The 121,896-nt window shown below is 41.4% G+C and overlaps 1 protein-coding gene across 3 annotated transcripts; it reads right to left on the reverse strand.

Annotated features, from left to right (window-relative positions):
- Positions 1 to 40,139: 40,139 nt before the first annotated feature.
- On the reverse strand, positions 40,140 to 119,807 carry rbm26 (RNA binding motif protein 26). 3 transcript variants are annotated; one of them, XM_078221636.1, is made up of 23 exons: positions 119,243 to 119,807; positions 107,940 to 108,058; positions 95,825 to 95,961; positions 95,621 to 95,712; positions 93,050 to 93,240; positions 90,467 to 90,724; positions 89,775 to 90,014; positions 87,816 to 87,959; positions 84,596 to 84,736; positions 79,510 to 79,651; positions 75,501 to 75,660; positions 72,005 to 72,169; positions 67,824 to 67,964; positions 66,633 to 66,707; positions 66,136 to 66,255; positions 63,345 to 63,419; positions 58,630 to 58,797; positions 56,690 to 56,794; positions 54,871 to 55,074; positions 52,857 to 52,943; positions 48,926 to 49,039; positions 48,282 to 48,354; positions 40,140 to 41,030 (listed from the first exon to the last, which is right to left on the reverse strand). In XM_078221636.1, exons 1-22 carry the CDS (start codon positions 119,299 to 119,301, stop codon positions 48,289 to 48,291), a joined length of 3,003 nt encoding a protein of 1,000 aa, XP_078077762.1. In that variant the 5' UTR covers positions 119,302 to 119,807; the 3' UTR covers positions 40,140 to 41,030; positions 48,282 to 48,288. The 3 variants fall into 3 exon arrangements, with proteins under 3 accessions (XP_078077762.1, XP_078077761.1, XP_078077763.1); XM_078221635.1 differs by lacking the exon at positions 48,282 to 48,354; XM_078221637.1 differs by lacking the exons at positions 48,282 to 48,354; positions 66,136 to 66,255.
- Between the last annotated feature and the right edge of the window lie 2,089 nt (positions 119,808 to 121,896).

Below are 121,896 nucleotides of genomic sequence, written 5' to 3' on the forward strand. Positions count from 1 at the left end.
GGCCCCTCTATGGGATGGGCAATGAGGGCAGCGGAGAATAAACATAAGTGGAGAAATAGTGCGGCCAACCCTCAGGTGGATGAAAGACGGACAGTTCCACACCATAATGAAAACATTGCATAACTCTTTCTGGTCTCCCTTTCCAAGAGGAAAGGTTCGTAAATATTTTTCTTTGAATATGCCAGGATTACAAGGATGCTATGGAGACTTGATCACTTGGGTTATAAGGAGAGGCTGGATAGACTGGGACTTTTTTCCCTGAAGTGTAGGAGGCTTAGGTGAGATCTTATAGAGATCTATAAAATAATAAGGGGCATAGATAAAGTAGATAGTCAACATCTTTTCTCAAAGGTAGGGGAGTCTAAAACTAAAGGGCATAGGTTTAAGGTGTGAGGGGAGAGATACAAAAGGGTCCAGAGGGACAATCTTTTCACTCAGAGGATGATGAGTGCCTGGAATGAGCTGCCAGAGGTAGTAGTAGAGGTGGGTACAATTTTGTCTTTGAAAAAGCATTTAGACAGTTACATGGGTAAGATGGGTATAGAGGGATATGGGCTAATTGTGGGCAATTGGGACTAACTTAGTGGTAAAAACTGGGCGGCATGAACAAGTTGGGCTGAAGGGGCTGTTTCCATGCTGTAAACTTCTATGACTCTATGCACCTTTCAAACCCAAATCCTGTTTATTTTTTGCAATGTAATACTAAACGATCTTATTCATGCACAAACAAGTCCAACAAATGACAGATGTGTTAGGTACCCTGCTCTAGCAAAAACTATTTTTTTAGTAAAAGTAAAAATAAGTGCTAAATGTGACAAATGGTTCCTGTTAATATTTTAGAGGTAATATTTAGTTTTGGGAAGATCGTTGTCGTGAAGGCAAGGTCACGGAAATGCTGAGTTTTAGAGATTGCCAAAACGCCCAATTCAGAAGGCTACCTATATTTATTTCAGAGAGTCAGAATAGAAGAGATGGATCCATTAAACAGCAGGTGAGCTTACTTACCTGGAGAACTAGAGACATGCAGCGGGATTTTCTGGCCATGCTCGCCCCAAGGCCAGACAACCTCACCCGTGGTCAATGGATCTTCGCCTGATCTGAGTCCCACCCACTACAATTCCCGTGGTGAGCAGGATGGTAAAATTCTGCCCATGATGTCCCCACTGCTTGCAAAGAAGTGCAGTCCAGAGAAAGGTCTTGTGTTGGGAATTACAGCTAAATTAATTTAAAAGCCTTTCGTGAACCCTGAAACCATGTTTGGAACCTCAGAAGGTTCTCTGGTTTCAATGCATCAGTGTGTTTGCTGGGAGAGTGGTTCCATTGTAGTTTAGAACAAGTGTCCTTTGCAGCTGACAGAGAAGCCCTGGGAGCTGTTGGTGCAGTTAGGGCTCAGGAGAAGTCCTGGGGAGCTAAGAATGTGACAGAAAGTCATTGGTAATGTGCTGGAGACCATTAGGACTTGGAGAAGTCTGGGGAGGCATTTATACCCAGTTACAACCAGGAGACTGGAGCTTGGAGAAACTTAAGGGCAGTGCCAGTTTAGTGAAGCTAAAGATCAGTGAAAGAGTTGGAAGTGTGCCAGTAGTTATAGGCATAAGTGTAGCTTTGTGAACCCCACAGATCAGGAGGAAAGATCGAACCATTGGGAAGTGAGCAGTCGTTCAGGAAGTCTGAATCAGAGCAGCTTTTAAGGGAAGTCAGAGGTTAGATCTTTGAAAGTGAAGAGCTGAATTCCTTTTTGAGAGCGTTTTAATGAATCACAATGGTCACTGACACCCGGGTGGGTTTCTGAGAAATCCGTGCAATCTATCTTGGTTGCATCTCCTATTTAATTGGCAGTATAGTGTATTTCAGCTCATTTTATCTCATGTTAATTTTGAATGTTAGAGTATATGATAGATACTGTAAATTGTTTGATTTTTCTGACTTTGTAACGTTCATTTTGTGTTTGTTAAAACCAGGGAATGTTATAGTTTTATTGGAATTTCAAGCTTTGTCTACTTTAAACAAAAAGTTACTAGTCACTAACCAGATCATAACAGCCTTCTTTTTATTTTATTCATTTATTAGTGTCACAAGTAGGCTCACATTAACACTGCAATGAAGTTACTGTGAAAATCCTCTAGTCGCCACACTCTGACGCCTGTTCGGGTCCACTGAGGGAGAATTTAGCATGGCCAATGTACCTACCCAGCACATCTTTGGACTTTGGGAGGAAACCGGAACACCCGGAGGAAACCCACGCGACGCGGGGAGAGTGTGCAGACTCTGCACAGATGGTGACCCGAGCCGGGAATCGAACCCGAGTCCTTGGTGTTGTGAGGCAGCATTGCTAACCACTGTGCAACCATGTTTTAAGCACGGACTTTACTTATCATGAGATTGTGGATACCGACATATTCTTTAAAAATTAATTGTACATTTAAACCTTTCTGCTCACATATAAGCATGCATATAAAAAGGGCCAGAATTATTTGAAATCATACGCCCTGCCATTGCTGCCAGCGAGAACGGAGCACTCAGCCAAATCTCCATTCACAGCAGCGGGGCTGGAGAATCCCAGCCGCGGGTGAGGTCGGAGAATCCTGGCCACAATATACCTGGTGAAGCTCAATGAAGCTCACCTTGATAAACAGGAGTCAATGACCACCAGAGTGGTTTTTTTGATATTTACTTCTATTATTTTTAAATTTTAAGGTTTTGTAATTATTTCTAACGCGGCGACTGTTAAGTTGCGATTGAAAGAAACCAATGTAAAGCATTGCCTACAAAATGTGTCTTTCAGAAGTGATTCTTAAATAAACTGAAATATTTATAAGAATGTAAATGTGTCCTGCTTTTAGTTGAGGATACATCTAACAATCTATGCAGCATGAGATGTTTAATCTGAGCTAAAGATTCATTCTGCGGCAGGCTTTTGAAAGAAAATACACCTACCAAACACATTCGCCAAAAATCAGCCTTTATCATTCCATCCATAAAATATTCAGGATTTTTATTTAAAGGGAAAGCATCCAATTATTAACAATCCTTTTTTATTGTTAATATGCAAGGGAGAAAGAAAAAAATAATATTCATTTTCATTACCATGCCAGTACATTTCGAGGTAATTTAGATCCACACATTGCATCTTTGGGAACAAAGGGCAAAAAGTGTGACAACTGGCCTGGAAGGAGGGACAGGCAAACTAGGTCACAAGGATTTCCCCTCTTGATTGTTACCCACTTTCCTCCACCCTTGAATGTGGCTTGTGGGCTGAGAAAGGATCAGCCTCAGCTGTGGTCGACAGTGAAATGGCACGTCAATATTTACAGTCTAGGCTATTGCATGAAGGATGGCCACTGGTGTATTGGAGGGTGGCCATGCCTCTGGCACTGCACTGCAGCAAGTCCTTGCATCCTCAAGAGAGGATGGGAGTGGGGGAAATTTGGTAGGGAATTGAAAAGCTCCCTTGATAAAGCAGAAGTCCATTTATAAATAAAACTTATTCATCTGATCAAAAGATGCAGCACCAATCCTCTGTTGTAATTTTTTATTCATTCATGGGACATGGGCGTCGCTGGATGGCCAGCATTTATTGCCCATCCCTCGAGGTGGTGCTGGTGAGCTGCCTTTTGAATCTCTGCAGTCCATGTGCTGTGGGTTGACCCACAATGCTGTTAGGGAGGGAATTCCAGCATTTTGACCCAGCGACTGTGAAGGAACGGCGATATATTTCCAAGTCAGGGTGTGAGTGTCTTGGAGGGGAACTTGCAGGTGGTGGTGTTCACATGTATCTGCTGCCCTTGTCCTTCTATATGGAAGTGGTCGTGGGTTTGGAAGGTGCTGTCTAAGGATCTTTGGCGAATTATTGCAGTGCATCTTGTAGATGGTACACATTGTCATCTTCAGATTCTCTCTGTTCAATGCTCTTATCACCACCAAAATTCAATTCCTTTTCCGAGATTTCGTGCTGATCTCCTTCCTTTATTCCAGTTTGCAACATCTAGACTTGGGTGTTAATCTTCAATGTCCAACAGAGGTGGGTTGTACTGCAGGCAGGCAACCTGCTTCGTCAGATTACCATCCATTTCAGTTAAGATGAAAATTTACCCCCTTGCCTTCCCAAATCATCAGGATTTTCGTAACAATTCAGTTTATTAGCGTGGTGAGGGAAAACTGAACAGAGAGAAAACCATGATACTCCTTATAATTATTGATTGTATCATAAATAAAGTCACTTCAAATTTTTTTGTTGGGGGTGGGTGTGGGGGGAGTTTCAAAGCATAAAGAACAAAACAGAGTTGCTTTTTAGCAAAATAACTCCAGTCAGGGTCTAAATGCACATATGCTTGATCCAATACAAAAGATAAGATTTAAAAATATACTAAGCAATTACCAGTTAATCTTGATGTGTAGAAATCTTCATTCAGGTCAAACACTTAGATGTACAATCCAAATTTAAGCAGTAGTCGTCTTTTTAATCACTAGTATTTTTATTACTCAACATATTGAATATTGTCAGCCCAGCAGATATCAGTCATCACTTGTCTACTGAAGATCAGATTGCGGATAATAAAGCATTTTAATTTAAATTCTACCACAGCATGACTGATTAAACAAATGTTGCCGATAGGTCCATTTTTAAAAATAAAGAGATAGATTAATTTCCTAACAATGTGCAGAAGTTCTGATCTGCATAAACACATTTCTCAGCAATCTTGCTATTTAACAGGATAGAAATATATTCTTACACAATATTCACAAGCCCTGAGGAATCCAGAAGAAAATACACACCTTCATTAGCCAAATGTATGAGGCAAGACCCTGAGGCGTATAATTTGTTCCTTGTAATTGCTCACTCTAGTCATTAACAATAACCATTTGGTTCTACCCCTTAGTTGCAAATTGTGCTAACTTCAGTGTTCACCTTATTGTCCGATAGCCTATTATTGATAGTGGCTTAACAACGAGATATAAACAATTACTCACAATGAATTATTGCATTAAAAGTTTAAAGTTTAATTATTAGTGTCACAAGTAAGCTTACATTAACACTGCAATGAAGTTATTGTGAAAATCCCCCAGTTGCCACACTCCGCTGCTGTTCGGGTACACTGAGGGAGAATTTACCAAGGCCAATGCACCAAACCAGCACATCTTTCGGACTGTGGGAGGAAACGGGAGCAACCGGAGGAAATCCATGGGGAGAATGTGCAACTCCACACAGACAGTGACCCAAGCCGGGAATCGAACCCAGGTCCCTGGAGCTGTGAGGCGACAGTGCTAACCACAGTGCCACCCTATTATTATTTTGCTGTTTAAAAGGTGGAGGGAAATGAATACACAATGACTCTATAAAGATTTTAGCTACCATTTCTAGCGAGGGGGGTGTGTTCCCAGAATTTCATCCATGAGTGCCTTTTTCCACCAACCGTTAATTCACTTCAGTAGAGATGACGGAGCTGGTTGTCCTGAAAGAAGATGGGTGAATTTCACTAAAATGCAGAAAAAGAAAATATAAGATGTTGAATTAATCATGCAGCTGCCTGAGTCTTCCATTCTTCTTGAGTCACTCAAGATCACATATAATATTCAGGGGTGACTTTGGGTAGCCATGGAGTGAAAGCACGGAAAGCTGTGAGTGCGCAAATATATTTGGCCTTTCACAACAACAAAGACCCGGGAATTAACACGGAAACAGGGATTATAGCATCAGTGGAATGAATACAAACAGCATGAGGCCCTGTTAGAGATAGCTTATATCGTTATATCCAGCAGACACATATTACTTTAGCCCAAATGAGTAATTGAAAGAAACTGCACATCCACAATCTGAATTGGAGTTTATCAACCGTCGCTTATTCTATTTACAGAACTCTTTTTTTGTTTCTATTCGTGCACCTGAGAGCTGACATGGACATCATGAAAGCCCACTTTGGTGTGCATCGTCATTTCAAACATGCTGGTATCGTGAACAATTATTTAAAACAGTTCTCTGGTACGAATGCTAAAAGATGCCCAGGTTTATTGTGCTGAAAAGCTTGTCCATCACTGGCTGTTAGTATTGTTGTGTTGGTTACAAGGTAGCTTTGGAGTCTAGCATCTAAGCACAATTGCAAATTACTCTTTCATTTAGATTCCCACCCCCCCCCCCCCCCCCCCCCCCCCCATCCCTCCCTTGCCCCTTTCCCCACACCATTTCCACTGGAGGAGGGGACCGAGTGTAGGGTAACAAAGTTTGCGGATGATACAAAGATGAGTGGGAAAGCGAATTGCGTGGAGGATGCGGAAAGTCTGCAGAGAGATTTGGATAGGCTAAGTGAGTGGGCGAGGATCTGGCAGATGGAGTATAACGTTGACAAGTGTGAGGTTATCCATTTTGGAAGGGACTATTATTTAAATGGTGAAAAATTACAACATGCTACTGTGTAGAGGGACCTGGGGGCCCTTGTGCATGAATCGCAAAAACTCAGTTTGCAGGTGCAGCAGGTGATCAAGAAGGCAAATGGAATGTTGGGCTTTATCGCGAAGGGGATGGAGTATAAAAGCAGGGAGGTCTTGCTGCAATTGTACAAGGTACTGGTGAGGCCCCAACTGGAGTACTGTGTGCAATTTTGGTCCCCTTATTTGCGGAAGGATGTATTGGCCTTGGAGGGAGTACAGAGAAGGTTCACCAGGTTGATACCGGAGATGAGAGGGTTAGCTTATGAGGAGAGATTGAGTAGATTGGGCCTGTACTCGTTGGAGTTTAGAAGGCTGAGGGGAGATCTTATAGAGACAAATAAGATAATGAAGGGGCTAGACAGGTTCGAGATAGAGAGATTCTTTTCACTTAGAAAAGAAACAAGAACTAGAGGACACAGCCTCAAAATAAGGGGGAGTCAGTTTAGGACAGAGTTGAGGAGGAACTGCTTCTCTCAGAGGGTAGTGAATCTCTGGAATTCTCTGCCCTTTGAAGCAGTGGAGGCTACCTCGTTAAATATGTTTAAGTCACAGGTAGATAGATTTCTGATCAATAAGGGAATTAAGGGTTATGGGGAGCGGGCGAGTAAGTGGAACTAAACCACTATCAGATCAGCCATGATCTTATTGAATGGCGGGGCAGGCTCGAGGGGCTAGATGGCCTACTCCTGCTCCTATTTCTTATGTTCAAAGGGGGAATGTAGGCATGAAGCAGCCAGGACTCTGCCAACCCTACTGTAATCAACCCTACTTTAAGGTTTACACATATTTGTTATGGTGGTGCATAATTTGGATACCCCCGTTCTCCCTCCCCGCACTTCATCCCACCAAAATCGCATCTAAATTTCCCACGTTCGCAGCTATTAATCAGTCAAGAATGTAAATTAGGAATTTGTTCTGTGGGCAGTTTGAGGAAAGATTTTGTGCTCTTTTCACGCTCCTTGCTAAACCAATGGTTTAAAGTTAAAGTTTATTTATTATCACAAGTAGGCTTAAGTGAACACTGCAATGAAGTTATTGTGAAAATCCCCCAGTTGCCACACACTCCAGCAGCTGTTTGGGTACACTGAGGGAAAATTTAGCATGGCCAATACACCTAACCAGCACATGTTTTGGACTGTAGGAGGAAACCAGAACACTCGGAGGAAACCCACGCAGACACGGGGAGAATGTGCAAACTCCACATAGACAGCATGGTACTTCTATGAAATTAGTTACTACTTTCAAAATTGTGCAACAAATTAAGACTGTCCTAATAATGTAACAATCATCCTCAGTGAGAGAGCAAATCATTGGATTTAAGCATTTTATTCAGATTGCACTTACCATGATTTCAAAACTGGACTCTCCAGTTAGGTTTGGGATAGTCTGAGAGTGTACTGTACAAATTCAAGGTGTCCTTTCAACACTTGCAAGCTCCAAACCTATTGAGTGCTCCCATGCCCCAAACCATCCAATCTGCAGCCAAATCCAGATAAGAAACAAAGGCCATCCCTCTATCTTCATCCTCACTATCTTTTCCACCACAACCAAACTTCATCCACCATTCCCAGCCCACGCACTTCATTCTATCTTCCACCCGCAGCCCCAACATCCTAGTTTCTCTTCCACCTGCATTTATAGGTCTAGTTTGCAAACAAAATGGAGCATCGCATGCAAAGGACCCCTCTGACCCAGCGTACGTTGGCTGCAAACTTGCTGTACATGCAGAGTTTTTACAATGTTAAGAGATTGGAATTCAGTCCAAAGATGAATAAGTAGCATGTGGGGGAGGAGAATGAGCTGAAATAAAAGTGATAGAGGTGGACAACACTTTGAACCAAGTGTGAACCATACAGAGACCATTAAATCCTTCAACCCACAATGAGCAATACCGTAGGAAATCAACTAGTATTTTATTAATATTGCATTACAATAAAACTACTGCATCCCAGTGGTATTATTACTGTAATAGTGGGTGAAGTTTTTAAACGATAAAGTACGTGAGCTGAAAGGTTGGAAAAAATATAGTTGTCCCAGAAAGTACATAATTCCTGAAATTGTCAGTCCTGTTAAGGGCTGAATTAAATAATTGCCAGGCTATGAAATGTTCGAGATTATTGATTTTAATTAGTTGTATGCTGGTAAATTATAGAAGCAATAGAAATCGTATAATTTATTCAAAAGTGACTGTGCAATTTTGACTGTAACCATTGCAAGAATTTACAATGTGAACAGTGTTAACAGACATGGACACTGTGAAAGCAGTGTTTTGACACAATCCCTCTGTTAACTGAAGATATTCTCCACTAAGAGGATTTAACAGAAAACCAGTTTCAATGCAATGACCTTTTTATATTCACTTCCAGTTCAGAATCATAGAATTATAGAATCCCTACAGTGCAGAAGGAGGCCATTCAACCCATCTAGCCTGCACTGACCACAATCCTACCCAGACCCTATCCCAGAACCTGACATATTTACCCTGCTAATCCCTCTGATACTAGGGGCAATTTAGCATGGCCAATCAACCTAACCCGCATATTTTTGGACTGTGGGAGGAAACCCACGCAGACATGTGGAGAACGTGCAGACTTCACACAGACAATGATCTGAGGCCGGAATTGAACCTGGGTCCCTGGCGCTGTGAACCAGCAGTGCTAACCACTGTGCCACCGTGAAGATCGCAATGGCATTGCATTAATTACTTTAATACCATTGCAGTTGCACAGTCAATGCAAACTCTTCCCATAGTGAACATGCAATATTTTATTCACAGCACTAGTCATGCACGTACCATTGTGTCAGTGCAGAGTATAAAGTGGGTCATCAGATTTTGGTCTGATTTCAGAATGGAATGGCACTCCACCATGGGGGAGGAAGGGGGCCGAGGGTGTGTGCTATGAAAGCATGGTAGACATCATTTAATCTTATTCAAGTTCCTGCATTCTGACCTAGGTGCAACACTACGGCAGCCAGAGAGATTATTACTGTAGTGGGTGAAGTTTTCATAGCCTGGCAATTATTTAATTCAGCCCTGAACAGGACTGACAATTTCAGGAATTATGTACTTTCAGGGACAACTATATTTTTTCCAACCTTTCAGCTCACATACTTTATCGTTTAAAAACTTCACCCGCTATTACAGTAATACTGACTGTAACTACTGCACCTAGGTAGTGATCTAGGTGTGACCCTACGGCAGCCAGAGAGATTCTTCAATGGCTAATTTTCCGCAAGGAAGAATCCAACTCCAACTATTCAAACGATCTTAATATATTTTTAAAAACTGCTTTCTCTACTAACAATACAGTTTAAAGCAATGGACGTGACTGAGCAGGTCATTGAGATAGGGCATTAATAGTACTTTTAGGTTGAGGCCTCAAAAGTAGTTCCAGTGACAAAGAAAGAGAGATTTGCATTTAGTCAGCATCTTTTAGGCCCAGAGGTGGTCGCTGGAAGCTGAAAATGGATCTCTGGGTAAACTCTCACTGATCCTGTTCAAAAAAAAGCACAGGATGTTCTGTTTATAGCGCACATTTTGCAGAAGGCAGTACGACAATGACATTTGATTTGATTTATTATTGTCACATGTATGAACATACAGTGAAAAGTATTGCTTCCTGAGCGCTATACTGACAAAACATACCGATCATAGAGAAGGAAGCGAGAGAGTGCAGAATGCAGTGTTACAATCATAGCTAGGGTGTAGAGAATGATCAACTTAATGCAAGGTAAGTCCATTCAAAAGTTAATTCATAGCCAGCATAAGGACTTTTGATGTGGAGGAAAAGCTTAGTATTACCTGATACAATTCAAGTTACTTGCACTTTATGAAAGGAAAGGGTAAGCATCAGGAGAGAGGTGTATTTTAAATGTACAGTAAATCCCATTCAGATTGTGACTGTAGCAGCAGTACCTCAGCCCACCTGGTCAGTGGACACTGCCTGAGTCTCGGATTTCCCGCCTGAAAGCAGGTTTTAACTTCAGAGTTTGACAAGAATCATCATTATTTCACAATCCAATGGGGAGACAATGCCCTAGTGGTATTATCTCTAGGCACGGTGACACAGTGGTTAGCATTGCTGCCTCACAGCGCCAGGGACCTAGTTCAATTCCCGGCTTGGGTCACTATCTGGGTGGAGTTTGCATGTTCTCCATGTGTCTGCGTGGGTTTCCTCCAGGTGCTCTGGTTTCCTCCCACAGTCTGAAAGACGTGCTGGTTAGGTGCATTGGCCATGCTAAATGCACCCGAACAGGCGCCGGATTTTGGCGACTGGGGTACTTTCACAGTAACTTCAGTGCAATGTTAAGGTACGCCTTACATGTGACCAATAAATAAACTTTAACTTTTAATACAAAAACTCAGCTAATGTTCTGGGAGCGCGGTTTTGAATCCTGCCACTGGCACTTGGTGGAACTTGAATTCGATTTTAAAAATCTAGAATTAAGGATCTACTGATGACCATGAGACCGTTGTCAGAAAAAAAAAATTAAAAACCCATCTGGTTCACTAATGTCCTTCAGGGAAAGAAATCTGCCATCCTTACCTGGTCTGGCCTACATGTGATGCCAAAGCCACAGCAATGTGGTTGACTCTCAACTGCCCTCGGACAACTAGGGATGGGCAATAAATTCTGGCCAACCAGCGACGCCCATGTCCCACGGATGAATAAAAAAAATACAACTCATTGTTTTCCCGTGTACAGAAAAATATTTTGCTGTTGAGTTCATTTTAAAATGAGATGACGTCTGAAAAACAGGAAAACCATTGAGACATTTTATTTATTTAAAATTATGGCAGTACGTGAGAAAGGATAATCGACACATTAACCACAGACTCCAATGGATGCAGCAAAATGTAGTTGTTGATGTGACATGTCCCATCTATCAGGGAGGTTTATTGATGGGATGGTAACAGAGAGAGATAATTGGTGACTACCCTGTTCAATTTCCACCTAAAAGCAGCACATTATCTGGTGAGCGCTGCATTCCAAAGGTGCATCTTAAAATCTGTCACAAATAAATGGCAAGTCCATCTTCTGTGGCAGGCTGATGCACAGTAAATGAGTGCATTGCTTGATTTTGGACATTTGATTTGAATGTATATGTTTACAACAGGAGGTTGTAAAATACTGACACCAATTTCTTTTATGCTGGAGTATGACTGAGTGTTTAGCTTGGCTCAGGAATAGCACTGCTACCTCTCCAGATGAAATGTTATGCATTCAAGCCCCATCTGTACGACAGGGACATGTAACCTAGGGTGAAACTTTGATGGGTGTCTGGTGGGTTGGAAGCATCATTAAACCCTGTGCGCCCTCTTGTGTGAATGTTGAATGTCCACACAGCACTGCTTTCCGAATGGGGAGTTACCCCAAGGTATTTATGACTCAATCAACACCATTTAAACAAAAAAACGAACTAGTCATTTACCTCAATGCCGCTTCATTGTGAATAAATTGGAAAATGGATCTGAAATGGACCCCCTGACATTTAGTATATTGTATAATGTTAATACACAGTGGAAAGATCGTATTTCATTACACATCCCATGTGACGCGAGTTGCAAGGGACAGCCAGTTGGTAAAAGTGGGTCGCCAGAAAAAAAGTTTGAAAAACATTCTGTTAGGCACTAGGAGCACTCCAGAATGCTTCACAGTAATTAATTACTTTTTGAAATATAATTATGCAGGCCAACAAGTCAACATCCCACAATTGAATGGCATTGAGATAAATGACCAGTTTTCTTTTTGTTTAAATGGTGTTGATTGAGTCATAAATACCTGTTAGGGTAACTCCCCATTCCGAAAGCAGTGTTCTGTGGACATTCAACATTCACACAAGAGGGCACACAGGGTTTAATGATTCTTCCAACTACCAGACCTCTATCAAAGTTTCACCCTAGATTACACTCTCCCAATGTGCAGATGGGACTTGAATGCATAGCCCTTCATCTGGAGAGGTAGTAGTGCTTTTCCTGAGACAAGCTAAACACACACAAAGTCATAGTTTGCTGCCTGTCAGAGCACCTGTCAACTTTCTCTATTGGAAATCACAACCAATTAATTTGATGTATTCTATGGTGATCCGCGATCCAGTTATAAAAGGAAACAAAAAATAGGGCCATAACTTTGGAGATCCCCAGCATTGAATTGGGGGGTACCCCAAAGATGCACTGGGAAATCGCTCAGGGAACTTCATGGGTAAGCAGTTTGCACAACCATTGCCCAGAAGAGCAAACATCTCCTGAACAATTACCCTGCGCTGTGAAACATCCAAAAATGCAATTTAAATCACAAATTTCAGATGGTTCTCAGGATTCATTGCTTCATTCACAAATCTTTATGGGAATGTCTGCCGAGCTGCAATCTACTTAAAGCTTTCTGGAAGCTTGGCCAAGTTGCAGTTGACTGCAGGTGACTATTTGCAGCCTTTTGCGTCTAAAAGAAAGATTAGTTTTATCCCAAAATCTATAATATCACAACCACACATTTGTGGCAATTATTTAAAATAAAACTTGAATGAAATGAGTTTGGGTGGTGATAAAAACAGAAAAATGTTAAAAATTCTCAGCAGATCTGGCAGTATGTATGGAGAGAGAAACAGAATTAACATTTCAGATTGGCGGCCTCTCATCTAGCGGTATTTATGAGTGCATTAAGTATCGTCTGTCTTTATTTCATACTTTCAACATCCGCAGAATTTAGCCTTCATATTGAGTAGTATTCATCCAGTTTCCAATGTGTAAATCTAACACTGAGCACCCATGATTTTGTAATCGCACCCAGCAACGTGGGTTTGGAAATGAAAAGGTCCTCCTGGGTTTATTAAGTGGGTTGCTCTTTCGAGATTCAGGCAAACCCATTTGTCAGCACAACTCACCACAAGAGAATCATCAGAGGTTGTCACACCATTTATGTTTGTGGGCCCCGTGCGCCCTCTTGTGTGGATGTAAAATGTCCACACAGCACTGCTTTCAGAATGATACCCTAACAGACATTCATGGACTCAATCAACACCATTTAAAAGAAACAAACTAACTGGTTGTTCATCTCGATATTGGTCTCCTATTTTTGAGGTCCTCGGCGTGTGAAGACATGACATTGATAAATGACCAAATAACCAAATCTGTCGATCCGTAAAGTGATCTGTTTGCACACCCCTCCCTGTACAGCTGGACTGAACATGATTTCTTGGCTATCTGAGGCATCACAAACACATTCTGAATTCTTCAGGTCACCCGTGCAATGTGACATTCATTTTGGTTGCAATGTTAAAATTGTAAAAGTAAGTAAAACAAACTAATATATATCAGATATAAATGTAAAATAAACTAATCCAACTACAAGTAAATGAAAGGTGCAAATCCATTTAAAATAAATGCAAGATATTTTTTAAAAACATATTACAAAGTGTAGTTAGTCTTGTCTCGGCTAAGAAAAGATCTATAACTCCTCTATTCTATTCTGTCAGCCATGCAGATCTGACCTAGATGATTATCTAAGAAATTAATTTCAAGAAAATATTTTAAGAATAACATAGCCATTGTCTAACATGCTCTTAGGGTTCTTTGTTTTCAAATCCTTGAAAGATCAGTTAGTGTGTTTTTGCATATACAAGCGTCCTCAATAGTCTGAAGGCTTTACATTTTAAGGATATGGAATAAACCCGACAAATCTTTAAAAAGTGCATGAAGCAGTGATTTACACATAGCACTCAAGTGGTGAGAAGAATCAAAATGTCACTTTATTTTTGTTTGGTAATCGAATACATTTCTTCAGCTTGTGTAGCATACAAGAGAAATAAAAACTTTAAAAGCTTAATTCGAATTAAACAAAAATGAAACAAAAGGGGAAAGAAACTATCATAAAATCCCTACAGTGCAGGAGGAGACCATTCAGTCCATCGAGTCTACACCAACAACAATCCCATCCAGGCCCTATCCCCGTCACCCCACATGCGTACCCTACAAATCCCCCAGATACCAAGGGGCAATTTAACATGGCCAATCAACTTAACCCGCACATCTTCGTTGGACTGTGGGAGGAAACTCACACAGACATGGGGAGAACGTGCAAACTCCACACAGTCACATGATGCTGGAAATGAAACCGGGTCCCTGGCGCTGTGAGGCAGCAGTGCTAATCACTGTGCTACCGTGCCGCCCCCACCAGTAAAGATCAAAATGAGCTTCAGTCAATGTTTTGGGTCAGAGTTTTCAAGAAAACTCCTGGAGGAAGATGGGAGCAAAGGAGGGAAGGAAAATGTAGGGGGTGGGGTTTGAAATAAGGCACCATAGGCAATGGTTTGGTACAAAAAATGGGCTGTGCCTGCAATGGTTGCAAATATATAGAAGGAGCAGCCAGGAATGGACAAAGATGACAGGATGGTCCTTCTGGCAAGCAGTGGGGGAAGGGATATACGAGGCAAGAAATGTTTGGTCCAGGGGGTTACTACTGATGGTGAAATGATTTGTCAAATGCAAAACTGATTGTTTTCAGGACTAGAGGTGTAAACTGAAGGTACTGTCAGATGAGGTGAAACCCTTAAAACTCCCACCCTTGGAATTCTGCACCCTCTTTAATAACTGCCCCACCCCACCTCCAATTTTCTTTCCTCTCTCAAGCTTCCTGAGTCATTACCTCCCAAATATGAGACCACTGCTGTCAACCTGTTCTTCGCCTGACCTACACTCAAAGTCAACAAAAACAAACTGATGTGCGTTCTGTTTACACTTCCTAATCTTTTGGTTTCTATCACTGTCTCCCGACTGACCAATCGCTTTAATAATCATCTCCATTTTCCAAAAGTATGAGTCTGACACCTTTGTACCCTCAACCCACACCTCCCCCATCCCATCCCACCCCAATTTCTGCTCTCTACCTTACAACACCCTCCCCAACTTCTGACTGTCATCATTGACTTGGACATTGTTCAAACTCAATTAAACTTCAAGAACATGATATTATTTCCCTCCCTTGGCATCATGCAGCTCTGTGACGTGAACACTAACTTTAGAAAATTCAGCCCAGAGCTATATCAAGTATTGCTGTGTCAGTTCCTCCTGTTTATATTCAGCTTGTTCCAAGTTGTTTTGGGGGCCTTTGTTTTTCCAATGCCTTTTCATAGCCTAACTGAGAAAAGATCATCGCATGTCAACCAAACAACATCGAAGTGGTGGGTACAAATGATACAGGGACACATTTTGAAGAGAGTCTTACAAACTTGTGCATTGCAGTCCACCTCTCTTGGGAAAACATTGCAACTGCCCAGCCCATGTGGAGGCAAGCATTAAAATTTGGTTCAGCGTGCTTTAAGGACCATCCATGCCAAACTTGCAACATCCAACTTGCCCAGAGGAAGATCAGAGGGGGTTCAGCTGCATATCCTCTCTCCCCGCCCCCACCCACCCTTACCCTGCCCTCCAAAGCACCAATGGGCCAGTTCTGTGGAAGCCTATGCCAATCTCTTCAGTCACAAGAGGACCCACAGAAGACAATGAAGTCACTTACAGCTTAGATGCAACAAGGAGTGTACAACTACTTTCATCCAATTAGAAAGTGAATTAGAGAGACCCCAGAGGTCTGAAACGAAGATGGAAAATGCTGGGAGGACACCACAGGTAAGTTTGCGTCTGTGCGGAGAATAGACAAGTAGATACTTCAGGTGTAGACCCATAACAGTATGGTGGCACAGTGGTTAGCACTGCTACCTCACAGTGCCAGAGACCCAGGTTCGATGACATCTTTAGGTGACTGTATGTGGCGTTTGCACATTCTCCCCATGTCTGCGTGGGTTTCCTCAGGTGCTCCGGTTTCCTCCCACAGTCCCAAGGATGTGCTGGTTAGGAGCATTGGCCATGCTAAATTCTCCCTCATTGTACCCGAACAGGTGTCGGAATGTGGCGACTAGGGGATTTTCACAATAACTTCACTGCAGTAAGCCTTACTTGTGACACCAATAAACTTAACTCAGAAATGGAACATAAGAACCGACAAACAGATTAAAACAATCAGGTATGTGAGCAAGACCATCTCAGTTCTGTAATGGACAGCAATATTAACATATTAAAGAAAATAACATGAATAAGTAATGAGTGGTTTTCATTATGGCAGAGGTTAAGGAACAATAAAAATATTTAATATGCTTGCAGTGTTAACTCTATAAATCTAAACTCACCTAAAGCACTGGTTCCCTCACCTCATCTCACAGGTTCTGTTCAACTATCACCTTTACGCTCAATAACTTATATTGGCTCCTGGTTGAGCAACATCTCGGTTTTAGAATTCTCATCCTTGGTTTTCAAATCCCTCCATAGCCGAGCCCCCTATCTCTTTAATCTCCTTCAGCCCTGCAATCCTCAGAGGTATCGACACTCCTCTAATGCTGGTGACTTGTGTATGGGATTTCAATCACTCCACAGTTGCTGCCTGTGCCTTCAGCTGCTACAACCCCAAGTTCTGGAATTCCCTCTCTAAACCTTTCCACGATTTTCCTCCTTTCTAATGCTGCTCAAAAGCCTCCTCTCCGACCAGGTTTTTGATATCTGCCCTAGATGTCTCCTTGCATGTTTCGGTGTCAAATTTTGTCGATCTGACAAGTGGTTTGGAATATCTTACCACCTTAAAGGAGGTATATAAATGCAAGATTTTGAAACACAACAGCTATATATTATTGAATATAAACCAAACCTGTTTGGATATGGCTTCCTCGGTTCCATGTGAGACAGTGAGCAGCAAGACTCTGCAATCTGCCCTGGAACATCACATCTCTTTGACCCAGTTCAGGTGGTGTCCCACTGCTGAAGGTTCCCCTTTAAATGTATTACATGAGCTCGACTTTGGCTGCCTTCCATTTGTGCCCATTCTACTGCCAATGTGGTAGGGGTGTATGTCTGGGAGGTGAAATATGTCCCTTGCTAGCTTCAGTCATCTCTCAGTCACATATAAACCAAAAGACATTCACAAACAAAGAGTATGGTATGGTGACAGTTACGTGAATGCTAGCATTATGTTTTTCTTCAAAATCAAATTAAAAGGGCTATTATTTCTATAATCAAGCATTTTGGATGGAAGAAGGCGATAGATTTGCCACGACTGCTTATTCCTATGGGAATAGCACTGTGCAGATGTGTGGAGTTTGCACGCTCTCCCCGTGTCTGTGTGGGTTTCCTCCCACACTCCAAAGATGTATGGGTTAGGTTGATTGGCTATGCTAAATTGGCCCTTAGTGTCAGGGAGATTAGCAGGGTAAATATATGGGGTTACAGGGATAGGTCCTGGGGTGGGATTGTTGGTGTAGGTGCGATGGGCTAAATGGCCTCTTTCTGCATTGTAGAGATTTTATAATTCTACATCTACCACAAAGTTGCACCTCAGGCCTTTAATACCTATGTTGATGCTGAGATTCAGTGTGGAGTGAGGTTAGTTGAAATGTGATGGACAGGTTAATCACTACATCATGTGGAGTCATGTTTTGTTGCCCTTTCATACTAATTAACACCAGTTCACATTGAAGATTTCAGAAAAGCCTACCTTTCCACCTGGAGGGTATTAGATAACCCAAAGAGAACTCTGAACCTATGATTTTGTCTCTGCTCTGAGTATTTTGAGAAAATAAGAATGTTAATGTACACATCAATATCGGTGTATTAAGAGCTCAGCGGTCGAGTTCTCCAAATTGCTGGACACATTTGATATCCTTATGAAAACTGCAGCTCACCCATCAACCCCCCAGTGAATTTAAAAGGATACTGTATGCGCGCAGTAAATATCAGCTGAACTCAACAGGAAGCTGGGACTAGTCTTTAACGATACAAAGACCCTTTTAATGAAAATTTTTTTTGTTTTACTGAAATGCCACTTGGCTCCCAGCTCAGAAAGGGAACTAAAACATAGAGTCTCATACATGAAGATATAAATTGAGAGTTTTAAAATATTTTTTTCTTACTTTACTTTGCCCTTTTCCCTTTCTTTCTCAGTCTAATTTTCCTGTTCCTCTTTATTTCTCTATTTAAATTGCCCCCAATTCTTTCTACTATGCTTTTGTCATTCCTCAAGTTCTTTCTCTATCCTTAAATAGGGGCAGCACGATAGCACAGTGGTTAGCACTGCTGCCTCATAGGTTCAATTCCAGCCTTGGGTGACTGTGTGTGGACTTTGCATGTTCTCCCCGTGTCTGTGCGAGTTTCCTCCCACACTCCAAAGGTTAGGTTGATTGGCTATGCTAAATTGCCCCTTAAATGTCAGAGGAACTAGCAGGGTAAATATGTAGGGTGGGATGGGGCCTGGGTGGGATTGTGGTCGGTGCAGACTCAGTGGGCTGAATGGCCTCCTTCTGCACTGTAGGGATTCTAAGATTAAATCTTATTGGTTTAGGAGATAGCTATTGGTCCCACGGTTCACCAAGGTCTCAGATGTCCTGTTGACTTGCCATACTATCTTGAGCTTGTACTTCCAGCAATTTGTGGTGCAAATGATTTGAGGTGAAGGGTCAGGAAGAAATATCTAAATGGGGCAGGCTGTGAGATGTCCTGTTCCAGTGAATTTTGGACCAATATATGCAGATTTGAACACAATGAAAAATAAATTGGCATCTGATCACAGAAGAGATTGTTTCATTTAGATTTCAGTTTAAGTGTGTAAACTACTGCCTCCAATAATACAAATTAACCTTCCATCTACTCCACTAAAGAAACCTCATCATTTCAGTACTTATTACAAATTATCATGCCATTCTTAACTCTGGTTAGAACCCTCTGCAGCTGCAAACACACAAGGGAATTCTCCAGATAACACTATAGACAGGGAGAAGGTCATCCAGTGAACATTATACACTTACAGTAATGTTTATTTTTCAATTCCATTAACATTATGTAACAGTTTACTACCATCATAAAATGGAAAATAAGTTAGACAACGTCTGATGAGACAACATTTAATTAATTTTATTTTATTTAAGTGCACATTAAAACAAACAAATCCTCTTAGCCCTAACAATGAGATATATGGGCATGTAATTCTCCCAGCAAAAATGCGCTCATTATCCAAGACAGAAGTGATCTATGAGTTAATGACAGAACAGTCACTACTGATGCCTACCAGCACTTCATACTTCCAATTTCTGGTAATTAAGTCATGACATCCTTGTTAGGACCTCTAATTGCAGCTAGCTAATTAAACCAACTGACATTTTGTGCTGAATGAGGGCTGAGGGAAGTCAGAATAGTTGGGATTTTAAACATGAGTTTTAATTATGACCTCCCTGAACAATCAGATGGTACTAGTCAAAGTCTATGTACAATACGCACTCAAGTACAACAAGGGCCATTTAATAGGAACAACCTTGCAGTGAGAAAAACATTTCTTTTATCCAACAGTTTCTATGAAAGAACAGTACCACACGGCAAGTTTATTAAAGAGAAAGTGATGAAGAGGAGCCTGGCCCATGTCTGTTGCTTTATGTAAAATCACAAGAGGGTGTAAAGCACTTTGATATTATCGGGTGGCATGGTGACACAGTGGTCAGCACTGCTGCCTCACAGCACCAGGGACCCAGGTTCAATTCCTGCCTCAGGTCACTGTCTGTGCGGAGTTTGCACATTCTCCCCGTCTCTGCATGGGTTTCCTCCGGGTGCTCCAGTTTCTTCCCACAGTCCAAAGATATGCGGGTTAGGTTGATTGGCCATACTCAATTGCCCGTGTCCCAGGATGCATAGGTTAGAGGGATTAGTGGGGTAAATATGTGGGGTTACAGGGATAGGGCCTGGGTGGGATTGTTTTCGGTGCAGACTTGATGGGCCGAATGGCCTCTTTCTGCACTATAGGGATTCTATCCTATGATTATCTATTGATAAAATGTCCTAGTTAAATTGCCATCGTTGATAAGCAAAAAGAAGTGCTATTAATTGTATCATCTTAAAAAGTCATACTCATTAGTTTCTCTGAAGGCAGAATGATTATTTAAAACCTCTGGAAATTATTTTCATATACTTCATGGCTATTTACATAGAATTTATTCAAGTGTAACTTACTGCATTTGCATGTACTAACAGAAAGCCTTCAAAAGATGACATAAGCAGCATTATGTTTGATTAATTCTGGCACCAGTGAAATCATTTTGGACATAGGTTAAGTGGGCAAAATTAGCAGCATTAACACTTGCGGACACTTCACAATGATCCCTTTGAAATCAACCTTTAAAAAAACATTATATAACGGAGTTTTAGTTTCATTTTTCTTGTTTGTAGTGTTATTTGCCCCGTTCTTGTGGAGGAAAATTAGTACAATTATTTGGTGAAAGTAGGTAATGTGCTTTATGACCTCATTTAATAATGACAATATATTTATAATTTGGATTCATAATATCTGCAAGTAAATACACTCAAGGTCATAGATATTATTCTATATATTATAGTGATGAGTGCTTTGTAATAGTACCATAGGTATTTCTAATCAGGGCTCGGTGAGGTGCAGAACTTGGCTGAGCCACGATACTATAGCCCCCAGTAAAATCCTTACTTATTCAATCATAGCCAGAGACTCTCCGACAATGGATGTTCCTCTCCTGCCTGTTATCCCTGAAGGATGTATCCATAGCCCCCTCTTCATCTACATGCTGCCCATTAGCAACACCATTCAAATGTACGTTACTCATTTCATTCAACAGCTGACAAGACTGAGCACTCCGACTCCACTTTTAAAGCAATCTTTCCATTGCCTGTTGTCAGATTGCTTATCTCCAGTGCAAGCCACAATTTTCCTCTAGTTAACCATTTGAGACCCCAAAACCATCATTCCTGGCCAGTAATAAATTTGGTGCCCACATCAGCAAATTTAACTTCCTCTTTCCACCCATTGTCAATGAAACCACGTACAAAACTCCAATATCCACTTGGCCCTGATGTGGGCATCCAATCGGTGATATCTTGCAGGATAGGGAGAGAATGGTGCACACACATGGGCCCTGATTCTACCGGCACGGCTGCCCGAGGCTCGTAAGATCGTGCCCGAGGCAACGGGGATGCCATTCTGTGAGCCTCACCCGCCCCGATTTTGGGGCGGCCGTGCCAGTAAATTCAGGGCCATGGAGTTCAATTAGCCAGTTCAAACTGGTTTGCTTATATACATATATAGATAACCAAAAGAGGGTGCTGCTACACTCCTCCCTCTTCAATTAAACATTCAAATTTCCATACAGCTTCCCTTGTTATTCATTTATTTAGAAATCTACCAGTGATTTCTGTTCCGAAGAGGACGCATTTTTCACCCAAACTTTCAGAACTTGGAGAAGAATATTGACCCGTGATGGGCCCCTGAGTCTGAGGAGACATTTTCTCCAACAAAGACTAATTTTCTCTTGACCTTCTATTGAAATTTCCATTACATCAGGCATGTCTGTCTGTCTCTGATTCAGATCTCAACTAGGTTCAGGTATTTTTAATGTTGAAGTAACCATTGGTACATTGTTCGTATTCCAACTATCCAAATCATCCAGCTCACTGATTCTTCCCAACTTCCTTCTTCATGAACCTATGAAGGAAAACATGATCAATACAAGCAATCCTAATTTGTCCACACAAAACTCCACCAAATATTTTTTCACAACTCTTTCTAAAAGCCACTTCAACCACTAAGGAGAATGTTCTTTCACCTTTATGTTCCAGTTCAACTTTAGACTTCTTTCTCTACGCTTATCATGATTCTCCTCCTGGTTTGTTTTTCTTCCACTGACTGTTCATAAGACCATAAAATATCGGAGCAGAATTAGGCCATTCGGCCCATCAAGTCTGCTCCGCCATTCAATCATGGTTGATTTGATTCTCATCCCCATTCTCCTGCCTTCTCCCCGCAACTCTTGATCCCCTTTATTGATCAAGAACCTATCTATCTCTGTCTTAAAGACACTCAATGACCTGACCTCCACAGCCCTCTGTGGCAATGTGTTCCACAGATTCACCACCCTCTGGCTGAAGAAATTCCTCCTCATCTCAGTTTTAAAGGAGCGTCCCTTCACTCTGAGGATGTGTCCTCGAGTTCGAGTCTCTACTTCTATGGAAGCATCCTCTCCATGTCTATTCTATCTAGGCCTCTATGTATTTTGTAAGTTTCAATTAGATCCTCCCTCATCCATCTAAACTCAGAGTATAGACCCAGACTCCTCAAACACTCTTCATATGACAAACGCTTCATTCCTGGGATCATTCTGGTCTTAAATGCAACTTCAGCAGTGTTAACCTCATTCTAGGCTGTCTTCTAAGAAACAATTTCATTGCACAGTATCCCAACTATGTGTAGATGTGTTACAATGAATAAACAAACATTTTGCCAATCTGCAATTCAATGATAACTGATATCTCTTACAATTTATATCTAGCATTTGTTTGACAAGAACGTGCCTAACAATTTGTACTAAGCACTATTCTGCTCCATTTAAAGCAGGAAGAAATAGTGGAACTCATGCATTCTATGGCATTCATCTTCATGAATTTTACGAACTCCTCAAAACAAAGCAGAGGTCCATTGTCGGGCACAATTTCCCCCAGGAAGCTGTAAGCAGCCAACAAACTACTCAAAATATCTGGAGTTATGCTGGCTGTTGCTTGACTCATTGGAAACACCTCAATCCACTTCAAATGACCATCCATCATAATGAATAGCTGTTGCCCTTTAAATTCTGTAAAATCTGCCTGCATCCTCTGCCACATGTAGCTAGCCATTTCCATGGTTGCAAAGGTATGGATAGCAGCTTCTTCACCACAGTTTGACACGCTCTACACTGGTTCAGTGTGTCTGCATCCTTATCTGTACACCAAAGGTAGCTTCTCACTAGACTCTGTCAAGGTAGGGGTTATCTTATAGAGGTCTATAAAATGAGGGGCATAGATCAGCTAAATAGTCAATATCTTTTCCCAAAGGTAGGGGAGTCTAAAACTAGAGGGCATGGGTTTAAGATGAGAGGGGAGAGATACAAAAGGGTCCAGAGCGGCAATTTTGTGACACAGAGGGTGGTGAGTGTCTGGAACGAGCTGCCAGAGGCAGTAGTAGAGGCAGCTGCAATTTTGTCTTTTAAAAAGCATTTAGACAGCTACAGTGGTTAAGGTGGGTATAGAGGGATATGGGGCAAATGCAGGCAATTGGGACTAGCTTAGTGGTAAAAACTGGTCAGCAAGAAGTTGGACCGAAGGGCCAGTTTCCATGCTGTAAATCTCTGACTCTAATCTCATCCCCAAGTTTTGATTATGAAGATCACTTAGCAACTATGATCTATATCTTTCAAGAAACAATCCCGTCTCCCCACATAACAGAACCTTAACTAATTGATAACGTATAAAAATAGCCTGATTTCTAAATCCATCATCCTGTTGGCCACACATTTGCAACATGGTTGACAATCTTGCCACTATAGGGTTCCTGTGAGTTGTTTTACCGATGCCATCCTGTGTGTCTGGCAACTCATCCATGTGTGAAACGAAAAATAAATCTTCACAGTTGTGTGCTACCTCTGCAGTGACAATAATGTAGACATTACATCGGCATTACAATTATCTATATTAAATGTCATACTGATAAGCGTACAGAGGGTGACAGCAAACCAGTCTCTCGATCTGGCCTTGTTCACACACTGCCTTCTTTGAGATCCAACTAGCTACCACACAGTCTTTGTTTTTTTTAAAGTTATATCCAATCAAAAACCAAACTGGTCCAATCAAAGTCCCTACAAGAGAGAAATTACAGGTCCAAGCTGACAAGACAGGCTCCCCACTTCTTGCTTTGGGCTCGATCAACAAGATCCAAGCTGACAGGAGCAGGCATTACACCCCTCCAGTGCTGGATCTGAGCTCCATCTTAACCAAAAGGCCTAGATGCCATTTTTTAAAATTTCTTCAAATGAAGCCTCAGTGCAACCTTGACTTCTATCAAGTGTAGGAACAGATACTATACTTGATCTCAGCCAAAAGGCCGGCTGTCTTCTTTGTTTTCTTAAATCTTTTTCCCTCTTTGATCTTGCTCTCTATTGGTTCCTACAATCTTTTGGAAGTTCCCTTTACCCAGATCAGTCCCTTTTTAAAAAAACTTTATGGCTACTATATATTAAAAGTACACTTCCCCTATCTTTCCTCATCCATTTACAATCTATGAATTTGTATGTTTCCCAATTGCAAATCACTCTTGTTGCCATGTGTAAATTTTTTATTACACTATTAGGTTTCCTCTGTCCATCACCATATTAAGCTAACTGTCTACACTCTTCACGATTGATTCTTGCAGTCTTCCTGATTCTAATCTGATTAAACCAGGCACCCTCCCACAAGTTTGCTTTCCAGTGTATGAAAATATGAGTGACATTACAAAAGGAAAAATATCTTAAAATTCTATATATTAAATTTAAATTCTAAATTTCCTGACACCTGGAATTTCCCGTACACTCGTCACCTGACTGCAGAGGGAGAACATTGATTTTGATTTGAAATAATGTTTTATTAATAAAACACCAATGTATTGCTTTTCATTTCTTTGCGGAAGTTTTAACACAACCTAAGAGTCTGTGACATTGATACTGGCAGAAATTAGATACATTTTTCACACCCTATTGCAAAACTCAATCAAGATATTGGTAAAATTAGGAAAGGTCACTGTCCAAGATTCTTGGACAGTCCCTGGGGCCACAAAATATATCTTGGTATGAGAAGTTAATCATTAATTGAATTCCACTATCTAAATCATTAAATCATGAACCTCTATGTAGCTTCAAGCTGCCTCGAGTGACCACTGCCAAAATTGCTCATCAACACTGCGCACATATTAATGCCTTTTTTAAAACCAGAGCTAATGACCACCACTTTCCACACACAAAGCTAACAGCAATAGGCAAAGATTTTATTGTTTGGAGAAAAATAGTGGCCAAATTTGGAGAATGCAGAATTTCTTCAATGAAATTCTCATGGTAACACAAGTTCCTTTCCACAATTTAATGAACAGAAACAAGTGTTGTTGTTCGATTAATTTATGCACACGGTAAAATGGATGACCGGAACAAACTGCAACTCTGAAAGGGTGGAGAATAATTGGGGAAGCCAATTTCTGCCTTGGAATGCGAGACTGCAGGGTGCATAATGAACAATCCTAAGGGGGAATCTGAATGTGCACTTATACTCCCTATGAATGAGTCACCACATAAATATGCGTTTAGCCTGATACTGGTATACTTGCATCTTGTGCAGTCATCAGCAGGGCAGTAGTAGTTTGAGTATTTAGACAATTGATACAAACCAGGCAAAGACTCCACGTTCCAGAAGACGTCACAGAATAGCACAGGCAGTATTGTCAAATGTCCTCTGCATATAACAGCTAAAAAATGATATTTATCAAACAAAAAAAAACATGCTCATGAATATGAATGTATCTAAAGGAAGTGGTAAAGTTCACTCGTTTGACTTGGGAATCAGCTTTATGGGTTATCTTCCTATCTTTATCTGTCGCTTGTATAACATTGTGACTGTAAAATATTGGGAGCAAAAATGAAACAACAATCACAAGTGAGGTTGATGGCCTTTCATCACTTCCATCCACTCGAATCATAAACTTGAGTTTCTTTCTCCAATACTGCCCGACCTGCTGAGCATTGCCAGCATTTGCTGTTTTCATTTCAGATTTTCATCATTCATAGTGTACTGCTTTTGGTTTGCTAAAACAAGCGAACACTAAATTCAATCATAATTTTGTCAGCACATTTCAATTTCTGCATTTTGATTTGCTCATTTGTTTTCATAGAATCCTACAGTGCAGAAAGAGGCCATTTGGCCCATCGAGTCTGCACCAACCACAATCCCACCCAGGCCCTATCCACATATCCCTACATATTTACCCACTAACCCCTCTAACCTATGCATCCCGGGACACTAAGGGGGCAATTTAGAATGGCCAATCTCACCCGCACATCTTTTGACTGTGGGAGGAAACCGGAGCACCCGGAGGAAACCCACGCAGACACAGGGAGAATGTGCAAACTCCACACAGACAGCGACCCGAGCTGGGATTCAAACCCAGGTCCCTGGAGCTGTGAAGCAGCAGTGCTAACCACTGTGCTACCGTGCCGCCCATAAATTGTTTTAATGGGATGAGGGACCAACGAGAGTACATGGGTACATAATGTTCCCCATTGTGTGCGCGCGTGTCATGTATTTCTAAAAGAAGTTGATTGCCAACTTCAACAAACCTCAAGTGAGAAGTGAGCAGGCAAATTAACAGCTCCAAAAATACAACACTTAGTGTAACCATGAAGCTCGCTCACATTTTCAGCCTTTAAATGCATTTATTTAGTATGAGAAGGAAAAGGAAAGCAAGGGAAAGAGGGATGAAAAAAATGTAAGCAGTTAGCTAACTGGAAATAAATCACAGAACAAGAAACTTAAATTTGGTCAATAATTTGAAATTGTTGCATTTATAGCAATTAAAAGAGGAATACATCGGAAACAAGGTCATGTTTCCCTCCACAGAAATAACATGCATGTACTGGATTCTAATGTACTAGCACACTTTTGTCACTGAAATTCTCAATTTCATCATTGTATATTTGATTGAACTTTATAGAGCAACTTGATGGTGTAAGAAAAAGCATTAATGTGCAGTATAGTTAGGCTTCCAGGTCAAAGCAGTGCAAATCCATGTCACTGATTTTGTACTTGTTTGGGTGTGATGTTCCAGATAGAGATCATATTAACAATTAGAGATACATGCTGGATACATTCTCAAGTTCCCACAGTTGCATTTCAGAGCAAGCAAATAATTCCTTTGATATTTGATTGAAAAAAAGTTTCCATGCTTAACATGCACAGTAAAGTTAAAGTTTATTTATTAGTCACAAGTGAGGCTTACATTAACACTGCCATGAAGTTACTGTGAAATTCCCCTAGTCGTCACAGTCCGGTGCCTGTTCGGGTCAATACACCTAACCAGCACGTCTTTCAGAATGTGGGAGGAAGCCAGAGCACCCGGAGGAAACCCACGCAGACACGAGAACATGCAAACTCTACGCAGACAGTGACCCAAGCCGGGAATCGAACCCAGGTCCCTGGCGCTGTGAAGCAGCAGTGCTAACCACTGTGCTACTATGCCGCCCAGGTTTTTTTGGAATCACGAGCTTTTGGAGTGCTGCTCCTTCATCAGATGATTCCAAATAAGCCTGTTGGCTTTTAACCTGGTATTATGAGACTTCTTACTGTGCCCACCCCAGTCCAACACCGACATCTCCACCTCATGCTTAATGTGCACCTAATGTTCCAGATGCTGAACACAGTCTGTTCAAGGGCTTTATTTTAGTTAATTGTTGCATCACCATTAATAGAAGTAGCAATAGACAGTGGATTACTTAACGAAGGAAGAACTCTCATCCACTTGCAATACCTCTCCCCCCCCCACCCCCCCTCCCTCCCCGTAATGGGTGTCTTTTTTCCAAAGCTTTAGCGCAACAAACACAAGGCAAAAGAAAACGTACTTACTCATCCATCAAGATTAATCTCCCACATTACAAATACCTGATCCATTCATCTTGCAGACACAAATTAGCAATTCAAGAGTTTTAACAAATGAGCCTCTAAATGTAAACTTATTAGGTTATATATTTTTACTGCACACTGTGCTGTGCTCTCGACAGATCTGCTCTTGTCTGTACATGTTTTCTTGTTTCATGTTATTGATGAAAACGAACTAATCACATTTTTAATGCTGTCTTTGGGGAAAGTACTTTGTGTCAATGTAGGAACTAAACTGTGGAATGAATCCATTCTATTACATGCCAAACAAACTGCTTTTTTTTCCAAATCACAAATATTTTCACACTTAATATTGGCCATGTTTCTTGCACACACTATGAAGAAACCGCAAGACAATTTTTCTGAATGTTCCATGAGTTTGCTGATGACGCCACTGTAGTGCGTTGGATCTCAAACGACGAAGAGAAGGAGTACAGGGAAGAGATAGAGGATTTGGTGAAATAGTGCAGCGACAATAATCGCTCCCTCAATGCCAGTAAAACGAAGGAGCTAGTCATTGACTTCAGGAAATGTACTGGAAGACATGCTGAAGTGCAGATGGTCGAGAACTTCAAGTTTCTTGGTCTCCAGATCACCAACAACCTGCCCTGGGCCCTCCACGGTGATACTATAGGAAAACTCACCAATGCCTCCACTTTCTCAGAAGGCTAAGGAAATTCAGGATGCCCACTACAACTCATATCAATTTTTACAGATGCACCATAGAAAGCATCCTATCCAGATGTATCACAGCTTGGTATGGCTCCTGCTCTGACCAAGATCGCAAGAAACTACAAAAGGTTGTGAACGTAGCTCAGTCCATCCATTGACTCTGTCTGCACCTCTGCTGCCTTGGGAAAGCAACCAGCATAATCAAGGACCCCCCCCCACACCCCAGATATACTCTCTTCCACCTTCTTCCATTGGGAAAAAGATGCAAAAGTCTGAAAAATCATACCAACAGATTCAAGAACAGCTTCTTCCCTGCTGTCATCAGACTTTTGAATGGTCCTATCATATCTAAGCTGATCTTCATCTTCACCCTACCTATAACTGCAACACTTTATTCTGCACCCTATCCTTTTCCCCATGAACTTCGTGTACTAAGAATTGTGTACTCTATGAATGGTATGTTTTGCCGATATAGTGTGTAAGAAATAATACTTTTCACTGCATCCCAGTACATGTGACAATAATAAATCAAATCCCAAAATTCTGTCAAAGATGAAATGGCAACTTAAGTTGGTCTGTAAGCAGTGTCAAAGTATGTGATCAAGTTTGATCCAATCCATGTATCAAAGTCCACTGGAAACAATGTGGGATTGCAAACTTCCTAATCAAATTGGTAGTGTGTCGTATTGTTAGTTACATTAATTATAGAGGCAGTTTATAATTGACCACTCCAGAAGCAAGTTGAGAGCCACTCACACGAGGAAGTCAACCAATTGGTTTACACATTTCCAAGATTATTGCATGATTTCTCAGGGATAGCGGATAGAGCAGACCCCAGGCTAGCCTGATAGTGAAGTGTTCATTCCTCAGGACTTTCTTTCCAGCTTAACTCTTTTAAAGGTGTGTCGTAAGTGACATGCAGATATGTGTACTGGCATAAAGCTTCAAAATACTGAAGTACCACCAGACGTGCCTTCGCGAGATCCTCCAAATCCAGTGGCAAGATATGCAGTCCAACAACTATGTCTTCTCCTGAACCACCTTGTCCAGCATCAAGGTGCTAATCATTCAAACCCAGCTCCATTGGGTGGGACATGTAGTTTGCATGCTCGACACCAGACTCCCAAAGCAACAGCGCTACTTGAAACTCAGATGAGTCAGGAGACTCCCAGGACAGCAGACACACTTCTGCAAAAACCGTCAACTCTTGGGAGATCCTGGCTTGTGGCCAACCAAAATGGAAGACTCATTTGAGAAGGTGCTAATGTGACAAAAAGTAGACAAATACAGTTTGATGCTTAATCTTCTTTACTTACAAAAGTGCAAACAGCACATCATGGACACAGAACCTGGTGGCAGCTATGCACAAGTCTTTTCGTGGCTACAATAATAACCTGCGCAAGCCCATGTTACTGACGGTTGGTACAGACTCACACTTAAAGATTTCAGTATACATTTTCAAATAGGAAGCTTAGTATACCCACTATAACACACTAACAGCACCCCGAATGTTGGGAACATGCATTGGCAAAGTCAAGGTGTTGAAGAGGGCGCACAAAACTCAAAATACTTAATCTACCCAACCCTTCAAACACCACCTGCTCCACATGTGGTAGAGTCTGCACATTGTGCACTGGATTCATCAGCCATCTCAGAACCCACTGAAACAGAAAGAAAGCAAGTCATCCTCGATCCCAAAGGATTGCCTAAGAGGAGAGAGAAGGTACAGCTTTATTTCTAAAAATAGTATAATTCATTATTGCACTGTCAATTTGCATTTGTAAAGACAAAAAGCACAAGTTTATCAGTTTGTCAAAAATGCAAGTTTTTCCTTCCACTAGAAATATCTCGTTGTTGTTCTCAGGAATTGTACTTCTGTGGATCTTGCTGCATTTTTTAGTAATAACGTCCGCAATTTATAGGATAAAATATTTTTGCTTTGGTCTGAATTACCATTTTTTTGCATTATTTTCTTCTTCATTTCTGCCTATATTCTAAAGAACATAATCTTTGAAAGGAAAAACAAAATTTATCGCCAAGTACAATGCTACAAAGGTTTGTGATAGGCCAGAAGATTGGGAAAAGTCAAGAAATCAACAAAGAATGACTAAAAACAAATAAAGGAGGAAGAAATTGAAGTACAAGGCAAAGTAAAAGACATAGAAAAAAAACTCCAAGAAGTATATTAAAAGGAAAAGAGTAGCTAAAGAAAGAACTGGAAGGGAAACTGGTGTTACGATCCCAGTAGAGACAGATAACGTTTAAAAAGAAAAATGAACTTCGTTGCTAGCTGTTAATAGCTTAAACATTTTTAGGACATTTACTGTAACAACAGATTAAAAACACTAATCACTAAACAATACCTTTGAAGGCAAATTGCACTTCAAAATGCGTTAATCAAAATGGATTACTTTGTTCTTATTCTTACAAACACACTTGACAGTTATATTTTAACACTGCCCTTTACGTAAACATTCCTTTTTCCGAGAATCAGTCCAAAACGTTCATTGCTCCAGAGTTGATTCCGGTTCTTTTCCTTTCTCACCCTGGTAACATAAATAAGGTTTTTACAAAAGTTCTCTTACTTGTCATTGTTTTCCTCTCTTCCTCGCCTAATGGTAATTATAGAAATGTGGCATTACACATACAGCACAGAAGGAGGCAATCCCACCTGTCAGACCTTTGCTAGTTCTTTGACATAGCTACCATTTGTCCATAACCTTACAAGTTCCTCATTATCAGATATCTTCGTAAAATTTATGAAAGAGGTCATGTGGCCTAGTGGGCAGCAACCCTGCCTGAGTCAGAAGTTCCAGGTTCGAGCCCTACTTTGGGACATGACGGCTAAGGAAGATGGGTTCATAATGTGGCCAAAGAGATTGATTATCAAGCTGCAATTCCTTTCTTATGGCAGGTGGTAAGTTAGGAGTGGGACAGTCGCCTGGTCTGCCAGAACCTGCAGAAAACAATGACAAACTACTGCAGAACCTTGCCAAGCATAACGATGGACCAACACATAGAAGTCCATAGTCGCCAATGCCCTACCACGGCATGGTAGCCGGAGAGAATATTGCAGGACATTTAGCAAATCATATACAATATTCACTCTGCCCGATTATGGGAAAGGGAGATAGTGTTTATCAAATTTATAAGGATGTAACAAGCAGGGTGAATAAAGGAGATTCAGTAGATGTATTGTATTCCCAAAAGGCAATTAATAAGCTGCCACATAAAAGGTTATTGCATAAGATAAGGGCTTATGGTGCTTGGGATGATATATCAGCATGGATAGTGGATTGGCTAACAAACAGAAAACAATGAGTCAGGATAAATAGGTAATTTTTAGGTTGGAAAACTCTTAACTAGCGCAATACTGCTGGGCCTCAGCTATTTATGATCTATATTAGTGACTTGGATGAAGGAACAGACAAGTTTGCTAATGATACAAAGATAGGCAGGAAACAACTTGCATGGAAGATGCAAAGAGTCTGCAAAGGAATACAAATAAACTAAGTAACTAAGTAAAAAATTAGCAGATGGAATATTATGCGGGGAAAAAAAGTGAGGTGACCACTTTAGCAAGAAGAATAGAAAAACAGATTATTAAATTTAGAGAAATCACAGAATACTGCAGTACAGAGGTGTCCATAATGTATCTATAACAAGTGGGACGAGGTAGAATGCTCTTTCATAGAGCCAGTGCACACTCAATAGGCCAAATTGCCTCCTTCTGCAATGTAAGGGTTCAGCGATTTTGAGAACACTTGAAGCCTTTGCAACCCCCAACAACATCCTCATTATTAGGACAGGTGTATTAAAATGTCTGAAAACTATGCATTCAGAATGTTAGACACTGCAATAGGAAGCAATACCTATAAATCCTAGGGTATTTTCATCCAGTGCTCATTCCCAACTTTTGAGTTGTAGAGTCTTGCTAGTTCCACCCCACCTCTCCCCACTGCCCCTTATTTGCAGGGCTCCTGCACACGGGCCCCGTAAACCCATGCATTAATCGTCCCCTATACAAGACAAAACCAAAGCTGAGGCCAAAAGTGGTGCTGATCGCATTGCTGACACCCACTGAAACATCACGGCAACTACAAACACAGAAATAACTCCACGTAGAAAATAAACACTTCTCAGAAAAACACAAGGAAATTGAAGAGAAACCGATTTTATGTTGCCCTCCTACCCCTGCTCCATTAGTAATTAAATGATTAACACGACATTTGGTTGTTTGCTACACAGCAATTTGAATGTTTATGCATCTCCCTCTAGCTCTCGCCAATACTTCATACAGATAATGTCAAATTCATGAAAATGTTTATATATTTAGCTAATGCAATATATGTTCTTATATTAGTACTTGAACGTACAAGAGTCATCATAGTTTTGAAGGAAGCTGGAGCCCCAAGCCCAGCACGCAGAACCCAGTGACATTATGAAATTATTATATAATCTGCTTACTATTTCTAACCAAGTTAATGCAACAAAACTTAATACAAGAGCAGAAGAATATCAGACAGTAAAGGCAAACAGGAACTGGTTAATGCATTGCAATCATTTGCTGAAATTTGTAAGTATTAATTTTCCACAAATGCATTTTTTAAAAAACATCACGTCAACTTCAGTCAGTTAAGTCACAATTCACCCCTCTTCAACAGAAACAATTATGGAACGATATGCATAGTCTGTGAAATAAAACGAAAAAACCATGAACTATGTATTTAGATAATTTTTCCAATTTTATTACTAAAAGTTAAGAGGAGACCTGTATTAATCTTAAAATTTAACAATGTGGCAGAATTACACGTAGTTACTACATAGAATGCATTACGACAAAGAAATTGCACAAATTAACATCCACTCCTTACAATTCAGGGATCATACCAGGCTCCAAGTTGAAAAATCTATTTCAGTTTTGTAAATAGTGCCGATGCTCTGAATTCTGCCAAATGATGTCAATCTTGTTATTTTCAAATGAGTGCTTTAGAAAATCAATTTTAAAAATGTGATTATTAACCACTAAGTGCTTTGATTAATACATGTGGCCTCCCAAACAATGCGTAGCCCAAGCATTTGAGTGTAAATGTGCAGATCTTTGCGGATTTTAATTGTGAGCAAGTCTGTCGTGCGAGCATAATTTAGACAGAGAAGAACCAGCACTAAGGGTTAGACTGAAGTAAGTAATCCCTGGGGTAGGAAAGGGGGTAAAATAGCTGTTTTCCCTTTAAAGGCTACATGCAACCAAAGCAAATGGGAAGGGGGTTGTCATAATAAAGACTGAAAACAAAGCAAATCAAATTTTTCACAATTAACTTAAGGACAAAGCTGACAGGTTTGGTGCTGAGCATTTTCATTTCTTTGCTCAAATGTAGTTATCCGTCCTCTTTTATGCAAATGTGATGTGACAGGAGATGCTGGGAGCACTCAACCAAAGGTATCGTACACAACAGGGGCTGCAGGCTTGCAGGCAGAGTTACAGATTAAATGGAGTGAATACTGATGGATAAATGACTTGAGCAATGGTGAAGAGCTCATAAAGAGATTTCCAAAAAATCCAAGAGAGGAGTGCAACAATCCAATTAACATTGCCCATACCTAGGCTCTCTCTAAACAGTGGAAAAGTGACACTTAAGTCACTGAAGAAATATCTGCAGGATCTGGTATTAGCATACAAACTGAAAATTATCACTTACTACGAGTTTCTAAATTCACTCCCTGTGGAACGCAAAGTAAAAGACACTGCAAACTGTTTAGTATAGGATTGAATAAAAAATAACGATGTTACATTAAACATGTACGGCTATGGGCCTAGTATGAAAAGCTTTGCGGTCTTCACTGTCAGAGGTATGTCACAGTATTCAACTGTTTAAGAGTTGTAACTATTGTCAACCACTTGGAGAGGGAAAGAAAAGAGCTCATAACTACAATGAACAGTATCTATAAAAAGGTACAAGCCAAATGGTGATACACGAGGGGGGAGGACACATGGAGAGTGGGAATGGGTGGCAGAGTGTTTAGCATTGCTGCCTCACCGTGCCGGGGACCCCCATTCAATTCCAGCCTCAAGTGGCTGTTTCTCCCAGTGCCTGCATGGGTTTCCTCGGGGTGCTCTGGTTTCCCCCCCCACAGTCCAAAGATGTGTGGGTTAGCTTGATTAGCCATAGTAAATTGACCCTTAGTGTCAGGGGGATTGGCAGGGTAAATGCGTAGGTTACGGGGGTAGGGTCTGCAGTGGGGGAAGGGGGAGTGTTGTCAGTGCAAGCTCGATGGGCTGAATGGCGTCCTTCTGCACTGTAGGGATTCGATTAAGGGTAATTAAAGGAAGTTTGTATAGATGTAAACATCAACATAGACAAAATGGACTGAATGTCCTGCTTCTATATCATAGATTTCATGCAACTTTATCACAATGCAAAGACCTGTTGTTTGGATAGGAGTCATGTTGTAATAGTACTGTTTTTGGAGGATGCCTTCCTTTGTCATAGTTTGTGCCACTGGTCCAGCTATGCTCCAACAGCACATACAGGATAATTCCATTAAAAAAAGGGCAGAAAAGGATAGTTTATGTTCTTAACTTTTCAAACCGAATGGTTAGTTGGGCCAGATGTTGTATAGATTCCATACAGGTTTCCTAAATGTTATAAGCAAGCATTGAAAGAAGTCAGGTATACAAAGTGGATTATCTGAAACTACAACACAAAATTATTTCAGTCATTTATCAAAACTAGCGGTACCTTTGCTTGAATGCCAAAAGGGATATTGTCCATATTCCGCAACGCTTATACCATGTCAATTTATCTTTTAATTAGTTTTGTAATTTCAGACTGCCCAAATTAAGATGCCTGCTGATGACATTGAGGGAACTGTACAGTGAAAGTCCTAGAATTACATAGAATCAAAACGACCCAACCGATGACTAAATTTGAAAAATGAAGCTGATTCAAGTTCATAAACTCTCCTTTGCTGCCTTCATTTAAAAAAGTTATCCTCTCACATACTACGGGAACAGGCTGGGCCAGTGCTGCACTCCATGACAGCGAATGCATCAACAAAAAATAATACTGTTACAACATGACCCAGAGTTGAGCGACAAGATCTTTGGCTGGTTCCCACCTCTCAACAAATTTTATGGATGGGTGAGTGGGGACTGTTCTAGATTCTGTTGGGAAAGGGAGGTCAGGCTGCGCCAGGGCCCCAGTCGTCTGTCCCCACCCCCCCCAATAAGCAATATTAATGGCCAGTTATTAATGCCACTTCCTTCTCCCAAAGAGCCTGTTTTCACTTCCCACAAACTGGCTGATAGTTTCAACTAGTTCACCAGATTCTCGCTCTCCTAGTTCCATTCCTTCCCATTCCTGTCATGCAACTTGTCATTAAGGGTTTGAGCCTCTCTTCCCTTTTCCCACACCACCCACTCATTCAGGATTACCCTGAATAGTGAAGTTAATCCCCAAACTCTTTTTGCCACGATCACCTATCTCCTTAAAGCCCTCATCCTTTCCCTCTCCATCTTGAGATGTTGTTATGAGTGTCTCATGTCTGACACCAGATATCAGAGCCTTGTTTGTTTGCACTAGAGTACTGAAGCCCCAGAGAGGGTCTTTCATTGCAATACATCAATTTTTTTTTAATAAAGGGTTTCAACAAGAAACTATTCACCAAATGAAAACGAGAGAATATGGCATCAAGCTCAGAAGCAGGAAAGTGATTGGACAAAACAGGTTCTGCAGGACAGTGTAGAATAAACTGCCTGGAGTAGCGATCAAGACGGATAATATCTCATTTTAAGAGAAAGTTGGGATTAACCTTTGCCAATAAAATCAGTTCAGGGACAGTGTGTATTCGGTTTTGAACTCTGGGACTGACCAAACAAAAGGTCTCTTACATTCCTAGGTACTATGCCATCACATTGCAAAATATCAAAACTTTAGGAGCAGTCCACGAGAATTAGGTGACAGACATTTGCAGGTACATGAATTTACTCAATGACAATAATAAGACTATAAGATATAGGAGCAGGAATAGGCCATTTGGCCCCTCGAGTCTGCTCCGCTATTCAATAGGATCATGGCTGATCCGACATTCCTCACGTCCACTTTCCTGACCCTTCCCTGTAACCGTTGATCCCCTTACTAATCATAAATCTATGTACAAAGACTTGGCCCCCACAGCTCTCTATTGCAAATTTCAAAGAGACTCAACCCTCAGAAGAAAATCCTCCTCATCTCAGTCTTCAATTGGCACCTCTTTATTCTGAGACTGTGCCCTTTGGTCCTAGACTCTCCCATGAGGGGAAACAGCCTCTCAGCTTTTATCCTGTCAAGCCCCTGAAGAATCCTATGTTTCCACGAGATCATCTCTCATTCTTCTAAATGCCAATGAGTAGAGTCCCAACCTGTTTAACCTTTCCTCACAAGACAATCCCTCCATACGATGGATCATCCTAGTGAACCTTCCCTGTACTGCCTCCAATGAAATAATATATTTCCTTAAGTAAAGGGACCAAACGGCCCACAGTATTCCAGATGTGGTCTCACCAGTATCTTGCACAGTTGCTGCAAGACTTCCCTACTCTTCTACTCCAACCCCCTTGAAGGGCCAACATTCCATTAGCCTTCCTGATTACCTGCTACACTTGAGTGCTAGCTTTTTGTGCTTCATGCACAAATACCAAGCCCCTTGGCATTGCAACTTTATGCAGGTTTTCTCCATTTAAATAATACCGTTCTTTTGTTCCCCCTTCCAAAATGAACAACTTCACGTAATACTTTAGCTACGTCAACTGTAAACTATAACGGAAAAGATACAGCTTAAGAATATAGATAGGATGAAGGATTGGGTGGCACTATATTTTTGAAGACAAACAAGAATGCAGAAAACTCTGGGTAAATGCATGGATCACATCATGAGCAAATTGACCCAAGGGCCCAGTGATAGCGGCTTTTCATTTGAGAATCCAATTTTAAATCCACTCCAGACTTCACCCGAATCAGTCACCTTTATGAAAGGCTCCTTTGCCGTAAGTTTGGATAATGAACACAATTCTACAGCACTAAACTTCTGCATTTGGTAGCGAACATGTTTGTTACTTTGAAAGGTCGGCAGGATAACTGGAGCGAAGAATAAACATCCATGTCGGTGTAGGAGACATTTATTCATATCTCTCATGTTGACTCGAGGAAAAATCAGATAAATGTATTAATTTTAATAATGAAACTCTTACTTATCTGAGCAAACGAGACATCCTGTCACCCCATCCGATCATCTAACATTCTGCAGCATGGAATGCTCCTGTAGAAACAAAAAAAAGGAGTCATTCATATTTACATATAGGGCAGGTTTTCCAGACGCGCTGTTCTAAAACTGGAAACTCCTGCCGAGGTCAACGGACCTTCGCATGGTCCACCCCATGCCTGCGACGATTCCCGTGGCGGGCAGGATGGGGAAATTCCCCCCATAATCTCTTGAACACAAGGGGAGAAGGAATATTAAATGATTACTTCAAGAGTTCTGTGGCTATCATGGTAGTTCTTTCAGTGCCTTGAATAGGGACTGCAGAGGCATATTTATATCGAACATGGGCAAAAGGGGAAAGAGTTGATCAGTAAAATTTTTAAAAATACCTAGTCATTTTCTAGCAAAGGCAGCACAGAAAAGCCTGTGATAAAAGGACAAGCAACCGAAAGGGCAAGAAGGAAAACGTGACCTTAATCTGGTACCCAGTGCCAAATCTACTCAAGATTATTTAATTAGTCACATTAATCTGGCAGTTTTGCAATACAAGAAATCTTCGATACATGAAAGAAATGAACATACTTATCCTGGAGATTTCCTTATACAATACACTTAAATGCTCAGTCATTAAACAAGAATCATGATGCAAGTATCTGCACACCAGAACACACCAAATGACTTCCCTTCCATTGACAACCATTCTCTAAGCATCCAGTCACCCACGAAGATGACATTTGATTTAAGAAAAATAAATATATTTTTCACATTATTTAACTCCCCTCATTAACAATTGCTTCTCTCCAAGTCAAGGGGGTACAGATACACAAGCAGTATTCAAAATTTCATTATCTCATCCAAGCACAGATTAGTAATTAATGCACAAGACTCAGCAGTAAGTTTTGGCAGGTTATCTGGCTATGGAGGGTATCACAGCTAAGCCAGGCATCCTTCTCACTGACCCCCCCCCCCCCCCCAATGAATGCACTTCCAACAGGAATCACTAGATGACACGCAGGAACTGGAACCTCAAGCTATGTTATCTCTCAGACAGGGACACAGAAAATAAGTGTTGCATCCCAGCAAAGATCAACTCCTACAGCACAGACTGGAGACCCAAATTGGAATACTGGCTCACAGGCACCATTTACACACTGGATAACCTGTTACCACTGATTGCTTTCTAATCATTTAAGATGTTTCAACCTGTTAAAATAGCCTTGTCACTTTAACCCACAACAGCAATGACTTGTTTGTCATCTGGTAAATTTTCCATTGTTTCTCATGATGTAGTAAAAAGTCTCTTCCTCCAAGTAATTGTTGGATCTTCCTTCCAGTCGCATGGCTTCCTATTACTTTTCCTAATTATTTTTTCTAGAGAGAGGAAAACTTGCCTGACTTTTCTACTCAGCAGCCAATTCTAGCACATCACAACCAAACAAGCAGCAGAGGAAAAACTTTACCTCTCTCAGGCTGCAACAGAATGAAAATTGTTCTTACTCCTGTTCTTATCCGGTCTGGCCTACTTGCGACTCCAGACCGATAGCAATATGGTTCACTGTTAACTGACCTTTGCAATGGCCTAGCAAACCACTCAGCTGTCAGGCGTAACTCAACACCACCTACCGAAAGATAACTGGATCTATAATATGGCAACTTGGTCAATAAATGGTGGCGGCCTTGCAAGTAATGCTCACATCCTGAGAGTGAAGAAATCAGCTCTCGCTTCCCTACCTAGTGATGCACTTCAAATTGCACAAATTCTACGCGGGTAGGCGGTCCTGGAAACGCGCTCGGGTCAGGTCAGGATAGATAATCAGGTGGAGAGACTGGGCAGTTGATTTGGTAGTCACCTGCATATTGCCTAGGTTTTAATCTAACAAACATTTCCTGGGTAAATATTCAGGTAATTATTGTGGAACTCAAGAGTCGGGGATATTTGTGAAGGGTCCCAAGGAAATTGCCTGTCTGAAGTTGAAACTTCCCCAGGTGATTCCCACATAGGCCCAGGGCCCAAGGCTTCCACTGGGTCCCGGCATGCAACTCAGTCATGCGTCTGATCTCTGATGATCCAGAGACAAGAAGGTTTGCCCACTGTCATGGATTGGGCACCAGCATTAGCGAAATCCTAAAAGAGATAAAATTCCAAACTGCAACATCTAAAAACATGATATAACAGTAGAATTTACTTACCATCATTCCTTTGCTGCAAAGGAAACTCTTAAGTTAATGAGAATGCAGAATTGGTTAAAGCTCTTTTGTGATTCGTTTTGGTGGGGATTTGGAATGGTCTCTTTGTTTTTACATGTAACCAATTCTCTTTTATATTACATACGTTTTTTTCTTTTTTTATATATATTAGACCATTCCATTTCTTTATTTTTTTTAAACATATCTCAAAAGTCAAAAAGACTTTGACAGAGCTGTTGTACAATGAATGTTTAAAATCAACCCTCAAGTAAAATACATACACAAGTTGGAACAGAAGAAAACCAAGGCTAATACATAGTAAAGCCTAAAGCAAACTATGCAAAATAAAGGTATACATAACTTTTAACAAACAAGAGCACTTTTCAGTACTTCCCAAGTTCTCTGCTTTATCACAAAGCTTAGAATGTCTCAGTTTTTCAAAACATCCATAAAGAGATTCAATGTCAACCTTCATTCCATAACAACATGGAACCATTTATAATAGTTACATTGAAATTTTCTTAGTTTGGTCAGATCATATGACCAAATCAGCAAATTACACGTAAAATCTTGGTATCTCTCTTTTAGGCCAAAGTTCAATGAACATTTGTATACCAAGTTTCACAAAATGAATTTTTAAAAATGAATTACATACATGCCTCCTGCTGAACTAAAGCTGTAATTTCATTTCACTTCTTCCATATGGGTACAGTAGCAACTCATTACAGGGCTAACCCTCTACCCCAAACAGTGCTTCTGGACTAATACAGGCAATTCACTACAATCTTTAGTACATTAGTTTTTTTAAAAAAAAACAAATCACATTATGATTTCGAATGCAGACAGCATAGCTTTCTGTAAGTAAACATTGGTCGCTCTCTGATCATCTTCGCCATGAACGCGATTCGTTATCATCTTCTTCATCGTCATCATCTTGGAGCAGTAAGTCATCAATCAAAGACTCTTCCTGAAACTAAGCAGACAGTCTCCCATTAAAATAAACTGGGTTCATTTACCAGAGTACTCACCAATGAACTTCCAACAACAATTGAGATGGGCTGTGTAATATATGGCACCACTTGTGTGAGCTCTCTGCCAACTACAAGGCGCAGGTCAGGAGTGCGATGGAACACTCTTCATTTACAATCACCTCAAATGCTCCCCTTCAAATCGACTTGACATATGGGTCAAAATCCTGAATCCCACAAGCACTGCAGCCCCCCACCCCTCCAAAACAAAACCCAAAAAAGCTCAACAACAGTGAAGCTACACAGTGTTGGAACTAAGGCAATGGAAGCTAATCCCCACATGCAAATCAAACCAAAGAGTCTGCTAAATTGTTCCTTCTCTTGATATATAAACCATTACTTCTCTTCAGTTACAAAAATATGGAACAGTTCATATGCCAGGCACATAGCTACGTTTGCCATGCTCAGACTAAATTGAAGTAATTGTCTGTACTGTGAATCAAAGATTTTTTTAAATAATTCATTATCTTGTGCAACAGTACTGTGGTTCTCAAAGGTTATGCTAGCTTCATTTAAAAAGGAATATGGCCAAATATTGAACAATCTGACGATGCCTGACATTTCAATTAGATCCTGCAAAAACAAGTGGTTTGTTAATGTAAAAACTACTGCAGTCCGAAGCCTGCATAATTTACTTGATGCAACAACTATTTCTATTTTTTGGAAAAGATCATGAAGTCACAGCCTCCTTTAAACTGAATTGAATATTAGCCAAACGGTCTCTAAAAATTACTATTGGCTCTTAAAATTAATACTTGAATGATAAAGCTTCCATTTCATACAGAATTACATTTTCAGTTAATTTGATGCCACTGTCTAAATACTAGTTAATGCAATCATTTAAAAAGATAAGAACTGTATTCTTGTTTTAATATGCATGATTCGTAAGGACACAAGAAATAGTCTAAAAATAAAATGACATACCACTAAACTGACAGCAGCTAGCAGCATCAAGGTAGCAATCAATTCCACGTGGCACCAAGGAGCCCGAGCAAAACTGAGTTAATTGGGGATTTGAAAGGAAACCCATTGCTGAAGTCAAACGCAACAGCTCACCTGAGATTTGATGATGGGCAAGCAGTCTCACAACAATGGAGTGATCGAAAGATTAAGGAAAGATAGAATAGTGTGTCATTGGAGACATGTGGAAATTGATCCCATGTCTACAGATGATACTGCCAAGTGATAGCTTGTAGAGGGGAGGGATGTGAGCAGTAAGAATGAATCCTCACATAATGGCAGTGTGGAGTGGGAAATGAAACGTTGGTCCAGATCATCTGCTGATGATGGAATAGATCAAGAGTGGAACCAAGTTAGGGCAGGCCCAATAAATTGTATAATGGATTACAGGCACTGGAAGTTGTGAATGCAATCGAGCACGTCAAAGAATGAAAGGATAGCAGACTACAATCTTCTGCAGAGAAACATTTGCTGAAATCTTGCTGCTGTTCATGCCAGTGGGATCTTACAGTTCCGCCTACAACACAACCCTGCCGTGGGTTTCCCAATTTGGAGGGGGGGGGGGGGGGGGGGTGGCGGGTGCGGGAATGTGCTCAACAGAAAACCCCTTTGACAACGGCAGGACCATAAGATCCTGCCACCAGCGAGTGTGCACCTCCTCCCACCACTTGTTTCTGACTTTGGCCAAAGCCATTTCAGTTCCGTGGAAGAGGCAGAAGGCAAGTTGGAAAGTTCGAAATAGGGAATTATAGGAGAGACGACACTATTCTGAAAGGTGATATTCAAGAGCTTTTATCTACTTCAGTCGCATACCCTGTGAAATATTTTGACTCAGGTAGAGTATAAATGCATGGAAACTGACTTGGAATCTCACTGACCAGGAGAAGCACAATCAAAAGAAACAACCAACAATAGGTTAGTAAATCAGCAATCTTTCAGGCTTAGTTACTCCTCCATGTTAGGCAATTAAAAATTCTAGTAAAGTCCAGTAATTAAACTGCATACAAAAACAGGCAAATATTAGAACACAATCTTGCTTAACAAGTTGACTTCTTTCCTCAAAATGGAGCACAAAAATCACAAAATGTCTAATTTGTAGTACGCATTGCTCATATTGTATTTTACAAGCAGTAACTCAAGAGTTATGTCAACATGAAAACACAGAGCTGAAAATTCTGATGCCAGGTACTGATGACAGTTGCAACCTCAACGAAATTGCACACACATTTGTGATCTGCAAGTTTATTTAAATTTGGAGTTTTGCACGAGTAGAACTCTTTCAGGATTTGATCAGTTACATCCACTGTACACACTATGACAGGACTTATGCTTATACTGGAACTGGCCTTCTGATTTTAAAACAAAATATTTTGTGCCACAGGCTTTTGTTTAACAAGTGTTTAAAATGCTCCAAAGTACTCGGCACAAACACTTTAACTGAATATAAATTAAAAACTTTTATACATGCAACGTCCCCAGCATCTTGATATAACTGTTTTGCTTAATTCTTTTCCAAGTACAGCTAACAACCTTGCATGTGCCAAATGCCCTAGGTAGAACAATAAGCCCCTGACCTTTACAAGTTATAGAGATATGAGTATCATGAATCCCTAAAGTAATATATGTAGCCTAGAAAATCAAGTTTGGCTGGTGCAAAACAATGGCCAACAGATGCAAACAATGCCTTCAACAAGTACTGCTGGTTTCATCACAAAAACAAAACTGCAATACGGTTTGCATCCAAAACCAGACTGATCAGCACAGAACAGTTATGTTCAATGATCTGGCTTATACAAGCTCCATGTTAATTTATCATACTTTATGTACTTCATCAAAAATTTACACAAGAATGCTTTTATTGGGATCAACTAGTTAATCTCCCATGGGATTGCTGCACATAAAATAAAAACACTTGCTCAGTTAGCTCTATGCTTGTCGGATTCTACTTCCATCATCCCTTTTACCCTGCTCTTGAATGCTTCAAACATTCTGATCTTCTCCATAAAGTCACCCCCTACCGCAACCCTCTTTAATGATGCTTCTTCACACCAACCTTTCCAACCAAACTTTTGGTCATCTGTTCTAGCATCTCCCTCTGTAGCTCAATGTAATTTTTAATTTTTACTGTTTTTTTTTGTTTATATCCAATTAAAGTCCAATTCAAAGTCTCAACAAGTGACATTCCTGATCCAAGTTGACAAGACAGGTAAGCCTCTTCCTGTCTAGGGCTTGATCTAGATGATTCAAGCTGATTGGAGCAGGCATTGCACCTCCTCCAAGGCTTCATCTCATTTGCATCTTAGCCAAAAGGCCTAGATGCCGCTTTAAAAAATTGCTTCAAACAAAGCCTCAGTGTAACCTCATGACTTCAACCAAGTGCAGGACGTTGATACTACACTTGATCTTAGCCAAAAGGCTGATTTTTACTGATAATGCTCTAGTTAAACAACTTGGGATGTTTTCTACACAAAGTATTTGCTATATTAAATGTGCAATAGATTGGCAAATTGTTGCATTTCTCTCAAATTGTGATTCTATTGGCAAATTACTCCACCATGAACCTTTTCTGTAGTCTGTACATCTTCCATTGTGCGTTTGCCTTTAATTCTCACCCAATCAGCAGGTAGCAGAACAGGAAATTTCACAAAATTAGCAAAGCTGCGAGGGCCGGATAAATGAAAGCAACATTTGGGCCAGGGAAATTTGTAATAAAACACTGCTAACTCGCAATTAAGCTTTCTATATAAATATTGAATGGTTCTGAAAAAAGCTTCTTAAAGTAGCTTGAGAAGGAAAAATAACAAAAATGGAACAAAATGTTTGACTATGGTCATGAGTGAGGAGAGGTGAGTGAAAGATTGGTTAAGTGGAGACAGAAGAGAAAATGAACAGAATGCATAAGTTGGGTGCAGAAGTAAAACTTAGGCAAGGTAGGATAAAAGTGGAGACAGATTAGGCGAGAATATGAAGTTCAATTGGTTGCATGTTAGTCAGGAAATGTAGATCAGATCAGCGACTTGAGAAGCATTGAGGGAAGTGGGACTTGGTGCACCACAGAATTTGGAGAAGTTTAGCTTCAGAACCATTTAGTATAAATGGAAACATTCACAGAGTCATGTCTGCAGTAGTTTGTTGTGAAGCCAATCAAGTACTAATGCCTACACGTTAGAAATTCTGAAGCTAAGATAGGAGGTTAACTGGTTAAATTAGAAATAAATAATGTCGATTGGTGACAAAAACAGATTAAGGGTTTTGGCAGCACTGGGTGAAGGCAGGCAGGCTCAATGGAAGTAAGCAGTCTTTGATGGACAGGATGATGGAAAGGGGATTGTGCAAACAAAGCAAGTCACACGATGAAAATGGTTTGTTTGAAACTGACAGGATAGGGTACCGAGTTGCAGGCGATTTCAACATTAGAGATAAAGCAAATTTCATCTACTTGGGAGGAGCTGAGCGTCACAGGTGGGACTGGTTTACAAAATGTGCATTGTGACATTGTTTTCTGCATCAGGCTGACGTGAGAATTCAATACATGCCCAGGGAACAGACTAGTGAGGGGGAAAAGAGTGAGCAGGAGGAGGTGGGAGGGAAGCCAGAAAAGTAGTGGAAATGAAGAGATTATTTAAAAATAAAGGACTGACAATAATCACACAATGAAGTTTCACGTGTGTGAACTGAGGAGGTGTACAATCTACTACTAAAACAGTTTGTCTAGTTTAAGTTGTTACTATTATAAGTAAAACTGACTACTTTTAAAGTCTATCAATCTGACGTATTGTTCCAGAATGTTCTCATCCTCTCTAACACTTACTACATGCACTTTACTGGCAGTATTTCACAGGCAATAATAGTAACTGACTGACATGAGCTTTCTTTTGTACTATTACAGTCTGATGTAATTCACCCAAAATTGCTGCTTGCTGAAAAAGCTGGCAGGCAATAATGGAAAGTGCTTTGCCAAAAACAGCACTTTATCTAGTCATGTTTGGGAATCAAGCCCCAAGCATTTTACAGATATGAAAAATCATCTTAACTTTCCTTGATAGCTTTCATTGAACATTGTTAATGTGGCAAAAAAGGTATTTTGCACGACAGGAAACACCAACACTAAAAACATGCTTTCACACATGCGTGCCATCTATTCATATTCACCCAACAGCAGTTTAAACAGGACCTGACCATACAAACCTTTCTTCTTCAATTAAAATTAAGGAAATTAATTTGTCAAAGAAAAAAGTCATGGAACAGTCGCACAAAATAAAATTCAGAATGTTGACAGAAAGAACAGACACAAGAGGACGGCACGCAGTGGTTCGCACTGCTGCCTTACAGCTCCAGGGACCCAGTTTAGATTCCTGGCTTGGGTCACTGTCTGTGTGGAGTTTGCGCGTTCTCCATGCGTCTGCGTGGGTTTCCTCCGGGTGCTCCGGTTTCCTTTCACAATCCAAAGATTTTGCAGATTAGGTGGATTGGCCATGCTATAAATTGCCTCTTGGTGTCCCCAAGTTACATAGCTAAGATGGATTAGCCATGGGAAATGTATGGGGTTACGGGATAGATTGGGGGAGTGGACCTGGGTATGAATCTCTGTCAGAGAGTTGGTGCAGACTTGATGGGCCAAATGTACTGTAGGGATTCTGTGAAGCAAAGCAGCAATCTCTGGTTTCTGGTAGCTATCACCAAGTAGATACACACAGATAAGAGACAAAAGAACTGGACGATTTTGAAAATCACTACCCAGATAAACAGAGCATCAAGAGATATGACTTGCTAAGGCACAGAATTGGCAGTGTGAATACATGTATTTAGCTGTCCCAAAAGCATAAATCACACACGTGCATTGGACTAAGTAGTTCACCTGGAGGAAAACCAACATAGACTCAATTGGAAGAACAGTCTGTTTTTTCAGTTACTTCGTGTAACTCGTAACACCATGGCGAAAAATTAGTTATTAATTATATTGCAATATTTCAAATAACGAGGTCCTTCTTTATAGCTGTAGGGACTTGGCAGGTGCAAAGAACAGCTTCTTGACTTTCCTGTCCCATTTCACTGGAGTTCCACACATACAGGAGAGGCAAGGAATATTTGATGCATATCTCCAAAGAGGTTCAGGATATTGTCTGGAAAATGGTAGAATTCAGAGGATCGACACCAAGGAACAGCAGGTGCTATGTTGGTTCACTGACTGAACCTGGAGCTCCGATTTCTACATTAGCAGGGCGTAATCCCTCCTAAGAGGTGACACCTCCTAGTGAGAAACTTTGGCCAAGCAGAATCAGGCATGTGCAGGTAGGGTTGGATTTAACAAAGAAAGACAAACCTGCTCAGCCTCAACTGTATCCAGTTCTGGGTGCCACACTTTCACAAGGGATTAGAGTACATACAGAAAAGGTTCATGAGAATATTCCAGGGATGAGGAATGGCAACCACATGCATAAATTGAAGAGACTGCAGCTGTTCTCCTTGGAGAAGAGAAGAGGGGATTTGACAGAGGTGTTCAAAATCATGAAGGGTCTGGGCACAGGCGATAGAAGAAACTATTCCAATTTGCATAAGCTTCTACAACCACACATCACTTATTGAAGATGATTAGCAAATGAAGCAACAAGGTCATGCGCAGCAAGCGGTTAGGATCTGGAATGCACTGCCTGAGGGTGTGGTGCAGACAGATTCAATTGTGGGTTTCAAAAAAGAATTGGATAAATATCTGATGAGAATAATTTGCAAGGTTACGGAAAATAGACGGGGGAGGACTATGTGAGTTCTTGCAAAGAGCTGTCGTGGGCACAAAGGGCTGAATGACCTCCTGTGCTGTGACTATTATATGTTTCTATTACTCTGAGATGGTATGCCCCCAAAACATATCAGAGTCAGTACACAACAATTGAAGGCATCGGTTAATAGCTGTAGTCAGAGTTGCATCAGCTACCAACTAGTCCTCAGTCCCAGGAGTTGATGCACAACATGATTCCAACTCTGACAAGGGAAATTGCAATGCTTAACACAATTAGGAAATGAATGCCTGCATTCGGTGTTCTAAATGCAAAACTGGACTCCAGATCTCTCAATTTACGTAGACAGAATCACTCCCCAGCTTGTCAAGTCTGCATGACAAATCCTCTTCAAAACCCTGTCAATTATGCAATATGGGTAGACAATGCATGCTCCAGTAAAAGGAAGTTATTAGAAAGGTACAGGAACAAGATGAACAACTTAAGAATTAAGTTTCTGACCTGGACATCAGTGCTGTAGGTCAGCTAACCTGAGACTCCGTTCAAAGCAACAATGATAAATTGTTGCACAAATCTAACAAATTCACAGGAAAAAGTGCACAAAACTTATAGGAGAATTTATTTTATACTTAAAACATCCACAAGAACACCCGAGCTGCTAAAGTAAACTGAGTTCTTGGATTGATGCAAAATGAAAATCTAAAATCAGAATGCAAGTTGGCTTAGCTCATGCACTACAAAGCCACTCAGCAGTCATATAGAGGCATTCTGAATTTTACTTGCTAAAGTTTAGTTTATTTATTTATTAGTCACAAGTAGGCTTACATTAACACTGCAATGAAGTTGCTATGAAATTCCCCTAGTCACCACACTACAGCGCCTGTTCGGGTCAATGCACCTAACCAACATGTCTTTCTGACTGTGGGAGGAAACCAGAGCACCCGGAGGAAACCCACGCAGCCTCGAGGAGAACGTGCAGACTCCGCACGGACAGTGACCCAAACCGGGAATCGAACATGGGTCCCGAGCGCTGTGAGGCAGCAGTGCTAACCACTGTGCCACTCTCACTAGGTGTGGAATTTTCAGCAAACTCACAACATTTGTCTCCAAAACTGAAAGTAGAATCATTTTAGGGGAACACGTACCTCCTCTTCATCAGCCTCCGCATCCTCAGGTTCAGCAGCTGCAGTGGTAGCTCCAGGCTTGAACCATGCAAGTTGAAGGTCCTGCCCTTTGAAATGAATCCCATGTAATGCAGCCTAAAATCCATATCAAACAGAGAAAAATCACGTCCTTAACAAAAACTACTTCCAAGAGATGAGATTAATCATTTCAATTGCACAGTTTACATAGCAAGCTCTTCAAATAAACATTCCAAGTTAATTCAGGTCTTCAAAATATCAATAATGAGGGCAGCCTAACCAAATGCATACCGATTAAACATGCAAAGCATATTGCACAATACACATCTATAGTAAATTGTTTAATATTCTAACCACCTAGAGTATTACAATCCAAATGTAATACTGATTGAAGTTGTTTGAGAAAGCAGTGGATGCGTGAGGAGGAAAACTTAGGGAAAGCAAGCAAAGGCATTCTATTATTTTTAAATCACTAATATTTAGGAAGTACATTACCCTCAACTTTTAAACTAAAATTCACTGGAATATTTAGAGTTCTACCAATAGACAAAAACCCACTTCCTCCATCCAATGTCTTATTCAGTTCCAGGGAGAGACCCACTGAAGAAAACAAAAGCATTCAGTTGTCTATTATAGAAGCAGAATGAGAGCAGAAAGATTATCCCAAAAACGTCTAACCTTCTCTTTGTGGTAAGAAATGTTACCTCTATATCTAAAAAATGTCTAATGCTGTTCCGGGCATCCAAGTACAAAACAAAAACTGGAACATTGGGGGAGAAAATATGCAAATACAGCATAGTCTGTGGAGAGAGGGAGATACTGTCAATTCAGGTCAACGATCTGTCTTTAGATCTGCAAGGTGTTACAGATGAACAATTTGTAAGAAGGAACAGAGCCAGGGAAAATGGAGCAAGAGAAAGAACAGTCTGTGATTAAGTGCAGGACAGGGAAATTAGAGGAATGAATTATTTTTCAAGAGCCAGAGAATGTGCAAATAATTACAGCAGAACAGCCAGAGGTGGCGAGGCTGGGAATGGAGGAACCATCTCGGGGGATGAAAGAGGGAGGCTGAAGCGGAGAGGGTGACAGTGATCCGAGATTTCATTAGCTTAGATAGGTCAATCCACACCCCTCTTATACTCCAAACTCTAAGGTTCAACCTGAATTGCTTTTAAATGTTGACCTTTTTCAAGTTGAATGCCTTCTTGCTGAAGGACCAGCTTCAGTTAAAAAAGGCAAGAGGCATCAGCTGTCCAACCATTCTGCTGGTTGTATAATTAACAGGGTAAATCAAACCCCAAGCACAAGCCCACAATGTCTCCCAAATGCTCAAAGCATTCATCCCACACTGCCAACATCTGCTAGCTGGAAGAACATGAGAGCTGTGGCCAACGTATTTCACTCAATTATCTCAGTCTTTGGTTTTCTGCACAGGTGCAACATGGCTTATACAAGTTCGAGGAAGAGAAGACCTTCTTGAACCAGGGCAGGCCTTACTCAGTTAATGGTAGGGCATTGGGGCGAGTCACAGAACAAAGAGATCGAGGGGTTCATAGCTCCTTGGAAGTGGAGTCATAGGTGGACAGAGTGGTGAAGAAGGCATTCAGCATGCTTGGTTTCATTGGTCAGAACATTGAATACAGGAGTTGGGACATCTTGTTGAAGTTGTACAAGACATTGGTAAGGCCACACTTGGAATACTGTGTACAGTTCTGGTCACCCTATTATAGAAAGGATATTATTAAACTAGAAAGAGTGCAGAAAAGATTTACTAGGATGCTACCGGGACTTGATGGATTGAGTTATAAGGAGAGGCTGGATTGACTGGGACTTTTTTCTCTGGAGCATAAAAGGCTGAGGGGTGATCTTATAGAGGTCTATAAAATAATGAGGGGCACAGATCAGCTTGATAGTCAATATTTTTTCCCAACGGTAGGGGAGTCTAAAACTAGAGGGCATAGGTTTAAGGTGAGAGGGGAGAGATACAAAAGTGCCCAGAGGGGCAATTTTTTCACACAGAGGGTGGTGAATGTTTGGAACAAGCTGCCAGAGGTAGTACTGGAGGCGGGTACAATTTTGTCTTTTAAAAAGCATTTAGACAGTTACATGGGTAAGATGGGTATAGAGGGATATGGGCCAAAGGCAGGCAATTGGGATTAGTTTAGGGGATTTTAAAAAAAAAGGGCGGCATGGACAAGTTGGGCCGAAGGGCTGTTTCCATGCTGTAAACCTCTATGACCTTTCCATTCTGGGAGCAGGGGTTCAGGTGTAACTTGCAGCAGTTTTTTGAACTGTTCCCGCGATCTCATTTGCACATCACCAAAGTGCAGATGATCATGTGAGGAACACTGTTTTCTGAAAAGGTAATGTTTCTCTGGAGAACAAACTGAATTGAGTAAACAGAAGAATCTAAAAAAGCTAGTGCTCAACTCCCATTCCTGAACAGTACATCAGGATAAACTAAACCAATTTGCAAAGGGCAGCATATGAAATTAAGTGAATGTACAAAAATTTAGCGGAAACGGGTAAACGAACTGAGTTATTTTAGGAGTGAGAGAGGAATTAAATAATACACCGTTGCCTGTTTCCTCTCAGTAAGGGAGCTGAACACTGGTGGCATATTTACAAAATCAATCCGTGCAACCGCAAAATCGTATTTTGCTGCAACTAGGAAAGATACAGCAGTGAATGAACATTAAAAATCTGCAGTGAGAGTAATCATTGAACCAACCACAGTGCAAAATCAAAACCTTAAATTAAAACACAAACCAAAACCAGTGTTAACACATTAGCAGCATAAGAGAATAACTAGCACAGTCGTAAGATTCATTGTGCAATTTGAAACTACAGCATAATGTGAGGTGTTGTAAAAACAATCACACCTTCAATGACATTTTTACATAAATTGCCCAATATCACAGTCCCCGGGTATAAATTCTGTATTTTCACATTTAAATTTGTAATAAATTTCATGGGATCTATGCAGCTGTGTAGCTACGCTTTCAGCAGACAACAACTGAACTCGACTTTGCAGAGAACTGGTATTTTTGTATTAGAAAGAAGCCCCTACATACTGTCTGCATTATAATACAACCAAACAGAAAAGTATTAAATATGGATCAATAAATAATCCATGTCCAAGACTCAAGAAACCATCCAAATACAACTCTAATCTCATCTACAAAATAAGTTACTCGCCCCTTACCCCAACACAACACTCTTAATTTGCTGATCAAAATGTTCACAAATGCACAACATACTGGCCAATCAACAGATGCTAAAGGACCTTAATGAAAACATATTTATGATATTTAACCTCGAAAATTTCAAGTTGATGGTTCCACCATCTTTTCCAAACTGAAGTGAGGCCATGGCCATAAAGGTTCAGCGGATTTAAGGCTATGAACCACAAAACACTTCACTTTGAAAAAGCAGGTGACACGGTGGTAACACTGCTGCCTCACAGCGCCAAGGCCCCGGGTTCAATTTCAGGCATGGCCGATTGTGAACATTCTCCCCACGTCTACGTGGGTTTCTTCCGGGTGCTCTGGTTTCCTCCCACAGTCCAAAGATGTGCAGGTTAGGTGGATTGGCCATGCTAAATTCTCCCTCAGTGTCCCAAGATGTGTAGGTTAGGGGGATTAACGGGGTAAATACTTTGGATTACGGGAAAGGGCATGGGTAGGATGCTCTGTCAGAGAGTTGCTGCAGACACGATGGGACGAATGGCCGCCTCCTGCACTGTAGGGATTCTATGGAACGATGGATTAAACAATGGAAACATTACTGAAATTGGATTAGTTCCCTAAATTGGCATGCAAATGCTTGCACTGTCTGGGACCCCATTCATAAAAAGAATGTTTAAAGGTGTTAGTGCTCATTTTAATACTTGAAGTAATCTTATATTTACATAATAAGAAAACCATATACTCACAGCCTCGGCTTCTACTCTTGTCTTGTAGGTAATGACTGCACGGTGAGAGCAATCATCAATCTGACAATCCTCAATTTCACCAAATTGCTTAAAAGAGAAATACAGTAAAGTCTTTTAAACATTAAAATTTCAAATGCTGTTTTTAGAGTCAAATTTCAGCCTTCTGTTTACTGAAGGTAATTAGAGGAGAAAATATATTCATTATAAATAATAATGACGTTGGACACCGCTCGAAACAAACCTTCTACATAATAAAATGTGGCACAGTGGCAAGCACTGCTGTCTCACAGCTCCAAAGACTCGGGTTCAATTCCGGCCTTGATTGACTGCCTGTGTGTCCGTGTGGCTCCCTTCCGGGTGCTCCAGTTTCCTTCCACAGTCCAAAGGTGTGAAGGTTAGGTGGATTGGCCATGCTAACTTGCCCCTCAGTGGCTAAAGGTGTGTAGGTTAGGGGGCAGTGGGATAAATATGTGGTAAGATGCTCTGATGGGGAGTCGGTGCAGACTCAATGGACTGAATGGCCTCTTGAGCTCTGTAGAGATTTTATGAGACTCTTTGAAATACTGCACTTGAAGGAGGAGAATTTAAAATATCAGAGCCAAAGAGCATGAGAAAAATATGTAATCCTAATTAGCCCAGGCTTTGCAATATTGATATATTCCAACTCGGACATCTGTGGCATGCGCGCGCACTAGATTTTGTGACATTGTCTGCATGGCTCCAGGGCTACTGGCAAAGAAAACACCTGGCAGAAAGGCTGGCCTGCAGTGCATTTGACTGGGGAATGCAAAATTGGACAGGGAGGCAACTCTCAAAAGGACTGCAGCTTGTTATAAAATGTTTAGATTGTAGAGGTGGCACTGAAGGTTCCTACGACAATACTTCACACTTAAATATCACAAAGTAGCAATAAGCTACAAGGTGCTTCATGGGAGCGTTATCAAACAAAATTTGACATCGAGTTACATAAGGAAATGATAGGGAAGATGAAAAACAAAACTTAGTCAAGAAATAGATTTTAAAGAAAGGAGAGGGGAAGAAAGGTAGTGAGATTTAGGGGTGGCATTCCAGAGCTTAGGGCCCAGGTAACTGAGGGCAGGGACAGAGTGAAGATCAGCAGATTGTTCCATTTGATCACTTTTCATAGAACTACACAAGTTGGGAGACAATTTATCTCTCATATGGACAGCCTCCACTAGAACAGAACTAAAACTAATTGCATTGTCCTGCTCCCGCTTCATAGCCATGCATACAGCTCTGCTTTAAATGGTTAACAGAAGTCATTGAAGTGAGATAATGTACTATGTGTGGTAGCACTGAAAGATCCAGAGTACACTACAAAAATTTCATTTGTAAAATAAGATTGACTATCATGTGTTATTGGCACACCAATGTCAAAATTTAAATTGTATTGACTCACTTGCCACAACCAAATGTACTGAAAGGGACAATGCAGGAAACACACCCGGGGAAGGTGTCCCCATTGGAGGGACTGGCGCCCACCTTGCAGTAAAAGCACTGACACCAGCTGCACAGAAGGCGACTGACTATTCATGACATCACCGAGAACCCTGATCTTGGCATTAATGCTTTAAAACTGCCTCCTTCTACAACTAATCTTGCGCACAATATCAAAGCGAACCTCCTAGTACAAGGGCTTGTTCTTGCCAGATGAAGGTAAGGAAACAGAGTGGTGTGGTGGGTTAACCATTGTCCTGTCGCTTTGGGGACATGGGTTCAGTCGCCACTATCTGCAGACTGTGTGAAATCAGTTTTGGCAGCCCCTATTTCACTCCTAACAAGTTTTGCCTAATCCAGTGGTGATTTTGCCAACCTTACTCAAAGATGGTTGGAAGGGGATAATTGTCTGACTAGTGCAGTAACAGTTGCGCAGCGCATTGCGAAATCAATGCTCTATGGGTCCTCCGAATCTCTGTTGGCTGTGATCAAATAATGTGGCTCGGAATGACACCTAACACACTGACCGAAGTAAAATACATTAAAAAATACTTACTGCAAAATGTGGCAGGACTTCATCTTGGTCACTTTCAGAAAAGCCAGATATATTCAACGATTTGGGGCGATGGTCTACCACAGAATGAAAAGGCACGCCTCGACCTCGCCCTCTGTGTCCTCTGCCTCTACCTCTGTGTCCTCCTCGCCCCCTGGAGTGGTGCCCTCTTCCACGAACATTGGAAAGGATGCCACGTTTGGCAGCCTGCAGCACAGGTGTTTAACACGTAACACTAATCAGATACATTGAGCAGGTTTAATGTTGGTTATGAAAACTACGTTACATCAAAAACAAACTCAATCTTGTTTTGTAAACAAGCAAACTCCAAAGCTGCTTGGAGTTCAGAAAGAACTTGGAAGCTAACGGGAACAGCAACAAAAAAAGCTTAATCTAACTGAATAGAAGAGTGCCAAAAAATATTTATCTTTCATATCAACATAACAGGGATGTTGTTACTTGCACTAATTCCTCTAACTTGTTTGCACATGGACACTTCTTCTAAATGAGCTAATTTACTTATCAAGTAGGTAAGAAACATCACATGCGAGCCATTTTGTGTGAGGAAAAAGCTCTCCTGTTATGTTTATGCATCACTAATAGAACATAGAACATAGAACATTACAGCGCAGAACAGGCCCTTCGGCCCACGATGTTGCACCGACCAGTTAAAAAAAAAAACTGTGACCCTCCAACCTAAACCAATTTCTTTTCGTCCATGAACCTATCTACGGATCTCTTAAACGCCCCCAAACTAGGCGCATTTACAACTGATGCTGGCAGGGCATTCCAATCCCTCACCACCCTCTGGGTAAAGAACCTACCCCTGACATCGGTTCTATAACTACCCCCCCTCAATTTAAAGCCATGCCCCCTCGTGCTGGATTTCTCCATCAGAGGAAAAAGGCTATCACTATCCACCCTATCTAAACCTCTAATCATCTTATATGTTTCAATAAGATCCCCTCTTAGCCGCCGCCTTTCCAGCGAAAACAATCCCAAATCCCTCAGCCTCTCCTCATAGGATCTCCCCTCCATACCAGGCAACATCAACAATGCATCAACAATGCGGCACAACTACTGCAAAACTGCACTCTCACGTCAAACTTTACAGCGATGTTACTTTGGCAGATTTACAGTACATATCTTTGAACAAGACCATCAGAAAATATGCAACAGAAATGAAGCATTACATGGTTTTCTGATGATTATCTTAAACTGGCAGACAATGCTGCCATCTGCTGTAAACCTCTATTATTGCAGGAACATCCTTGGTTTTTACTGTTTTACCAGGTAATGATTTGAGGGAGCCGATAAGCTGATAATTGAGATCAGCAGAAATATAATGAAAGCTTTGTATCTAGCTAAGCAAGCAGAGGTTTCAGTGGAAATGTTAAGGGAAATGTTGTGAGGTCTCAGCTCAGAAACCTCAACTTGGCTACAACCCAGAAGCTTGTAATAAACATACTCATTTTATGCAAAAAAAAATATTGGGCGTGCACTCAATTATATAAATTTGCACATTATTCCTTTGACCAGAAATTCTGCTGGATACACAAGCAGCTTTGGCAAAAAGATTCCCAAAATAATCAGTGTGGTGGTCAGAAAATGAGCCAGATCAAGAAGTTGTGTGTTTTTCGAAAAGATCAAAATTAATTTTAGAAGGACCTCAAAAATAGTTGAGAAATGCAAACTTCAAATCTGAAAGAATGAAGAATGGAAAACTTTATAATTAGTTAATAGAGCAAATACTTGTTCATCAATACAAAAATGAATGCATGCATTTCTTAATATCCTGAATTACTGCAGCCAACATTCCTACCTCTAGCTGAAGCTCATTGTACTTTTTCCGAAGTCCAGTGATATCTTCTCCAGCCTGTACTTTCTTATACAAGTCCAACTCTGTGTCTAGTAGTTCTCTCTGCATCTATAAAAGAAAAATTCAGTATTTGCTTAAATTTGAACAACTATCAAATTGCATATATTGCGGAAATCAAAATAAAAGACCCAAAACTAAGGTTACACATGGCTGTCTGATTCCCTCTAAACACGTGGACCTTTTGGTTCCTGCACAATGTTTGCCAGGCTTAAAATAGAGAGAGGAGGGACATTTCAATATCATGATTTGCGATCAACCACTTGGATTGTGATGGGTAAAACAGACACTGTGAATTTCACTACAGGCGCATAAGCTAGAAGCAGTTCCAAATTAGCACCGACTAGAAAAATCCATGATTTGAAGTCGAATTGAATGATCTGAATTAGAACAGCAACTGGAGCAAAGAAAGTCATTAATTAGTCAGCAAGCAGAAGCACCATCAGAAAATAAAAGCAGCAATAACTTGGGATGGTTTATTTATTAGTGTCACAAACAGGCTTACATTAACACTGCAAATGAAGTTACTGAGAACATCCCCTGGTCGCCACACTCCGGTGCCTGTTCGGGTACACTGAGGGAGAATTTAGTATGGCCAATGCACCTAACCAGCAGATCATTCAGGCTGTGGGAGGAAACTAGGGCAACCAGAGGAAACCCATGCAGACACGGGCAGAGTGTGCAGACTCCGCATAGACAGTGACCCAAGCTGGGAATCGAACCCAGATCCTTGGCGCTGTGAGGCAGCAGTGCTAACCATGATGTCACCGTGCCATGCCATGCTGGCGGCACAGTGGCAAGCACTGCTGCCTCACAGCACCAGAGACCAAGGTTCAATTCTGGCCTCGGTCAGTGTGTGGATTTTGCACATTCTCCCCGTGCCTGCGTGGGTTTCCTCCGGGTGCTCCGGTTTCCTCCCACAGTCCAAAGATGTGCGGGTTAGGTTAATTGATCATGCTAAATTAAGTGGCAGAGGGTTAGCAGGGTAAATATGAGTGTTGGGAATAGGGCCTGGGTGGGATTGTGGTCAGTGCAGACTTGATGGGCCGAATGGCCTCCTTCTGCACTGTCAGGATTCTATGACACTGTTATTTATTGGCCCAAATCTTCCAATAAAGGAGAGGCCTCTTGACTCAAATGCAGTCACGGTCTTGGAACGCTGAAGAAGTCCCGATGTTTGCACATTGATAGTACTTAAATGAGACGTTTAAAGTTCCAATTGCCGGTTTCACCCCTTCTGGAATGCTCCATGATTTCAATGACAGTGGAGTTAGATGGCCAGAACGTCGCAGGCTTGGGTTGTTTGCACCACCACTGCAGTTGGATACTATTGGGACGATGGGTAAGGTGGTGAACTTTGTTGGGAGGATTGGGTGAGGAGGGTAGCACCATCAGAGACTATGCAGCTTTAGAGGCTGACAGCTCCATTTAAAACAACACAAATCAATGAACTGAAGACAGACCTCAAGGGTCTGGAATTACTTAAGACAATTCACTTCCTCGCTATGCCTGCTACTGCATTGGAAAATGCAACAGCTCCAAAGTAAAATGCTAAGTGGGCAGTTTAAGATCGGAGTCAGCGTTGGACGTAACCTCTCTGACACCACTGAAATCTCTGGGTCAACGTCTATAGACTTAATAGTTGAAGAACAGTTGTGTCTTGTGCAGTCCCTACTGGAATTATTTCTGGTGGATTTACTACAGGCTTCTGTGGAAATGTTCAATAAGTGCATGTACTTTAATTCAAATTCTCAACTTTGTCCAGAAATATTAAAAAATTCAGAAAACAAACAAGATTAAACATTTTGCGCTCACATCTTTTAATGTTTAAAACGGAAACGTTCTTTTTTCAGAACATTAAGAAAGCCACGAATGGAATACAATACCTGAGCTTTGGTTTTCACTGTTTTGGGAGCAGTCGAGCCTGTTCCACTTCCTTTCAGTTCATCTTGCAGTTTGGTTATACTCTTGGTTAAGGCCTGCAGCGTTTTCATAATTTCTGTCTTATCTTCTGATTTCATTTTTTTATTTTTCTCCAGCTTTGATATCAAGATCTAAATAGTGGTTCAAAAAAAAAAGTTAAGACGACAAAGCAGCCCGGATCCAACTTTCTCAGACAAGACTATTCATTTGCCCAAAAGCAAAAACATAATCACATCTTACTGGAACAACTTTGTGATAGAGGCACAGAGATTTACAGCATAGAAACAGGCCCTTTGGCCCAAGTATAGTATGTTTTAGACCAGAGCTTGGTGAGCGAATGGAGAAAGAATAAAGGGTTGGACCAGTATCTGAAGAATCTTTTAATTTGATTCTCCAACCTGTGTTTCTCCTCAAATTAGGGGGATTGCATTTGAGTCGAAGTGGCCCCAGGACTTTCAGCACGGTAGAAGTAATTGAGTGATTCAAACCATTAATGTTAATTCTGACTTTCCAAGTTCAGGTGATTAAAGTAGCGTTTGTGTAAGAATCAAACCTCAATAGATATGTCAGAAAAACCAAGGTAAAGAGGGCCTTTGCAATTCCTTTTGCTAAAATTGCACTGAACTGGATGGAAATGCTTAATTTCACTGCTCTGAACCGGGTCAAGAATGACACTATGAAACTTAAAAAACCTCTCCGATAGATTTTCCTCCAAATCTGATTACCCGACAGTATAAGAGGTTGGAGTCACTTAACCAAAGCAAAAAACATGATAGGGTTTTTGTCCATTTCTCTCTTGCTACCTTGAATTCGTGGCAGAAAAGGCTACAGTCTATTGGTACTTCTTAGAATTCACTCCAGCTGCTTTCAGATTACTTTTGATGAGCAGACCTTGCACGCCAGCAACACCAGCGAGCTATAATCAAAATTATACTTGAACTTAAATACGAAAGGCCAGGTCTTCCTGACTGACTGCAGCGTTCGTGAGATTGGTAATTCCAGCCCACCATTATCTCTAACAATGGAAAGATACCAGAGTTGCTGCAGTGTATAAAAAACTGACAGTGTGCCCATAACAGTTATCAATGGCTGTGACCTGTTTACACAACGGTGATGAACAGAGGTGTCTCCCACAATTCATCATTCAGACTTTTACTCTTTCCTTTCTATAGGAATGGCCTGAACGCAGGTCAAGGTTGTTGGGGCAAGGAAAATATTGTCATGGCTTGCAGTCAGAGCAGTTTCCAATATAAAATAAAATGGATCATTTCCACAAAAATTATTTTAATTAGTTTGTGGAGCACCTGGGATCTTGCATATACATTATTGAAGAAGAAATAGGGTCGATTAACAGTGGTTCTTTTTCCAGAAACAGCAGACCAAGTTGTTAGCTTATTCAACGGGGCTGATTTTAATATATAATTACAGGGATGTGGAGGGTTTCCTGGCTATGGTGAAGGAGGAAACAAACACTAAGTTAGGTCAATGTACGATACTGGATACATTTTCATTGCCTGGAGAGATTTCCACCACCAATCCAACCACAATTAATTCTGGGTTCCAATCTGGTTCTCTGTGTCTTTCACAAGTGCACTTGTCACTTGGGCGGTGGGGATGAGGGGGGGAAGAGAGAGCGAGAGAGGGGGGGAAGAGAGAGCGAGAGAGGGGGGGAAGAGAGAGCGAGAGAGGGGGGGAAGAGAGAGCGAGAGAGGGGGGGAAGAGAGAGCGAGAGAGGGGGGGAAGAGAGAGCGAGAGAGGGGGGGGAAGAGAGAGCGAGAGAGGGGGGGAAGAGAGAGCGAGAGAGGGGGGGGAAGAGAGAGCGAGAGAGGGGGGGAAGAGAGAGCGAGAGAGGGGGGGAAGAGAGAGCGAGAGAGGGGGGGAAGAGAGAGCGAGAGAGGGGGGGAAGAGAGAGCGAGAGAGGGGGGGAAGAGAGAGCGAGAGAGGGGGGGAAGAGAGAGCGAGAGAGGGGGGGAAGAGAGAGCGAGAGAGGGGGGGAAGAGAGAGCGAGAGAGGGGGGGAAGAGAGAGCGAGAGAGGGGGGGAAGAGAGAGCGAGAGAGGGGGGGGAAGAGAGAGCGAGAGAGGGGGGGAAGAGAGAGCGAGAGAGGGGGGGAAGAGAGAGCGAGAGAGGGGGGGAAGAGAGAGCGAGAGAGGGGGGGAAGAGAGAGCGAGAGAGGGGGGGAAGAGAGAGCGAGAGAGGGGGGGAAGAGAGAGCGAGAGAGGGGGGGAAGAGAGAGCGAGAGAGGGGGGGAAGAGAGAGCGAGAGAGGGGGGGGAAGAGAGAGCGAGAGAGGGGGGGGGAAGAGAGAGCGAGAGAGGGGGGGAAGAGAGAGCGAGAGAGGGGGGGAAGAGAGAGCGAGAGAGGGGGGGAAGAGAGAGCGAGAGAGGGGGGGAAGAGAGAGCGAGAGAGGGGGGGAAGAGAGAGCGAGAGAGGGGGGGAAGAGAGAGCGAGAGAGGGGGGGAAGAGAGAGCGAGAGAGGGGGGGAAGAGAGAGCGAGAGAGGGGGGGAAGAGAGAGCGAGAGAGGGGGGGAAGAGAGAGCGAGAGAGGGGGGGAAGAGAGAGCGAGAGAGGGGGGGGAAGAGAGAGCGAGAGAGGGGGGGAAGAGAGAGCGAGAGAGGGGGGGAAGAGAGAGCGAGAGAGGGGGGGAAGAGAGAGCGAGAGAGGGGGGGAAGAGAGAGCGAGAGAGGGGGGGAAGAGAGAGCGAGAGAGGGGGGGAAGAGAGAGCGAGAGAGGGGGGGGAAGAGAGAGCGAGAGAGGGGGGGGAAGAGAGAGCGAGAGAGGGGGGGAAGAGAGAGCGAGAGAGGGGGGGGAGAGAGAGCGAGAGAGGGGGGGAAGAGAGAGCGAGAGAGGGGGGGAAGAGAGAGCGAGAGAGGGGGGGGAAGAGAGAGCGAGAGAGGGGGGGAAGAGAGAGCGAGAGAGGGGGGGAAGAGAGAGCGAGAGAGGGGGGGAAGAGAGAGCGAGAGAGGGGGGGGAAGAGAGAGCGAGAGAGGGGGGGGAAGAGAGAGCGAGAGAGGGGGGGAAGAGAGAGCGAGAGAGGGGGGGAAGAGAGAGCGAGAGAGGGGGGGAAGAGAGAGCGAGAGAGGGGGGGAAGAGAGAGCGAGAGAGGGGGGGAAGAGAGAGCGAGAGAGGGGGGGAAGAGAGAGCGAGAGAGGGGGGGAAGAGAGAGCGAGAGAGGGGGGGGAAGAGAGAGCGAGAGAGGGGGGGAAGAGAGAGCGAGAGAGGGGGGGAAGAGAGAGCGAGAGAGGGGGGGAAGAGAGAGCGAGAGAGGGGGGGAAGAGAGAGCGAGAGAGGGGGGGAAGAGAGAGCGAGAGAGGGGGGGAAGAGAGAGCGAGAGAGGGGGGGAAGAGAGAGCGAGAGAGGGGGGGAAGAGAGAGCGAGAGAGGGGGGGAAGAGAGAGCGAGAGAGGGGGGGAAGAGAGAGCGAGAGAGGGGGGGAAGAGAGAGCGAGAGAGGGGGGGAAGAGAGAGCGAGAGAGGGGGGGAAGAGAGAGCGAGAGAGGGGGGGAAGAGAGAGCGAGAGAGGGGGGGAAGAGAGAGCGAGAGAGGGGGGGAAGAGAGAGCGAGAGAGGGGGGGAAGAGAGAGCGAGAGAGGGGGGGAAGAGAGAGCGAGAGAGGGGGGGAAGAGAGAGCGAGAGAGGGGGGGGAAGAGAGAGCGAGAGAGGGGGGGAAGAGAGAGCGAGAGAGGGGGGGAAGAGAGAGCGAGAGAGGGGGGGGAAGAGAGAGCGAGAGAGGGGGGGAAGAGAGCGAGAGAGGGGGGAAGAGAGCGAGAGAGGGGGGAAGAGAGCGAGAGAGGGGGGAAGAGAGCGAGAGAGGGGGGAAGAGAGCGAGAGGGGGGGGAAGAGAGCGAGAGGGGGGGGAAGAGAGCGAGAGAGAAGGGCAAGAGAGCAAGAAACAAAGTCTCCTGATATGACGCATATGAGGTAACATGAATGGGATAGGTTAGATCAGTGGTTCCCAAAGGGTGTGGCGAGAGAGGATGGCAAGTGTGGCGGGAAGATTCAAGGACAATCAAAGAAACATTTAAACATGGATAGATATTTTTCCAAAGTGAGAGCAAGAGCATCAAGTGATGCTGAGGACGATGTCCCATGATCATGTTATAAAGTAGTTGTGTTCTCTGTTATGAATCAAGCACTGATCGGAGTTGTTTTTCTTTGTTTTTCAATGTATTTCTTGTCAACAAAATATTTGGTGTGGCGCGAGCAAATTTCTATTCCAACAGTGCGGCCCAGTGAAAAAAGTGTGGGAATCACTGGGTTAGATGGACCATCTGGCCTAATCCTCGTATTTCTGTCTGTTCATCTGACAACTGCAGGGCATCTGATGTCTGTGAGGTGTAATTCAAGTGCTTTACATGTACTTATTGAATTGTGTCAGCCAGCCTTGCACGTGTCACATTCAGCCAGTTTACAGGGAGACTCATTCCACAGCAATGGAAGGAAACTGTACAATTTTATCTATATACAAATAAACAAAAAGGGACTACCTGCATGTTCACAAATGAGATTGGCCTGTGAAAGTGGAAGATTACCCTGTTACACACATCCGTAAAGAAATAGATCTGCAGTGTGAGGATTAAGTATCGCAACGCTGCTCAGTGTGCATAAAAGAATGACCAAGAGCAAATCAGAAGGCAAAGATTTCAACAGATTAATTTCAGAAAATAGATGCCAACTAAATACCTTTTGGGTTTCTATGTGTTTTTCTAAAATCTCTCGCTTCTTTTTCCTTACATCTTGCTGAAGTCGAAGCGTATCCTGAAAAATCAGATAATAGACTTAAAACAATGATCGATTGAACATAACCAAGAGGAAAGCAAAAGACCGAAGCGTAGGGAGAGAAAAAAACCCAATGTTTGCAAGCATTATATCTAAAGGTTTGCTTCAACTGTAGGTTACTGGACAATATATAGGCCCTCAGGTTTTAGGTTAGGCTGCTACTGAATATTATAAAACTAAAGTCATCTTCAGGAAAAATGCCCAGCTGTTCGAGCTAACAGCATGCCTCCAGAATGCAGGTCCTACAGCTATGTGTGTTATTTCTCAGTTGGTTTCCTATCCAAAGGAAACTAGTATTTTTTTTGACCCACTGGAGTGAGATTTGGATGATTCTCCACCAACCTGTGTACATTTAATTCTAACAGAAAATGCTGGGAAGTCTCAGCAGGTCCGACAACATTTGTGGAGGGAAAACGGAGCTAACGTTTCGAGTCTGGATGACCCTTCGTCAGAGGTCTGACAAAGGGTCACCCTGAATTGAAAGGTTGGCTCTATTCTTTCTCCACAGATGCCCTCAGACCTGCTGAGATTTCCCAGCATTTCCTGATTCTGTTAGCAATGCCAGCATCCGCAGTACTTTGCCTTTACATTTAATTCTAAGTTGTTGAAAGCCAAAAATAAAACAAACCAAATGAAGTTACAATTTTATTTAGATAAATTATACAATCTGGATTGCTCAGTGGAGTGAACATTTAGGGACAGGATACCATAGTTTATGGTGCACAAGTCAACCTGACATATAAGACTATACCATTTTTCCAGTACCAAGGATCAAGCTTACGCACATACTCAGCATACAAGTCAAGTCTCCTTTTCAGCTACGAAAGACTGTACTCAAATCAGCAGTCAGCCTCAAATCACCCCAGAAATGCATGTTTTACTTGTACTGTAGGTCGGTGCATGGGATCAAGCAGGCAATAAGGGCTGTATTGCAAAGAACATGCACAGGAGTTTAAGACACACCCACATAGACCACGCATGCAAGGCGAGTGAACAGAAATGGATCCTCCAACCAAAGGAATGAAGTACGAAGTAGACTTCAAGCTAAAAGTTGTAAGATTTGCCAACTCATCAAATAATTGTCCTCCAGCAAGGGAATTTGGTGCTACTGAGAACAACAGGTGCGACAATGGAACAAGGAGGAATTCTTCCTGGTGATGATGTCAGCCAAATGCGACACGAAAACGGGGACGAGCCACTGGTCTAATCTTGAGATGTATGTATCGGAACAGATTCTCAAAACTTGTTAAAATGGTTACAATTACCAGACTGCTTTTTACCCACTTAAGTGGACTAAGTCAAACCAAGTCCAAAAATTATACCAGCTCGTTGGTATGGTCGCTCTATGGAAAGAAACTGTCTAGTGTTCCGGCAGATGACCAAGATTGTTCAGAGACTACCAAAAGACCTTGGTGTAAAATCTTTCACACCAGAATGCAGCAAAAACACCAGTACCCATTAAGTCAAATGGCAACATGGACAAAAGGCCCATGAATTTCAAAATGTTTTGTGAGCAAACCGTGGAATAAAAGTTCTAGCGAAAACGACATAACAGAGTCAAACAAGATTCACAGCCATGGAAATTTTCAAATATAAAGGCCATGCTGAAAATCAAGTTCCCTGAAGGACCTTTTGTGCATGTCCTTAACATGTTGGACGTGGACCACGTTGGATGGATGAGCATGGAGTGGAGTTGTGGAGTAAGGTGTGGAATAGGCATCCTGGTGGTCTACATAAAGAATGCAGCTTATTAGTGTGGGACATGTTCAGATCCGATATAAGGCATGAGATCAAGAGGTGCCTACAAAGAAATAACACCCAAAATGCAGTTATGCCAGGGGGTCTAATGTCCGTAGTTCAATCTTTGGACATGTCCCTCAACAAGCAATTCAAGGATCATGTTCAGGCCGAATTGAACAGGTGGATGCTTGTTGGGGATGAAACCTTCGTTGAGCGGAAATGTATGCGCTGTCCTCTAACTATTTTGTGTGGTTTCATTATTAAATTGTGGGATGTTATGAGTACATCGAGTCATCAGATTGTTCAAAAAATATGGAATATCCAATTCAATGGATGGAGAGGATGATGATATTCTGGAGGGTTGATTCAGAAGCCACGTGATCCAGAGTGGGACCCTTATAATGAAGCCATAGCTAAGTGATAGGAATAAAATTGATGAATGGTTTGCACTGGATGGTGAAGTCGATGAGTTTGATAGTTTTAAATGCTTCTTTGTTGATTAAAAGTATCTTTCCACAATTCATTCGATGAACCTGTCATATTAAGTTAGAATGAATCACCATTTTTAAAATCACATTTCAAAATGGTGACCATTCACATTTTACTTACAGCACGAGTCAATTTTAGATAGAAATTTTGGAATCTTCAAAGATCAGCCTACATGCCATGACCTATGCTATTTAACCTGTTACTACGCAACTAAAGAATGGAGCAATTGCATTAAACAGGAGTCAGATCTAAAATGAAAGTGAATGAATTTTGCATTTAATATCTAATGTTGCAGATTTTTTAGAAGAATGTAAAACTATGATTCACTGGTCACTTTACAAAGTCCAAATTCTTGTGGATAAATATGAATTTTCCACCAAGACACTCATCTGTCATGTTCAAACGAACATGCTCAACAGTATGTACATAAATTACAAAGCATACAACTTGCTTAAACCCAACAAACCTGCTTTTTTTTGGGCGTCTGTGTGGAATCTGATGAAACAGTACCTAATGTTTTTTGTGCTGCCTTTAGGGCAGCAGGGTTGTAGACGGTTTTTGTAAGGCCCGTTGTAGTTGATAACACCTGCAGCACAAATACAGTTTTATTTTCCACCGTAAAAAGAAATAAGGTGAAGAAAAATAAAACATTTTTACAAGTACAGCAATTTATTGCAACCAGGGTCATATAAAATGTCAGACTAAAGACAAATAACTTTGGTGTGTTAACTATTAAGACAGAATATTTCAAGCGATATTTGTAACCATACAGCATTTCCATATGTCAGTTAAAATCGCCAGTGGACATCAACTTTGTTCTTGGGAGACACAAAGAACAAGAATGAACTTCCAGTGGGAATTCTGTCAGTGTAATGGGACCCAACCATGCACTGCATTGGCTTTGAGTGAAAACCGTGTTACGTGGACAAATATGTTTGTTATTACTGTCAACTGAACTCTTACCTTTTCAGTAGGAGCAGGTTCCAAGCGTTTAGTCACAAAGCCAAGCCGATCTCTAACCGACAGCTTATTTGCATTCTGACAGGTAAAGGAAACAATACATTACAAACTATATATCTCTCATATGTCAATATAGACTTTTAAGCTCCGTTTACAGTCTGATTTTCTCATGCAGAGGAATCATATCTAGGGACACCTCCCTTTAGAAAATCTAGTTCCTCTTGGGTTCCCACGACAGCTCAAATTGGTTCAGGACTAGGCCGAACTACGATTTTCTTCCCTTCCTTCTACCCTGAGAATTACAGATTTTTGGGCAAGGTATTGGAGGATGCTCAGCATCATATTTATTTTCTGATGGGATATGGGTGGCACTGGCTACACCAGCATGTGTTGTCCATTCTTAATTGCCCTTCAGGTGTTGACCAGTGTTCTTGAACTGCTGCTATCCATGTGGTGCGAGCACTCCCAAGTGCTGTTTCAAAGGGATTTCCAGGATTTTGACCCAGCAAAAGTGAAGACTGTGATACAATTCCAAGTGAGGATGGTTTGTGGCTTAGATGGGAACTTGCAAGTAGTGTCGCTCCTATGCATCTGTGCCCATGTACTTCCAGGTTGCAGATTTGGAAGGGGCTATCGCTGAGGACTTGGCAAGATGCTCCAGTACACCTTGTAGATAGCACACACTGCTGCCACCGTGCATCCGTAGTCGAGGGAATGAGTGTTTATGGATGGGGTGCCAATCAAGAGGGCTGCTTTGCCCTGGATGGTGTCAAGCTCCTTGAGTGGTACTGGAGCTGAATACATTCAGACAAGTGGGGAGTATTCCATCATGCTCCTGACATGCGCTTTGTTGATGGTGGAGAGGCTTTGGGGCATCGGGAGGTGAGTTACTCGCTGCAGAATTGCCAGATTCTGACCATTCTTGTAGCCACAATATTTAAACAGCTGACTTTGTTCAGTTTTTGGATATGCACCACAGGAAGGGAAGAGTGGATCAAGAAATAGTGGCAGAAGAAATGAGCAAAATTTGCATCGGACCTCAAGAAGTGTCATCAACCTAAACTCCCACCACAGATGCTGCCTGACCTGCTGACTACTTCCAGCATCTTATATTTTCATTTCAGATTTCAAGGATCTCTGCATGTGGTATTTTGCCTTTGTATTACCAAGTAGTTCTATCTGAACTGTACGTACCTGAATGCTGGCTATAGGAATGACCTGAGTTTGTGCGGGTTCCACATTTCCTTGTGGTAGGGGCCCCAATCGGTCCTTCACAGATTGTTTGACAGCTGTGAAAGAGGGTGGTGTAACTGGCTGCTGCAGTCCACAAATCACCTTAAAAAAAAGTGAAAATAAATAACAGCCGAGGAAATAGAAGATCATATTGCACACTTGAACTCCAAGCCACACTTCAAATTTAATTATAAGTGTACCTTAATGATTGTCCAATGTAGACTATTTGTTATACCAGAAAAAAGAGCTGACATTTAATCATTGGAAAAGGGTTAGATCTAGCACTTAGAAGGATATGAAGTCTATTAATGAATGTTAAGCCAGATCATCAGGTCGACATCCAATAACTAGCTATACAGTTAGGCACAAACACATCTGGCCTCCGAGTATATTCTATTATTACAGTTGGGCACAAACACATCTGGCCTCCGAGTATATTCTATTATTTTATTATTACAGTTGGGCACAAACACATCTGGCCTCCGAGTATATTCTATTATTTTATGATTCTAAGGAGGCAATGAAGTGTTTATAAAGCTTAAATAAAAACATGAAACACAGGAAATATTCAGCAGATCTAGCAAGATATGTAGTGAGAGAAACAGTGTTAACATTTCAGGCCATGACCTACTGAGTATTTCCAACATTTGTTGTTTGTGATTAAAAAGCTTGTTTCACTAAAATCTCTTTTAGTAATTCTTCCGAGAAAGTCCAAAAAGAGTGATTTGTAATTTAAAAGATTTCACAAATGAAGGAAACAGCGCCACAAACTATATTTATACATTACCTTCATTGTAATAAACTGTCCCAAGGTGCTTCATTGGAGCATTATAAAAGAAGGTATGACACAAAGCCACATAAGGGAACACTAGGTCAATGACCAAAATGTTTTAAAGGAGGCAAGCAAGGTAGAGGTGCAAGGAGGAGAGCCTGGGGCCTAGACAAGTGAAACATGGCCACCGATGGTGGAGGAATTATATTGGGAATGCGTAAGAGGCCAGAATTTGAGAAGCGATGATATCTCGGGGGTCGTGGGATCGAAGATTTATAGAAATATGAAGGCAAAAGTCCAGGGAGGGATTGGAAAACAAGGAGAAGAATTTAAATATCAAGAAACTGCTTGACTGGGAGCCAATGTAGCTCAGCAACATTGGTGATAGGGGAATGGGACTGGTTATGAGTTAAATGACATGGGACACAAAGTTTTGGATGATCTCAAGTTTACGGAGAGTAGAATGTGGGAAACCAGCCAGGTGAGTGTTGGAATAGTCAAGGCCAGAGGTAATGAAGGCACGCAGAGTCTGAGCAGCAGATGAGCTGAGACAAGGCCAAGTCGAACAACGTTACCTCGGTGAAAATATGTAGTCTTAGAGACGACATAAATAGGAGGCTGGAAGCACATCTCAGGATTAAATATTACACCAAGGTTATGAACAGACTAATCTCAGACTGTTGCCAGTACTGATGATAGTAGTTAAAAGAATGGAGTTTAAAGCAGTGACTGAAAACAATGGCTTCTTCCGCTCATCCAATACCTGATGTCAAATAAGGAGTCTGACTACTTAGTAACCCTGGAGGAGTTGAGAGTTGGTGGTGAGGTAGAGCTGACATTTCTTTGGATGAGGTCGCAAGGAACAGTATGCAGATGAGAAATAGTGAGGGTCAAACATTGGTCCAGAGATAACGGTGTGGGAATAGGAAGAGAAGCCATTGTAAGCTTCTCTGGTTACGATTAGATAGGTAAGAATGGAACCAAGTGAGAGCAATCCCACCTAGCTGGACAATGGAAGAGGGTAGTGTGGTCAATCATGTCAAAGGCAGCAGATAGGTTGAGGAGGACGTAAAGTTTACCTTTTTATGACAGTCACATAGGACGTCATTTGTGCTGTTGACAAGATCTGTTTCAATACGGTGGTAGGAGTGGAAACCTAATTGGAGGCATTCAAACATGGGAGTTTCAGGAAAGATGGAAATTGATTTGGGAGGTGACAACGTTAAGGACCTTGGAAAGTAAAGGCTGGTTGGAAATGAGATGACAGTTTGCAAGGATGGAGAGGTCAAATGTTGCATTTTAGAGGCAAGTGATGACAGCAGATTTCAAGGAGAGAACCATTTACAATATCGACTAACAGGGCCAGGAAGTAAAGTTGGGTGATCTGTAGTTAAGTGGGAATAAGATCAAAGGAACAGGTGATGGAGCTCATGGATTAGATAAGCTCAGAGAGGACATATGGGGAGACGGGAAAGATGCAAGGGGGAGCAATGAAGGAAGCCTGGCCAGGTTAGTGGAAGGGAGAGACATGGCAAAAGTAGCTGATCAGATTGTCTCAATCTTAGTGACAAAGGAGTCTATGAGCTCCTCAGCAGGCTGTTGGAAGTGAAGGTGAAGGGCACAGGGTTGAGTGGTTTAAAATAGTCTGCAGAATTTGCATTTCAAGGTGATTCTGGAATAGTGAGCAGTTTTAGCAGACAGGAGGGTCCTGCCAGAACTGGTAGCGGATGGTTAAACCAGTTGTGCAACATATCCTTTTCAAGTCAATGTCCTTTGGACTTGATGAGGGCTACACAAGGGTAATGATCAGGGTGAGAGACATTTATTGGAGACTGGGATGTGAAGGGTGGAGGTTGAAGGTGAACTTGAGAAAATCAGTAGCTGTGAACAATTTGTGACAAATGAAGGTATGAAGGCTAGGTGGTCGAGATTTTGAAAGTACAGTCATTGAACTGAGTGATCGTTTTTTTTCCAGGAATGCGTACGGGAGATTGGGTTGGGGAGTGAAAGAGGGATCCAAATGCTATGGGATAGAAGGAAATGATCAGAGATAGAAAATTAAGTTGCACATAAAAGGGGTAAGTCTGATCCTCCATCTCTAAGCTCTGTATCCAAACCTGCCCTGAACGAATAAGAGTAAAGTTCACATCAAGGGACCATAACTGAGACAAAACTGTTCATTCTGCAATGGAATGTACAGCACCTCAAGAATACTTGATGCCCGTACAGAAATATCAAAATTGTAACCTTTTATACCCTGTATCACCCATATCTTTGCCTTGATCACAAAATAATAGTGTTGGTTATTTGAAAGTGGGTTGATTCTTTGCCTGAGGAAGGAACGATTGAGTCAAATAATATAGGTCCAAATCATGTGAACAATGTTGCTATTTCATACAAGGAGACATAACCAACTATTATCTTCCTGGGATGAATTTTCATAGCCTTGTTATCATGATTTCATCATGTCGTGAAGGATAAATCCTATGGGGCACATGTTGTCAATTACCTGCATAAGTCTTAAGCTATAGATACTAACTGATCCTGAGGTTCTGATTTACTCACCAAATTTGGCAATCAGCACTCTACGAACAGGAGAAACTATCGGATAAATACAGACATAGTAGGATTGCCTGGATTTGAAGGATACAGGTTTGACAACTGATGTACAAGCTGAATACATGCAACATTGTCTCATCCTTCCAAGGTTTAGAGATCACTTTCTATAGAACCATTTAAGTTTGCAGCACAAGAGGCAACCATTTGTCTAGTCTTTTCAGGAGAAATCCAAATCTCATTCCATTCCTTTTCTCTCTTTATAACAGTGCTATAACTGGCTACTGGGTCACAACCTGCTGGGCGTCCATACCTCTGCTACAAAGACACCTGCAAGCAAAGTATGAAGATGGTGGACATTGACGCAGACAATTGGGACGCAGTTACCAAAGCCACTGGAAGCGGATTGTTCAGAGGGGGAAACTGGAAGAGGCATGGAGAAACAGAAAGGTCAGCTGATAAGAGGGTATCGTCACAGCCCAATGCTTTCATTTGCAGCAAATGTGACAGAGGTTGCCATGCCAGAGTTGGGCTCCTGAATCATAGCAGGTGGCGTTTAACACAGTTGACCACCAGGGTGCCAACTCATCATCACACAAGATGGAAGATTGCCACAACTAAAAAAAAACTGCATCTTACTCCAAATCAAATGCTTATCACAAAAGGTAATCAAGGTCAGTATTGTGTATATGGTGATCCACTGGGCATGCTACAAACATTTAAATTAACATTACATTATCATATTAAATCCTAACGATTGTACTGGCTCACTCGCAACAACCAAACTAAACCATACATAGCAAAATGTAGTTACCTTTTGATTTGCAATCGTCTTTTGCTGAGAATTACTTTCTCTATGCCAGTACACTTTGATGAATCGATTATTAAGAACTGCTTCAGTACTTGAGATTGCTCTCTTTGCTTCTTCATGCACAGCAAACTGAATAAGGGCACCCTCCAGATCACCTTGGTAAGCAACCTTGGAAAAAGTCAATCAACACATTTAAAATGAGATTTAATTTCCACATATATCACAATACAGCGATCAGAAGTCACAGGTTTTCTCCCATTCAAAAATCAGCAGATGCTTGCATAATCAAGCAGGTAGCTAGACTACCCGGGCACATCAATCGATAAGAGATTTCTTCCCCTCTTCTGGCTACAACTCCATATGTGCTCCTTCACCGTGCTGCCCTGTTTGTCCTAGCATTGCTACATTTAGCATTGCAGTGATGAAGTCAAGAATCGCAATTGGTAGGAAAGGGCTGTCAATGCTTTCCCCCACTTCAAAAACAGTCTACAAGGAGAGGGGAGGGGAACAAGGGAAAGGAGAAGCAAAAAGTTTTCAAAACATAGTTGACATTAAACCTTAGCCGTATTTACAAATTCAAATGGATGTTGAAGATCACAAGGAGTTCAGAGGTGGGCTATCTACACTCTTTCCCAACATTCTTCCCATTAATACTACCAAAACCTGATACATTAGTCACACATTTCATTAATGCTTATGGAATTCCACTATGTTGTGTCTACAAACCAACAACTCTTGGATTTAAAAATAATTCTTACTGGTTGTGACGATATTTATTACAAATCTTCTCTTTTTAAGATGGACATAATTGCATTGCTCCCACAGTCATAAACTTTACTGAATATTAGTGCTGATTTTGAAATTGATTTTAAACTACTGTTGACATAAAACAAAAGTTGAATCAGTTTGTGAGATGTTCCTCCATTTGGCAATGGAACAAAGGTTTTCATCAACTCAAGTTAATACCGGATTAAAATATCAGACAAATTAATATCAAACATATTAAACACTAGTTGGCTTGCAGAAACAATGCATAACTTAATATTGCCCCTGGGTGCTCTGGTTCTTCCCATAGTCTGAAGTGTGCAGGTTAGGTGGATTGGTTATGTTAAATTGTCCCAGGATGTGTCAAATGGATTAGCCATGGTAAATGTGTGGGTTTACAGGTACAGGGTGGTGGAGAGGGCCTGGGTAAGATACTCTGTCAGAGAGTTGGTGCAGACTCGATGGGCGGAATGGCCTCTTCTGCATTGTAGGGATTTTATTCTTTTCTAATTTGTTGAATGCTACATGCTGTATTATATTTTGCCACATGGAGGAGACTGCTTTCAGTGACAACAAGGTTATAGTGGCACCTGCTGGCAGCCAAAATAGCTCAGACAATACAAGAGACTAAATGACTAATTCTGGAAAAATATTTACAAATTAAAGACAAAAGAAAATTATGTCAAGTTAACAAAGGTGAGGCTCCAGATATGTTCCAATGGTTAGGCAGTTGTGAATGAGAGAAATACTGTTATGCTAAATATTCTGGACTTGAGATTCTGGAAAAGCTGCATGTTTTTTCTGTTCTGTACAGAGTGTACAAGTTATCTTGCATCAACCGTATTTTTTTCTCAAATAAAACTTCAACTTTAAAAGTTTGCAGATAGTTATGTCCATGCAAACTGACCTCACAACATGCCCTTAACCAACAGTAAGTAGCACCCTGGAATGAGAGCGATCGGGGTGTAAAACACAATCTTATCGCAATTTCAAGCACACTACTTGCAACATTCAGTGAAGGAGTAAAAAAAAACATCTTATTTTAAGATTCCTATGTATTCCAAGAGCCTTAATGAACAAGAAGAAGAAAACAAAATCAGAAGCTCACAACTCAAGCAGACTCTACTTTCCACTTTACACACACCACTTTAAATACTCTTTGGGAATTGGGATTGCTTTTTACTTTCATGGAGAAATCACTTGCGAGTCCACACTCACGAAACTGTTAATTAAGGTATGTTTTGAAGCCTACTGTGAAATCTGGGGCAGGACCCGGTTATAAATTCAAGCATGACACAATTAAGTGTACATCCCTTAAAAAAAATTTGCCCATCGAGTCTGCACCAGCTCACAGCATCTTACCCAGGCCCTCTCCCCCACTCTATATCCGTAAGCCCACACATTTACCATGGCTAATCCATCTAACATTTGTCATCATGACGACTATTTTATTTATGATTAGTTTAAGCTGAATTCAAAATGATCCAAGAGCAAATCACACATGTGAGATCACCATCAGGAGAGCTGGTTAGGCCAAGACACTAGATTTGTTAAAATAAAAACTCAGACTGTAATGCAAAGTCATTGGATTTAGAAAGTGAAAGAAAGAGTTGGAATGTCCCCAAGCACCTTCTTTATATAAACCCATCTTCATTCCTCATTGCAAAGTGCATTTAAATAATACGGTTCAAAATCATTTAACACAGAGATCACTGCCAAATGAAAACCCAACTCTAAAAAGTACAGAATGTTCGTAGAAAAACTTTTGAAGTTTTTCCATAAACTAGGATCTGACGGCTGTTGTACCAGGGTTGGGTGATTCATGAAGTGAATCATTAGCAAGCTTAGTAGTGGTAATGTACTACCCATTTTTATGAAGGGAGATAACTAATCCAAGCAATCTTAGGGCCAGTTTGCTTAAACTCCAAACCTACCATAGAAATTATGGATCTTTATTTCCTTATATAAGAATGAAATTACAACAGAGAAAAAGGAAATAGAGATAGCCAGCACGAAATGGACAATAGTACTAGATACACCTCAGCTTTGGGTAAAGCTGGCAAAATTGCATTGGATGTAGCGCAAATGGACTTCAGGAATGTCTCTGACAAATTACCACATGTGAGATCACCAGAAGAAAAATAAAACAGAAATAGAAGTGGAGAAAGATTGGCTAACTAAATTAAAAGTTGGTTAGAAGGGAGAAAACTTATGGGGAGCTTCTTTGTAATAACTGTTAGTGGATACTGGTTTGGTTCAGTTCAGGTTTTCATATTCAAAAGGCAGCCACAATTGCAAATACCTTTTTGTAAAGAAAGAAATAACCCCTAGGTTTAAGGCCTCACTTTGGGATTGGTTGTATGCCGTTGGACACAACCAAACAGCACTCAGTTATATAATTTGATGTTCGTTGCACCATCTATAGATGCAACACACAAAAAAACTTGCTAACTTTGCCATCATTCAGGGACCTTCCCCAAAGGCCAAGACCGATAAAAAAAACCCCACAGATCAAAAAGTCTCAATTTGTTGAGTTAGGTGATTAAGCAGGTCAGCAGCTGATATGCTTCATTTGGATCGAGTAACCCTGAGCCTAAGAAGGGAACAATCAACCAGATTTTTTTTCTGCCAGTGGTCTGTATTACAAAATGCACAGATAGACACTGGGTGAAAACAGGACTAGTCTTGGCTGTGAAGTCCTCTAGAATTGTTTTCTCCTCCCCCAAATTCCCACCTGCAAATTCACGATTGTTCCAAATTTGCTGAAGTGTTCATTGAGCTTGCTGATGTTATTTAACTCCTGTGGAACCTTTCGAAGCTCAAGCTTGGTATTTTCAATCCCGTACTGTAGTTTCTTTTGAAATCCTTGATTGTTTGCTTTGTTGAAATTTGGCCTGTTGAAGTAAGCAGATCACGTTAAGCTATGTACTTATTAAAAAGTTAACCACATAAAACCACTGCCTCCATATTTGATATAAATTCTGACGGGAGAAAACTGTCCACACGTTTGTTAAGGCAACCATGGTTTTAGCAGTTAGGTAAACTGCTCATTTTTGTATCCAGACCCATTTGATTACCAGCACGGAATTGGCTCCCCAAACGGTCTTTGAAGCATTCCTTTTATATAGAACCAGTGACTTTTTAAATTAGTAAACAATTTTAGAAAAGCTGAAAGAAATGGATTCCACTGCTGACACACACTAAGGAATCACTCCAATAAAACCTTCAATTTGAGAACTGGTCTTGGCCCAAAAGAGATTGTAAAATTCCTCCAACTTGCAATTGTATTTTTCAGACTATCACATGAGCCTTTTAAAAACAAGAATGACGATTAGTCATCACTCATTCTGGAAAACACATTGTGCCTTGGAAAGAACTGGAAACCATGAAAATAAAAACCACCACAAAATTCAGTAACAAATGATTTCAGACAATGACTGCTCCCAGTACAAATTCATGGCCTGGTGTTTATAATGACCACATTTTTGAAACAATCATAGAATCCCTACAATGCAGGAGGTCATTCTGCCCTTCGAGTCTGCACCAACTCCGACAGAGTATCTTATCCAGGCCCTCTCCCCCACCTTATCCCCATAACCCCAAGTATTTACACCACTAATCCTCCAAACCACCACATCTTGGGACTCTAAGGAGCAATTTAGCATGGTCAATCCATCTACCCTGCACATCTGGTGGTAAATGGGCAATTGCAAGTTACGACAATTCTTCCAGTGAAATCCCACTGAAGTTAGAATGAATGACAAACTGGCACAGTTACGGTCCCAAGTTTTCCTGTTACTGAAACTGAAGTCCACATTATGTAGAAATGAAGACTCAGGGCACAGATCCCAGTCCAAACAGTTTTCATCAGGAATCTCAGTCTTCCTACAAACTAGGGGTCACCTAGCCACAGTTTCTTGATTTATTTCATCTTTCCCATCTCTTTACTGCCAATTTTCTTTTCCATTTTGGTGCTGTACTACACAATGGTACCATCTGTTCCCTTTTACTCCTGGTAGACAGAGGTTATTTCTGCTGGTTGTTCAACATGGGACACAATCTCAAGGTAAGGTGCTGCTCATACAGGACTGAAATGAGGAGAACTTTCCTTCGCTCAAAGTGTTGTGAATCTTTGGAATTCTCTCGCCCAGAGGATTGTATGTAGATGCTTCATCATTGACTACATTTAAGTTAGGATGAGCAGAATTTTGGTCTCAGAATCAAGCGATATAGGGAGAAGACAGGATAATGGAGTGGAAACCCAAGGTCAGCCATAATCATACTGAATGGCAGAACAGATTCAGTGAACCATATGGTCTACTCCAGCTCCAAACTCTTGTTCGGTACCTTTTCTTCTCTCAACAATTTTCTCCCTTCTCCTCCTGAAGGCAGAGATTCCCCTTGCTGGGGAACAATTTAATGGAAACTCGCCACCCATGCGGGCATCACTCATTTGGGAGCTGGAAGAAATGATTGGCAGGAAGACAATTGAACTCGACAGGCCTCATTGCAGTACCAGAACTAGCTTTTGTCTTGGTGGTAGCATTCCCACCAAGGCAAAGGAGCAGGGTTCAAACTCTACTCCATAAAGGATAGAGGATTGGTTAGAGAAACAGAAAGCAGACAGTAGGCATAAGTGGGTTACTTTCAGGTTGGCAAGATGTAACAGGTGGCATACCAGAGAGATCAGTGCTGGGGCCTTGATTATTTACAAGTTACTGCAAAAATCCCCTTGTCACCACACTGGCGCCTGTTCCGGTACATTCCGGGAGAACTTAGCATGGCCAAAACACCGAACCAGAACATCTTTTGGACTGTGGGAGGAAACCTGAGCACCCAGAGGAAACACACGTAGACACAGGGAGAATGTGCAGACTTTGCATAGACAGTGACCCAAGCTGGGAATTGAACCTGTGTCCTTGGCACTGTGAGGTAGCAGTGCTAACCACGGTGCCACTATAATCTACATCAATTACTTGGACAAGAAAAGATTGTATGGTAGCTACACTTGCCAATGACACCAAGATAGGCAGGAAATTAAGTTGGCAAGGAGGTGGTAAGGAGTTTACAGTGGGACATACATATATTAAACGAGAGGGCAAAAATTTGGTAGATGGATTATAATGTGGGAAAATGTGAGCTTGTCCAGTTTGTCCAGAAGGTAGAAACCAGATTATTATTTAAATAGAGATTACAGAAGTCTGTGGTATAGAGGAATCCAGGTGCCCTGGTAAATGAATCACAAAATGTTAATATGTAGGTACAGCAAATGACTAGGAAGGTAAATGGAATGTTGGGTGCGTATTGCAAGGGGAGCGGAATATAAAAGTTGGGGAGTTTAACTACGTATTGGTGAGACTACATCCGGAGCACTGTGCATAGTTTTGGTTTCCTTATTTGAAAAAGGATACAATTTTATTAGCAGTTCAAAGAAGGTTCACTTGACTGATTCCTGGAATGACCAGCTCATCTTATGAAGTTACACAGGTTGGATCTATACTCACTGGAGTTTAGAATAATGAGAGGGGATCTTATTGCAACACAAGATCCTGAAGAGACTTAACGGGGGAGGGGGTTTTTCTTTTAAATCGAAGAGGAGGAGAATATCTCCCGCCTTAAGAGGATCCTTAGTCTTGGGAATTATTTCTCCGAGAAAGCAGTAGGGGCTAGGTCATTGAATTTATTCAGGGCAGAGTTAGATAATTTTTGATAGACAAGGGAATCAAGAGTTGTGAAGGGCAGACAGGAAGGTCGAGTTGAGGTCACAACCTAATGAAGCATGGAAGAGCAAGCTCAAAGGGCTAAGTGGCCTACTCCTGCTCCTAAATCCTATGTTCCCAGTACTGGTGAAGGGAGAACGGGGTTCGAACAATGAGTCTGTGTCCAATGGGATACTCAACTAATGGGTGTTGATGGGGGTGCACTCTGTCCTCCCCAGTTGTAGGGAAGCCTGTAATCTGCTCTATCAGCTGATTATAAAAAAGGTTGCAACTATAGGAGTTTTCTCAACCTATCAAACGATTAAACCGTCCACAAATCTTCCCATTATTCTCCATGGGATTTGAAAAAGCACCTGCAGTGCTCAATCCACATTTGCAGAGTTCAAGCGCCGGTCAGTGGGCAGTATGCTATTCTGTGAACCTTGGCCAAGACTCCCCATCATACTTCAGGATGTCTGAACCACCGTATGCTTATTGCAATCAAGTGGAACTACCTAATTCAACTGAGACCAGTGATTACACCGGGGACCTTGCCGATCCTTGTGGCTCAGCTGTTGTGTGAAACCACTAAACCATCAGGAGAAAAAAGGTCAATTTCCAATTTTTTTTTGAAAGAAAGCACATCTCAGGCACGTGTCATCACCCAAATTACTTGATACGGGAGCAGTGGAGTTAAACTTCAGCCAACAAATATAGGAATCAACAATAAAGACACTATGGCTAGCAACTGAAACTTGCAAAGATCTTAATGGTTACAAAACCCATGTTCTTAAATAAGATGTAGCTAAATATGTGGAACGGTTGCCAAAAAATGGGAGAGGAAAATAACCAAGAAACGGTGAGATTCACAAAGGGCCTATTACACAAAACAAAATGGATGCACCATATTCTTAAAGGTCACCATATATTTTATTGGCGAACCACTGACAAAATTTTACTTGGCCACCCTAAACTTATAGCACTCTGATTGAAAAGGTCAATGAGAATAAGGTTAGAGTTAATTTGTAAAGCTCAGGAAATTACTTGTCAAACCAGGGTTTCTTTGCAGACACTCCTTCAGCAATCGCAGCAGCACCTATCGTACGTTTCCGGGACTCAGAATCCACCACTATTCTCATGTTGTTGTTGTTAGCCGGTTTTTCGGTTTTCACAGTTATGTTTACAGCTAGAATGTGAACAGATGGAATGCAGTCATTTTCAAGGCCAGAGCATACTTCAGTGAAAACCTATTGCCAGCTGCTCTCTCTTGCAATTCATATATCAAAATATATGGAAGGCAGTTTTTAAAGATGAAAATTTACATTTACACAGTATATTTTAAATACAGAAGAAAAAAATCTCAAAGTACTTCAGAGAAACGTAATCAGACCAAAATTGATACTGAGCTAAAAGAGACATCAGGAGAGTCAGAGGTAGGTTTTAATTAGCAACTTGAATGAGGAAAGAAAAGGTGATTTAGTGGAGAGACTTAAAAATAAAATTCTAGAGCCGAGATCATGACCAACATGGTAGGGTGAAGGGAGTGGGGAAAACTGAAGAGGCCTGGGTTGGAGGAATATAGTTCTCCAGTGATTTATAGAGCTGGGGAAGGGACAAGAACATGATGAGATTTGAAAACAAGAATAAGGGTTTAGGGTGGAGACAATGGGGGAGCCAAAATAGATCATAAGAACATGAGAACTAGGAGCAGGAGTAGGACATCTAGCCCCTCGAGCCTGCTCCGCCATTCAATGAGATCATGGCTAATCTTTTCATGGACTCAGCTCCACTTACCCGCCTGCTCACCATAACCCTTAATTCCTTTACTGTTCAAAAACGTATCTATCCTTGCCTTAAAAACATTCAATGAGGTAGCCTCAACTGCTTCACTGGGCAGGGAATTCCACAGATTCACAACCCTTGGGTTGAAGAATTTCCTCCTCAATTCAGTCCTAAATCTGCTCCCTCTTATTTTGAGGCTATGCTCCCTCGTTCTAGTTTCACCTGCCAGTGGAAACAACTTCCCTGCTTCCATCTTATCTATTCCCTTCAGTATCTTATATGTTTCTACAAAATCTCCCCTTATTCTTCTGAATTCCAATGAATATAGCCCAGTCTACAAAGTCTCTCCTCATAAGTCGACCCTCTTAACTCCGGAATCAACCTATTGAATCTCCCCTGCACCCCCTCCAGTGCCAGTATATCGTTTCTCAAGTAAGGAGATCAAAACTGTACCCAGTACTCCAGGTGTGGCCTCACCAGCACCTTATACAGCTGCAACATAACCCTCGCTGTTTTTAAACTCCATCCCTCTAGCAATGAGGGACAAAATCCCATTTGCCTTCTTAATTACCTGCTGCACCTGCAACCAACTCCGAGATTCTTGCACAAGGACACTCAGGTCCCTCTGCACAGCAGCATGCTGCAATTTTTTACCATTTAAATAATTGTCCATTTTGCAGTTATTCCTACCAAAATGGATGACCTCACATTTACCAACATTGTACGCTATCTGCCAGACCCTCGCCCACTCACTTAGCCTATCTATATTCCTTTGCAGACTTTCAGCATCCTCTGCACACTTTGCTCTGCCACTCATCTTAGTGTCATTTGCGAATTTTGACACACTCCACTTGGTCCCCAACCCCAAGATTGGTTGCATAGTGGACAGTGAAGAAAGTTATCTCCAATTGCAACAGGATCTTGATCAATTGGGCCAGTGGGCTGACGAATGGCAGATGGAGTTTAATTTAGACAAATGCGAGGTGATGCATTTTGGTAGATTGAACCAGGGCAGGACTTACTCAGTTAATGGAAGGGCGTTGGGGAGAGTTATAGAACAAAGAGATCTGGGGGTACATGTTCATAGCTCCTTGAAAGTGGGGTCACAGGTGGACAGAGTGGTGAAGGCGGCATTCAGCATGCTTGGTTTCATCGGTCAGAACATTGAAGACAGGAGTTGGGACGTCTTGTTGAAGTTGTACAAGACATTGGTAAGGCCACACTTGGAATACTGTGTACAATTCTGGTCACCCTATTATAGAAAGGATATTATTAAACTAGAAAGTGTGCAGAAAAGATTTACTAGGATGCTACCGGGACTTGATGGATTGAGTTATAAGGAGGCACTGAATAGACTGGGACTTTTTTCTCTGGAGCGTAGGAGGCTGAGGGGTGACCTTATAGAGGTCTATAAAATAATGAGGGGCATAGACAAGGTAGATAGTCAATATATTTTCCCAAAACTAGAGGGCACAGACTTAAGGTGAGAGAGATACAAAAGTGTCCAGAGGGGCAATTTTTTCACACAGAGGGTGGTGAGTGTCTGGAACAAGCTGCCAGAGGTAGTAGTAGAGGCGGGTGCAATTTTATCTTTTAAAAAGCATTTAGATAGTTACATGGGTACGACAGGTATAGAGGGATATGGGCCAAATGCGGGCAATTGGGATTAGCTTAGGGGTTTTAAAAAAAAGGGCGGCATGGACAAGTTGGGCTGAAGGGCCTGTTTCCATGTTGTAAACCTCTATGACTCTATATATGATTAAAACGTGAACAGTGAAGGGGTCATGGTGGACATTTAGAGTTGGGAGTTGTCAATGAACATGTGGAATCCAATCCCATGTATTTGAATGTCCTTGAGAAATAGGAAACGGACACAGGATAAATACTTGTCTCTTGAGGTGACACTGCATGAATGAGAAGAAATCATTTTTTGAAATATTTTGACTACAATTTGACAAACACGAGCAAAGTCAAATGAAGGCAGTTTCACTTTGCTGGACAATGCTGCAACAAAATTCAAAATTCAAGGACTTGAGAGGAAAGGCAGAATCGAGAAGGGGATGTAATTTGCAAGGACAATGAGGTCAAAGGAAGTTCAGTTGAAGATGACTGGAACAATGGATCTGAAAAGGGAGGATAGTACCAGAAGCAAAGGAACCGTTTACAACTTTAGCAAGAATTAAGGACAGGAAGAGAGGTTGGTAATCAACAGTTTTGTTTGAACGGAGTCAAGAGAACAGGAGGCAAATCTTGTGGATAAACTCAGCTCAGAGATGGCTTATGGAGAGATAGGAAAGAAGTTCGAGAAATATATATGTTCATGGTTAGTGCAGATGGGCAAACAGAAGCAGGAATGATGTAGAGATAGCCAAACAGAGGGTTTTGGGAACATACAGCAAAAAGGCAAGGAAGATTTGGCGAACCTTAAAAAAAACATTGGTTCAGCTTCAACTGGAGTATTGTGCCAGTTCTGAACACCACATTTCAGGAAGGGTATAAAGACATTGGAGAAAGTGCAGGAGGATTTCCTGAGCATGAGGAGCTTTGGTTATGAAGACAGATTGTGGAAGCTGGGGTTGCCTGCCTTAGAGAAGATCGAGAGCAGATTTGATAAGTGACATTCAAAGGGGTCTGGACCAAATAGATTGGGAAAAAGCAGTTCTCGTTGCAGAAGAATCAAGAATCATAGGACATTGATTTCAAATGAATGGCATAAACAAAAGCAGAGATGACATGAGGAAAACATTTTATGCAGCGAGTAGTTAGGATCTGGAATGCATTACCCGAGTGTGTGATGGGGCAAATTCAATCATGGCTTTCAAAAGAGAATTATCCAAATTATTTGAAGATGATAAATTTGCTGGGCTATAGGAATGGTTGACAGACAAAGAAAGAAGCCAGGGATTATCTTTTCACCCCAGAATGATCCTGGAATCATGGAAGGTTTTATGAAAGGAGAACACCACCACCAAAGTGTGTTTTAAGTGGCTGAGCCAGATTTGACTGTAGAAGGGCAAACCAATTGTGCATCAAGTACATTAAGGCTTTATCCCTTGCATTTGTGGGCAAGAGACAGGCTCAACATCCAGGAAAACAGTCAGGTGGGTGAGTTTAAGAGCTTTACTGGGAACTAAAGCAGAGGTAAGGAAATGATGGAGCAGATTAACAGCTGCACAATATCACGGTGAATGGAGGGCCAAAGGCTAAGCAGCTGAGAGTTTGGAAAGTGCAGCCGCAAGTGACTCATGGGAGAATCTTCCATTCTCCTCCCCCACCTACCCCAACACACACACATGCACACAAACCTCAGTGCAATAATTGGATAAGGACACAAGGAAGTGAGCAGAGATGGCGGTGAAAACAACAGGAGTAGAAGCCACTGAGGTGGCAATGGCAAGCAGTGGGAGAGTTAACGTGAAGGGGGAAGTTAAGGGAGGACAAGAGGGAAGAAAATTCGGAGAGCGCATTGAGGCGGTGGCTGCAATCACAAAAGGATGAGTACTTTGTTTAGTGCAGTGGCTGAGTTCAGAAAGAAGACAATGCAGCAAGAAACTCAGGTTGAGGGGTAGGGGGGATGGTTAGTAGAGAATGACAATTTTAAAATGGAGCCAAGGGGTTGGATAAAACAAAATGAGGTACACAAGAACATAGATAAATCGGGGGAAGACACCAAGATGTCATTTGGTGCTAACAGCAACACCTCCAGCATGACAGTTTGGCAGGGCGGGTAGTGAAAAGTCATACAGGGAGGCTTCAGCAAGGAGCAAGGTATCACCAACCGCAAGCCAATCTTCAGTAAAAGCCATGATGTTAATGCAGTCTATCATACATAAGGTCATGGATCACAGTTCTTAAAATGCAATTATTCTTGGGGATAGTTGGGGGGAGAAACAGTGGTCATATAAAAATATGAAGCTTGAGTGGGTCAGGATTTTCCATAACTCACCAATTAATAACACTTACCTAGAGGAAAACTTTTTCCCCCCATTCCACTCATCAAATGCGTCATAATTTTAAAAACATCAATTAATCCTCCTCTTGCCATCTCTAGTCTCAGAGGAAGTAATCCTAGCACAGTACCTCAAGTCTCTTATCATAACCAGTGTTACATCATATATTTTCAATGGCTTTAATGCCCCTTCCATAGTAAGCGCCCAAACTGCATACAAAACTCAACTGGACTAACATTTCCTTGCAATACCTCTAATTCTATGTTCTTAAGTATAAAGTTCAAACTACTAAAATGCATTACATTCTAATAATAGAAGTTCCAGTTTTACAAGGAGTAAAGTTTCCAAGTTTTTACCTACTGTAGAGCAGATTTTGTATCTAAATTTTAGTACTGTACCTCGTGGTGGTAGATCCATATCACCAGATGTAAGTCCTATCAAGTTAGGTCTTTGGCTGTGTACCCTGTGTCTGTAAACAGGTCTTGAAGTGCTGGTCATACTTGGTGCTTCAGGATTATATCCATCAGTTTCATAGGGCTCTACAAACAAAAAGAAACATGTGTGACCTGCAGGCCCTGTCTCATTATCCTGTCGTGGATCAAAACCTACCAAGTTACTTTACAAAGTGAGAAAATAAAATAAATTAGGAAATGGACACTGAGTTGTGTACAAGTTAGGAGAGGTAATCAAAAAGGTAGGCAGAAGTAGGGTGGAAAATGTTCCAGTGAGTTAGGGTGAGGCAACTGAATTTCTGTCACAAATACTGAGCAGGGGATGCACAAAAATTCACTCTAAAGAGAGAAAGAAAAGATCCATATTGATGCTTTAGAAAGTTGAAGCAGGCTTCATGCAACACTATATGCAATTGACACGATTCCTTTATCCTATACTATTGTCTCTCCATAGTTCAGTATTTTTCCTTTCCTTTAGAATTTATAGGTGGGGGAACAGCAAAGATGATGTTGGTGAAGTTTAGAAGTAACAAAAATTGGGATAAGAGCCAAGACAAAGTAGAAACAGTCCAAGAATAAATGTGATGCTTTGAAGGGAAAGTGATCTGTCACAAGCAGCAAGAGAACCTAGCTATTCTCGTTTGTAAATTCTCCAGATTGTTGTTTGCAGATACTGACCAACACATTAGCACACCTTAATGAAGACCCAAACTTTAGGTCAGTGTCGTCATCAGCAACAGGCTCAGCCGGTTGATTGACTCTATTTGAACGTCATGTGATACTGCAGAGCAAGGATGCGGGCGGACAGACGGACGGGCACACACGCACTTTATATACAGAAATAATGACAACACTATGCTTTAATAAGTTAGGTGTAAAGTGGGAAAATATTTTAGAGATGGATTTAAAGCTGCTCTTTAAAGGGTGTTTTGGGGTGAGGGAGATATACAAAGTCTCATGCTCTTAGGTTTTGGCATCAAAAGAACAGTTCAAAGTTTATTCGTGTCACAAGTAGGTTTACATTAACACTTCAATTCAGTTACTGTGAAAACCCTCTGGTCGCCACACTCTGACGCCTGTTCGGGTACACTGAGGGAGAATTTAGCATGGCCAAAGCATCTAACCAGCACATCTTTTGGACTGTGGCAGGAAACCGGAGCACCCAGAGGAAACCAATGCAAACACAGGGAGAACGTGCAGACTCCGCACAGACAGGTGACCCAAGCCAGGAATCAAACCCAGGTCCCTGGCGCTGTGAGACAGCAGTGCTAACCACTGTGCTGCCCAAAGGAACAGCATCTGTCTTCTGGCAACTTTGGGTAGGGACTGCACGAGTCATTGCTTTCCACATGAAATGCCAACTGAAATTTCCAAACAAACACAAAGATTTGGTATATATCTTTTGAAAAACAACCCTAAATTACATGCGTGCATTTAATATTTCAATTGATTGCCATCTTAAATATTCCCTAACCCTCCTTGCTTTCTTGCTACAAACATTATATCATATCCTGGTGCACTTATGGCCTGGGGGTCCAAAACTCTGCTATTCCTCACTTCCTTCAATCATCTCTTCCATCAACTCTTTATGCCTTTGAAACCCATGCTTGATTTCTATGTTTCTATGAGTCATCACTAAAAAAAATGCCCAGTGTAACAACTCAAGTCTCAGCCATGATATCTATGCATAGTACGAATCATTTCAAACAAGCATCACAAAAGCATATCAATCATCTTAGTCATTGAAATGCTGCAGGTTTCCAAATACAAGGCGGCAGACATGTCAACAGGCTACTTTTAAAATATAGTGGTAAATTGGGCAAGAAGCAAAATTTAAATTTAGCACAGAAGTCTTAGAAAAGTTTACCTGTAATAACCTTTGATTTCCTCATATCATTTAGACAGAATAAACTGTTAAAAAGTAATAAAAATTGCCAGAATTTTATGCCAGAGGAATGATGAATATTAAAAATATGCAATCAACTGCTCCCTTTTGTATACGGGTGGCACGGTAGCACAGTGGTTAGCACTGCTGCTTCACAGCTCCAGGGACCTGGTTCAATTCCCGGCTTGCGTCACTGTCATCATAGAATAGAATCCCTACAGTACAGAAAGAGGCCATTCGGCCCATCGAGTCTGCACCGACCACAATCCCACCCAGGCCCTACCCCCATATCCCTACATATTTTACCCACTAATCCCTCTAACCTACGCAACTCAGGACACTAAGGGGCAATTTTTAGCATGGTCATTCAACCTAACCTGCACATCGTTGGACTGTGGGAGGAAACCGGAGCACCCGGAGGAAACCCACGCAGACACGAGGAGCATGTGCAAACTCCACACAGACAGTGACCCAAGCCGGGAATCGAACCCAGGTCCCTGGAGCTGTGAAGCAGCAGTGCTAACCACTGTGCTACCGTGCCGCCCTGTCCGTGGTGGAGTTTGCACATTCTCCTCGTGTCTGTGTGGGTTTCCTCCGGGTGCTCCAGTTTCCTCCCACCGTCCAAAGATGTGCGGGTTAGGTTGAGTGGCCATGCTAAAAATTGCCCCTTAGTGTCCTGAGATGCGCAGGTTAGAGGGATTAGCGGGTAAATATATAGGGATATGGGGTAGGGCCTGGGTGGGATTGTGGTCGGTGCAGACTCGATGGGCCAAATGGCCTCTTTCTGCACTGTAGGGTTTCTATGACTCTATGACATCATAAATCAGATTTGGATGAAGACAAATATTGGTCTTACTCTTCCAAAACAACCTGCCCAAAAATCCAATTTGTACAGCATCTAGCCATCCGTTAAGAGTTCCATGCCCTGCCCACAACCACTATTGCCAATCATGTGCTGCATAAATCTCTGTTTGACATCTGCCCTTCACGTCCACAAATTTCTAGTTTACTTTCTCGAAGGTGCAATAGTGGAGCACTGGGCATCCCACCCATTATGCTCTTACCATTTCCATCTAGCTCCAATTCCCATGGCTTCAGCTGGTCACAAACCTACATCCGTTGCCTAGATATGTTGTCATACCACATTCCTGTGCGCTTGATCAAGCTCAAAAGAAACTTCCACCAACATTAATCCAGGTCAGCAACCTCAAATGCCTTATTTAAAAAGCAAATAAAATGTCTTACTTAAATTGGCCTAAAGGCAAAAAAATATATATTTACCTGCTGTATATGGAGGAGGCTGTGCTGGAGGAGGCTGGTGATGAATCACTGATGTGACAACAGGAGGCACTGAACTAGTAATTGAGTTTGGGGGTACATCTAATCCCGGAGGCTGAAGTGGTGGTAAAGGTGGTGGGGGGCCGACTAAAAGAAAAACACAACACATTTGTAATGCCAACTGTTCTTTTAAAAAGACTGTAAACGCACTGGCTTTTGGAAACAAAATACTTCAAAGCCTTGAGACCAAAACTAACTTCAGAGGAAAAACAAACCTGCATTTATATAGCACCTTTCAGGACCCTATGGTTCCTCAAGCACTTCACAATCAGTGACGTGTGATCACTGTTGTTGGAGGCAAACACGGCAGCCAAGTTTCAGATTAGCTCGTCCCTCAAGTAACACAGATTAAAGAATCAGACAATCTGTTTTTGGTTAAAAGCAAATTACTGCAGATGCTGGAATCTGAAACCAAAAAAGAGAAAAATGCTGGAAAATCTCAGCAAGTCTAGCAGCATCTGTGAGGAGAGGAAAGAGCTGACGTTGAATCCAGGTGACCCTTTGTCAAAGCTCTGTTTTTGGTGATGTCTGTTGAAGGATAACGGATGGCCATCTGACACCAGGAGAATTTGCTTGGGACCTTTTCCCCACACCTGAGTAGAGGGGGAAGAAAAATAGCTTTGATTTCATCTCTCATTTGAAAGATGGTGCCGCAAACAGTGCAGAACTCCACACTGGTATTTCGGGCAAGGTTATGCACTCAAGTCTCTGGAGCAGAGCTTGACATACAACATTGTGACTCAGAGATAAGAGTGCTGCCACTGAAGCTGAAATACAGAAACAAACACATTTTTCATTTTAAAAACAGATTTTGGCTGACATTCAATACTTGAGACACCTGGCACAACAAATAAAACCAAAAAAAGATTTCTTGGCCAGACAGCAGTCCTTTTTTGTAAAAGAAATTGAGGTCACAATGCAGCCAAAGACCATGACCATGCCTTATCTCGCATGGAGCAAGGGAAGATCATGATTCTTAAAGCTATAAACAAGACGGAGATCTTGGAGGGATACAGGCTTGAGCTTGTTTCTGCTACTGGATAACAGTCCCACTTTCACCTGCTCAAAAGGCAACTGTGAGAGAAGTCCATTCTTTGCTTTTCCATCCCACTCCCCTTCCCGCAGACATCTACTCTTTAAAGTGATGCTTGCAAGAGCTTTTGTCACCTCCTTCTACCTTGTCCAAGTGGCCATTATTCTGGAAGCCTAGGCAAGTCTATTAATGGGCTCGTTAAATGAGAGGATCTTCAAACTGTGCCTGATCTTATTCTCAATTGCGATCCGTAGGATATTCACGAACATAAACAGAAAATGCCATGGAAACTCAACAAGTCTGACCACATCTGCGGAGAGAGAATAGAGTTGACATTTCAAGTCAGGGTGACCCTTCGTCAGAGTTCATATTTACAAAAGTAGTTTTGGAACAAGAAGTTAAGTAGAAATGTTGGTTAATTTTCTTGCTCTTATCTCAAGGATTCTGAGCTTGATTATCGTGCCATTGCAGCAAGATCAAGCAACCTAATTAGAATTTCCCTTGATGAGCAATAATGTCATATTCTAAAAATAGACCCAGTAATTGCAAACAATTTGATATAGATTGAGTGAGGAAACTCAAGTAAATCTGAATTTAGGAAGCAAGGACATCCTGAGAATATTATAACATGCCAATATGATTACTCTTACACACAATGACTGGAATCGGCCATTCAAGTCCTGCTGGTGCTGCCAGAGAGGATGGAGAGTTCAGCACTCCGCCAAATGTCGGTTTCCTGCAGTGAGGTAGGAGAATCCCGCCCGATATCTCGAATGGCTTGATAAATTACAATATATTCTGTTCCAAGTGTCTTGTGCATATGCTGTCATTTTTAAAAGTAATGGCGAAACAGAAAGCTTATACTTTACCTGCAACAGGAGGCAGACTTGGTGGTAGTGGTCCTGGAGGAGGGACTGGAGGCCTGAGATTAACAGGTGGAGGAGTCAGAATGGGTGGCGGTGGAGGAAGGGCGGGAGGATTTGGTCCCTCAACTATTGGAGGCTGCGAGGGAAAAGGCAGCATGCCTGGAAGATTCACATCTTCTACGACTACTGGATCACTTCCGTGATCAAATGGACACATGTCACCTCTCATACAGAAACCCTTTTCTGTAAAACACAAAAAAATGCGGTATAAAGCACATATAATTAAAATGATCTACAACACATCAAAAGAAAGTTTTGTGCCAATGTATAATGCATAGTTGTTTCAACAATACAGTACAGTAGAAGCCTCTTAATGGGACACCACTGCTGTGAGCGAAACATTCCCTTTATCCAGCCGTTCCTGTTAAGCAAACACAGTAGAATGCAGGGAATAAATGGATGCCTGTGCCAAGTGTTGTGCTTTAGTGAACATTCCTATTATTAAGTACCCATTAACTAGTTTGTACTGTATTTCCAAATTGGTTCAATTTCCATTCCCTGTATAAGTTATTCTCCTTTTGGTCTCCCCCAAGATCAAGTTGAGTTAGCAACACAGTTACAGCATTTGAATTTAATACAGTGTGTGCTTAAATTGGGTGACAATCTGGTTTAACATTGTAATAGCTCTGTCTTACCATCATAGTCTCTACAACGCTTCTTTGGAAGTGGCCCTCTTCCATACGAGTTATGATCTATCTGATCTTCATGGTACTCTGACCAACTTTCTGTTGTAGTGTTGCCATGGTGAGCTGGTGCTATAACTGTGATTGCACTACTCAGTGAAGGAACAGGATAGTGGCCAGATGTCAAGTTTGGCACAGTATTGGGAGTGTAGCCACTTTCTGATGGTTCTGTCCTGTCGAGGTCATACTTTGATTTCCCTGAATCCCGCTCTTTAAAAAAAGGGTCCAATGTTAATATTTCAACCCCGTCATCATTTAAGAGCTCACTGAAAGACACAGCTATAGAAATTGTTCATGCTTTAGATTTCCAATCCTGAAGTTATCTACACATCACAATTAAAGATATGCAAAACCAAACATTGAATTAAAAATTTACAAATTTAATGGACTTCTGTGTAGTGCCACTTGCAGCGAAGACAATAAACCATACAATTAACATGTTCCAAAATGAATAGAATTATTTAAAATTAACAGTTGCTCAGTAGTACATGACTTGAATTTTGCTGAAAAAGAAAATGTTGCTCAAGCTTTTGATCAGTACAAAAGCAAGATTTCCAAATTTCAGACAACCATTTATATTACAGGGCAAAAAGGAGTTCCATATCAGCCAAGCTTAGATCGTGGCTCATTTATGCTCGCTGGGAGTAAACATAGATTCATTTGCAGGGGTCCATTCTTGACAAACAAAAGGAATTTGTTCAAGCCTTGCACTTTTTTCTTCAATTACCCGAAAGGGATAGGAAGCAGAAATTCCCCATTGCTTTCTCCATGACAACAGCTCACCTGACTTGTCAACCAATCAGAATTCCTTTTCTCCTGTGGTATAAATTGTTGCAATAGATTGAAATTTGGCATTGTTGCATTTGTCCTGCTGAGTGCAAGACAGAAAAGCTTTGGCAAGATGTTTATCTTTTCAGCAAATATGAAAACTAATCACTGGAAATCAAGGCACTTGCCTCAACTAAGAGTTATAATATAAAGCTTCAGTTCTCAATTTACAGGTCAACTCAAAGTCTACCTATTTAAAAATATTTTCCAACTCAAAAGAATTTTGATACAAGAACATGTGCTAAGTCAGCAACAAATGCTGCCTGACTTTGAGCCGTGGAAAATTAATCAGCAGTACATCGACAAATCTGCACCCTGTACATAACACACATTATATCACACTTTAATATAGTAAAACATCCCACGATACTTCACAGGAGAATATTGGGACAAATTATGACAATGAAGCAAACAAGGACAAATGGCCAAAAGCTTGGTTAAACACAGAATTTTTAAGTGGGACTTCAGAGTTTAGGGCCTAGGAGATGAAGCCAGAGTCACCAACAATGGAGCTATAAAAATCTGGGAACACACAAGCGCAAGATTTGGAGGGCTGCAGAGATCTTGGAGGATTGTTGGGTTGGAGAAAGTTAGAAATGAGGAGGAGCCAGGTTATATGCAAGGATCTGAGCACAGGCATGAGAACTTTAAAATAGAAACCAATGTAGGTCAGCAAGCAAAGAGTAACGTTTGAATCAGACTTGGTGCTAGTTAGGATTTCAGCAGAGTTTTGAATGAGCTCAAGTTCACAGAGGACAGAAGATGGAAGGTCACTCATTGTCAAGCCTGGCATTATCAGCTGCAGGACTGTGACACTGCAAGCCCCTCTAAAATAAAGCCACATATGCACAATGCAACATTGAGAAAAAGACTGCCTGGGACATTTCTGCAGCAATTTTGTGGCAAACATCACTATATCACAGGAAAAAAAAGTTATATTATTTTGGAAATTGGATAACATTCTTGTGCAAACCTTTAGTTGGAATTTTGGGCTATATATAGCAATTAAGTGATTAAATGAATTTGAATGAAAAGCTTTTCGAAGATATAGTATGTCATACCAGTCTGAAGTGAAGATTCACAACATCCCATACCAGTGAAACCCATCCTTAGCCACACAATTGGAGACACACTTCCTGCTTATTCTTCTACACTGCAAGCACCTCATCAACTGATCTGGTACATACTGTGTTCAGGCATTTATAAACAACAAACGTATATTCTACCCTTCAATTATGCACAAATGCACTATGCCACCAAGCTACTGAATAAAAGCTTCAGGCTGAGAAAGCAAATAATTTCAGAATAACAAAGCTAGAAATAATAGGCAGGTTTCCATAAAAGCAGATGCTTTGTGCACATGGACGGAAAACTGGTTCATGCTACTCAAACTCGTAATACAAAAGGGACCTTGAGGCTGCTGACTCATTTTAAAAAGACTCTAGGTACCCAGAGAAAGAATATATTTATCTAATTAAAAGCAACAGTATGGATACTCAATATACCAATCCCATCAGATTTTGTTTTTATTTCAATGGAATACTCAAAAGGCCAAAATTATGAAAAAGGTTATCCTGCAGTATCCCTTTAAGTGATCACAAACTTACTCAATCACCAGCATTCAAGACCACAAGTTAGCATAAAATGCTGACCCAAGGTGGTTTTAAGTACAAAGCTCAAGACTTATTTACATCTGAATATAACTACCTCTGCTTCTACTCCTGCTTCTGCTCCTGTCCCTGTTTCTTTCCTTACTCCAACTGCGACTCCGACTCCTACTGTAGCTTCGGCTTCTTCCTCTTCTTCTGTTGTATCTGTCCCTGTATGAATCTCTCCTTGAAGGATATCGGTCGTACTCCCTTTTACGAGAACGATCATTTTTTCTGTCATCGCGGTTTCTAAAAGTTAACAGAAACTGTAACATTACTGAATGATTATCTGACTGCTCCCCTGACCTTAACTGAAACCCATGTACTCATTAGGCAACTATTTGAATCCAGCTGATTTTGCACTTTTCTAATCCAGCTACAGACTAACATTCCTCCTGCTGAATAGGAACTCCATTTAGGTTTCAGAACAATGCTGATAGGCTGTTTCAAGGTTAATATATTATGTGGCACACATAATCAATACAACATAGTGTTCTCATAGTTAACCATCCTAAGGATATTTTTGGCATCCAAGATTTGATAAAACAGTAACATATTAAAATTTCCCTCAGATTTACCAATTCAGTCCTAAGGTAAACGTGCAATGTGTGCTGAGTCACAGGCAGCAGAAAAGATCCAGGTTTGAGCCAATCTCAACCAAGGTAACAGTAGCCACACTATAACTGGGTTAATGTCATCAGGTCTTTGGATGGTTGGATAGTGGGGGTGGGGAAAAGAGAACACTTTTGGGGGTTGGGGGAGGAAGAGAATGCAAGATACAGATCCCCTATCCCAATCTAGCCATTCATTTCTTTGGGTAGCACCATAGATGTTATCGGTCTTGGATTTGGTGCCTATTTAGGAGAAAATATCTCGACACTTGGCATTTATACATTTACAATGGCAGGACATATGCCCAATTGTAGCCGAGCGACACTGCTGTGAATTTCCAGTATTTTCTGTTTTTACTCCTAGGCTGTACAAATATCTCTTTTTACAGTTGATGATTAGCTTCAGATAAATTAAGAGTTTTAAATGATTTGGAACACTTAGTTTGCACAACATTTAAAGTTTGGATGCACTTCCTGTCTGCTATCAAATTATCTGGAGTATTGCTCACACAAATGTAATCATAGTCACAAATCAGTAGTTTACAGAGAGGGGTTACTAAATTAGCAGGGTAAAAATATTACTGCCTCATATTTAAGCAAGCAAAAAAACTGAACTTGGTCAAATGTTTTCTGAAACCCCTGCCCACTATAAGCATATAATCCTGGTATGGGTTGGGGTTAATGAAAGACACATGGATGTTGAAATCAGGCTTAAAAAGCCAATGCCTGTGTGTTGGAAGCATGTGGCTACCATCTGGAAATTAGTGATGGAAATAAGGCAGGCCTCATGACTGATTCATGGTCAGTTTCCAGTATATTTTATATAATCGACAGTAAACAATACAATACTGAATAACTGACCAGTATTACTGCAAACTTTAGGGCACTATTAAAGAAACAATATAATTAGTGCTGAACAGAGGAACATTACCACATCCCAGCTGTGATTAGTGAGATGTGTCTTGGACCAGGCTGTGAAACATCAATAGTACCTAGATGAAATATGGGGTTGTGTCACTGAGCAAAAAAAAGTTTAAAAATTTAATAAGGTCACGTCAGCAGACCTAGTCTGCTGGATATTCCACATTTACAGCCTTCAAATTGTAGGTCACAGACAATCTACTCCTCAGTAGCCCAAGAGCATTGGAATTGTTTCTGTGCATACTTTTACTTAGGCCCTATCTGGATTACTGTGTTTTTTTCATTAATACAATTACAAGGAGGACGCTCCTACCCTTGAGAAAACATAGAAGTCTTAAACATTATTTCAACTGACTTTTGAATATTGTAAAAAGGGAATTTAGAAAACTACACAATCATTCGGACTGGTCACTGAGCAAAACAAAGAGAGGAAGGCTTACATATGCACATTACAATTGCCAATCTGTTATACTAGTTATTGCATATAGCAAATAAATCACATTCACACAAACATTTGCTACAAGTGGTGGGATCGTTACTTATGACTGGTCTCCATTAAAAATAAAATCCATAAATTCTCCTCTGCCTGCATTTCTTGGCATACTTCTACACTTCAAGCTGTAGAGATGCTATTGTTTCCTTAACAATTCAAATCAATCAATCCTTGGCTATTTTTCTAACAGCATTCAGAACTTCATCCATACCAAGAAGCTTATGCCAACTACATCTACTGTTTAGTTTCTAATTGGAGTAGCACGCTTAGCAGTGACCACTTGAAGCAATGAAAATTTGACGTGTTAAATGGGAGCAGCCATATGGTGAAAAGTCAAAACTTGTAAAGAGAATAAGCCTTTCAGAAGCATGTGAAAGGTGATTAAGAAACAAAAAAAAAAGAGTTGAAATGAAAAACAAGTCATGCAAAACCACAGGGGTAATTCACTTGGTGCCTGATAGGTACAGTGTCTTATGAGGATGGATGAAGTTAAGTCAAAACGGTGACACAGTTAACTTTCCAAGGATAAGACAATTTCTAAAATTGCTGATAGCTACGCAAGTATTTTTTTTGAAAATTACAAACTTCAAAACAGCACAATTACCGGTTATCTCTGTGTCGTGATCCTGACTGCAGTGGACTGTGATTCAACCTCCTTGTAAACTTTTTGTCTCGATCGTCTTCATCTTTGCTTCCCTATTTTTAAGAGTGGGAAATGAACAAACTTGAAGCTGAGCATCAGGAAAAGTTTCCAATTACATAACAATTTTTAAAAATCAAGACATACAATCATGATTGTTAAACATACCTCATCTTTTCTATCCTCTCTTTCCTGCCGTTGTGCAGGCTCAGATTTTACATTCACTGATGGTAATTGCTCAGAGTGAGGTAGATAACTCTTTGCAGTTATAGCTTCAAATAGCTTTTCTACAAATGTATGGGTGTCTGTAAAGGAATATAGTATTATTGTAATATAGCTAAGATAAAATGGTCCGCAAAATCCAACAATATTCCAGTACAATTTAAACTACAAGACAAATAAGCTACGTTATCAGGTGATTTTTCACTTTGAATTCAAACTGCTCTTCCATGGAAGAGACAAAATGCTTAATCAAGTTCTTAAGTGTTAATATGTGCAATAATGGTCTTCAAAACCATTGACAATTTGTAAAAGTGTAAAATTAAAAATATATACTTCAACTTCAATTCTTTTGTTTTGAACTATATGTTAACAAACCATGAATATATATATTTTTTAAAGTATCAGTGGATAACAGCTCAAGTGCTTGAATCGTCTTGCGAGTCTGAAGGTTGTGCATTCCAGTTCCACTCCAGAAACGTCAGCACATCTCCAGGCTACCACTCCCACTGCAGGGAATGCAGCACTTTTGGAGGTGTTGTCTCTTCAATGATAGGTGGATGCAAGAGATCCCATGACACTATTTTAAACAAACATTTCCCTGATACCCTGTCCAATCTCTACAGCCCAGCCAGTATCACCATAAAGATTATCTGGTCAACATCACATGGCTGTTTGTGGGGCCTTGAGACCTTGCTGTGTGCAAAATGGCTGCCCCATCTCCTGCATTGCAACATTCGTCGCGAAGCACTTCTCAAAGGTGGCACATAAATGCAAGTCTTTCCTCTTCCTTTCAATTTAACCAATTCAAATTCATGTAGTCCATTACAGTGAATGGGAAACTAAAAGCAAACCTAAACCTGGCTAGAACCACGTGCCATTTCCAGCTTAATTCACAATTTGAATTCAGAGTCTAATTCCTGGCAAATGTCTATTTTGCACACAATGAAAGGAATTCAGCAGCCTCATTTGGAATTCTTGTTTCGTCTGATTCTTATTTTTGTTAGGCCAGAGGAAATATAGGTGTTAAAATGATGAGTGTATCTAGGGTATAAGCAGATTATTTTGAGTGGTTGAGCAGCTTAGAATAAAGGGACATAATCATAGAATCCCTATACTGCAGAGAGGGGCCATTCGGCCCATCGACCCTGCACCAATGATCTCACCCAGGCCCTATCCCTGTAACCCCATATATTTACCCTGCTAATCCCCCAGACACTGGTGGGCAATTTATCATGATCAATCCACCTAACCCGCATATCTCTGGACTGTAGGAGGAAACCCACGCAGACATGGGGAGAATGTGCAAACTCTACACAGTGACCCAATCCGGGAATCGAACCCAGGTCCCTGGTGCTGTGAGGCCGCAGTGCTAACCACTGTGCCACCCTAAATCAAAGTGGAGAATAAAGCCAAGAGTTAATTCTAGATTTCGGACAGAGAGCAGGACAAAAAAACTTTAGGAGTAGAGTTCGGCACAATCGGGAAATTGTGCCTGAAATTAAGCTGAAAGACCACAGTTCAAATATCTGCTCGAATGAATCTGCATAATCACAAGCACAATATCTTCCTTCGACAAACAAGCACAATCAGGCAGCAGAATTGAACTTTTTTTTTTCCTTTCCATTACAATATTTTAATTGATGTATTTCAGATGATCAACCTGAAAATGCACTTAATAAAGATACTTATCTACCTGAGAATGAATTGCCTAATTAAAAATTACAAAACCTATATGCAATTATTTACTACGTCAGCTTCCTTGCTGCAAATGCAACAATTTTTAACAGTTCAGTAATTCCACAATTCTGATGTCATGACAGAGGCCATTCAGCCTATTGTTTCTGTGCCAGCCCTCTAGCAGTAATTTACCATGTGGTACTCTTGCGCTCCCCACAACACATTCTTCCTTTCTGGATAACACAGACTCTTGAATGCTTCAATTGAACCTGCCTCAACCAGACTCTTTAAACCACATGTAAAAAAGGTTTTCTCATGTTTGAACTGTTTATTTTGGTAATTGCCTTACATCTGTACCTTGTTATCCATCCTTCCACCAATAGAAATTGTTCCCCCCTACCTACTTTGTCTTGACCCTTCATGATTTTGATTACCTCGATCAAATCTCTGCTCAGTCTTTTCTTCAAGGAAAACAGTCCCAACTTCTCCAATCTTCCTACATAACTGAAGTTCCTCATCCCTGGGTCCATTCTCATGAATCTTATCTGCACTCTCATTAATGCCTTCATATCTTTAATTTTTTTAAAAAGTGGCACTCAGAACTAGACACTAGTGGAGGTTGAATCAATCTTCTATACAAGTTAAAAATAGCTTCCTTACTGCCACCTTCAACAAATGATGCATATATACACCTCTGCTCTTGCACCCCATTTAGAATTATACTTTATATTGTCTCTCTCATTCCATGTTTGCAGGGGGAGGGAGAGTGAGAGGCTGTAAGAGGGGAGAAAATATTTTTTTAAATTTTCAACAAAAGAGATACAAAGCTAATTTGGAACCAGGAAGGAAAACTTGGAAGTCACTGAGGTAATGAATTCCTTGTAAATGAATGTGAAATCTCCAGCTTAAAGCTGCAGAAGTTCAGGCGCTACTACATGGGATGCAGTGGATGCTCTTGCAAAGAAAAGTGTTAATTGGATAATTTAAGTTTTATTTCATAAGATTTATATTTGTTATCACATCCTAAAACTTTTCACATACTGAATTACTTGTGTAGCAACTGCGTTGGAGACAAACATTCAACCATTTTGCATATACCAGGATCCCAAACAATAATGAATGACTTGTATTTTATAGTGCTTTTTATGCACTTAGGACATCCCTAAATAGTTTTATACAATGAACAATTTTGGAAGTGTGCTCACTGTTGTAATGAAGGAAATGGGTTAAATCTAGCTCGAGGAAGCATAATCTAAAAATCAGAACCAGATCTTTCAGGAGTGAGGTTAACACTTCCACACAAAGGGTCAAGAAGCTTGGAGTTCTTCTGCAGACAGTAATTGATGACGTAGTAATTGGTGACAAATCAATATTAAAGTTCAACTGCTAATTTTAAATCTCAGATCAAGATCCGAGGTGCAGTAAAAAGGGTAGCAACTGCCTGGTTAAAATCTTCCGGTTTTGTGCGTATACAACGAAAATGCTTAGCTGTAACCTCACCAGTTTTCAGAAAGAGTGCTTAGGGTAACAGCTTGTTGCGTGTAGAAGTGTGTTTAAAAAAAAACTTTTGTTGCAAACTTATTCCTGTTGTCTTGTGTCAACTTAAATACAAGTGTGTCCAGGAAATTCATGCTCTCTTTGTCTGTTGTGGCTTTAGGTTTAATGAAGGAGTGATTATATTTGTGGAGATTAATGAATGTTTGTAATTCTGCTTTTATGGGAGTCCAAATATCACATGTCAAGACAATGTTACTGTGTGATATCACCTGAAGGAATTAGTAACAATGAAAAAAGAGCCCCTGAAAACCCTTTAGAAATCTCAAGGGCTTTTGAAAAAAAATAGTTTAACCACTGGTTCACACTTGTGTGTTAAATATCACTGCTGCTTGTTCACCTATTTCACTAACCTGTCTGCGCGCATTTGAAGTTCCGTACTATCCTTTTCACAGTTCAAAATGTAAATGCAAAATCTTTTAAAACTTACCAGTGGTTGTATGTCAAAGAGAAAGAGTGCAAGCTTATGCCTGCATAAATATATCCTTCCTTACCAGTGCTTCAGCAGAAACCTGTAATGTCAATCAACTACTGAGCAATGTAATGGACAGAGCTTAATCAGTCATGCAGATTTCAAACTATAAAAAGGTCAGAGAAACCTAAAACCAAGTGGTTCTGTGCGTAAATTGTATTTAAATTTTCCTGCTTTTGCATTGGCTTTGCCAATTACTTGGACTGAAAAATTGGCAAAAAGTTTGATCTGCATATAGGCTGCAATATGCATCACCAGAGTTTCAAATTCAAGCAGATACAATGTGGGCCGGATGGATGGTTGTAGAATGCATCAGCTAACATTTTGCTACAACCAAAGATATAGCCACTGCTGTAATACTAACCAACTCAAAATATAATTACAAATCGTTCCATTGACCACGTAAAATTCAGTTTTCAATTAAGAAATTAGATTGCCAGAAACTTGCTTAGAGTTACTGAGTAGTTTTCTTACAAGCTTTTACTCTGATGAAATTCTTTTACTAGCATCTGTTGAGAGTTCTGAGTATCTGTGGGTTTTAGAGGGCTTTTCAGTCTGCAAAGGAATGTTCTGCAAATAAAGCCTGTTTTACTCATGCTCCTGTTTTCATTGTCATTACTGTTCTGCTGAGTTATTTATCATATTTATTTATATAAAGATCATAATTCTTTAAACAATGCATTTGACTACCTTATTTGTGGTCTCCCGTTACCACATCTTTTTGGCAACAAGGAGAAAATGGAAAGAGAAAATAAACCTCTTCAACGTTCAGCATGGCAACACAAGGTTGCATACAGCGAGTAGCTAGTTTACATTATGAATCTGTGTGTGGTTGGCTATGTTTCGGGCAGTCGGAGAATTTGATGAGACAAGCGAGGACTGGGTTGAATACATGCAGAGGGTGCAGCATTACATTTTAGCAAATGAAACAGAAGATGAGGCAAAGCAGTGCTCGATTCTGCTGAGTGTTTAAGTTGATGAGGAATCTGGCCAAGCCACAGAAATAGAGGACATTCCATCTGCAGATTTAGTTGCACTTGTGCAAAATCACCATAGTCCAAAGCCTTCGGTAACTGTCCAAAGATTCAAGTTTCACAGTCACTTTCGGAAGACAGGTCAATCGATGCTTGCTTTGTGATAAAATTACTGCAGCTCTTAGAACATGCGAGTTCGGAGCAGTATTGGAAGATACGCTCAGAGATATATTCGCCTGCGGCATTAATGAAGACAGCATTCAGTGTTAGTTATTGGGTGAACCTTTTAAGAAGGTTCTAGAAATTTCTCAGATCATGGAAATGGCTGCCAGTAATACTAGAGATATTCAGCAAGCAAATTGTAGTGCCCAAGCTTGGTGGTGGTGGTGTGGGTACGGTGAAAGCAGTGGAGTGCCATGATATGCCAATCATTCTAAGTTTATGGACGCTGTGTCACCGATACAGCAAGAAAGGGCATTTAGTGAAGAAACAGAAGAGCAAGGTGAGGGCTGAGCAAGGAAATGTTTAATTCAAAGAAACCTCAATCAGTGTTACACCACACGTGGAAAGCTCAGAGCAAACAATTAAATCTGCAAATTAGGAAGACGCTGACCAAGTTGACCTATTCCTCCAGAGTTTAATTAATCCAGTTACAACACACACAAAATGTATCACTGCCCATAAATAGCAGATTTAATATCAATAATGTGCAAGCAGAGCCTATTTTTGCTACAGTTGTAATTGATGGTAAGCAGATCAAGTTGGAGGTAAACACAGGAGCCTCCACTTCTGTAGTTAGTGAGGAAACCCAAGCACCGGTCCTTACTCTGGTGGAGATTGATCTTCGCATGTACACCAGAGTCCATACCTTTGCTTGGGGTAATAGAAGTCCATATTGCGTATAATAGTCAAGAAGCGAGGGCACGGCTCCATGTGGTCAAAGGGAAGGGGCTGACTTTGCTAGGGTGTGACTGGCTCAGCAAAATTCCACTAAACTGGAGTGAGATGAAGCACACAGGAATGACTGAGTGTTAAGATGTATCCGGATGTGTTCAAGGATGAACTGGGTATATTGCATGGTACTGCTGTGAAGTTGTATGCTGATCCTCAGGTTACTCTTCACTTTTTCAAGGCCAGACCAATTCCCTACATCATGAGGGGGAAAGTGGAGGAGTTAGAACAACTGCAAAGTCTTGGAATTATTCAGTTTTCTCGTTCTGCAGCTCCAATCGCTCCTGCCCTTCAAAATTATGGTATGGTGCGCATATGTGGTGACTATAAGCTCATCATGAAACAGGTTTCCCAAGTTAGATGCTTATCCATTACTTAGGGCGAAAAATTTGTTTTCAACTTTTGCGGGAGGCAAAACTGGACATGAGCCAGGCAAATCAACAACTTTAGCTCGAGGGAGATTTGAAACAATACGTGACCATCAACACACAAAGTACAATCGTTTGGCGTAAACTCCAGTTGGGCGATCTTTCAAATGGACGATGGACAACCTGTTGCAAGGCATTCCACAGTCTCCTTGGATGACATCTTAATTACAAGGAAAATGGAGGAGGAGCATGTCAGCAATCTACATCAAATTTTAAAAAGATTTTCAGAGACGGGACTGCATTTGAAAAGGAACCGGTGTCTTTTCCAGGCATAAAATGTGGAGTACCTACCCACAGAATCACTGCACAAGGCTCATCCCCTGTGGAGGGGAAAATACGAGCGACTAAGGAAGCTCTGGAGCCCAGGATCGTGTCAGAGGTCGTCATTTTTTGGCCTGGTAAACAATTATGGAAAGTTTTTGTCAGACTCACCCACAGAGATGGCTCCACTGTACCTAGTTCCGCACAAAGAAACCAAAGTGGGAGTCCGCACAGAAGACGACTTTCAAAGATGTGAAAGTGGTGCTACAATCAGTTAATGTGCTACTCCACTTTGATTCAGATATGCCTTGCCCTATGGTGTGGGATTGGTACTCTCTCATCTAATGGAGGATGGGCCTGAAAAACCCATCGGTTTTGCATCGAGGACGATGACAAAAAGATATTCACAGTTGGACAAAGAGGATCTAGCTATCATTTCTGCGGTGATAAGATTCCACGAGTACCCGTATGGTCATTCGTTTACCATATGTACTAATCACAAGTGGCTGATGAGTCTCGAGTCGAAATGTATTCCTCCCATGGCCAGAGCAAAAACTGAGCACTGGGCACTTACATTGTCAGCTTATCAGCACAAATCGTGTAGAACGCAAATGCCGATGCACTGAGTCATCTCCCTTTACTGGATTTACCATCCATATCATGTTTTCTTACTGGAGAGGCTTGTCTAATCTCCTGTGAGTGTCAAGCAAATTTAGCAGTGGATGGATAATTATCCTATCCTACCTCAAGTCAAAAGATTTCTGTTGCAAGGATGGTCCACTATTATTGAAGATCCATAACTTCCGGCTTCCCCATTTTCACATTTGAGGGGTACCCCAATGATGCGCTGGGGAATCCCTCCAGGAAGTACCCACATAAGAGTTTACCTGGCAATTGCTCAGAAGTGCGAACATCCTCTGGACAATTGTGCTGGGCTGGGAACCAACCGACAGAGAAGTGATTAAAATCACTAACTTCAGATGGTTCTGCCTGTTTCACCCTGATTAGTTACTCTGAAAAAATTATAACAAAAAAAAATTAGAGCAACTATTAAACAACCAAACCTCACACGGGACATCCACCACACACACACACGCCACATTCAGGCTCTGACTCCTCCCGGTCCAAACCCACCCTCCACTCTAGTTTGGGACATCACCCCATTCCCCACACCCGATGGAGATGGACACCCTGCGAAAGTTACAGGCCGATGAGTTGTGACCTTATGTGAAGCATAAGGATGAGTTTAAGTGTGCAGGATGGATGCATACAGTGCGGGTTAAGAGTGGTTGTTCCGCCTCCTGATGATTTGCAAGTCATGGATGAAGTTCATAAGGCTCATCCAGGTGCCTCTAGAATGAAATGTCTAGCCAAGTCATATTTGATGGCCTAATATGGATCTGGACTTGGAGAACAAGGTGAAGTCCTGTTCTACTTGTCAGGTAAACCAGAGGATGGTGTCACCAGCACCACTTCACCCTTGGGAGCAGTTGGATTGTCCGTGATCCAGACTTCACAGAACTTTTCATGAATCACGTTTTGGTTGTTGTAGATGCACATTCAATATGTTTGGAAGCACGAGTAATATTCCAGCTTCTGTGACAATTGAGAAGCAATGTCAAACTTTTACAATTCAGTTTGCCAAATTCGCTTGTTTTGGAAAACAGCACTACGTTTGCAAGCAAGTTATTTCAAAGATTCATGCAAAACAATAGCATTTGCCACGTGCACACTGCGCTGTTTCATCTGGCTTCAAATGGTCTACCAGAAAGAGCTGTTCAAATTTTGAGAACAGAGCTCTCTAGATTTTTTATTCCAATATCATAACATGCCACAATCCACAATGAGGCTCAGTTGGTCCAGTATGTTGGGTTGTGAGACTGTGAAATAAGAGTTGTTTACAGGCACCAAGATCATAGTCATTTAAGGTAGGACCTCGGGTCAGAAAACGTTTCACAGTCAGTAGCCATTACTGATAACATGGCAAAAGGTAATACTGCTGTGGATGTTCGCCAGGAAACTGTTGCTGAGGTTCAAGATTTGCCAGTGGGAGTGGAAGAGGAACATTCATTTACAGATTCTCAGGCTTTTATGCCTACAATTCCAATTCACCGATATAAGATTCACCAGTGGTATTGCGTAGATCACAACCGCAAAGCTCCTGAAAGAAATTCATATAACTGAGACATCACTGTTGTTATATTTCTGTCCTGATTGGGGTGAGGGGGGGGGTTTGAAAGTTCAGGGGGAAATAGTGTCACAGTGTATTTTGAGGAGTGTTATGAGCCTTTTCTCCTCGGTAATTCTTTTACTGGCATCTCTTGAGGGTTCCGAGCATGCAGGAGTTTTGGCAGGCTTTTCAGTCTGTAAAAGTGTGTTCTGCAAGCAAGACCCACTTTACTCGTACTCCTATTTTTACAGTTATTACTGCTCTGCTGAGTTGCTGTTATTGTTAAACTTCATTATTTATTTATATAAAGATCATCATTCTTTAAACAATGCATTCAACTACGTTATTTGTGGTCTCAAGTTACCACACTTAGCTTATCAAACATAGACCTGCTGCCAAGTCTCACACCTGGGGCTGTGAACACATCTGCTTGGTCGTAGCTAGCTCCTGCAAAGCAACAAATTCTCACGTCATAAGTTGGTGATATATTCATTTGTTAGAATGGATCAAAGTACAAGAAAGAACCATCAAATCTCAAGCCCACCATCCAAGCACAGCGAAAATGTGACTAATCCCCCAACCATGCAATTACCTGGAACATGGAACAGCAGAAGTAATCCTGCAGCAAACTTGGAAGTAGCTCTGGGAAATTTCTTTCTAACTCCCCAAGGTGATTAAAAAGGCTCCACAAGACCTAGCCAACATACACACTCAAAACAAAACTACTAACAATTCACTTTCTGTAACTGGCAATCTGCTATTCACTCAGGAATCTCTCCAAGCTTCTTTGTAAACTACTGCAGAAAAGCACACTTCTGGGCATCTGCCTGTCCATTTTGTATGGATGACCTTTCATCTTTTCATCCAATCTCTCTCAATCTATCCAAACCCTGACTAAATTCAAATCCTTTATTTTGAAAACTTCTTCAATGCAGTGAGAGTATATGGGAAAGCGATCTGTGAAAAACAGAACCAGCGCCTTTGGATTACATTTTAAATGAAGACGATAAAGCTCCAAATAGATTAACAGGAAAACTAAATAGGCTCCTGAAAAAAATGATAGGGAAGCAAGAAAATTATACTCTTTTGGTAACAGAAGATAAATGCTGAGCCATAATACTTAGGATATGAAAATATAGCTGAAGGCATAATCATAAGAACCAACTACTGAAATCTGGAGAGCTGCATAGGTAAATGGTGTATTATGATAAAATGAATGCTCCATCAATTCAGATGACAAAATATGCAGTGGATCTAGACTGCAAATGTCATGATTAAAAAAGTTGAAATTAAATTGAATAAATCAAAAAAATGCCAAGTAAAAGTTGGGGGTAGCAATATGTAGTGAGTCTGATTGTGCTTAAAGGCAAAGGATGGCAGTGCTCAAAAACAGAACAATTCTGTTTTATGTACTCCATCTCAGGAACATATGAGATAAAGCAGTCAAGAGATTAGAATCAATCTCTTGCTATTCTATTCAAATATACTGCCTTAAACCCAACTACACACGCACACGCGCGCACACACACACACACACGTATATACATTGGACAGACCAGACTGATATCTCTGGTCTTTTAATTGAAAAAAATGGCTTAAGGTTCCAGTAAGCCACTTTTGTATTAGGGCACTTTTCAGTTTGGATTCATTGAGACTATGACATTGATGAGACCAGGACAGTCACGCTGATGTATCAAACTTCCTTATTAAAGTGACAAAAACCCCAAGAGTTAGTTGCTTGAATGTCCAACTTTCCCACTGGATTAAAAGAGCCCTGTGTTCGCAGTGCAAACACAGGAAATTGGCTCTGAGAGTTAGAAATGAATAAGCAGCAATGTAAAAGTGCCTTTATTCAAATCTGATTCGCAACTTTTTTTTCCCTCAGTAATGAGATCCCAGGTCAAAGGAAGAGATTATGTACCTCCCTAATTAACCCGTTCCTTGAACAACGGGCAACTTTATATTCAAATATAAACGCAGGAAATCCTAGAAATACTCAGCAGGTCTGGCAGCAGCTGGGGAGAGAGAATCAGAGTTGACATTTCAGGTCTAAGTCCTTTCATCAGAACTGGAAAAAGTTAGAGACGGAACATGTTTTAAACAAGTAGAGAGGCAAGGAAAAGCTGCGGAATGGTGGGTGAAGAACAATTCTGTAATTATGTGAAAGGCTGGAGAGATTGCTTGATAAAATGGATGATAGGACAAGACAAAAAGAGAGGCAATGGGAGAAGTGAAAAAAACAATGAGGTGTTTTGAAGAGGTTTAAATGGGAAAAGCAGAATCATCACCAAAAAACAAACACCAAACAAGAAATATAAAAAGGACGGTTAATTGAAATGCTTTACTTAACCCTTCATCAAATATATATATATCTTTTAAAAACTTTTTGAGCTCCTTAGACTAATTTCCTAACTTCTGGAAAGAGGGAAGCTAAGCTACAATACTCACCAGCCAATCAACGCATAACCTTCCTGCGATATCAGTTTTTTTTTCCCTCTCGCTTCAGTGATCCTGATCTGCTGCACAGCTATCCCGACCTCCAGTAACCAGAAAGTACTCCGCAAAAAGATCACTCAATTTTTCTCTGACCCGCCCAGTGTAGAGGAGATTGCACCAGAAGTGAGACGCTGTCCCACCCAGGTACATTTGTGGCATTGGATGGTGAGAACAGGGGAGGTATTCTATATCCACTACCTGAATGGGAAAGCGCAAGAGCAATGGAGAAGTGAATCAAACTGTTGCATAGAGAACCATGACTTAGAAATGATGAAAGGGGAAGGTTTGGCATAGATATGCTTGCTGGAGATGGCAGCAGATGATATGATGAATGTGGAGGCAGGTGGAAGGCAAGGATAAGGGCACCTCTTATCATGTTTCTGTAGTGGGGCGGAAAAGGCAGAGACAATAGATTTGGGAGATGGAACATCCAGAGTTGTCAACCACAGTGCAGGGAAATCCTCAGTTTTAGAAAAAGGAAGACATACCAGAAGTGTTGGTATGGAAGGTTGCACCATATGAACAGATGATTCTCTGCAGGATGCAGGGTGAGAGAAAACATAGTCAAGATAGCTTATGGCGAATATTAGCTCATTCTCTGACTGCATTTTTTCCTAACGCTGGTTGTTGGTGCTGATTCTGCTAGTCTCATTTTTACCCCTGAGACACATCTTTGATTTCTTCACTGCTCCCATTACCCCCCCCCACCAACCACTCCCCGGTATGTCTTGCACCATCACTCCTTTTGTCATTTAACCTCTTCTACCTTACAACCTATCACAGACCTACCCTTTTCTCTCTCCTGTCTTACTTATACATTTTTAAATGATCTCAGCTCTGTTGAAAGGTCATTGACTGGAGGCTTTACTTGTTTCTCCTTCCATAGATGCTACCAGACCTGCTGAATATTTCCAGTGTTTTCTGTTGTTACTTTGGATTTTTGCATGCACTTTGCTTTTGTATACATTGATACAAAACCACATACCTCTGGGTATACTGCATAGCTCTACAAGATCCAACGCTAATATTTTATTTTATTACTAAGACGTTTGTGAACATAGGATGTTCTTTACTATACCTTTCTGTAGGAAGACATCTAATTGGTCAACACACAGTGCCTTCAATTCCTTCTCCGTTTTATCCTTCTTTACTAAAGCAACCACATATTTAGCAAGTGCGGATGGATCTGCATCACATCTGTAACAGAACACATGCAAAAAGAAACTTAAAAGTCAAATAATTCTAATACCTTTTTCAACAATAATATATTGAAATACATTGAGTACACATTTTTAAAGATTACAAATGAATCATTTTAAAAATTAAGATAAAAGGTTTCAATTTTGAAAGGATAAATTTTTTACAAAGATACTAGCACAAATAGTCTAGATGCCAGCTTCCCGTGTTCCTTCCTCTTGGAGTACATAGGTCATTCTTAATTTTTTGTAAAAATGTAGTGACTGAGAGTCAATGTAAACCAAGAACCTTTTACAAAATGAGATTGTCTCTCCCCAGCACAACAGTCTTACAACCACTTCAGTAAAGTTTAAAATTAGCTGTATTTTTCAAGGCAAGTCATTGCCACTTTTATTTGCATACATTCTCTTGTTGCATGACGACAAAAATTGGTATTGGAAACTATGACTAAAGGTTTTGTCTCTATAACTAATCCAATGGTTTCACAAAGATGAAAGGTACTTTATCAATGCAAGTTTGCTTACTCTTAACTTCTCATTTTCCCCTAGTCACAACTAAAATGAGCAAGTACATGAAGGAAGTACAAATCAATGAATCACAATGCAGAAAGGTTCAACTGTGTGTTGATCATGTCTAGATAGCTGCAAAATCAAGCCAGTTTGCAGATTATCCAGATAAAAACATACATGAAGGTAACATACACAATGATGTGCAATGCCACAATCTAGTGAATGTGATATGTATGGATGTGCAGAAATATAGAATTAAAGAATGGTTACAGCATAGAAGGTGAGCACAAACCCCATCATGTCCGTGCCAACCCTCTAACAGCCAACTCAACTCATCTCACTCCCTGTGTTTTACCCCACACCAATATAAAAAAGGTGCGCATAACAAACCTTGGTGTATTTGGAGTTGAAGCCAGGTAGCAGAATGGGATAAATAGTTGCAGAGCAGCAGAAGTCAAGGGTTTTTGCAGTGACATTAACAGCACACAAGTGGAAGTTCTCATTAATTCAGCTGGTTTCCATTCAAGTCTGGGAGGGGTTGCCTCTTAGCAAGTATAGAACCATCACTGACGCAAACCTTTACATTATTCTGTATGCATGCTGACTTCCATGTTGCTCTTGGCTTCAGTGAATAATGACTGCAAAAATGGAAAATTCAGGCTGACACAAAGTGCAGAAAGGATGTTAACAGAATTGATGGGACATAAACTATTCAACAGAAGAAGTTGGAGGAAAACTGGTAGAGGTGTTTAAAATTATGAGGAATTTGTATGGAGCAAATGGCTTCCACTTGAGGGGACAGAATCAGAAGCAATAAATATAGGATAATGTAGCCAACTAAAGATCAAATAATGAGTTTCCAGCAAATCTCTGTATAGAAAATGGTAAGAATGTGGAACTCTCAGTTATGTGGAGTGACTGAAGCAAATAGCATTGACTCATTTCCGGGTAGCCTTAACATATACATGAAGGAGAATGAAGGACGGATACGGGGACAGAGTGGGAAGAGGCTTCTGTGGAGTATAAACACTGGCATAGACCAAGCAGGCCAAATCGCCTGTGATTGTGCTGCAGATTCTACGTAATAGCAATATGGACTAGTGGACTGGATCAGCTCAAAGTTTATACAAAAAGCATTTTACTTGAAGAGTAGAGAGACATAGCACCGTCAGCAACTCAGTAACCTTAACCTCCCGTGCCCCCCCGACTCCCAAAATTCTCTTTCCATTCTGCACAGAAGAAGAATTGCATCTGATCACAAATATAATGCTCCAATTTACCTCGTGGTGGGGATAATCAGTGATAACGCTACTATTGATCATCATCACTGATTAAGAAGTATCCATCATCTCGCATTAGGATTTGGTTGAAGAGGTAATTGAGGAAGAGGACAATGACAACAGTGTGTGCAATCAGAAAACCTGGGAGTGAAAATGGACAGCAGGAAATTGCCCTTCAGCAAATAATAGCACCTGGAGAGCAAGTTGCTTGCATCTTTAGAAATGCATCTGCTCTCTCGAGTTATCTGCATCTGCCTCCCTTTCACTCCCACCATCTTTAGCTACTGCAGTAGGCACTAGCAGACCAAACGATTCGGACTACAGTCAGCTGCGCTTCCTAGTCATTTTGTCTACGATTAGTGCAAGCACCACCAAAATGCTACCCTGTGTTTCAAGAATTTTCTCAAGTTCATCTCAGCGTAACAGTCATAAGATCTAAGTCAACTATTAAAGTAACCTGAAATAAGGAAAAATACTGCAGATGCTGGAATCTGAAACAAGAACCAAGGATGCCGGAAGAGCTCAGCCAGACATCTGTGGGAAGAAAAACAGACTTGACGTTTAGAGCCTGTTTGAGTCTTCATCATATAGTTGAGTTAAAATAGCAAGCAACAGGAAAATTGGGGTCATGCTTGTGGCCTTTAATGAGAGTGGAGGAGGCAAAGGGCAGATGTTGCATCTTCTGTGATTGACAATCGCAAAAGGTGCAACACCTGACCCTTTATTTCCTCACCATTCAGTCCCCAAACACTACTTTCAGGTTAAGCAGCATTTCACTTGCACTTCCTTAAATGAAGGTAACATACACAATGATGTGCAATGCCACAATCTAGTGAATGTGATATGTATGGTTGTGCAGAAATATAGAATTAAAGAATGGTTACAGCATAGAAGGTGAGCACAAACGTGCAATGCCACAATCCAGTGAATTATTGTATCAATTATTGTAGTCACTGCTCCCAATGCAGTCTCCTCTACATTGAGACGGTTAAATGCAAACTGGGTACCTGCTTTGTAGAACACCTTGGCTCAGTCCGCAACCTTCCTGTTGCTTGCTATTTTAACTCAGCACTTTTCTCTCAGGCTCACATGTCCATCTTTGGCCTGGTGCAAAGCCCAACATAAGCTGGAGGAACAGCGTCTCATCTTCTGATTATGCATGTTACAGACCTCAGGACTCAACATCAAGTTCAACAACTTTAGACTGCGACCTTTCTCCTCCATCTTAATATCCCATACATTGAGCACCTCAGCACAATACCACCCCCCGCCGCCCCAGGCTTTTGTTCTTAAGGTTGCTACATCGTGCTGCAATTTTTCACAACTACACTTTAATATCTAATACATTTCTCCCCCTCTTTAGTTCTGATGAAGAGCCAAACAGACTCAAAATATTAACTCTTGTTTTCTCTCCCTACAGATGCGACTAGACATGCTGAGATTTTCCAGCATTTTCTGTTCTTGATTAGAATAATCTTTCCTTGAAGATCTTGATATGGTTTTGTTCCAATTTTAGACCCTGAAGGATGAATTAAGAGATTTAGAATAGATGAATTTCAATTCTTAGAAAAAAGGATAGCTAATACACTTGTGGTTGAAGCTGTAAATCATAAGGCAAAAAAGGATAAGCAGACAAAAATAAACAAGTACGAAACATATTCATTTATATTAATCCAGAGCATGTCATATTTCGGTATTTTCCATTTAAGGGAGCGGTGTCCCACAGGTATTCTTAACATGAGAAATTTCACAATAAAAATACCATTCTAAGTTGTTCTTTTCAAAATGGAAGAAATTAAACAAGGGCAAAGTATTAGACACAAAACCTATTATTTTTTAGCCGAATGAAATATTTTCTCGAGTTGAGAAAGATTATGTTTTTTGACTTCCAGAGGCAAAAGTTCTTTTGCAGCACTTTGGACCAGAGGTAATCACCCAAGGCTAAAAGTTCAAACTCAATAGCTCAACTGACGTAAACGCATAACAGGTGAATGTGGCTTGGCAAAGAAAACTTACGGGCAGTCTCTACTAACAAGGGGGAAACCAAAACCAACAATGGGCTATGCGTTGCTGTAGCTGGGATCCAACAACATATCTTTAGTTAGAGAATTACCCCACACTCTTCAGAATTACAGAAATGTTATAGCACAGAAGGCAATTCAACCCATTGTGACTGACTGGTTCTCCAAATATGCAATTCGAGCACCCAGAAATAGGTTAAACGAATGTTCTTACTGAAGTCAGATGTAACCTCCTGCTCTATGACTCTATTAATAAAGATGTGGAGATGCCGGTGTTGGACTGGGGTAAACACAGTAAGAAGTTTAACAACACCAGGTTAAAGTCCAACAGGTTTATTTGATAGCAAAAGCCACACAAGCTTTCGGAGCTCCAAGCCCCTCACCTGAAGAAGGGACTTAGAGCTCCGAAAGCTTGTGTGGCTTTTGCTACCAAATAAACCTGCTGGACTTTAACCTGGTGTTGTTAAACTTCTTACTCTATTAATAAAGCCCAGGATACTGTATGCTATATTAACCACTCTCAACCTGTTCTGCCACTTTCAATGGCATATGCACACTTAGACCCAGGTCCTCTGCTCCTGTACCCCTACAGAATTGTGCCCATTATATATTGATTCTCCATTTCTTCCTACCAAAATAATTTCACATTTCTATGCATTGAAATTAATCTGTCACCTCTCTGTCGATCTCACCAACTTATGTCCTTTTGAAATTCTACAATATCCTCCTGGTTCATAATGCTTTCAAGTTTTGATTCATTCGCAAACTTTGAAATTATGCCCTCTAAAACAAGACCTCGGCAATTATATAACAGGAAGACCAGGTGTCTTAACACAGGTCCCAACATTGACACCTGGGGAATTTCAGCCTGAAAAAGATCCATTAACCTTACCCTGTTTCCTTTCACTTAGCCAATTCCCTATCCTTGGTCCTAATGTCTCTTTTACCCAAGAGTTACAATTTTGGTCAAGTCTGTTGTATGGCACTGTATCAAATGCCTTTTGGAGGTCCCTGTACATCACAAACTGCATTACTCACACCAATCCTTTCTCTTTTCTCTTCAAAACACTCCAGCAAGTTAAACTTTAAACTTGGGTAAATACGATTTTCAACTCAAAACAATTTTGTCCACAAGGCTATTGAAGGTCTAAGTTGATAATGACAGAAACCAGGGTGTCCAAGTTTCACAGATAGAATAGAATTCATAGAATCCCTACAGTGAGACCATTCGGCCTATCAAGTCTGCACCAACAACAATCCCACCCGGGTCCTACCCCCATGTATTTACTGTACTAGTCCCCCTGACACAAAGGGGCAATTTTGCATGGTTAATCAATCTAACCTGCACATCTTTGGACTGTGGGAGGAAACTGCAGCACACGGAGGAAACCCACGCAGACTCGGGGAGAATATGCAAACTCCACACAGACAGTCAGCCGAGGCCAGAATTGAATCGGGGTCCCTGGCACTGTGAGACAGCAGTGCTAACCACTAGACCACTGTGTTGTCCTGGACATCGCCATGACAAAAGAACATGGATTTGAGGATTGGGAAATAAACAGCAGAATGACCAAAATGGGAAAACGAAAGCTAGTGAGATCAAATGTTAAATGGAGTAAAGAAATTGAAAGAGGGGGAAAGAAAGATTGAATTGAGGAGAGAGAAAATACTTAATTTTAAAATCTCTTGGAAAAATTCACAACCCAAAGAAATGAATATTCACACGAACCTTAGTTAATCTTCAATTACCTTTGGACAATCATGATCAGTTTTAAAAGAGTACTCTGCACCTATAATTACTGACCCTAAATATCTACCATACAAGTACTGCAACTTTAATATCAATGGTGAGGGAGACACAAAATGCAGCTTTTCTGAAGCTAACAGCAGAGCACACAACTTGGACAGCAACATTTGGATATCACTATCTGCCCCATGTCAATTGATGGCCATTTAGGATAAATAACTGCAAGCACCTTTAGCTTCGACATTACGTCAGTTAAAGCAGCTGACCCAATGTTTCTATTGGGTTGCATGGTCTAAAAGATATCACAATAACTCCCTCATGCCACATTAGGATGATAACACTTATCGAGTTGAACAAACAAGGAAAAGTTGCCAGCTTTATCCAGGAAAGACATTAAATATTGTTTTGCCTATAGATTTGCCTCAGTTGACCGACCCATCACTAATATAAACAAACATAATATGACACAAACATATCACAAGTAACATTTGTAAATTAATGTTACTTAAACATTTTTAATAATACAATTGAAATACTTGTACCTTGTTTGCATGTCACAGGCAGTGAACAAGTTGCTGCCACACTTTCTAATGCTATACATACAAAATGTCCTAGCCGTCTGCTCCTGCCCCAAATTCTCTCTCTTCAGCATGCATATTTCTGTCCTCTCCAAAAGCTTCTCCCAACTAATCCCAGATCTTCCCTCCAACATGTTGCAACAGTTAAAGTGAACGCGAGAGAGACGGAGACAGAGGGAAGGGTTTCAAGACAGAAACAACGAGCAGGTCAAGCATAATAGCAACACACTGAGCTGCAAGTGAAAGCCAATGAGAAGAGAGACAGCAGCAAAAGGACAGAGAGGCCACAAAGATTAGAGGGAAAGCAGTTTAGTCACAGAGGTATAACTTCACTTGAGAGCAATTCCAGAGGAAAATCAACTTTGTGCTGCGTCGCTTCTGTTGGAGATCTAACACCTCAAGAGCAATGTAAAATAAAAAGCTAATTAACTTTCTGCCTTTGTGCAATCTGATCAGACCATGAACTGCATTCAAAACGTTTAACAATTATTTCTCATGGTCTGACACTTTCCTTAAGCTAAAGTGTCACTTTATTAATTGCAAAGGAAAGACTAAAATGGTTAGCAAAATATCACGGGCTACATCATGTAAAGAGAGATGGAATTGCGTATTCAAGGATATTGCTATAACACAAAACAAAACCCCTGCTGAAGATTACAAAAAACTAATGTCTCAGGGAGATTGATGAGTTTGGAACCCAGAGATCCATAGGTGATGTGAGGAATCAAAACAAGCCAGTTCAATTCTGCTGACATTAATCTAAAGGAAACGGTTCTTGCAATTGATGGCAGGTGGTACAGCGATAGCATCAGGAATCCACCATGGTGGATACAGGGAAGTGTGCAAGTGATCTGCTTAAAATTACAAAATGCATGTTAAAAATAAAAGCGACAGAGGCCTCAGAGAGACACAGATAGAAAGGAGGGAAATAGGTTAAGTGAACAGATTTCTTTTTGATCATCACTCATCGATGGAAGGAGAAAGTGGGAGGATAGTTCATGGTAATTATGGAGCAAGGAGTGGAAGATACAGACATTCAGCAGGTAGATCGAAATGATAAAAGATACGGGTGGCATGAAAGAACAATGACCTCGGGAATATGAAGAATTAGTATATGTGATGGGAGGAAGGAACAGTTAAGTTATTTTGTTTTTCTTGGCATGTGCATGTGGGCAAGGCTGATTTATTGCCCATTACTTAGTTGCCTTGCAAAAATACTAATGTGCCCGCTCCGTGAACAGCTGTCAACCTTGCAGCAATGGTCTTAGAAACACAGAAAATAGATGGAGTAGGCCATTTGGTCCATCGAGCCTGCCCCATTATTATGATCATGACTGATTGTCAAACTCAATATCCTGATCATGCCTTCCCCACATATCCCACGATCCCTTTACCCCTTAAGCTTTATCTAATTTCTCCTTGAAATCACACAATGTTTTGACCTCAACTATATTCTGTGGTAGTGAATTCCACAGATTCACTCTCTGGGTGAAGAAATTTTTCCTCACCTCAGTCCTAAAAGGTTTACTCCTTATCCTCAAACTATGACCCCTTGATCTGGACTCCCCCACCATCGGGAACATTCTTTTTGAATCTCCCCTGTCTAATCCTGTTAGAAACTTATAAGTTTCTATGAGATCCCCTCTCACTCTCCTGAACTCCAATCGATATAATCCTAACCGACTTAGCCTTTCCTCAAATGACATACCTCCCATCTCAGGAATCAGCCTGGTACACATTTGCTGCACTCCCTCTATAGCAAGGACATCCTTCCTCCGATAAGGACACCAAAACTGCACACACTACTCCAGGCATGGCCTCACCAACATCCTATACAATAGTAAAACATCCCTATTTCTATTGTCAAATCTTTTCACTATGAAGGCCAACATACCATTTACCTTCTTTATTGCCTGCTGTACCTGTGCGCTTACTTTCAGTGACTGATGCACAAGGATACCAAGGTCTCGCTGAATAGCCATCACTCTCAATTTACATCCATTCAAATAATAATCTGCCTGCCTATTATTACTACCAAAGTAGATAACCTCACATTTATCCATGTTATACTGTATCTGCCATGCATACATCTACTCATTCAGCCTGTCACACTGAAGCATTGCGGCTTCCCCTTACAGCTGGTCCTTCAACAATGGGAATTATGCATGGCATACTGGTGATGGCAAAGGAATAGCAATCTATATCCTAACAAGGATGGTGCGAGACCTGAAGAACGTGGAAGGGGATGGCACCCCCACAACATTACCACCCTTGTGCTTCTTACTGGTAGCAATCACAAGGGAAGTAGGTACTGCCGAAGTAATGTTGCTGCAGTGCACATCATGATTCATCACTAATGGATATTGTGTGTGGAGTGGTAAGCAAGTAAGGCCCATACCCACTGCAATGCTACATCAACGTAGCCACTGCTGGGTCATTTCTCTACAACACATTTCACGTTATTACTAAGCACCATTTTTTTAAACCTCAAAATAGAAAAAATAGGAAAAAAGATTAGAAAATAACTGTGTTCAAGAGAGCAGAAAAGGCAAGACAGAAACACAAAGACAGCAGAATTAAGAAAGAAAAAACCATATTCTCTAACTTACCATATGCGGTAAAATTATCCAGCATGCATTGGAAATGCTCGGTTGATGCCAGATAACCAAAGACGTTGGTTAATAGGGTTCCATTTACTCATGGAATACAGCACAATAATTGTAGCAGGGTGGGGCGGTACAGTAGTTAGCACTGCTGCCTCACAGCACCAGGGACCCAGCTTGGGTCACTCACTGTCTGTGTAGAGTTTGCACATTCTCCCCATGTCTGTGTGGGTTTCCTTCAGGTGCTCCGGTTTCCTCCCACAGTCCAAAGATGTGCGGGGTTAGGTGGATTGGCCAAGCTAAACTGCTCCTTAATGTCAGGGGAACTAGCTAGGGTAAGTGCACGAGGTTGAGAATAGGGCCTGGATGGGATCGTGGTCGGTGCAGACTCGATGGGCAGAATGTGCTGTAGGATTCTATGAACTAAGATCTCAGTACTCAGGAAATAGAGAACAGTATTCTATTTACTTCCAAATCTTCCAAAGTATATTAAAACATAGATTGAAGTATATAATGTAGTATATAGGTAGACTCCAGGTTACATTGTAATTGATTCTGGTTGGTGAAGTAACGATTTGTATTCGTGGAACACCAGAAATTCTGGTTAATAGCGATTGCTCGAGTGACAGATAACACACAGTTTACTGTGCAATGCCATGGAAGATCAAACAGGTTTATTAATAATCTTACATTTGCATGAACTTGTTTTTTTCCCCATCCCAAGTATCAATTTTGGTAATCTGTTATGATAAAATGAATTTAGAAACTTTTTAATTCGGGTGTAATATATTGCCTCATTGGAAAGCACTAAACTTTTGAGGAAAGCAAGTAGGCAATTGGCTTTGCCAGCGTCAGCTGACTTGTAAATGTAAACGATCTGATCTTCATTACTGCCAACGACCCATTTATTTTTGTAGATCTTGGGAGCTGTCATTGGATTGACTGCTTCTGCATCATACCCAGTAAGTGCAAAGAGAAGTAATATTAGTTTTACAATCTGCCCATTGCAAGTACACGGATCCTACTGACAGTTTTGCTGTAAGCATGAGCAGAAACATGGAGTGGAGTTTGTGTTCCATGGAGTTACAAAGAACCACAGAAGGAAACAAAATAAAAGGGTAGGACAAAGAGGAAAAAACTGGAGGGGAACATACTGCATTCTTTTTCTGTAATTCCTTCGTAGATTAAAAACATACGTTTGGTGAAGATATGGGAGGCCTGATGCATTCATTCCAGCAGATACTTCAAAAAAGATAAATTTACAAATCTAAGTACTAAAAATACATGAACTATCAGTTTTTGGAATGGCTGTAAAATTGTGTTAACAACCAAAATATATTTACCGTTTGATTTCTGCAAATTGTATTGCAGAAATTTAAGTTATGCTCTGTCTGCTTCAGCAGCCACAGGAAGGAAATATAAAAGTGAATATTGAAAATAGTGCATTTAATACTTACCTACAGTCAACTAACATTTTAAAAAGTAAGCCTTCTATAAAATGAATTGCTGGGGGTGGTGGGTTTGGGTGTTCGAAGGGAAAGAAAAGGGAAGGCATTATCATGCAAATGATCGTTTTTCCATTTAACAATTACTCTGTACTTTCAAGTAGTATGGCTACATTTTGACAAATAACTAAAGAACTTGATTTAAAAAAAAACAGGAGATACTCGATTAAGATTTTAAATAGCAATAAGGAATGGTACACATGCCATCGATGACCGGTTTAGTAGGTAGGCCTTCAATATCACAAGTGCAAATTACAGTAGTAACTTAGATGTGCATTTAGTGACAATTGTCACTTGCAGCACAAGTTAAACCAACTTCTTGCTAAGCCCACAATTGCTGTTTAGTATCTGGACTAACTGCATCGCAAGCCAAACATTTTATTGCCCTTCAGCACTTGCAATGCTTTTGATACAGCAGTGCCATTTTTTAAAAAATCATGGTCTTCCAAATATCTGTGTACACCTAGTAAGATTGTAAACCCCTCCAAGGGTGGATGATGTGTAGGATATCCACCTGAAGCACTCATCATGTGCTATCATGGTGAGAAGTAGGCACATACAACATTATGGGATGGGGGGGGGGGGGGGGGAAGAGAGAGATCAGAATATCAGCCATGATCAAAATGAATGGCAGAGCAGGTGCGAAGGGCCGAATGGTCTACTCCTGTTTCTTATTTCTGTGTTTTAGAGAAGGATCTAGAGACAGGTCGCTGAAATGTTTAAGGACCAAAAGCAATTTTGCAGAAGTGCAGTGGACGAGAGAGACAGCTCTGCCGAATTATGGAGTTGAGCTAGTTTGATGATGGCCCTCGCCACCAACCCAGCCAAACAACCAATGATCCTTTGCACTTCTGCAGCAGCAACCTGGCCAGATCATGAAACATCTGCAATTTGCCACAGGAGGGTAGGTGGGAGGCGCAAACTCTTACATGGTTACTTACATGGGTTCCAGGGTCTTGGTGAGCCACGACTTGAGGGCATCGAGGTTTTCTATCATCATCGTGAGCGATCATGGGGAGGGGGGGTCGAGGCGCCCTCGTCAAACACCAAACTGGAGGGAGACGGGGGAGGCGGGGGCAATAATGGGAGGGCAGGGGGGGGTATCAGAGCTCAATAGGGGGAAGAGGAATTCCGGTCGAGAAAAAGGGAGCTAAAATTGTGTTCCTTCCCCCTGGGGAAGGGGGGCGGTGTGATTAAAGTCGGAGCATGGAAGGAAAAGCCCCCCTCTCCACCACAAGTAAGCAGCAGCAGCAGCTCCCGGGGCTGCTCAACGTGTCCCAGGGACACAGGGCCTGCACAAATAATATCTCCAACAACAAGAGGCCGCGGAAGGGGCAAGAGAGAGAAACTGTCCCCGGGAGCCGGTGTCGACCTTTTTTCTCTCTCTCTTTCTCTCCCTCTTCAGAACTGAAGGCAAGCAGGGCCGGTGACCGGGAGTGTTTGAGGAGCCAGGCCCTCAGCTCCGGCTGCACACTAACATTTCACACTCTCACTCTCTCTCTCGGTGAGTTTGTTCAGAAAATGGCGGCTCCCTACTCTCGCCCGGCCCCAGGCCTCGCGAGATTTCCCCCCGCCAGTGGGCGTGGTTCCACTTTCCTCCACCACAATGTGTATCCATTTGGTGCCAAGTTCCAAACACATGTTGGGACACTCGGGGGTAACTCAGCACGGCCAGTCCACCCAACCTGCACAACTTGGGATGCTCAAGGGATAACTTGGCGTGGCCAATCCACCCAACCTGCACATCTTGGGACACAGTAAGAGTTTTAACAACACCAGGTTAAAGTCCAACAGGTTTATTTGGTAGCAAATGCCATTAGCTTTTGGAGCACTGCTCCTTCGTCAGATGGAGTGGATATCTGCTCTCAAACAGGGCACAGGGACACAAAATCAAGTTACAGAATACTGATTAGAATGCGAATCCCTACAACCAACCAGGGGGTCTTAAAGATACAGACAATGTGAGTGGAGTGAGCATTAAGCACAGGCAAAAGAGATGTGTATTGTCTCCAGACAGGATAGCCAGTGAGATTCTGCAAGTCCAGGAGGCAAGCTGTGGGGGTTACAGACAGTGTGACATAAACCCAACATCCCGGTTTAGGCCATCCTTCTGTGTGCGGAACTTGGCTATCAGTTTCTGCTCATTGACTCTGCGCTGTCGTGTGTCGTGAAGGCCGCCTTGGAGAACGCTTACAAGATCAGAGGCTGAATGCCCGTGACCGCTGAAGTGCTCCACCACAGGAAGAGAACAGTCTTGCCTGGTGATTGTCGAGTGGTGTTCATTCATCCGTTGTCGTAGCGTCTGCATGGTTTCCCCAATGTACCATGCCTTGGGACATCCTTTCCTGCAGCGTATCAGGTAGACAACGTTGGCCGAGTTGCAAGAGTAGGTACCGTGTACCTGGTAGATGGTGTTCTCACGTGAGATGATGGCAACCGTGTCGATGATCCGGCACGTCTTGCAGAGGTTGCTGTGGCAGGGTTGTGTGGTATCGTGGTCACTGTTCTCCTGAAGGCTGGGTAGTTGTGGACAATGGTCTGTTTGAGGTTGTGCGGTTGTTTGAAGGCAAGAAGTGGGGGTTGGGGATGGCCTTGGCGAGATGTTCGTCTTCATCCATGACATGTTGAAGGCTCCGGAGGAGATGCCGTAGCTTCTCTGCTCCACGATGAAGGGTACTCTGTCCACCTGGACTTGCAGAATCTCACTGGCTGTCCTGTCTGGAGACAATACACATCTCTTTAACCTGTGCTTAATGCTCCCTGCACTCACATTGTCTGTATCTTTAAGACCTGGTTGGTTGTAGAGATTCGCATTCTAATCAGTATTCTGTAACTTGATTTTGTGTCTCTGTGCCCTGTTTGAGAGCAGATTTCCACTCCATCTGACGAAGGAGCAGTGCTCCGAAAGCTAATGGCATTTGCTACCAAATAAACCTGTTGGACTTTAACCTGGTGTTTACCCCAGTCCTACGCTGGCATCTCCACATCTTGGGACACTCAGGGATAATTTAGTATGGCCACACCACCCAACCTGCACATCTTGGGACACTCAGGGATAATTTATTATGGCCAGTCCACCCAACCTTAACATCTTGGGATGCTCAAGGGATAACTTAGTATGGCCAATCCACCCAACCTGCACATCTTGGGATAGTAAGAGGTCTCACAATACCAGGTTAAAGTCCAACAGGTTTATTTGGCAGCACAAGCTTTCGGAGTCTCGCTCCTTCTTCTCACCTGAAGAAGGAACGAGACTCCGAAAGCTTGTGCTGCCAAAGTAAACCTGTTGGACTTTAACCTGGTGTTGTGAGACTTCTTACTGTGCTTACCCCAGTCCAGTGCCGGCACCTCCACATCATCTTGGGATACTCGGGATAACTTGGCATGGTCAATCCACCCAATCTGCACATCTTGGGACACTCAGGGATAACTCAGCTTGGCCAATCCACCCAACCTGCACAACTTGGGATGATGTGGAGATGCCGGCGTTGGACTGGGGTAAACACAGTAAGAAGTTTAACAACACCAGGTTAAAGTCCAACAGGTTTATTTGGTAGCAAAAGCCACACAAGCTTTCGGAGCTGCAAGCCCCTTC

This window comes from Mustelus asterias, chromosome 10, assembly GCF_964213995.1.
Source record: "Mustelus asterias chromosome 10, sMusAst1.hap1.1, whole genome shotgun sequence".
Classification (NCBI taxonomy): Eukaryota; Metazoa; Chordata; class Chondrichthyes; order Carcharhiniformes; family Triakidae; genus Mustelus; species Mustelus asterias.

Bases quoted from the DNA above. Each gene is read 5' to 3' on its own strand.
- rbm26 (XM_078221635.1), bottom strand. From the start codon at position 119,301: ATGATGATAGAAAACCTCGATGCCCTCAAGTCGTGGCTCACCAAGACC. The intron at 87,960-89,774 runs GTAAAGTATAAG...TTTTTCTTTTAG, and splicing joins AAGTCTGCCTCCTGTTGCAG to TCGGCCCCCCACCACCTTTA. The intron at 66,708-67,823 runs GTACGTACAGTT...TTTACCTGTCAG, and splicing joins TTCCTATAGCCAGCATTCAG to AATGCAAATAAGCTGTCGGT.